The 144,179-nt window shown below is 34.2% G+C and overlaps 1 protein-coding gene across 5 annotated transcripts; it reads left to right on the forward strand.

Annotated features, from left to right (window-relative positions):
• The first annotated feature begins 5,125 nt into the window (after window positions 1-5,125).
• Window positions 5,126-85,103, forward strand: LOC100918703 (zinc finger protein 474). Of its 5 annotated transcripts, XM_003761259.3 has the most exons (7): window positions 5,127-5,274; window positions 14,733-14,889; window positions 39,275-39,405; window positions 43,856-45,044; window positions 62,836-62,904; window positions 81,282-81,462; window positions 84,932-85,103. In XM_003761259.3, the coding sequence occupies exons 4-7, from the start codon at window positions 44,046-44,048 to the stop codon at window positions 85,081-85,083; spliced, it is 1,401 nt and encodes a 466-aa protein (XP_003761307.1). In that variant the 5' UTR covers window positions 5,127-5,274; window positions 14,733-14,889; window positions 39,275-39,405; window positions 43,856-44,045; the 3' UTR covers window positions 85,084-85,103. The 5 variants fall into 5 exon arrangements, with proteins under 5 accessions (XP_031794854.1, XP_003761307.1, XP_031794847.1 ...); XM_031938994.1 differs by lacking the exons at window positions 81,282-81,462; window positions 84,932-85,103 and adding an exon at window positions 73,355-73,533 and having other exon boundaries at window positions 5,126-5,274; XM_031938987.1 differs by lacking the exon at window positions 62,836-62,904.
• The last annotated feature ends 59,076 nt before the right edge of the window (window positions 85,104-144,179 follow it).

Raw genomic sequence — 144,179 nt, forward strand, 5'->3', positions numbered from 1 at the left:
GTGACATTGCAGTAACCTCTTAATTGGTCACCTTGTTTGAAATATCTCTTCTTAAAAATCTGTCCTTCCACAGATACCAAAGTGATTTTCTTAAAGTGCAAGTCTACACGCTTCTCGATAAACTATAGTGATTTCCTAGAGTTTGTAGGATCAAATATAAATTCCTTTGTAAGTTTCCAGATCTCTTCATTTGGGGGGCTCAACTGTATCATATATTACTTTCCTTTCCACATCCATGGTCCAGTCAAACTGGCCTTCTTGTTCCTCACATGAGATGCCATCTCTCAGTTTTATGCCTTTACATTAGTTGGATGCCTCCTCTGCTTGGAATTTCCACCTCACTCCTACTTCATATAATCCATTGTTTCTTTCAAAATTCCATTTAAAGGGCACCTTCTATATGAAGTTTTCCTTATCCTTCCAGCTTTTAGTGTCCTTTTCCCCCCATTTATGTTTATTTTGAACATTTTCTTCAAAATTTATGTTCCTTGAAGAACTATTTCATTTTTGTTTCTGAATTTCCAGTGACTATCATAGTGTCTAGAACATACTAGGTTTTTAATAAATGTTTGATTTATTGACTTGTAATAATACAAGCAAGAAATAATACATTAAAAGATTTGGTTGCAGTATAAAGAGAACACAGGGCTAGATATGAGAGATATTGAGGAATTATTACCCACAGGCTGTGACAATTGAATTTGGATATGGAGAAGTGAGGACGTGGACAGTGTTATAGAAAACTCAGGTTTCAAGCACAGTGATGCTATTAAAAGAAGGAAGGAGTAACAGAGGTTCTTTTTTTGGGGGAAGAGCTAGGTGATGAGGTTAATTTTTGATATAATGAGTATTAAACATTTGGCAGACTATGAAGGTAGAGATGAACAGCAATTGATAAATATTGGCTTGATCTTGGGAGAGAATTGAGTATAGAGTCACTCATAGAAATCACAAATGAGGTCAATAGAAATGGATAAATTCACCCTAATAGACAGTATAATGAGAAAAGAAGAAAGTTGAAGATTGCCTAAGGTAACACCTGTCTTTATAGTGACAGAAAACCTGAAAAAGAGATGAAATAGGGGAGATGGTGTGGTACTGCAGAGAGAACTAAAGTGAGGATTTTTAAGTAGATTTATTGTCTTTTACTTTACTTAAAGGTGATCTTTACAATGGTACAGAGTTTTGAATACATTGGAGTTTAAAGGCAGTAAACTTTATTTTTTAAAGTCATATTGTAGATATTTCATAATTGGCCCAAAGACTGCCTCTTAGAAAATCAACTGCTTTGTTAGATGGAAAACTTCTCATGAATATTGACTATATTGAATATCATTTTATATAGGTAAGAAGGAGAAATTACATTATCCTTTTCAAATCTAAAATGGTATAATTCTCTGTAATTATTTTGAAGAGATCAACTACCCTGTCAATTGGTTTTTATTAAACCTCAATAATGTCAACTTTGTACTTCTGCTATGGCCACTGGGGGGAAAACAATGTGAGCATTGCTTTGTGTAAGCTCAGAGCAGAATCATGTAATAAGACAAGTAATTACAAGTTGATTTGTAATAATACAAGCAAGAAATAATACATTTTTTTGGGGGGGGAGGTAGGTGATGAGGTTAATTTTTGATATAATGAGTTTTAAACATTTGGCAGACTATGAAGATAGATGCTATCTCTCAGTTTTGCTCATTTCTAATCCTTTAATCAAAAGTTTATTGTGAAACACAGATACAAGAATCATAGTTTTGTGAAAAGTAAAATGGCCTGGAATTTCCCAATGAGAATAAAGGTACATCTGTGAGTCAAAATGTGGGTTTTTATGTATTGATGAGACTCTTTGGCTTTGTTGGGCTCTTCAGATTATTGTTTGGAGTCAAAAGATTCTTCATGGTACCTTAGGAAGTAGAAGAAATTGTGGATTGTTTTATAAATGATACAAAGATTATTAAGTGAACTCCTTTCTCTTAAAAAAAATTAAATGAATAAAATACAATACATAGAATTACAAAGGAAGCAAATTGTATTGAAACAGTTATCAAAATACTTTTAAAAACAAGTTCACGGTCCTCAAGTTAAAAATCCCTGGTAGGAAATCTCTAAGAACCCTTGCAGTTCTAATAACCACAGATTTTATCAACAGTAGTAAATAAAATCAGCTCCAATGGGGAACTGATTGAACAAGGGCTATGGGCCTTGTTTTCAGATTGAGCTCCGAAAGACCTGAGCAGAGTTATCTTGGAAGCTGCTGCTGTTTGTTGCCTAACCAACAGATGTGAGCTACTTAGAAGCCTTCGTGAATCAAGGGCATTTTGCCAGTTTTATAAATAGAGATGGGTAAATATACTGGATTCATCAACTTCCAATTCTTCCTGTGATGTTTGGGCCTCCACAACACCCAGAAGACATCGTACTAAGCACATTTTCCCTTAATTTGGGTAACCATGTGTAATTTCTGGAAATGGAATCCATATGTTTCTGTTTCATTTATACTGAAATCATCAAAAGGTTGTGTTGTAAGAGCTATTTGATGTCTAAGATGCCTTTTGAGCTTTTCTTAAAAAAAAAAAAAAAAAAAAAGGAAGAAGAAGAAATCTTTAAAGTCTTTTCTCCCTTGAAAACAGGAAGACATGCTTGCCAAGACCAAGTAAACTTGAACCAAAAGGTTCAACTTATGCTGAAACTCCAAACCTATGAGTTTCAACTGGGTTCTCAGAGAAATACAAAGGCCATTTTCCCAAAGCTAGTTACTGAGACATACTTGAGGGAATATAGAGAGGCCTGTAGTTTGGCAGCTAATCAGAAGGGACAGCAAGAGCTCTGAAGTATCCCTTGTTACCAAACTAACGAATGCTTAGGTTACTCTAAGCCGGTGTTATTTTCTAAAGTCCTGAAAACAGTCATTCCAGGTCAGGGTTAAGAGCTCTTGGCAGGAGCCTTATGTGGGTGAAGCTTTAAATACAACTACCTGCCTTTGTGTGGAACTTCGTGATCAAATGATGTTTTTCTGGGGATAGTCTTTGGGTCCAGGACATATTTTTTTCTCTGTATACTATTACACACTCTCATTTTCAATATCTGAGTAGATTGTATCTAGGTGAAAGTGTGCAAAAGCTCTTTTAAAAACTTAATAAACAATTGATTCTAAGGAATCTTTCATCTCATAGTTTGTTAAAGATAATGGAGTGCTTTGATGAACTCACAAGAAAGAAATGTCTTTCCAACTAGATGGCCTGATTCAATTAAAAGTCAATTAAAAACATTTTAAAGTGTATATTATGTGGAAAATACTAAACTAGATGTTACTAGGTTGGGAAAGGGCATATGTTATGTTCACAACTATACCTAAAATGTAATCAAAGCAAAATGAGTTATAAATTTTTGTTTTGAGGCTAACCAGGAAGGCATTTGCTCAATTTAATAATTCACCCATCACCTTAAAGAGATTATAGAAGGGGAAAAACATATAGTACAGAAAAGATGGGGTGAGCTCCTTTGGTTGCCACAGTTGAGGCTGCCTCCTGATGATTGAGTCAGTTTGATCAGAGAATTCACCTCCTCTGAAGTTTATCAGAGAGAGTTGGGAAATATTGTGGCTCTTTTGCCTACTTTATTTTCTCCTGTAGACTTAAGACCAGAAAAGGAGGAACGGATCCTCTACAGAGAAGCATGCACTTTTCAGCTAATGGATGAAAGCCATGCTGAGAGTCAAGTGCTTAAATGGAACAAACTCAAGGTGAATAGGAAATACTTTTTTTTAAAGTAGTTCCACAAAATAATTTTATCTTCCTGAAGCAGTATAAAGGATATGATACATTATTTAAATATTGTATATTTCTGCATATATTCATTGCCTTCAATAAGTCTTTGTGGGTTGTTTTTTGATGATCTGTGTGTTAGAGGAAGTAAAAAAATTATTCCATATGTGATACCCATATTATATATTGACCACTTGTGGGAAGAACTTCTAATGCTCAGGAGATAGGGAAAGTACTAGGGATAGACAGATGGCATGATATAGTCCCTACCTTCAAAGCACTTACTTTGTAGGAAAGGATATGTTCTATTCCAGTAACAGACAAGGTAGGGAAATGATGAGGATAAAGGAGAGATCTAGACAAAATATTTTTTGGAAAACTGAGAAGGAATTCAGTGTTTTCAGATGGGGAGATCAGGAAGGATTTCATTGAACCTTAAATAGGTTTCTGAAAGCTGGAGGTGAATATGGAACACATGAACACAAAGATTTTTAATAAGATATCTTACCAATTGTACACACTGGTGAAGCAATATAGGGTTGTGGCTGACTTTGAATTGGTGTTGAAGCCAGGAAAATCTAGGTTCAAGTCCTACCTGTACAGTCTAATAGCTGTGTCATAATTGGACAAGTAAATTAATCTCTTAGTGTTCTTGGTAACTTTATAAGACCCTAGTTTTCAGAGAATGTACTGACCTAAACTGATAAAGTTTCCTATTATTAGTGAATTCATTCTCCCAGATCAACCTCACCTGAAGATATATTGTGAACTTTTTAATATAACAAAATCTTAAAGTTAGAAAATCCTTCAGAGGTCATCTAGTTTAGTAAATCTATATGTTCCAAGAATTACTTAAAACAGAATTAACAGTCTTACAAATGGCCTCTTGTCATCCATTTTTAGTGGGCATAAAAGGAAAAAAAACACTGAACTTGTGTATCATTTTGTGGATATTTTTACAAATATTCTTTTGCTTAACAGATTCAGATTTATAATTAAAATATACATTTTCAAAAACCCTCTATTTTGGTGTAACAAGTTCTTGACAAAGGAAAATTTTTAATGATTTTTTCTAGAGAAAAGGAGATTAAGTAAACAACAATAGAAACAACATAAAAGAAATCAATTGATTAAAGGAGCATGGCCTATCTGTTCTTTCCACCCACTAAATAAAGAGCCTCTAGTATTTTATTTTCCTTCTATTCCTTTTGGGCAGAAAATCGCTGCCTCTACCTATTTTCACTGCCTGTTGCTGAGTTTCTTCATTTTTGTTTTAAACCTGTCCAATCAGCTACTGCAAAACCCAGTCACCTTCTGTTTGTTGCCAGGTTGCCAGGTTACATCCAGAGGACAAAGAGCTTAAATTCCTGTTACTCAGGCAGTATCAAATGCTAATATTCTAAAATCTTTAGGGAGAGGAGACTTCAACCTGGGTAGTTTTGTTCCTATCTCTCACCAACTCTACCCAGGGCTTGGTGTGTATATTATGGCAAAGGGCTAAAACTAAAAGGTAAGAGAGAGAATGCCACAAGCCAAAATTGTCAGAATATGTTATTTTTGTGTAGTTTATATTTTTTTCAGTCTTAATTTTTTCCTTTTAACTAAAGAGAGACTAGTTTTGTTTCTAGTCAAGGCTTGCACCTCATCTTGTCATTTGATAACAATTAATCTTCAATATTCTTTGCTATAGTCAAGAAAACCAAAGTAAAGTAATAAACTATATAAGATGATATTTTAAAATTCCAATAACTTCATTGTTTGAAGCTGGTAATGTGAGCCATTATTAAATTGCACTGATGCATAAAATGGAAAATCAATTTTTATGTTAAAAGAGAAATTTTTATCATGTTCCTGGGCTGGGGGAAGATTATAAATTGAGAATGTTTTTGACAGATGTTTATAAATTATGTTATCTGTGAAAGAAAAATAACTATTAGGGCAAAATGTACTTATTTAAAAATTTTTTCAATGATTTGATAGTCTTCATTTATGAATTTTCAATAATTTATATCATTGTTTTTAGTATTTATACCTGGGATAAGCATTAAAAACAGATGTATAGAATGATACCTCTTTTTATTCTGTTTTCCTGGAGTTATAAAGTACTAAATCAGGCAGTACAGATTTTCTCCACATATTGCGTACTTACATTTACTTTTCCCTGTACTCTGATGCCAAAAAGATTCTGGGGTTAGCCAGAGTCAAAGACATAAAAGGTTTAAAATTTTCTTTCAAGCAAGATAATATTATAATAGAGAATTATTTTCAAATATGCTATATATGATGAAGTTAAGACCTCAAATTTCTGTTAGACAAGAGATGTTTTATATGCAGCATATATATATAAATATACATTTTATGTATGAATATGCGTGTATAGTGTTGCTTTATTAACAAGTTAGTTTCTCTAAATAAGAACAAATAAATAAATCCTTTTTAAAAAAATTGGAGTAAAATAAAATATCTTCATATTTTTACAGCCAATTTACAAATCAACAAAAAATCAGCCCTTTATAATTTTTGCTAGTCTATTATTATAATGAAGCAACATTTTTTTTATATTTCATAATTTTAAAGAAAAATAGTCTTATATTCCTATAGTATTCTATAACTAGTTCATTTTATCCTACTACTAACCTATGAGGTAAGGAAATAATTTTGTTATAGCTATTTTACAGATAAGGAAAGTAAGGATCATAAAAACTATATGACTTGTTCAAGTTCAAACAATTAGTACAAACTCAGAGCTGGAATTCAGGTCCCAAGATTCCTAGCAACTATTCTTTTTACTGTACTATACAATATTGTTTCTATGAATCATATTTTCTAACTTCTTGATAGAAAGTATGACCCTTCCAGAATGCCTTTCTGAGGGACTGACTATTGAAATCACCTCTCTGAAAGTTTTTTTTAACGCTATATATTCATGAAAATACATTAAAAAACATTTTCTCATTCATACGCAAATAGAAATTCAAGAAAGTGTGTGTGTGTATACCACACACACACATATATACATAAAAATACATTTTATTGTAAAATTTATATCTATATATATAGGTAAATGAATTAAGTTGATATTTAATGAAATACAAACCAAATTTGTTTTTTTTTTCCAGAAGACTTTCTATCCTAAAGTACATTAAAAAAGCAACTTCAGAGTGAGCAGTCATACAGAGTCAAACAACTTTCCTGTCTGGATACAATTCCTTTCACAAGCTCTGTAATTCCACTATTTTATTAATCCCTAAAACTTCAGTAAATTACACAAGCTGTTAGAAAAAGTTGAGTTGCTTCTTCATAAGAGAAGGGATAACAGCTATTTTGCACTAACTATGGCCAAAGTAGCCATGTCATAGAACCCAGCTTCAAAGGAAGATTATGTTACAAATGGTGAAAGGAAGTTTAAGAGTGATACAGGGAAAAACTCTAAAAATTGTTTGATTCTCAGTTTTGATGTTTGAAAACACAGATGGAGCTTAATCAAAGACTTGGGTCATTTAATATGAAATGGTTTCTTTTACCATTTTTATACATGACAAAAAGGCTCTTTGGTTTAATTATGGAAAGCAGAGTCATTGAAGGAATACCAGGGCAGTGTTTGTACTCCAACCTAGGGCATCATCCAAGATCTCCAATAAAACCATGATGGTAGCCAAAATCTTTGAACCATGATAGAGAGAAGAGGACAATAGTAATATTGACAGAACTTTGATCATATTGGTCTTCAGGCAATATAGGAGGAGACAGTCCATTATTGTCCAGTAAAAGACTGACTTCTTTTAGTATAATTAGTATAATTTAGTATAAATAATTTTAGTATAATTACCACAAACTATCACTATTTTACTTAGATTTATTATACTTAACAAAAGTGAGGTAATGCTCTGAAAATACAATTTTCTCCTTTCCTCCTCTTACATTACTTCTCACATCTTCTCTCACTAGCTCTTTTCTTCTTTTCCTTCTTTGAATAAAGAGAGGTACTCTTTCTCCTTAAGACAAATCTCTCTGCATTCACTCTTTATCCCATATCCTAACATATCCATTAGATTACCTCCACTCTTCAATATTTTTGAAATATCTTCAAATATTTTTTCAAATATTTGAATATTATTCAAATATTCAAAATATCTTCAATATTGTCCTCTCTGCTGTCTTCTCTGTTTCTTACAAACACATCATGTCTCACCTATCCTTAACAAAACTTTATCACAATTAGTTTACACTTTCTCTCTCTCTTCCTCTAGCAAAAATTACCTAATAAAGCCATCTATATCTGGTGACTTCTTCCTCCCTCACTTATTTCTAAACTCTCTGAAAGCTAGATTCCAACCTTATTCAACTGACAAGACTCTCTCCAAATTTACCACGAAGTCTCTTATTTCTCTGATGGTCTTTTCTCAATTCTCCTCTTTCTTGACCTTTCAGTAGCCTTCCAACATTCTTTCCCCTCTAGGTTTCTATGCCTCTGCTCTCTCTCCTGCTGCTTCTATCTGTTGTTCTTTCTCAGGATTCTTATAAATTCTGTTCTTTTCCCTGAATTTCTCTCAATTCTAATTTCATTATATTAAAGTGTTTGCTTCATTTTAACCACTCTTAGAGATTGTACTGTAAAGTCATTTTTCTTTTCCTTTGAGAGACTGCTTTTCGTATCTCCTCATCTTCTTTCAACACATGGAAATTCTTGCTTATTCATATTTTCAACTTCAGTACTTGGATTTTGACTTTTACAACAGGTCTAGTGTCTGATACTTTAGGATTTGATCCTGCTCCCATGTACTCTTGATGGCATCTGCCTTGTTTCCTTTATTCTGACTCAATATCCTGATGGCACAATACAAATGCTGACCTCAGCCTATCTCTCTTTCCCAATCCCCAAATAACTAGCTGGTTCTATCCACTGCTCTTCCACTAAAAAGTCCTAATTAGTAGTTGAATATTGCACTGATCCCTGATCTCCTCTAAGCAACATTCTCCCTTCCCCAATAAAATAACATATGAGTGATCAAAAATTGAATTGGTCCTACTATGACTCCCATTGCTCCAAGGAGTGCATAGGTAGGCCCTATCTCCCTGAACAGTGATTTATGGGGACAATTTTTATCTTCCACTCATGTTTTTACAAGCTAATGCTGGAATTTGGTTTCAGATTTCAATGTACATATAACAAGTACAACAATATCAATGAAAAACCATAAAAATTTGAATTCAGTCCAAGGGAATAGTCCCCAAAGAAGAGATTTGAGTATTCATCACTTTATATTTATATATGCATAAACATATATATTTATGTTTACGTATACACACACACATATATATATATATATATAGGGAGAGAGAGAGAGAGAGAGAGAGAGAGAGAGAGAGAGAGAGAGAAAGTTCAAACTGACTTTTGGCCCCTTCCAGTCCTGATCCTAGGCAAGTTCTTGTTTAGAAGGCCTAGTACTTTTTGCAGTTTTCTGCTAAATAACCCAACACAGAGAGGAACATTATCAATTTTATAGGAAGCTATACTTATTATTCACAAATACTCACAAATACTCAGGAAGGGAGCTGTCTGATTATATCTAAAGTTTCTGGGCAAGCTGAAAAGATTCTGTTCAACAATGGGATGGATAAGATTAAAATACAATTAAAAATTTATGGGACCATGATGCCCAAATGTTTGTTTCTTTAATTATTTCTCTAAATAGATAACCATATTTTGATAATACTTATGAATATTCATAACCACTTTAAAAATAATAAAGTAGAAAAGCAGGTCAATAAAGTTCTTAATCATTACAAATGACTTTTCATTCTGTTTAGCTATATACATGACATCACAGTTTTTCTGGTATTAAAATAATCTAGGCTTTAGCAGAGAATCCAAAGAAATTATGAATTTCTCAAGCACTAAGTCTGTAAAACCTAACTTTACAAAGTGATAGCAATGTTACAGAGAAACTCTTTTAAATTAAGAGTGTAAAATAAGTGCAGGAGGGAATTATATAATAAATAAGAATAGATTTCATTTAGTACCAAAAAAAAACCCATAAAGAATTGAGGAGAAGCTCCAAAAGAAGCATGAAGGGGAAATCATTTAAGAAGACTTCAGAATAACGATAACATTGACTATTCTCCCATACTTGGGATATTTCCACCTTTTTCTCCATCTCTTAGAATCCTTTTGTTTCCTTTAAGGGTCAATTCAGGAGCAATTTTTTGAAATTGAAAGAAAAAAGAAAGCTATTTTAAAGCTTACAAAATTTGAGGCAATAAACTAAAGACCTTCAGGGTATAGGTGGTATTTTCATCACTACTAACCCATCAGATATTAAAAAGATTTTTAAAAGACAGATTTGTTGTGTACAAAGTCTTGATGAATTTTAAGAACAAGATTTAGATTTCTAGACTTTTACAGCATAGGAATAAATGACTCCTGGCTATGAATGAAGAGCATCTACTCCTGCCTAATAAGAATATATTTTCCTGGATTCTTGCAAATCTAATTAGAAGGATTTTAACTGTAAAGGGCAAAGGAGAAACTGTCTAGAAGTTGAGAAAATAACAATTAAGAAATCCAGAGATTCATATAAGACAAAATCCAAGAAAGGGACTAATGATAAAATTAACGGTGTAAAATGCACAAAGTCTGAGTAACAGAGAAAACAGAGATAGATAATAAGAACACACCTACCAAATAATAAATCCTTAATCAGTTTCCTTCTCTAACCATTGTGAATAAAGTTGTGTATAATCCAATAATCCAATTCAACAATTACTTATTACTCTTGGTATTACTTAAAGTTGGGTGATAAGAATTTTACCGAAATGTTGCAGGACATCGACTATGAATGTCTTCATCTTTTCTCCATACATACATTTTCCATACATTTGGCTTTACCGATTTTTTACTTTCTCCTTTTAGAGTAGAAATGCCTCTTCTTTCCAGGGTTAATTCTACTATTTTATCCTTGATTCTATCTCATCTCCTGAGATTCAGCTCCAGAAATCATTTTCTCTTAAAAATCCAGATATATTTGTTCTCTTCTGACTCTTTCCTCTCCAAGAACAAAAATGCTCTGATCTTCTCTAATCTCAACTTTCTATCTTATTATAGGTATTGTTTTATTTCAGGTCCTTCCATTTGCCACCAAATTTCTAGCATATAAGTCTAAACTAAAGATAAGTCTAAACTAGATGGCTTACTACCCATTCAGTAAATTAACTAAGTTGAGCAACAATTAAAAGTTCGTATTTATTAAATGTGTGCTACATATCAGAAATTCTGCTCGTTGTTTGCTATACAAATACTAAAATGAGACATTCCATTTAAGAATCTTTTAAAAAATTTTTTATCCATTTTAAACTTTAAATACAAAATGAGAAAAGAAAAAAGAGAACATTTCCATGTATACAATAAAACATAGAAGATTAAACATAAAAACCATAAATTTCTATTTAAGATGATGTTTTTTGAAAAACTATGTAATGAGTACTATGCATTGTTTTCAAAGCTATCAAGCTTCTTTGTGCTTCCTTCTATCTTTTCTTTTCTGATGTGCAGTTTTTTTTCTCTTATCCCACCTCAGGCTAATATTAAACACATACACACATATGTATGTATTTAGATAGATTTACATACATATATATGTACATACATATACATTTATTCATGTGCATACACACATGCACACACATACATATATATATATATATATATATATATATATAAAACTTATGATATATACTTCTATTTATGAGTTCTTTGTCAGGAGATGTGTAATATTTTCTTCCTTAGGTTCAAGTCTTTCCATGTTTTCATAAAATCAACTAGCTTATCATTTCTTATAAGCAGTTCCATCACAAATTCCATCACAATTTGTTTAGCCATTTTTCAATTAAAAGGCATTTATCATTTGTCAATTTGGGAATAACTCACATTGTTTAAATTTGACAAAGTTCTTTATATATTTGAGAAATGAGACCTTTATTTGAGAGACTGTCTATGAAAATTTTCCCCCTAATTTTCTGCTTTCTTTCTAATATTGATTACATTGGTTTTATTTGTTCAAGAATACATTTTGCTCTAGTCCTTTATTTTGATTCTGTGTGCATCATTTTTAATTGTGGGGTCTTGTAAACAACATACCATCAGGTTCTGATTTTTAACTCATTCTGCTATCCATTTCCATTTTGTGGTTAAATTCATCCCATTCATGTTCAAAATTATAATTACTATTACTATATTACCCTCCATCCTATTTCCCCCCACTTTTCTTCTTACCCTATTTATCCAATCCCTCCTCATGTATCTAAGTTACTTATTACCTGTACTGTGCTCTTCTATTCCTTAATCTATCAATTCCTCTAAGAGTTCCTTCCTTGTCTTTTCCTCTGAAACTCCTAAATTTTAAACATGCATTTCTATAAATCTATTCTTATAAATTTAGAAAACTTCTATACCTTTCTAGCTGTATATGTTGTTTCCTCTTTAACCCAGTATTGATGAGGGTAAGGTTCCAGCATTACTAGCCCTCTGTCCCAACTTGCTTCTTCTGTATCATTATCTTCCTTTCAAACCTCATTTGTATGAGATAATTGCTTCTTTACCACTCCCTACTCAGTTTTATTAAATTTTTAGGATCAACCTATTATACTTAGCTTGGGCCCAAACCTTTCTTTCAAACTACCCAAGTAATAATGATAGTCATAAGATTTTATTATGATTTATAATATTTTATGTGTTATATAACATAGCATAATATAATTTATAAAAATATAATAAAATAAATAATATTTTATTATTAAGATAATTTCACATACGAAAAGTAAACAGTTTGACCTTATTTTGTCACTTGTAATTTGTCTTTAATGTTTACCTTATGTTTCTCCTGAATCTTATATGTTGAATTTTTCCATTGAGTTCTGGAGTGGGCTTTTTTGGGTTTTTTTAAATTTTTTTTGGTTGCAAATAGTTGAAAGTCTTTCATTTCATTAAAAATATATTTTCCCATTTATAATCAACTTTGCTAGGTAAGAGCTCTTTTGCTCTTTGAAGTATTATGTTCCAAGATCTTTGGTTTTTGATAATGCTAGATGTTGTGTGCTCCTGATTGTACTCCACAGCACTTAAATTGTAGCTTTTGTAGTATTTTTATTTTCTTGTAGCTTTTGTAGTATTTTCTCCTTAAATCTGGGAGCTTTCAAACTTGACTATGATAATCCTATAAGTTTCAATCCTGGTATCACTTTCAGGTGATAACTGGTAGATTTTTTTCTATTACTACTTTACCTTCTCATTCTCAATCTTCAGGGCAATTTTCCTGAAAAATTTTTTGCAATATTTTGTCAAGATTTTTTTTTATCTTAACTTTCAGGTAGAAAAACAATTTTTAATGTATATAATATTATATATATATATATATATTTGTATACATATGTAGTTATATTTTCTCCTCAATCTGTTAATTTTCCAGATAAGTTATTTTACTAATTAAGTTATTTTTCTAATAAGATGTTTCACATTTTATATTTTATTTTTTCATTATTTTATTTATGTGTATGTATATTCTCTCCTCAATCTGTTAATTTTCCAAATAAGTTACTTTTCTAATAAGATGTTTCACATTCTCTTCTATTTTTTTCATTATTTTATTATTTTTTGGTGCTTTATAACAAAAGCTTCCCCTTGCCCAATTCTAATTTTCAAGGTGTATTTTCTTGTTTTTGGATTTTTTTCCAGTTGGTGGACTTTTTTTCACATTTTCTTGACTTTCTTGTATTGCTCCCCCCTCCCCAATTTTTCTTCAGTTTCTCTTATTTGATTTTTCATTCTTCTTTTGGGGCTTGTGACAATTTGATATTTCTCTTTGGATTAGAAGTAGCTTTTTTAAAATAGCTTTTTATTTACAAGTTATATGCATGGGTAATTTTACAGCATTGACAATTGCCAAATCTTTAGTTCCAATTTTTCCCCTCCTTCCCCCCACCCCCTCCCCTAGATGACAGGATGACCAGTAGATATTAAATATATTAAAGTATAAATTAAATACACAATAAGTATACATGACCAAACTTATTTTGCTATACAAAAAGAATCGAACTTTGAAATATTGTACAATTAGCCTGTGAAGGAAATCAAAAATGCAGGCAGGCAAAAATATAGGGATTGGGAATTCAATGTAATGATTCTTAGTCATCTCTCAGAGTTCTTTCACTGGGCGTAGCTAGTTCAGTTCATTACTGCTTCATTGGAACTGATTTGGTTCATCTCATTGCTGAGGATGGCCAGGTCAATCAGAATTGATCATATAGTATTGTTGTTGAAGTAAATAATGATCTCCTGGTATATAATGATCGTTTCACTCAGCATCAGTTTGTGTAAATCTCTCCAGGCTTTTCTGAAATCATCCTGTTGATCATTTCTTACCTAACAATAATATTCCATAATATTTATATACCACAATTTATTCAGTCATTCTCCAATTGATGGGGATCTACTCGGTTTCCAGTTTCTGGCCACTACAAAGAGGGCTGTAGGAGTAGCTTTTTAAAAATTTTTTTACAATCTCACTCTTAAATGTGAATCTAGATTTCTATCCCCACAGTACCTATTTATGGATTGCTTCTTTTTCCTTAGCTTATTCATTCTTTTGTTTTGTTTTTTAGTAACTTATTTTTGTTATCAGATCTAGTCCCAGAATATGGGAAAGGTGCCCCAGATTTTAGGGCACTCTTTAGTGTTATTTTCTGAGTTCTGTCCAGGGGAACCCATCTTGCCTTTTCACCCCCAAGCGCAACTTGTGGCCCCAGCCAATGCCATTCAGTAAAGCTCTTCCACCACTGCCACCCTGCCTCCTGTGACCAACTGACTTCTGGAAATGAAACCAGGACCTTCACTCTCCTACAAATGCCCACAGCTAGTAGGGTCCCTGCTCCTTTTCTATATCCACACGTGTAACCTTTTGTTCTCTCCCACAGCTGCAGTCCTGGGACCATGTCTGGTCAACGCAGCTGAGCCTGGTGTCCTATGACAGTGGAGGACCCTTCAATCTTTGCCTGCTCTGTTGTCTGACCATCACACTGTCCCGGAAGTAAAAGTACCCGAGAAGCTGTTTTCCATCTCAGCTGACAACAGGTTTTTGTTTGTTTATTCTACAAAATAGGCCTGAAGATGTTTGCACTTCATGCAGGCAGAATCTCTGCACCTGACAATAGACCTTTCTTGAGGTCCTCTCAAGTTGTCTTAAAAGAACAACTGCTTTACTTTCACTTTCATGTTTTCTGAGATTCTGCATTTATTTTGTTTTTTTGTGGGGGGAATTTGAAGAGTCTGGAATTTTTTGACCTACTCTTCCATCTTCCCAGAATCCTCACACCCTAAAGAATCTTACATTTTGCCTTTTAGAAGCAACATAATCTAGAGAACTGGATTTGTATTCTCAGAACTTCATGTTCAAATATTGCTTTTCAAATATTAATTTGTCATGATCCCCGGTAAATCACTTCCATTTCTGGGTATCTTTCACGTCTCTCAGTATACTCCTTTGCAAAATGAGGTTTGTAAAATTCATTTCATAAGTAGGATCAGATATTTATAGTTGGAAGGGACCTTAGTTAAACTGCCTTATTTTATATGTAGCATAGGGCATGGTGCTATCTTAACTCCTTTTTCCTAACTTTTTCTCTCTTTCTCTTTGGGGTCCAACCCATTTATTTCACATATACTCATTCTGGTCAAAGTTAGTTTCCCTGATGAGGTTATAACATATTTCTACAACTCATTTTTAGAGTTTTAGGGGTAACGCTGTTGTAGTGAGGGACTTACAATGCATCTCTAACTCACAACTATAGATTCTAAACCCCAACCAGTGTTTTTTACATTTAAAAAAATAGTCATTATGACACTTTCAACTCTCTTTTGTTTATTTGAGGGAAATGGAGTTGTGACTTGTCAGGGTCTCACAGCTAGTAAGAGTTAAGTGTCTGAGGCTGTATTTGAACTCAGGTCCACTTGACTTCAGCACCAGTACTCTATCTAGTACACCATCTTGTTGCTCTAACACCTAAATTAAGAAATTACTTACTAAACCAAAGGCAAAAATATTAGTCATAACATGTCAAGTCATAATCTTGGGTCCTACTCTTCTATTGATGTATGGAGATGTATGGAATAAGCACAAACATGCATATATCCAGTAGGTAAGATACATGAATTAAAAAAAAAAAAACTGTCTGCAGTAACACATAGACCTTAATATCTTATTTCCTTAGAGAATAGTCTGTATTATGTGTCACCTCATGATCAGTGAGACTGATCCTTTTTTTAGGATCTTATTTCCTCTCTTGCTGGACAAAACACTTTCTCTGCCAGAAGCTAATATTGGGACACCCAAATCATTCTGCTTTTACTCTCTTAAAATAAGAAGAGATTCAAAACAGAACTATTGAATTCTGTGCCTTTGCTTGGGAAACAGAAAGTTTTCCTAAGTCTGGAATTTGGAGAGTTAATTAAGTCATTTCATTGGAATTGGGAGGGAGGATTCTCCATCTTAAGCTGTGACAATAAAGATAACCAAACCTCTGAGGGATTTCCACCTTTTAAACTGCAGGTGGCAGTAAAGAGTAAAGAAGTCATGCCTTTCCTTTCTCCAACCAGTTCTTCCCACATCAGAGGATTCTCCTTTCCTCTAATCAGCTTTTTCAAATAGCATAGTTTTGTCCAATCAGATTAGATCCTGGAGGCATCCAGAAGTGTCCTATATTTTTTAAATCTCATAACAACAATAATAACTTGAATCTATATGACATTTTAAGGTTTGCAAATTGCTTTTCAAATATTTCATTTTTCCCCTTATAGCAATCTTTACATGCTATTATTATACCCATTTTACAGATGAGGAAACAGAGGTCTTATAGTTAAATGACTTGTCTAGAGTCACAAGGTTATTAAATGTCTAAAATCAGGAGCCTTCAAAGATTGTCTTCCTCAGTTCAACAGATCTCAGCTGGGTTTGGGTTAAACTTTTCAGGAAGACTCTCCCTGGTATTTATGTGACTCACTTCTGTCTTGGAATGAGAAAAAAATAACAATTCTATCAGAAACCACAAAATATGCCATATACAATTTTCACAGTGATTACAAAGATCACTGGGTTTTTCCTAGCTAGGTTATGTTAGCTGCCTCAAAGTTCTTTATAGTTATGTAAATTTGCTGCTCATACTTGGGCCATCTGTGCTAAAAATTAGTAAATGTTTCCCTCTTGAGGAGCTATCAAGTACCCATTTATCTGAGTTGTTACTTTCTTTCAGCTCTAACCATTGTAACAAGAGATTGCTTTTCTGATTATTTCTCAAATATCCTTTTCCTTTCACCTTTTCAATAAAAAAAAAATGTCCAAATGAAAATGGTGCACCTCTCATACAGAGAAGAAAATCCATAGTTTATGTAGCTAAGGTGATGTGCTAGATCTGGAATTTGAATGCTTTTGCTCTAATTTCAAATCCAATCTCCTTTCCATGTTGTTTTGTGAAAATCAAGAATATTTTAAAAGTTGTTCAAAGATATTATGCCTGTGTTTATCGAATATAATTTTGAGGAATGGGGAGAATCTAGCTACTGTAGTGTCCCTGCCCTTCTTTGAAAGCTACTCTTTTTTTATGATTATCAGTTTATGGGTATATATCAATTCATTGCTTGAGGCAATTGTTAAGTTTTCACTGTGAGAATTTATACCTCAAAAGTCAGCAAATGCTATAAATCAGATCTTGACTTAATATGTTTGATGGTCTAGATTTAAGAAGACAATTAAATATAGTGTTAATAGTGCACATGAAACTTAAAAATGAGTCAGATAATACTTTTTCCCCCCAGAGAGCCTCAGAAACTTAACTTGCTATGTGACCACTGTCTAAATAACAACAAAATGGCCTGCTCCTAGTCCCCTCACCATTTTCAATCTTTCTATTATTTTTAGTGATAAACCACCTCTTTCTCCTTGATAATCTTCTCCTATTTTGGCTTGCATGATAAGATACTCTTCCTAATTCACTTTCCTAAGGGTCAATGAGCTCCTTTATCTCCTTTATTTGTTCACCTTCATCTATGGGTTCCATAAATGCTGACATTCTATTTGCCTGGTTGGGTTATAAATGTCAGTGTTCCAATGACAAGAAATAGCACAAATAGGAACGCTGCCTTCTTTGTTTGGCAGGAATATTTATTCAATAATACAATGGAAAGACATACATTTCTTTTAAGAATGTTCTAAACCATGGTTCATTTAGCCTTATGTGATACATACTAAAAAGTTAATTTTTATCTCAAGTAAATTCATGATTTATTGTCTCAAAAGACAACAAAAAAGTATAACACACAATTGGATAAATTAATTTTAGGATGATTTTAGTGCTCACTTCTTGGTGACTTTTATATGTGAACATGAAATTTCATTTAGCTTAAAGTAAAAACACATTTCATCTTGGCAATAAATAGATTTTTTTTAAAGTACAGTTACTGGATTATAATTCTCAGGTATAATTGCAAAGGTGATAGGGAGATTCCAGATAAAAGTTTCTTCTAGAGATTCCTGGAATAATTTATCATACTAACAAGTGGGAAATGGATCCCAATCTATCTAAAAGTTTTTGGAGTGACCCCAACCCTTGTTTTCCTATATGAAATTAATTTAATAGTGATTCATTAATGATGAAATAATATTTAATAAAATCAACTTTATTGCATCCTTAGTTTTTTCATTTAAACTGGCACCTTTACTTTATTATGACATTTGAGATTCATAAATCTTTTGATTTATCTATCCAGGCAAAACCTTGAAGATTTTATATGTACAGGATGGATTGATCTTAGGTATATGTGTTTTAAAAGCAAATTGATTCCACAGTGTCTGGAGAGATTTCTTCCTGTCCTGTATACTTTTTCCATACAATCATAGAACTTAATAAAATCCTGGTATTTGAAGAATTATAAATAAGACTTGGAACAAGATGGTGTAAACAAATAAATGAAAACCAGCTCCCAATACTTAAAAGGAAGTTAAAGGAAGAAAATTGGAAGGAAGATCAGTAACTAATGGAAAGTAACAAATTGTGAAATCACCAAAGTACAGACAGAGCAAATAAGAATTTGATTTCTTATATATCATCTGTGGTTTCCCACACTGTGGAATGCTATGAATCTTGATCTCAAGAGGATACCCAAACTGACAAAATTCTTCTTCTTCTTTTTCTCCCCTGAGGCAATGGGGTTAAGTGACTTGCTTAGGGTCACACAGCTAGGAAGTGTTAAGTGTCTGAGACCAGATTTTGAACTCGGGTCCTCCTGACTTCAGGGCTGGTCCTCTAACCACTGCGCTACCTAGCTGCCCCTATACTGACAACATTCTAAATATTTGAAGTCTTCTAAATGTCTCTTGAACTGTGTTAGTCTTACCTATAAGAGATTGAATATTCTCCAAGGTCCTTTCTAGATGTAAGACTCTATGCTGTCTAATAAGTTATAAACAAGCTAGGTGAGTTTTTCAGAGAAGAGACTAAAAGTCAGAGAAAATAATAGGATTTATATAGTGCCAACTTAATGTTTACAAAATGCTTTGCTTATATTTTCTCATTTAATTCTCACATCCCTATGAGATAGATATTATTGTTCCCACTTTACAAAAAAGAAAACTAAAACTGAAAGAAATTAAATTCTACTAAGTATGAGGCAAGATTAAAACTCCAATTGTCCTGACATGAGATCTAATACCCTATTTACTATAACACTCAGTTGCCTTTTTTGCTGATGAGATTTGAAATAGTACTCATCTAAGAGTAGGATTGTTTTCTTTGTTGATAAAATTGCTAGTCTTAGATAAATTGAAAAAGGGAAAGGAATAAAAAGAAGAGAGAAAATTCATAAGATATATTTCTGGAATCTCCTCTACCTCAAGTTTTATGGAACTCCATAGTAAAAAAAAAAATCAGGAACTCCTTTTATTCAAAGACCAGAAAAACAGGAGGAGCTCCTAGAGAAATTTTAGGACAGAACCTGATTGCACAACATTGGAATTTCATTTGAGATAAATTGGAAAATGGCAAAGCCTTAAAATTAGCTGGGCCTAGGGACATCAGTGTATAGGACAGTTAAAAGAATAGAGTATGGATTGGACTGAGGTGGCTTTTGTTAGTAAAACCATCAGGAGAAGTGATGCTCATGACTTGGATTCCATACTTCTTTCTCCAAACTATCTATGACATAATTCTTCTTCTCCTTCTTCTCCTTCTTCTTCTTCTTCTTCTCCTTCTTCTTCTTCTTCTTCTTCTCCTCCTCCTCCTCCTCCTTCCTCCTCCTCCTCCTCTTCCTCCTCCCTCCTCTTCCTCCCTCTTCCTCCCTCCTCCTCCTCTTCCTCCTCCTCCTCCTCTCTCTTCCTCCCCTTCTCCTTCTCCTTCTCCTTCTCCTTCTCCTTCTCCTTCTCCTTCTCCTTCTCCTTCTCCTTCTCCTTCTCCTTCTCCTTCTCCTTCTCCTTCTCCTTCTCCTTCTCCTTCTCCTTCTCCTTCTCCTTCTCCTTCTCCTTCTCCTTCTCCTTCTCCTTCTCCTTCTCCTTCTCCTTCTCCTTCTCCTTCTCCTTCTCCTTCTCCTTCTCCTTCTCCTTCTCCTTCTCCTTCTCCTTCTCCTTCTCCTTCTCCTTCTCCTTCTCCTTCTCCTTCTCCTTCTCCTTCTCCTTCTCCTTCTCCTTCTCCTTCTCCTTCTCCTTCTCCTTCTCCTTCTCCTTCTCCTTCTCCTTCTCCTTCTCCTTCTCCTTCTCCTTCTCCTTCTCCTTCTCCTTCTCCTTCTCCTTCTCCTTCTCCTTCTCCTTCTCCTTCTCCTTCTCCTTCTCCTTCTCCTTCTCCTTCTCCTTCTCCTTCTCCTTCTCCTTCTCCTTCTCCTTCTCCTTCTCCTTCTCCTTCTCCTTCTCCTTCTCCTTCTCCTTCTCCTTCTCCTTCTCCTTCTCCTTCTCCTTCTCCTTCTCCTTCTCCTTCTCCTTCTCCTTCTCCTTCTCCTTCTCCTTCTCCTTCTTCTTCTTCTTCTTCTTCTTCTTCTTCTTCTTCTTCTTCTTCTTCTTCTTCTTCTTCTCCTAGAATCAAGTTTAGCTGTGTTTAAGAGGTTTATCACTTGGCTAATTAACAGGATGCCAAATAAAGATCATCTACTCAATTATAGAGAGGTTATCACCTGTAGTGGAGAGGATACCCAAACTGACAAAATTCTAAATATTTGAAGACTTCTAAATGTCTCTTGACTCTAATCTTACCTATAAGGGACTGGGTTTCTCTACAATCCTTTCTAGCCCTAGGACTCTATGATATCCAGGCAACTATACAACAACCAAATGTGCCCTAGATATTTTTTATATGAATTCCTGCTTAAGCCAGAGAATTCAGTCTGGTAAACCCAACATCAGAGAGTGACACTTTTAGGCTCACAGAAATTCCAGTGATATCTTGCAAAATTGCTAGTAGGCAACCCTGTCTTTTTTTCTATGGCACTTTCCCATTTACTCTTGTCATCCATTTCATTCCTCCATTTCACTCTATTCAACACTAAATTCTCCAAACCTAGTCTTATAACCCAGGCTCGTGAATCTCTGCTAAATTATGATGATAATTTAGGTGATAATAATATCCAGCATTTATATATTGCTTTAGGGGCAACTAGATTGATGCTAGGCTGGAGTAAGGAGGACTCATCTTCCTGAGTTCAGATCTGACTTAGACACTTACTATGTGATCTTTAGCAATTCTCTTAACCCTGTTTCCCTCAATTTCCTCACCTGTAAAATAAGCTAGAGAAGGAAATAGCAAACTATTCCAATATTTTTGCAAAGAAAACCCCAAATGGGGTCCCACAGGATTAGACAAGACTGAAAAATGATTGAACAATAAATGTATTGCTTTAAGTTTTGATAAATGCTTTAAACATATTACCAAGTTTGATCTTGGCAGCAACCCTATTTTCCCTGTTTTAGAGATGAGGAGACCATAGGATTAAAATCCTTGTCCAGTGATATACAGCTAGGAAAAGTCTGAGGCACTTTTTAACTCCCTAATCCAATTCTCCATCTAGTCACATAGCTACCCCAAAGTATTAGCATTGTTTCCTGAAAGTTAATTTAATTTCATTTTAAAATTAATTTTTAATCAACAAAATTCTGCCTATTCTCTCATCCACCATCCTTCCCTATTAATTTGAGAAGGAAAGTAAAACAAAACTCCTCTTAAAAACTTGTTCATTTTTCTACATTGATTATATCTTTCTTCACCCTGAGTCTTCATCTCTCAAGAAATGGATTGATTGGTGCCTTCTAAGATAACTTTTGGAAAAAAAAATTGTAGTGGAAATATTAATCATGCTTCATATTTTTAATAGATTTCATTTGAAAATCCATATGCTCCATTATTTCATGGTTCCCTTCCCTTTGGCAGTTTATTTATGGCTCACTGATTTTTTTCAAGATTGAGTTAAGATACTTATTTTTTGTTAGACTGAGTGCCTTATATTTTTATAGATACTTGAACTACTTCCTTAGAATTCTAAGTTTTACATATGTATAAAGTAAAAAGGAAAGGGTAAAGTAGTAGTTTCATATCATTTTATTTTTCAATTGCTCTGAACTCACTTTCTTCTTTTTTTTTATTTATAATTGGGTTCTTTATCTGAGTACCTAATAGTTTATGTTTTATTATTCTTTAAAATCTCTATTTCTACTTTAATTTGGAGACTTCTGTACATTTTTTAAGATTGATAGTTTATCAATCTTCTTAATTCTATCCTCAACATAATTATCATTGTTTTAATTTTGTTCTTTGACTCATTTATTCATGATGTCATTATTTTGTTTCCATTTTAGGCCATATCTATTGCAAATATTTCATCTATTAATTGTAATTTTGTATTATAGTCTGAAAATAATGTTCATTTTTTTCTTTTAAAGTTTTTTCATGATTTATCTCATATATATATGTACATATATAACTTGATTGTATATATACATGTATACATATATATAACATATATATATATATACATATATAACTTGATTTTTTTGTAAAAGTACCATAGTATATTAACAATTAATTGTATTCTTTGATTTTTCCCATTCAGAAGTCTCTATTTAATCTGTTAAATTTGTTTTCTGACATTTTCTTTAGCTCTATACTACTTTTCTTCATTATCTTTCTCTTAGATCTTTCCAGCTTTGAGAACATCTTTCTCTATTATTAATGTTATTATTGTAATTCATTTTCTCTTTTAAGAATAATATTGTTACTTTACATATATATATATATATATATATATATATATGCCACAATTTTTAAAAGTTATTCCATGTGCAATGGACATCTATTTTGTTTCTAATTCTTTGTTATTTTTGTGATAGGTTCTTTCACTTTTTCTCTTCTAGTCATCATTGTTTTTTTTCCATTTGGGTGTTTTTCTATTTGATTTGGTGTGGTGAAGGGGAAAAGGATTTCCAAGTACAGTCAGTTCTGTTATGTGTTTCAAAAATGTGAATTCATTCAAACATGATTGATGTATTAAGCAACAATTTGATCATATTTCAAGTTTGCTTCTCCTCAATTTCTTTCCCAAAAACAAGAGCATTCAAAAAACTGCTCCACTACATAATAAGTCACAAACTTCAACTTTTCAAACACCCATTCCCACATGCAATCTTTCTGTCTTTGTCAAGAGGTGTGTTATAGTTATTGTATATTTTTGGTGCAGTCGAAAGTTTGAGCAGAGGACAACTAATATACCCCATTTCCTTTATTACATCTACAACCCATATTTGCAGCAGGCTACCTGATTTGCTTGAGAAGCCAAGGGTATATACTAGGAAACATCAGAGACCACTATTTATTGTGCTATTTATGTATTTCTTAACCATTATTTAACATATATAAAAACTGTTACTGATTTTATTAGGTTCCTATCTTTTTTATGTGTCTGACAAAGTTCTTGAGTGTTGTGCCCCCAATGCTCCAAAGCTCTTTATTTTTACTGTGCAGTTTTGTGTAGAAGATGGTTTGGGGGAATGATTATGTCTCATAACAGAATGCTTGGAAGTTTTTAGCCTGCAATAGAATTCAGTAAGAAGGCATCAAAAGAAAATAAGTTGATTAGAGTACTGTTAGAAGAAAAATTAAATATGGAAGTTGGGAGGGTGAGGTTAATGATAGGAGAAATCATGATTTATAGAGAACTGCCTTTAAATTGAATGCTTTCAGTGGAAGGTTACAGTCTTCAATCTTATGAATGTTTTAAAATAAAAATATTGAATTGCTTTCTTGTTTACCAAAAGTAAAAATGAAAAGGGCAGCTGATAATACTCTTCTTATTTGTTGCCTCAGATTCACAGATGTTCCTTTTTTGATAGCTAGGGGCATACCAAGAATTTTCAATAAACATTTAACAATCGCAAAATTTTGGCTTAGAAATAGTCAGGGTTAAGAGGTTACAAAGAGCTGTCACCATGGTTCACATTTTGTCTGGGGGACACTAAGAACCAACATGTTCCTTCTAGTCGGCAAGAGACCAACACTATTCATTTATTACTCTACAAGATAAACACTTAGATTAATTTTTGCATTACAGGATTTTCTAAAAGGGATCTTGAAAAAAATGAAAAGACTGTATGATTGAAGCTTCAGAATTGTCAGCCAATTTCAACTTTTAGCCAATGAAAGAATATCCTTTTGCATATGATTCCAAAGTATCAGAGCATCAATAACTTTTTGAGGAGTTATTTACTTAGGAGGACCCAGAAAAATGGAAAGATATAAAGATTCTTTGTTCAGGAAAAAAATTGGACTAATTAGGAAGGTATGCTTCCAATGCACCAGCAAAGAAGTCATGACAAACATGCCAAAACAATTAGCAATTAAAGGAAGGTCTAAAACATATATCAGCACCACACCTATGGGTTCTACTCTATCTGACCTCCCTCTTGGCATTATGCTGGTGTAATAGCTTAGGGTAGAAAGTGTTAATAATTAAGAATGTTAATATCTTTGCAATAAATTGTGATGAAGATCCATTGAAACCATTTCCAGGCTCCAGGTGGCCTTGACATAGGTAAAAAGCTCAAACAGACTTTGGGACCAATATACCATGGAGTTGGTAGTAATTCAAAATGCACTCCCAGTGTACAGAGGCTCCTTTTCTGCTGTGCCAGTCCAGCCTTGCCAACACAATCCTTCTGAGACATGTGTGTTAACCACTGTGTTCCATTTGCTATAACCTGGCCTCTCCCCTTCTCCTGATTTTAGATCTCTGTCTGCCAGGCTGTGGTTTAGAAATTAGTGCTGTTATATATCACTATTGTGGTAAGATAAGCACTAACAGCTAGGATTCTACACAGTGAGAGCTTAGAGGATGTGTATCATGAAATTGGACCTACTTTAAAAAAAAAAAAACCTCATTCATCTGAATTTTTTCCAATTTAAGAAAAATACATCAGTGGGTTGCAATGGGACTATTTTTTAAGTGCCTTTCATCGTAATAAATGAATTCTAGGAACTCAATTCATATTCAATATTTTATCCAAGGTTAAAAGAGGATTGCTGAACCATTCCTATATATTTTTATTTCTTCCTGATTTATAGGCATTGTCCAACAAAACATTCTACTTGGCAGCAAGAAAAGCCAACCAAGTAGTGTAATTCCCAAAAGGAGAGATAATTCTGTTATGAAGTATTTCCAGCCACAATCTTGGAAATCTAACAATAGACTATATTGTTAATAGATTGCTTAAGGGTTCTTTTATTGACTGATTCATTCTTTCAACTAATAGCTTGAGTCACCCAACATTCTGCATGTGGAGAATCAGTGACTATTTAATGAAAAATCAAGTTCCATTTAGCAGAAGGGAAGGATAGCACTAGGTAAATTAGCAGCTAATTTATAATGGGAATAGCTTCAAAAGGTTTACAAAGATATTTCCCACCCTGTCCTCTGCTTCATGCAGTCATCTTTTTATACATTGTCATCTGCTTCTATTGAAATGTCCCATTTCTGATATCATCCAATATAAAGGTGATTAACCTGGAATGTGCTAGATATATATATATATATATATATACATCAAGTTAAATAGTTATATAAATACCAACATATATATATATATATATATGTGTGTTGGCATAATGAGGCTATATATATTTTTATTCACACATGTACATACATTTTAATGTAGATTTGGATGTAGTAGAACTTTAAAGCATAGTCAGATTATCTAACATAGAGGAAACCTTAAAATATTGGTAGCCTCCTTGGATTGATTACATAGCCAGAACACGCTGTGTTTTTAAAAAACTGTCTATGTCTTCCTGCACACTCTTTCTTGCTATATCCAGAAAATGAAAAATCACATTTTGTCACTGTACAGGTGTCATAAACTGAACCAGCAAAAGAGGAAGAACTTCCTTTCTCTGCTTTCCCTTTTAGTGATTGGCTCTGACAAATGGATCTAGGATTTCTTTTTCTGTTCTGTATTGTTTTCTTCAGTTTCAGGGACTGGTGGCAATTCCCACTGGACTGTGGAGTTCAACTCGTAGTGAACTTAAGAATTCCAGGAGAAATATCTCAGCCAATAAGTCTAACAGGGAAAGATAAATAACACAGAAAATACTCAGAACTCCAGGCCCATTTCTTTGAACTAAGCAATAAAAAAGAGAGCAAGGGAAGAAAGTTCTTTCCTTCTCACCATTTTTAGTTGTTTTAAAGGTGATACTTGCACTCATGTGGTAAGGGAACAAAGAGAAATTAGATGCCTCCATAGTCTGTATCAGATCATGCTCCTGAAATTCCACAACTCTAGTACACCTGTTTTTAACATAAATGGTTTCTTTTGTAAAACTATGAATTTTATTTTGTATGTTTAAAAATTTTAAAAACCAAGATTATGAAAGTCAATAGAGCTCTCTCATGCCTTCTATTTCACTCATATAAGAGACATTCACAGCCCTGAGTCATATTACAATGAAGGTGTCAGGCAAGTTAAGACTGCTAGTGTCAGGAAAACTACTAGAATATTTATATCCTAGTTTAGGATTTCTAAGGGAAACCCATTGACTTCACCAGACTACCAAAGGGATATTAAAAAGGTTTAAGAACTCTTAATGGCTATCTTAATGGTTGGTGGAGATTCTTTCTTATGAGTCTATCTTTTTTCCTTTGCCTCTCCCTACCCTAGAACTAGGCTAGCTGATACATCTTGATCTTTTTCTATTTGCTTCACTAGATTAGCATTGTTGACAGAATGTTAATGAGAAAGATTCTCATCAATCAATCACCAGTTATAGGCAACTATTTTGAAGGGGGTAGAGAGGAGAACGTGAAAGGGAAATGAAAGAAGTTGTGATTTGGGAGAATATCTCTTTTATTGTTTATTACTCAGTTATATTTGATTCTTTGTGACCCCATGGACCATAACACGCCAGACCCTTTTATCCTCCACAGTCTCTTGAAATCTATCCAAGTTCATATTTCCTTGATACTATCTAACCATCTGATCCTCTTCATCCCATTCTCATTTTGCCTTCAGTCTTTCCCAACATCAGTCTTTTCCATTTTTTCATCATGTGGCCAAAATAATTAAGCTTCAGCTCCTGTATTTAACTTTCCAGTACACAAACTGAATTAATTTCTTTAAGCATTAACTGAATTTAACCACCTTGTTGTCCAAAGGACAACAACAATGCTAGTTTTCTCTAGCATTACAATTTGAAAGCATTGATTTTGAGGTATTCACCTTTCCTAGTAGTATAATTCTTACAGCTCTATATTGCTCTGGAAAAAAAACACATGGTTTTGACTATATGGACCTTTATTGGCAAGGTAATGTTTTTTCTTTTTGGTATTCTGGCCAGATTTGCCATAGCTTTCCTTCTAAGGAGCAAGCTCCAGTCACCATCTATAGTGCTTTGAGCCCAACAATATAAAATCTGACATTGCTTCCATTTCTTCTCCCTCTATTTGCCAGGAAGTGAAGAGACCTGTTGACAAGATCTTAGTTACTCTAAATTCACTTTTTTTATTAAAGGTTTTTAATTTTTAAAAGAGATGCATGGATAATTTTTCAACATTAACCCTTTTAAAACCTTGTGTTCATATTTCCCCTTCTATTCCCCCATCCCTTCCCCTAAATAGCAAGTGATCCAATATATGTTAAACATGGCAAAATATATATGTTAAATCCAACATATGCATACATATTTATACAATCATCTTGCTGCACTAGAAAAATCAAAAAGAAAACAAAATGCAAACAACAACAACAAAATGAGAGAAAATGCTATGTTGTGATCCACACTCAGTTCCCACAGTCCTTTCTCTGAGTGTAGATGGCTTTCTTCATCACAAGATCATTGGAACTGGCTTCAATCATCTCATTTTTTGAAAATAGAAAGGTGGGACCTCACACAATCCCCTTTCAGTATGCCTATACTTTTACTCTAACATCATTGCTTTGTTTTTGAAATATCACCTGTTCTTCCGTTCCACCTTAGGAATAGCAGGTGCTGAGCTTTGAATCATTACCTTTCTACTCTTCCAGGTCTAATATAGAGAGAACTATCCTTATCATGGCATAAGTGTGTGAGGGGAGAGGGAGAGAGCCTAATAATATACTTTCAATAAAGATCTCTTTGATTCCTTTAAAGCCCTTAACCAATGAAACAAGTCATTTAAAATGAGGCCATTTCTAATACATTGTAGGTGGATTGTGAACTGACCCAATCATTCTGGAGAGCAGTTTGGAACTATACCCAAAGAGTTTTAAAATTGTGCCTACCCTTTGATCCAGCAGTATGTCTACTGGGTGGTCTATATCACAAAGAGATCTTAAAAAAGGGAAAAACCACTTGTGCAAAAATGTTTGTAGCAGGCCTTTTTGTAATGGTAATGAATTGGAAACTGAATGAAAGCCTTTTAGGTGAATAATGGCTGAATAACTTATGGAAGATGAATGTTCTATCAGAAATGATGGGCAGGCTGATTTCAGAAAAGCCTGCACTTATATGAACTGATACTAAGTGAAATGAGTAGAACCAAGAAAACATTGTGCACAGCAACAAGATTATGTGATGATCAATTATGATGAACTTGGCTCTTTCCAACAATGAGGTGATTCAAGGCAATTCTAATAGATTTGTAATGAAAAGAGTCATTTGCTTTCAGGGAGAAAACTATGAAGACTGAATGTGGATCACAACATAGTACTTTAATCTTTTTTCTTGCTGGGGACAGAAAAGCATGAAAACCAAGATTATGAAAGGTTAATAGAGCTCTCTCATGTCTTCTCTTCCACTCATATAAGAGATCTTCATAGCCCTGAGTCATATTACAATGACGGTCAGGAAAGTAAGACTGCTAGTGTCAGGAAAACTCCTAGAATATTTACTTCCTAGTTTAGAATTTAAGTTGTAATTGTAATTCCTTTCCTTTGATTTCCTCTCTAAAAATAGCAACACTCTGGCTTGGTTATGTGTAGACAGAAAATAGCATGTGTAATTTACTAAGTTTATAAATAACTACACAAAATTATAGCATTCCCTCCATGATTTAATTTAGTTACTGGGTAAAGGAAAGAGGTTATAGTTCTTAGAGTTTGCCTCAAGTGTAAAAAATAATTGATTATAAATATCAGTGATGAAGAGCAAAACTTCAACCATATTGGGGCTTTTGTAGGACACTGCCCAATTTAGAAACACATAGGTCCCAGTTGAATTTCAACTTTTCCCATCACCCCCAAACTATGGTATCAGAGGAAGGCGGCCCCTAAGTCATCATCTAAAGATTATGAGAATTAGATATTGTTTCTGACATTTTAGTTGGACTCGTATGTCCTGATGATGGATTTTTTATTAGTGGTGATCAACACTGTCCTTAACCCAGGAGAGAGAGAGAAAAAAAAAAAAAAAAGAAAAGGAACATATCTAGTATTTCTGTGACCCTTGCTACTGAGTAGTATAACTGTTAATCAATGTCCTAAAACTGCTGTTGACTGAATAATTAACAAGTCATAGGTAACTAATAACATTGGTGGAAAAAGAAAAACATGGTCCTAAATTCATGGTTTCGTAAAATTTCATGTGTGAAAAGACCTTTGAAAGGATAATTTAACAGATAAAAGAAGCTAAAACAGAGAAATGAGATTTGACCAAGATAACACAGATAGTAAGTAAAATAGTAGTCTTTTTCTAGTTATATTTTCATGTAACCCATAATTATGGGGCTCTGGTAGTACAATTCCACACACACACACACACACACACACACACACACAGAGTTTTACTATGGATTTTTGGTCCTTTGAATATTATTTTTCCAAAGTACATTTAAAAATAATTTTAACATTTGTTTTTTAAAACTTTATATTCCAAATTCTTTTCTTCCCTTCCTCTCTTTCCCTTTCTCTGAAACACAAAGCAATTTGATATATGTTATAAACGAGGCAGTCATGCAAAAAATCTTTCCATTAGTCATGTTATGAAAGAAGAAACAGGCAAAAAACTTAAAAAGTAAAAAAACAGTATCCTTCAATCTGCTTTTAGCCTCTTGTCAATTCTTTCTCGGGAGGTGGATGGTATTTTTCTTCATGAGTCCTTTGAAATTGTATTTGATCATTGAATCACTAAGAAAAGCTAAAAAATTCACATCTGATAATCCTACAGTATTGCTGTATATAATATTTTCCTGGTTCTGAACTTAGTATCAATTCATTTAAGTCTTTACAGATTTTTTTCTGGAATCATTCTGCTTGTTATTTCTTATGGCACAGTAGAATTCCATCACAATCACATACCTCAGTTTGTTTAGTCATTCCACAACTGATGTATATTCCCTCAATTTCCAATTCTCTGCCTTCACAAAAAGAGATGCTATAAATATTTGTGTACAAATATATCCTTTCCTCCTTTTGGGAGGGTGCTATAATGGCCACTTAATTGAGTTAGATAACATAAACACACACATGCACACCAACCACACAGTTATCACCTTTCATATTGAGATCCCCCAAATTTTACATTTTAATAATTAAATGCCATTTTTATTGTTAATACAATTCTATGTTGTAAGGTCATAGGACTACCCATCAGTTATTACTGTAGCATGATTAATCTTTTAATCAATTTTCCTAAATTTCAGTCTTTTCAATAAATAAATTGGGACATCAGCCTACCCATCAGCATTTGATATTTTTTCACTTGTTTAGATCTGACATTGCTCATGATAGCTACTCCTGCTTTTTTTTTTTTTAATGTCAGTTAAAGTATAATAAATTCTGTTTCAGTCTCATCTTTCATTTCTCTGTCTGGCTCTGCTTCATATTTGTTGTAAACAATACATTGTAGGATTCTGAATTTTAATCCATTCTGTTAATTACTTCTATTTTATGGATGAGTTCATCCTATTCACATTCACAGATATGATTACTGTATATTTCCCTCCTTTCTATTTCCTCCCTTTTTACCTTTCTCCCTCTCTTTTTCCTTTTACTCTCTCCTTCTCAAGTGCTTTGTTTCTGACCCTTCCTTGCCCCAATTTTTCTCCCTTCTATCACTCCACTCCTTTCTCTAATTCCCTTCCCGTCCTACTTTCCTATAGGAGAGGATAGAATTTTTATACATAATTGAATACTATGCATGTTATTTCCTCTTTAAACAAATTCTTATAAAAGTAAACTCACTACCTCCTCCTTCATTCCCTCCACTATAAATCTTTTTCTTTCATCTTTTATGTGAGATAATGTCCAACTTTCTCTTTCCCTTTCTCCCAGTATACATTAGTGTTAATTTTTTAAAAATATCCTTTCATATTCAACTCACACCTGTGTTATCTGTCAATACATACTCTTCCTAACTGCACTAATAATGAAAAAGTTCTTATGAGTTACAAATAATATTTTCCGATGTGGGAATGTTTAACCTAAAGTTCTTTATGATCTCCCTTTCCTGTTTATCTTTTTATGATTCTCTTGAGTCTTGTATTTGGAGGTCAATTTTCTGTTCAACTCTAATATTTTCACCAAGAATGCTTAAATGTCCTCTATTTCATTGAATATTCATTTTTCCCTAAAGAGAGAATTATACACAGTTTTGCTGGATAGTTGATTTTTCATTGTAATTCTACCAGAATGTTAGATCTTTTTATACAAGCTGTTAAATTCTATGTTTTCCTGACTGATTCCATGATACTTTATTTTTTTTCTGGGTGTTTGCAATATTTTCTCCTTGAATTTGGAGGTCTGGAATTTGGCTATAATATTCCTGGAAGCTTTCTTTTTGGATTTCTTTCAGGTGGTGATTGGTAATTTTTTCAATTTCTATTTTATCATCTGATTCTAGAATATCAGGGCAGTTTTTCTTGATAATTTTCTAAAAGATGATGTTCAGGATCTTTTTTTTAATCATGACTGGATGCAGATGACTCTTTCTATCACAAGTTTATTGGAATTGCTTTGAATCACCTCATTGATGAAAAGAAAATTGCTGTATACAATCTTCTTTGTGTTCTACTCACTTCACTTAACATCACTTCATATAAATCTTTTCAGGCTTTTCTAAACTCTCTCTGCCCCTTATTTCTTGTAGAATAATAATATTCTATTACATTCATATACCATAACTTATTCAGCTATTACCCACCTATGAGTATCCACTCAATTTCCAGTTCCCTGGCACTACATAAAAGGACTGCTACAAACATTTTTGCATATATTGGTTCTTTTCTTTTTTTTAATGATTTCTTTGGGATATAGACTCAGTAGAGTGACTGGTAGATCAAAGGGTATGCACAATTTGATAGCCCTTTGAGCATAGTTCCAAATTACTCTTCAAAATGGTTGGATTGGTTCACAACTCCACCAATAAAGTGTTCCAGCTTTCCCACATCCCCTCCAACATTTATTGTCTTTTCCAGTCATTTTAGCCAATCTGAGCAGTGTGTAGTACCTCAGAGTTGTCTTAATTTACATTTTTCCAATTAATAGTGATTTAGAATATTTTTTCAATTGACTAGAAGAAATGGCTTTAATTTGATCATCTGAAAATTGTCTATTCATATTTTTGACCATTTAGCAATTGGGAGAATGGCTTATATTCTTATAAATTTGAATTAGTTCTCCAAATTTTTTTAGAAAAATGAGTCTTTTATCAGAAATACTGGATGTAAAAATTTTCCCAACTTATTTCCCTTCTAATTTTGACTGTATTGATTTTGTTTGTATAAAAATTTTTAAATTCAATGTCATCAAAATTTTTCAATTTGCATTTCATAATGTCTCTAGTTCATCTTTAGCCATAAATTCCTTCCTCCTCCACAGATTTGAGAGGTAGATTATCCCTTATTCTCCTAATTTGCTTTATAGTATCACTCTTTATGTGTAAATCATGAACTCATTTTGACCTTATCTTGGTATAGGGTGTTAAATGTTGGTCAGTGCCTAGTTTCTTACATCCTACTTTCTATTTTTCTAGCAATTTTTGTCAGTGAGTTATCTCAGAAGCTGAAGTCTTTGGCTTTATCAAACACTAGATTTACTATAGTCATTGACTATTGTGTCTTGTGAACCTAGCCTGTCCCACTGATTCACTACTTTATTTCTTAGTCAGTACCAAATGGTTTTGATGATCATTGTTTTTTATAATATAGTTTTAGGTCTGGTACAGTTAGGCCCCTATCTTTGCTTTTTTTTTTTTTTTTTCATTAATTCCCTTGAAATTCTTAAACTTTTGTTCTTCCAGATGAATTTTGTCATGATTTTTTCCTGGTTGTATAAAGTAATTTTCTTGGCAGTTTGTTGGTATGGAACCAAATAAGTAGATTAATTTAGGTAGAATTGTCATTTTTATTATATTAGCTTGACCTACCCATGAGCACTTGAAATACTTTCAGTTATTTAGATTTTATTCATTTGTGTGAAGTGTTTTGTAATTGTGTTCATATAGTTTCTGGCTTTCTCTTGGCAAGTAGGCTCCCAAATATTTTATATTAAATTAAATTAAATGGAATTTCTCCTTCTATCTCTTATTGTGGGACTTCATTGGTAACATTTAGAAATGCCAATGATTTATGTGAGTTTACTTTATATCCTGCCACTGCTGAAGTTAATTATTTTTAGTAGTGTTTTTATTGGTTCCTTAGGATTCTCTAAGTATACCATCATGTCATCTGCAAAGAGTGATAATTTTGTTTCCCTGTTACATACTGTAATTCATTCAATTTCTTTTTCTTCTCTTATTGCTAAAACTAACATTTCTAGTACAATACTGAATAGTAGTGGTGATAATGGGCAAACTTATTACATTTTCTCCAATATTTTTTTTGTAGCTCCTTTACCAAGTTGTTGACTTTTTTCATGATTTTCTTGTATCCTTCTCATTTGTCTTCCCAAGTTTTACTCTATTTCTCTTTCTTGATATTCAAAACCCTTTGAGATTTTTGATACCCTGAGACAAATTCATTATTTTTATTTGAAGCTCTAGATGCAGATGTTTTGACTTTGTCTTCTGAATGTAGTTTTTATCTTCCTTGTCACCATAGTAACTTTCTATAGTCAGAATTTTCTGTTGTTTTATCATTTTCTCAGCCTATTTCTTGACTTTGCTAAAGTAGGGATCTGCTTCTAAGGTACAGGGTATACTGTCCCAAGATTTAGGGGTTCTGTGTAGCTGTTTTTAGAGATACTTTTTAGAGACTTGTAAGTTTTCAGTTCTTCCAAGGTAGTATGATCTAAGGAAAGATTTAAAATAACATAATGTCCTGAACTATATACTCTGGCCTCTGAGTGACCACAAATACTATTTCCTGCCCTGGAATTTTGAGGAGGAACTAGCTCCACTGTGGCTACAAGCTCTGGTGTGTGAATATTCCTCCTGGCCCTGGGATTTCCACTTATGACTGCAACCTGAATCTAAGCAGGGGCAGAGCAATAAGGTTCAGCCCCTAGTGCCAGCAAAAAGATCCCTGTAATATCCTTCTGACCAGATGTTCAATGCCCTTAACATCTGTGGCCCTCAAGCTTCAGAAGCAGCCTCTGCCAATGCTGATTTAGTCATTTCCAAGGCCAACTCAAAGTTTGCTGGGATACAGTCTACACTAATGTGGTATGCACTAGACTGTGCTCCATTCTCTCCATAGTGTGACAAACTTTTTGCTGACCACCTATGTTGTCTTGATTCTGCTGCTCCAGAATTTGCTTTAAGACATCATTTAAAGATTTTTTGGAAGGGTCATGGGAGAGCTCAGGTGATTCCCTGCCTCTTCTCTGCCATTTTGGCCTCTTCCCCACCCCACTCCCCCCACCACACACAAACACTTAATTTTTGAATTGTTTTCTTTAGTGAATTTTTGTACATCCCCCTTTTGTGGTGCTTCTTTTACCAAGTTGTTGATTCTTTTATCATGATTCTCTTGCATCACTCTAGTTTCTTTTTCCAGTTTTCTCCTTACTTCTCTTATTGATTTTTAAAATCTTTTTTGAACTTTTCCAGGAGTTTTTTGGCCTGAGATCAATTCAGATTTTTCTTTGAGGCTTATCATATAGCCATTTTGACAGTGTTTGTCCTCTTCTCAGTTTGTGTTTTGGACTTAACTGTTATCATTGTAGATTTCTATGGTCAAGTGGTGGTGGTTGTTGCTCATTTTCTGCCTACTTTGTGACTTTTAACTTTGTGTTAAAGTTGGTCTGTTCCTAGGGTAGAAGAGACACTGTTCCAACTTATTGCTCTGTGAATGCAGGACTTCTCTGCTGGCATCCTTTACAGCTGCAGGTTTTATTTTTGCCTGTCTGTCCTGGGCTTGGCTGTTGGCCTATCCCATGGAATAGGACCTCACTGCTGACTTGTTGGGCATGGCCTGTTACTGGCTTACCCAGATGCCATTTGTTCTAAACTGTTCTCCTCTTTTACTCTAGTGAGAAAGATCTTTCCTACCAACCTTCGGAGTTGTCTTGGGCTGGAAAATTTTTTCACCTCATCCTTTTATTGGTTCTGCAACTTTGAAATTCATTTTGAAATGTTATTTTACAGATATTTGGAGGTGAATTTGGTAGAGTTCAGATGAATTCCTGCCTTATTCCACCATCTTGGCTTTATCCTCAAGCATCTTTACTGTATTTTTATTGAAATAATACCCATTTTATAGTTACTTTCCAGGACTCTGATACAACTTTTATTTCAAAATTTATTTTAATAGATATAACATAGATTTTAATTTCTTATATTCTAAGTGATACACAAGCTCTTAAGGAAACAAAATACCAAAATCCAAAGAATACTACCAAAAAAAAACCCAACTGTCCTCAGGATCATGTGAGGAAAAACACCACATAATTTTATTCTAAAATAAAACATGCCATTTCATTAGCTCTGGTAGAGAAATTCATTTTTTATCTGCAAAACAAAAGATTACTAAGATTTCCCATTCTGTACTAATTCAAACTTTATAAGTTCTGAGAAGCTTTCATAGAAAGATGGTTAGGAAGAGCCAATGGTAGAAACAAATCTAAATTTCACCATACTCCATGTACAGATGACCTTCCAGAAATCATCCTCATCATCATCATTTTCTTCTTCTCCTTGCCCTTGTCCTTGCCCTCCTCCTTCTCCTTCCTTTTGCTCCTCCCTCCTTTCCCCTCCTCCTCCTCCATCATCTTCTTCATCATTATCTTCATCTTCTTGTCTTCTTTGTCTCCTTTGTCTCCTCCTCCCTCTCTCTTCCTCCCTCTCTCTTCCTCCTCCCTCTCTTTCTCTCTTCCTCCTCCTCCTCCTCTCTTCCTCCTCCTCCCTCTCTCTTCCTCCTCCTCTCTCTCTCTTTCTCCTTCTCCCTCTCTCTTTCTCCTCCTCCCTCTCTCCCTTCTCCTCCCTCTCTCCCTCCTCCCTCTCTCCCTTCTCCTTTTCCTTCCCTCCTCCTCCTTTTTCCTCCCTCCTCCTCCTTTTTCCTCCTCCCTCCTCCTTTTTCCTCCCTCCTCTTCTTTCCTCCCTTCTCCTTCTTTTTCCTCCTTCCTCCTCCTCTTTCCTCCCTCCTCCCCTTTTTTCCTCCCTCCTCCCTCTGTCCTCCTCCTCCTCTTTTTTCCTCCCTCCTCCCTCTTTTCTCCTCCCTTCTCCCTCTCCCCTCCTCCTTCCTCTCTCCTCCTCCCTCTCCCCTCCTCCTCCCTCTCCGCTCCTCCTTCTCCCCTCCTCCTCCCTCTCCGCTCCTCCTTCTCCCCTCCTTCTCCCTCTCTGCTCCTCCTTCTCCCCTCCTCCTCCCTCTCTGCTCCTCCCTCTCCCCTCCTCCTCCCTCTCCGCTCCTCCTCTCTCCTCCTCCCTCTCTGCTCCTCCTCTCTCTTCCTCCTCCCTCTCCGCTTCTCCTCTCTCCTCCTCCTCCCTCTCCCCTTCTCCTCTCTTCTCCTCCCTCTCCCCTCCTCCTCTCCCCTCCTCCCTCTCCCCTCGTCCTCTCCCCTCCTCCCTTTCTCTCCTTCCTCTCTTCTCCTCCCTCTCCTCCCTCTCTCCTCCTCTCTCTTCCTCCCTCTCTCCTCCTCCCTCTCCTCCTCCTCTCTCCTCCTCCCTCTCCTCCTCTTCTCTCCTCCTCCTTGTCCTCCTCCTCTCTCCTCCTCCCTTTCCTCCTCATCTCTCCTTCTCCCTGTCCTCCTCCTCTCTCCTCCTCCTCTTCCCTCCTCCTCCTCCTCCTCCTCCTCCTCCTCCTCCTCCTCCTCCTCCTCCTCCTCTCCCTCCTCCTCCTCCTCCTTCTTCTTCTTCTTCTTCTTCTTCTTCTTCTTCTTCTTCTTCTTCTTCTTCTTCTTCTTCTTCTTCTTCTTCTTCTTCTTCTTCTTCTTCCTCCTCCTCCTCCTCCTTTGCACTGTTGAGATTTTTCCTTCCATTCCACTTCAAATTTCTTCTTTCTTTTAGGTTACTTTGCAGAAAAAAGTGTCAAGACTGACATGATTTAGCTCATCCAGCATTCTTTGGTTATTGAAAAGAAGTCTTACATTTAGAATACCAATAGTCAAATTAAAATTTGTTGATGGTTTTAAAATTGTTGATTTTTGGATCTGTTTGTCCTCCTTACCACTTTTCTCATGATCCCTGAAGAAGTGGAAGAGGGGATTATAGGGTCAAAAATAATTTTGTATTTTTCTTTGTGTCATATGTTGCCATGGTCAATACATTCATTATCAGTCAGCCTAGTGGTGGTGAGCCTTTCCATACTGAGTTGGGCTGGTCTTTAAAAAATAGACTGTCTGTTCCCAGGGCCTTACTTTTGAAGATTTTCTAGCAAAGTAGAATCTGTCAGAGTTTATACTATGCTGTTATAGCTTTTGAGTACCCAAAGTAATTTCTGTGTCACAATGAGGCATCAAGTATGAGTATTTGGAGAATTTTTAAATTATCCAGAGCCAAAATTCATGCTGATAATTTAATATAAATGTTAGCTAACTAGCTAGATATGAAACTCTACCAAAGTAGCTTTTATGGGTTAGAAATTTACTTTTTAAATAATAAAGCTTAAAATTCTAGACCATATAGGTAAGGATTTTGTTGGATTAGAATGTATTGAATTCAGTCTGCAGAGACTCACCCTAGTCCCTTATAGCCTTTTTCTAATGATGAATGTGAAGTCTATTAATAATAACCAATTCAACAGTCACCATGAACTTCTCTAATCTCTAGATTATTCCTAAAAGAGAGATAAAGACCAAAAAAAACTTATAGAAGTCAGTGATCCAAATAGAAAAAGAAATTCTCAGCTATTTTCCCCTTCTTGTGCTTACCACCTTTTCTGAGTCAGTGAGATGCCAAATTCAAGAGAGACCATTGAAGGTCACAACTCTCAATATCCCTGAGTCTCAACAGTTCTCAAATGTCACCAACCCTTCCAGAGGGGCTACCCAGCATGATTTTGAAACAAATTTATTTGCCTGTGTTTATCCTCTAGCTTCTAAAAGTTTCAGAGAGAAATTGCACTTTCTATATTAGAAGCCAAACCTGGTAATCAGCATCTTTATGGTGTGCTATTATTTAGGGAAAGAGCTAACTGAGAATAATGGATCTTTGATCCCTATACACACTGCTAAACTATGTATATCCTTTTCTTAGAAATTATATTCTGACAGAAGCTGGTCCTTAAGGTCCTCATTAAACAGCTAATATGCAGTGTTAAAATTAGTTAAAAGTCAATAGGCTTTTTTAAGAGAAAATTTCTGGAAAGGAAAAAGAATAAAGTCAAACTTTTTTTATTCATTTTACTTATGATTAGTTCTGACCCCTTTCTTTAATTTGTATTGTCATTTGTAGGCATATTTATCCTCATATTTATCCTCTATCTGCTGATATGTATCAACATATTATTTGTACTAATGAGATATGATTAGTGTTTCTAATACTATATGTATAAAACTAATACATATATTTATTTCCTAGTAGCAAGTATTTTTGAAGTATTAAATCAATATTTAATTTGTGTTTCTTCTCCATTCCCCAATCCCACTTCACCTTTACAGAGCTATTATTTATTAACAACATGCAGTCTGGATTTATACATCCCTTCCATCTGTGGATACATGAAGTTTTCTCCCCAGTCCCAGGAAAAGAAGAATTTGGGAATATGGTGTCACATGGATTCAAAAATAAGGTATTTCAAAGGCATTTTTGAAAAGTCCTAATTGTAGAAATATCCAAAATGAACCACTTTAGCCCAAAGGAGTTTGTGTCTATATATCCTTGACCAGAGCATGGATATATTTGTATCTCTTTAAATGCTAGCCTAATTGTTTTTATTGACATGTTTGGGTAACAGGCCATGGTAAGCCTTTTAAGTGCATGAGTTTGATACTTTCTAAAATAGTCACTTAAATTAAGTAGTCTTTACCTTTTTTAAAATCAACCTTTATTTTTATTTTCTAACATTAAACTCCAGCAACATACAAAGCACTGAATAGATTATCTTTAGTTACCATCTACTTTTCAATTTCCTCTGCAGTGGTTGGTTGTCACTATTTCAAAAAGATGTCAGTTGGTCTAGTCCACTTCATACAAAAACCAAAAAGGGGCAGGACTTGGCTCTGGCACATGTCCTGATTCAAGGACAAAAGCTGAATATCTGACCAAACAAATAAACTTAATAATAAAAAATGGCAAAGAGGATCCCAAAATAAAATCCCAGAGAAATCTATCTTGAAGACTACTTTTTCACCTTTCAGGGAAAAACAAAACTAACCCACATTGTAGCAAAGAGGGGGGAACTCTGTAGTAATAAAGAGTGTTATTACAATACATTTTCTCTGGATAAATGAATTTGTAATCTCTTTCTAGGTACAGATGGTATCTTATGTCATGCAATAAGTTAATATTAAAAATAGTGAAGCTATTTCTAGATGTTACACTAGATTAAGGATCAGTGAAGGAATTTGGGAACTTTGACTGAAAAAGAGAAGATTTAGGAAAGGTGAAGAAGAAAAGGAGGAAGAGGGTAAATAAACATGATAGTAGTTTTCAAGTATTTGAAGGATTATCATATGACAATTAGGCTGGTTCTATGTGGTTCCAGGAACAGAAAGAATCAAGCAGATTTCAATTCAAGGTAAGGAAAGTCAAAGTGAAATGGTTACCAAAAGTGATAGTGGATTTCCTGATCACTGCAGGTCTTCACACAAGCGCAACCTGACAAGTTGTTTGCACCTTTATGTAGGAGTTGAAGACCTTAGAAGCAGTTGGAGCTCTCAGATGTTCCTTCCAACTCTTATTCTTTAGTTTTTGAGAGCAAGGAACTTAAGATAGCATTCTTTCTTAGAGGCAGATAGGTGGTACAATGCATAGAGCACAGGACCTGGAGTCAGAAAGACCTGAATTCAAATCCAGTCTCAAATACTTAGTAACATTATGGCCCCAGAGTAATACTTAACTTCTGTTGTCTTCATTTTTCCTCATTTGTAGAATGGGAATAATGATTCCATGGTAGTTTTTGAGGATAAAATGAGATGTTTGTAAAGTGCTTTGCAAACCTTGAAGCTCTTTATAAAAAGGGATGCTATAAATGCTAGCTTTTACTACTTCCCTCCAAAAGTAGACAAATCAAACAAAGTGAAACAATACAATACCACATAAACTAGCACCCTTCTGCTAAGACCTAATTCTTCTCTGTCCCATTCATTACCACCCTTAACTATACACTAGCATTAAGAGGATCAAAAGAGTACAACACCTAAGCTAGGCCTACAGCTTTGTGCATCTTAGGACTAGACTAAACAGAAGTTTGCATAATTTCTTCTCTAGTACCTCTTCATCTTTAGCTATTGAAAGCTATGCTTCAAACTGGCAGTGTAGGGCACATGAACAGCATGAGATGGTGGATAAAATGTTAACTTTGGATTCAAGGGGACCTGAGTTCATGCCCTAACTATGATATTTAGAAGCTTTGACCATGGAAAAATCACTTAATTTTTCAGTGCCCTCCAGAATACTTTTCATATGTGAGTAGCTGATCTGTTTTGGTGGGGAGAGTTACAATTTTAGGAGTTCCTCACACTGATAGATTCACAATCAGGAATCTATCTCTACCATCAAGAAAATAAAATGATGCCCAGGATATTTAAGTTTGACTGGAAGGTTTTTAGCTGCCGAATCAAAAATGCATCTACTCTTTATGATCGTGCCTCCAATTCTTTTTCTCTCTCTGGAATATTTGAGTTTCTTAATGGTCCATGATAAAGTGAAGGGTTCAAGATAAATTAGTAGTGTTAGCCCAAAACCTGGGCTGACTTTATGAAATGTTAAGGGAAAAGGATTTTGAAAAGAACATGCTTAATTTCAATACTAAACAGAGAGGGGAGATCACTGAAAAGAAAGTTGTGGCTGATTCACATAGGAGCTTGTCAGGAGAAAATGTAAATTGGAGAGAGAATTGGATTAAGAGCTTCAGATGCCCAAAGATGTATTCTTACTCAGGAATAATAGAGATGGAAAGGAGACAGATTGATAAGAAGGAGAAAGAAGGAACTCTGATGTGAAAACCCAAGTAGGGGTACAGCCTGAACTAAGAGGACGACACCTTGACTTACTGAAATATGCAATTATCCCATCCACATATATAAATTTCCCCAATACTGGCTTCAATACATTGCAAGTCAGCAGAAGAAATTATATGGGAATTTTGAGGGAACTTTACAGAAGTCGCAGATGGCACATGAAAGCCAGCAGATGATACAGAAATTATTTAGAAACTCAGAAATATATTATAATTTATGTATATGTGTGCATAGTATTGTGTAATATCAATGCATTTTATCTTTTAATACCATGATAATTCAGACTTCTCTGGTATAAAGAGAGAGCCAAAAATTTTTACATAGCTTTTCCATATCATGGGAATGCCATGCCTCTAATTCTGATGATATGAAAAGGATAAATAACTGTACACACAAGGGAATCTTTTCTGTAATCTATCTAATCAGTGTCAATAAGAGACCATTAATTCTTACCCACATACAAATCATGGTTCCCTCTACAATATTCCTTTGATATATCTAATTTTCTTGAACAGATCCCTTGTCTCTACCATTCTATTATTTTCTTCTGTTTCTTATCATTGCTCATGTAAGAAAATCTCCTCTCTCTTTACTATTTTCTGGAATTCTGCATTCATTTGGATATACCTTTCCTTTTTTGCTTTTTTCTCCAGCTGCTTGTAAAGCCTCATCAGATAGACATTTTGCTTTCTTGCTTTTCTCTTCCTTTGCAAAATTGGCTCCTTTACAATATTATAAACTTCTATCCATAGTTACTCAGGCACTCTATAAGATGATCTTTAAATATAATCATCAGCTCCACTTCATATTCATATGACATATTATTGAGGTCATACTAATATGGCCTGGTGAATTTGACCCTTTATGTATCTACATCTTCATAGAATTAAGCAACTTTGGCCCCTTTAGCACCAGTGGTTGAAGCACAGACTTCTGTATAACTATGATGCTGAATACTTTTCCATGTATTCAAAGAGATATTTTTCTGCCATTTTTGAAATGATACCCTCTTTCTTACCCTCTTATTGACTATAAAGGATACTCTATTTCTTCTAAGGGATTCTTGCCTACAGTAGTAAATGCAATGATCACCTGAATTAAAATCACTCATTCCCATCCACTTAAATTTGCTTACACCCAAGATATTGTTGTATAATCTTCCCATCTCCTGTTTGACTACATTCAGCTTATCTTGGTTCATAGATTTTAAATTCTAGGTTCCTATATGTTATTCCTAGGTTCCTATATGTTATTCCTCTTTCTTTATAGCATTGTATTTTCCTTTCATCCCAGATATATCCATATATGAGCTGCTTTTAAGCTTTAGCCCAGGATCCTCATTCTTTCTAGGGATACTTGTAGTTATTCTCTGCTCTTTCTCAGTAATATGTGCAACCTTCCTACTTAAGAGGTTTATCTTCTGATGTCATATCTTTTATTGTTTTAAAATTTGCCATTGGGTTTTCTTGACAAAGCCACTAGAGTGGCTTTCTATTTCTTTCCTCAGTGCATCACCTTTTGTCAGAACTTCCTACTATGATCTGTCTTGGGTAACTCTGCATATCATTGCTCATAGTTTCTTTGAGCTATGTAAGCTCTTCTACCATGGTCTAGGAGGATTCAGACTATATACCATTTAACAAAAGGAAAAGTTTGCTTAACAATATCATGGAAACTATATTCAGAAGAGATAACATTTCAGATGACTACAGCTTCCCACCTCCAAATTTGTACTTTACGTAAATAGGATATGTCTAACTTGAAGATTCCCCCAAATTCTCATGACCTGAGCTTTTATTCTTAGAAAGCCAGGAAATTATGACAATAGGTTAAAGCCTTCTCCATTTAAGTCTTGAGGATGATTTCAGTTTTTTTTAAGGGAATAATTAGCCTTACCTACATGAAGTAGATATTTTTTTAACCACAGTAGTGGTAATGTTTTAGTCTTTGTTTTTTCTTCAAGAGTTCTCAAAGCTCTGAAAAGCCATATTGCCCTAGAGCTGAAGTTTTGTTGTTTTGCTATATAATTATAATCATTTGGTCTGTATTTTCTTTTAGGTCTCAAAGACTTCTGAGGGTTTAATGGAAACTTTACAATACTCCAGACTGCTTCCTTGCAATGAAGATTTGGACACTAGATTTTTGGGACCACAGTATTTGCAACAACATGGGGCTTCGGGAAAACCAGCATCATACTAAGAAACCACCCATCTTAAGCCCTGCCTTATGGGAAGAAAGATCATCCTGAATGGAAAAATCAAAGAAGAAAAAGAATACCAGTAGCTTACCCCACAGTGTAAATAGCTCATCAGGGTCCAAACAGGGAACATTTTCTAGTGATTCCAGCTTTGATTGCACTTCACTAGAAACAGAATGGCTTAATCCTAAAATCATAAAAAAAAAACCTCAGTTAAAGAGCCCAAGTATTGTCACCCTACTGAAAAGATCCAATAGGGGAAGCATGTCTGATGGTCCAACCCACTCCCCTATAATACCACCTAGAAGACCAAAACTTAGATTGTGCTACATTTGTGGAAGAGAATTTGGTTCTCAATCCATTTCCATTCACGAACCCCAGTGCTTACAGAAGTGGCATATTGAAAACAACAAGTTACCCAGAAATCTCAGAAGTCCAGAGCCTCAGAAACCAAAACCTCTCAGTGATTCAAGTAGTTCTTACGATTCGCAGTCGAGTGACAGGGCTGCCTTCGGGAGTGCTCAAGTCCAACAGTTGCCTTGTGAATACTGTGGTGGGACTTTTCTACCTGACCATCTTATTGTTCACCTAAGAAGCTGTAATCCAAAATCTAACTTCTCTGAGAGTCTCCTTGGCAAGAAGAAAACACTTGGTGGATTTGTGTCTCCTCCAACAACTCTCCTCTGTTATATCTGTGGCAAAGAGTTTGCCGGCCAGGCCCTTTCTGCCCATGAATCTGAGTGCCTGGAGAAATGGAAAGTAGAAAATGAGAGACTCCCCAAAGTACACCGCCAGGTACCCCCTCAAAAGCCAAAGCATTATTCAGCCAAGCCACCCAAGCCTGAGAAGCAACAAACTTCGACTGACAGTCATGAGGGTCAGGGTCAGGCCCAGCTCATGGTTTGCCCCAAGTGTAACAAGACCTTTAGAGCAGATCGTCTTCAAACGCATCAAAAGATCTGCCAAGTTCAAGTCTTTGGAAATGGTGGGAGGGAGTTAGTCAAAGTGCAGCAACAAAAGAGCAAGGCAGGACCCTCCAGATCTGAAAAGGTAATCTCTTGCACAAAAGATTTACTACAAGGGCCATGACTCTAAAAGAAACTTTTCTCCTGAACAGTTTCTTTAGTGTCTAACTTCTCTCTTGGGGAACCCATGATGAATCTGAGGGGAGGTGAACCTTTTTTTATATCAAAGAAACATGATTTGTCCTTATTGTTTTCTTCATTCTCTGAATCTTTGCTGTCCAAAGGGAAGAAAAAGATGGACATACTATTCTTTGGTTACTATGGGTTTTATCTTTGGGAGGGGCTGTTACTTGCAAATGAGTCATTAATGCTGTCTCTGTGTTTCAGTGTTATAACTCATTTCAATAGCCTGGATTCATTGTGGTTTATTTCACTCATCTGCATTAGGAATTTGTTTCTGGCAATACTGAGTTATGCTGAGTTTATTTGACTAAAATAGAATCTGTGTCAAAAATCCCACATGACTAAAGCAGTACACATTAGAGTACTTTTTGGTAACTCACAGACCTACTATTGCAAACTTTTTCTTTAAAAGAAAAAATCAATGGATAGCTAAAAAGATAAAGAAAATACCCTGACAGCTGTTATCCCACATTGGAAGGGGAACAAAATAAACATTTAAATAATCCTTTGTGCCAGATACTGTATGCTATATTTAATATTATCTCATTTAATTCTCACAATAACCTTTTGAGGTTTCAGAGTAAACTGAGGCAGAGAGAAGTTAAGTATCTTGCCCAGAGTCCCCTAATTAATAAGATTCTGAGGTTGATTTGGAACTCAGGTCTTCCTAATTCTAGACCCAGCACACTATCCAGTTTGCCACTGGCTTCTAGGATAATAAATAAGCATTTCTTAAGCACATTCTGTGTTGGCTAAGTGCTATTCATTGCTTTGACACGGCAATGTCCTCCATCTGTACTGAATCCTATGACCCAGGAATAGCCATTGGCCTAGTGCTCCCCTGGATACCATGTCTGGGGCTTATTATATCCTTTCACTAACTTTTGGGAGTGAAGAGCTACTATACTTTTTAATCAAAAGCTTTTATGATTGACTGGGGTACAAAATTAGATTGTTAGAATAGTAGGGTGAAAGACAGAAAGATTCTGCCCTTATTTAATGTGATGGGTGAGCCTAGATCAATATATGCCTACCTTCTCGGGCTTGCTTTCTGAAATTCTGATTAATCAAACAAATAGGACTGGTTTGACTGATTGGTGAATCTTGCAATGTACAAGTTATTTTTCAGGACAAAATAGGAATGATTTATGATTTGTTCATTTGTGATTTCTGTTTTCCTTTACTAGTTTTTGCTTATTTGGGACAAATGTATTCCTTTTCTTTCATTTTTTTCTTGTTTAACATAAATATATATATATGCATATATATACTTACATATCTATGTATGTGTATATATGTGTGTATACATATGTATATGTTGTATATATACATAAATATGTGTGTATGCATGTATGTGTATTTGAATTTTAAAATACCCAAAGGATTACATTGAAACAGCAGAAAAAGTTACTATATTGGGTAATTTCACAGTGAATATTTACAAAAGAACTCAAGGGACAACTAGGTGATAAAATGGATAGTGTTGGGCCCCATGTCAAGAAGTCCTCAGTTTAAATCTAGCCTCAGTTACCAGCTATGTGATCTTGGGCAAGTTACTTCACCTGTTTGCCTCAGTCTCTTCATCTATAAAATAAGGATAATTAAAGCATCTATTTTTTAAAGTTGTGAGGATCAAATGGGATAATTAGCATAGTGTCTGCTACACATTTGTGCAGATCACAATAAATCACAAATATTATATAAATATTAGCTAAGTTTTTATTAATTTTCTCATATAATGAAAATTCCAAATTTCAAGTGTGGAACAAAAAGGCACTCTATTAGTCTAAAAAGTTTTCCCCCCCTGCCTTTAAAAATTCCTTTAAAATCATCCAAGATAATCTGAATTAACTGAGAGAAAGAGACAGAGGGAAGAGGAAGAGAGACCAAGAAACCAAGAAACAGGAGAGAGAGAGAGAAAGAGAGAGAAAGAGAGAGAGAGAGAGGAGAGAAGATTCCTCGTAAGGATTATTTCATTCTCTGTATTTGTATCCCCAGTACCTAGTCTCATGCCTAGCATAGAATAAGCACTTAGAAAATATTTTTTCATTGATTGAATGTGTTTGTGTGTATGCCACAAATTCGATTCCTTGGTATTCTGACTTAAAACTTTGTTTCTTAATTGGATGCATTTCCCCCCAGACATTCTTAGTACAGATCATGTATATGGAACACTTTGTTCGGGATTTTTTAACTTTCTTCTATGCTCCCAAGATGGAACCAAAAAGCAAAGTTCAGAATGTACCACTATGTAGGCAAACTTGCTAAAACAAAGTACTTTAGATGGATGTTTTAAAATACTTTGTTGATTTAGGCTGAAGGCAAATAAGCCCTAATTTAGGCCCCTTCATGGCATACACCTCCACTAAGCTTGAGAAATCCCAAGAACCAAACCAGAACTCTTCAGAAGATGCTATCTATAACTTACGTATGTCAGGGTACAAATGTCACAACTCCCATCCTGGAGTAAGTTTGTCAATAGGAAACTGGTATTGCTCTCGAGCATGTTCTTACTCTTCCTAGGACTGCTCATATTTTCAGATAGACTATAGAAAAGCCATCCAATATACATCCCTTAGCTGCATGATTTTAAAAAAAAAACTTTCAAGAGAATTATTTCTAAAGCAATTCAGTCTTTACACTATTTCTTATTGCAATAAAATTCTTCAGCCTTTCCCCTTTCATTTCCTCTTTGGTGCAATCTATTGACTTTCCTTCTTCTTCTTCTTCTATCTTCTTCTTCTTCTTCTTCTTCTTCTTCTTCTTCTTCTTCTTCTTCTTCTTCTTCTTCTTCTTCTTCTTCTTCTTCTTCTTCTTCTTCTTCTTCTTCTTTGTCATTCTGTTACCTACTAACTCTTAGTCTCTGCCCAAACTCTCCTATTCTTCTTTCTAAACAATGAGACATCAGTTATACTTTTAAATACTCTTTACTTTCTCAATATTATTCTAGCAAAGCATTCTAGTATGACAAATCCTAGCATAGCATTCTAGAATGATAAAGTCACCCATTTCACAGTTTGAGTCCCCAGATTGGTAACTACTCTTGGGTTCTAGAACTTAATATGAAGGTGCTGTTGCATAACACTGGAGCTCAAGAGCCCTTACTGATATATATATATATATATATATATATATATATATATATATATATATATCCCATTAATAACAGTCAATAGATTCAGCTTTTAGCAAATTCTTTTCCTAAGTTGGCATTATAAAAACAATAATTGCAATCCCTTCCAAAATAAACACATGCATACATACACATACACATTTACAAAAGCTCAGGTATATTCTCCAAAAAATACACATGAAATTCATGAGAAGATTAAGTTCAAATTTAGAATATAGTGGAAAATATGGCTCATCTGTAAAAAATATCATGTTGAAGATACCATGATTCCTCTCATTGGAAGTTCTTTCTCTCTTTGAAAAATCCACATATATAACTACTTTGGGGTATGATATCAGTGCCAGATAAATGCTTAGCTATTAGTTTGGATTGACTTTAAAAATTTGTAACTTTCTTGAGTTGTTATCTAATACTTCTCTCTATTATATGAAGTCCCATTACTTGAAGCTATTTTCTCCCTCTTTCTCCATCTATCCTCAGCATGTGTCTCTGCTCTCAGATGGATGTTGTCTCTTATTGCCAGTTTCTCTGATGACATAGTCAGTGAGACTAGTGACTGTGTCACTTTCTCTCCCTCCTTGTTGCTATCTTGTATAAAAGTAAGGATCTGATATCATAAAGTACTTTTAAATCCTAGAAGTTTCTACTGGCTAGACTGGCTAAACTCCTAAAATTCATTTCCTGTTTTTAAACATAGGCCAAAGGAGGGTGAATTATTTTTTTAGCCAATAAAATTGCTTTCTTTCCTGTCTCTATTAGAGAGAAGCTTGCACATAAGAAAGGAATCAAGACATAGAAAATTGGGCTTATATATTAAAAATCTGTATTATTATTGTATTATGAAATTTTAGGAAAATTCCCCAAAACCTACTACTTTTGTGATTAGATTTCAGTTGATTAATTCATTAATTTATTCATTTGAAGTGCTTAGGCCTTTTGTAGTTACTTACATCAGTTAAAGTAGGATTGGAATATATCTCTATGTTCCCTTAGTAAACATTTGATGTTTCCAACAAATCAACCAGAATGCTTTGGCAAAATATGTGTTCACAAATTTTGGACTTGGGAAATTCACTCTCCATTTACCTAGTGACTTGGGAACATTTAAATGTTGTCCTTCCCTAATACTTTATACTAAGAGTACTGAAATATATATTGTCATGGTTCACAAACAAATGTAGAAATTATCATTTTGTCATATTTCCAAATATGTAAAGACATAATTTTGCTAATAAATACTATTTTATAAAGTTCTCGTAGGTTATCACCAATCTTAGTGCTTACAAAGGTCTTCCCCAACCCAAACACAATAAAGAAAAGAAAAAGAGAAAGTCAAATGTGTTCTCTCTTAGAGGAAAAATCTTGCTCTCTACAGAAATATTAAAATATGTTGAGTCCTATGCATAGCAAATGGACCTCGGGTTTAACGAAATTCAATCTCTAATCCTTCAGATGAGAAATTAAACCACTTTGATTTGGTGTTTGGATGATAGCTCTGGGCCTGGCACATTTACTATTTTCTTTCCCATTGAGGTGCCATAATAAACTGGCATAGGTCCTGGGAGGGTGTACCATTTATCCTCTCAGTAATCACCCCTAAATCCTCTTCCTTTCTTTTTAAGGGGCCTCTCTGCTCTGGCCCCCTACATACAGCCTGGATTTAATCCTGTGAAATTCTCTGTGTCTGATCATAAGCCATCAAAAATTTCTCTAGCAATCCTTAAAGCATATGGGGAGTCTAACCTCTGAAGGTCTAGACAAAATATTTCCAGGTGTCTTATCACATATAAAGCACAGCAAAATTTCTAGGGATTTCTTTATAAGGCAATCCCACTGGAGATTTCAGATAGAAATTATCTCTTGAGTTTCTGTACCATGCATCATCCAAAATTTCTCCAGAAATCCCTGAAATTCATAGGCTCCAAATTCACCCTTTACTAGGCAAGTAGAATAATTTGGAGAGAAAGAAGGCAAACTCAGAAAACTTTTAAAGTGTTTTTTAGGGGGTCATCAAAGGGTTGATTATTTTTTAGAAAAGGGCTAATAAGGATTTCTAGTTTAGAAAGCATACTTTATTCCTAGTAATCCATAATAACAAGGTATTTAAAAAGGTAAAGAGACATAATTTCTGGGTAATTTAATCATTTTATTAATAATGCCACTAGGGTGATACTCTTGAATGCCAAAGATCATTATGGCAATGGACTCAGGGCTTATATATAAGGACCCCTGGAAGAGAGGTGTTACTGAGAGTGGCAATAACTCTGATTAGTTAGCAATAAATGAAAGAATGAATATTACAAAGATAAGTGAGGTGTCATGCCCATAAGAAGCTGAGAATGGCCAGAAGGATAACCCTATTTCTATACTACTCCTAGCCTTGGGCAATCTTGATAAAGAATCTATACTCCTCCACCCAAGTTTGAAATAGTTGGTGAAGTAGCAATACCTATAAGAAGAAAAATGTTAGTCATCATCCATCAATATTGTCCTTGTGGAAATTGGACCAGGACAAAAACCTTGGGTCTCCCCAAATTTAATAATTGTCTTTTAATATGAGAGAGGATTCAATACACAAATATTAAAACAAAAAGTTATCTCAAAGGAATCGGTTTTACTTATAAAGAAAATACACTGGAAAAGTGACTGTCCAATTATAATCTAAAACAAAATAAAGAATAAATTTTTTTCTTCATTAAATCTTGGCAGATTTTAGTACATAAAGAGTCCTGGATAGAGAATCTCTCCAGTAGTTCTCTTCTGTTGTAGCAATGGAGAGAGAAAGGGAAGGACTTTTATTTGAATTTCATATCTGAATTTCATAGAATTAAACCCAGGGAATAGGAAGCCCCCTTAAACACAGAGGGAATGGATTTAAGGGTGATTATTCAGAAATAACAAAAGTGCTCCAGTGACCAATGCCCAATTTGTTAAAACACCCATATCCAAATGTATATTTTCTGAGCAAGCCTCCACAGAAGTATTCATTCAACTTGTACAATTATATTACAATCTCTAGCAGTGTCAACTGCTAATGGGATAACTTTGTGGAGTTTTACTCTTAACATTATAGTTCTCAATTCCCCCCACCTATGTGCTTCCTATGAACACTTATTAGATAATTAGCATTTAGCAAAGGTATTTGCATTGATGATATGGTAAAAAACAATTGCTACAAAATAGTTTCTTCCAAAGCCTGGAAAATACTTTCCCACAAATACATAAAGTGTCATTGGGAAAATTAAGCTCACATGTACCCAAAAGGAAATCAAAAATCCCTAGTTCTGAAAGTCCTGAAAGTCCCTTCTGATCCTCATATTTGTACTATACAAATTTCCCAATTACTAGGCTGAATTGGTTACCAGGAGTTGTTCTTTTCTTGGATCCATAGCTAGAATTGTCTTTAAATTGATGCCTCCATAATTGTCTCTATAACACAATGATGGATAACACTTCCTTTCCAGATGGTTCTTAACATCTGTGCCCCTCTGGCTCCCAAATGGATGTATTATCTCCTATAGACTCTCCAATGGCATGGTCACTGTTAGATGGAGAAGTAGGAAACATCTTTTATGGAATCAGTCCCTTTCCATGTACCTCTCTCCCTTGCTGGACTCTAGGACAGGTACAAGGATCTATATCAATAGAGTTCTTGAGCCTGGAATCTTACATCATTGGAGTAGTTGAACTCCTGGAATAACTTGCTGTTTTTATACATAAGGCCCAATGGTTTAAGAAATTGTCTCAGTCAATCATATTGCTTTCTTAACCTCAAGAGAGAGAATTTTGGATTGGTTCAAGGAATCAGGACTTGGATGAATCTTGTTTTTACACTAAAATCTAATCCTGTATATTACTGTGAGGTTGTAGGAAAATTCCTTAATGCTTACTACTTTGTGATTATATTCTGGTATTAACTGGTTCAACTAGGTATCTAGGCCTTCTGTGTTTCTATTAATTGAAGTATGCTGGGGAGAAGGGATAAATGGAGGCGTGAAACAAAACCCTCTTACACCAGATTACACAATTTGAGACCATACTGGAACCTTAGAATACAAGATCAGATTTGCCAGACATCCTTATTCCATAATCAATCATAACTGAGGAACATATTTTCCAGAACTCTGACCTGCTTATTCCTTTAAAGTGAATCATAATATGTTCCCTTACTAATGCATCAATTCCTTTCTCTTCCATTGACTCATGTAGAATCCAGTGATTCAATGTAGAGTCAAGAAGCTTCTGTTACCTTTACCCAAGTCAAAAGGACTCCTTGAAAACTTTATAGGAGTCATATTGTAGCTTGATTTTAGCCATGAATCAATCGTGTTGGAGAAAGTTACACTGGGCTTTTGTTTCTTCATGTGTAAGACAAATTTGAAATAATCTGTTATAAAAATGCTGTTAATTTTTATATGGGGGGAGGGGAAGGAGAAGTCAATACCTTTTTACTAAGAATTAATCTTCGGAGTCACTTTTACTCCTTTCTACTCTTCTACCCCCACTCCAAAAAAAGAACAGAAGACATAGGAGCATAACATGCAAGCCAGATTATCTTCTTAATTATATTCTCCATACTAAAATAGTATCTTTAATATGTTTTTAGAATAATAAAATAATTTTAAATAAAATAAAAATTGTTCAAATATTTTAAATAATTTTCACCCTTAGAATTGTCTGTTAAATTCTTATGTACATGATCCAGATGGAAATTCATTTTTTTAGTGCTAGCAATTTAATTTCTGGCAAAGTCTTTGTCCTTTCTTGAAAGGGGCTGATTTTTTTTTATTCTGTTGGCTTTATATTCTTTTAGACCATTTAGAGTAAAGATAAAGTTAATAACATTCAACAAGAAAGTTTGTTTAATTAACTTAATAATTATATGCTATCTGGATAATTATATTGTTGTATGATGTAATATAATATGAAACATTCTTTCTAATATCTTTTAGGAAAAATATCTGTTTTATATTTTTATATTAGACATTGAATATAATTTTATGACTGATTTTGGAAGATGTAATACATTTAATTCTAAAACCTTGTCACACATATTTTTAGCATCTGGTGCTGCCATCTGGTGTTTTTCTCCTAATGTAACTTTCTTTTTTTTTTTTTAAATCCTTTCTTATTGTTATTTTACAAGTATAATCTCCATTAAAGGATCACTTTTTATGAACTCTCAAATTTACAAATAGATATACCTAGGTCAAAAAAAGTTTGTAGATTTTATCAAAGCATTTCACAGATACTAACATACTATTCTTATGGAAAAGATATGAGCTAAAAGTGAGTATAGAAAACCTCTTCACATGAATACTACAGCCAAACTGGATTATTCACAATTCCCTTCTCTCTCCTTGCCTGATACATTTATGAAGTCTTTCACATCTGGAATGGACTTCCTCACATTTCTACCCATAGAAATGCTTCCTTTCCTTTAAGGCTCAATTCAGATGCCAGTTTTTTTCCAGAAAGTATTTCCCTGATCTTTTTAGCTAGAAGTGATTCCTTCCTCTTCAAATCTTTTAGGCATTTAAATCTATATTTAGACATGGATTTTAATTATTTGTGTATCTATTTCATCCCTGTGTGTACACATACACAGACATATACACAGATTATAAACTCCCTATTGATAGATTGTTTTTCATCTTTGAATCTCCAGACCATAACACAGTGCCTTATACATAACAGATGTTTAATAAATGATGAATAAATCAGTGACCTGAGAGTAGTGTTAATAGGAAACAATCAGAAGTTATAAAAGATGTCTAGAGATCTTTGAGTCCATTTCCCCTTGTCCAGAACAGACAATGCCAGAATTATTTTATGTAACTAGGTGGTAACTGTTCTTAAGCAATTTTCTCAAAATTTCCCCCTATTAAACATATTCGAATGTGTTTTGCTAGAGAGGCAGTCTAGGAAGTCCTTAATATAAATTAACCATTCATTTAGCAAAGAATTAAGTAAAACTGCAAAAAAAAATTAGGTATATAGAATTTCTGTCTAATGTATGTCTCTATGTCTAAAGTAATGGGGATCCATGTGTAGAACACCAGGAATGAGATTTTTTTCACCTCAAAAACCTAGAAACCCTATTTTTAGGACAGCTCTAATCACATGCAAAGGAGGTAGCTTGGAGAGACACAGACTGTGGAGGAGGTGAAGACATTTCTTTAACTAATTCCAGATGGCTAGCCACATATTGGAGAGGAGGCTTGAGGCATCCAAAAAGGTTTATCAGCTTCAGCTACCATCTCTTTGCCTTAATGATCCTTAATGCTCTGTGGCTAGTGAAAAAAAGAAAGTAACTTAGAACTCAGAGTAGGGTTTCTTGACCTCCCATAATTTCAGAAAGGATTTTTAGCTAGTGAATCATTGATGCCTCATGGAACAAAGAGAGTGATCTTTTATACCCTAACCTAGTGAGCCCAGACTCACTGGGCCTTGATGACACCTCTGAACATGAACTTGGTGAGATGAATATTTTTTAGGAATTAAAATGAGCCTACTATCTCCAGGCACTAAGATGATGTAGGAAAGAATATAACTTTGAGCTATGGAAAGGGGAAATGTTTGTACTTTGTCTTATCTATGTCTTTGAAGTAAATATTACTTTGTAAAAAGCTACCTTGTTAAGGGATTAATGAAACTGGGGAACTAGTTACAGCCCCCCAACATATGGGGGAACAAAGCTGGTGGGAGCTTGAGACAATGACACTAAAAGAGAAACAGCCTCCTTGGAATAGTATGAAAACATGAAAATGAGATCTAGCCTGCTTTGCTCTGAGATCAAGGGGACTAGTGCACTGGATACATTTATAATGCATTGTAAAGTTTATGTAACACTTCAAAATATCTCCTACGAAGTAGACAGTACAAATAAAATGATCTCCATTTGCAGATGAAAAAACAAATTTTGAGAGGTGAGATGACTTTCTGATATCATACAGTAAATATTGATAGAACTATTATTCAAACTCATATCCTCAGATACCAAGACCATTGTTCTTTCCACTGCCTTCAAATTTAATTCATGGCCTCCCAACCCTCACTGTCTTTAAAAATTGATGCCAACTGTTCTTATAGACATGTATTGAGCTGACATTCTTGGTACATCCAATTAAATGTTTTATATATGTCCATGTGTGTTCATAATTCATCACCTTCAAAGGATGATAGTTATTTTCTGAAAAATAAGGTTTTTCTGGCATAGTGACATACCTAGGCAAGAATGGAAATTTCTTAACAATCAATCTCTGAAATGTCTGCACTAATACTTTTAGTTCACCTGTCCTGCCTCAATAATTGTTCTATGATCTTTTCTACCTGTTTATGATCTTGCAGAAGGCAGAAATTTGATTGAAGGCAGTCTGGACCACTAACATTCATATATTAATACCAAACAATAAGAAATGTCTCCAGACTCAGTATCTGCAAAGAAAGGTTACTGGGGCCAAAAGGAAGGTTGAGAAAAAGTTTAATCAAAACCATTCCCTGAACCCCTCCCTCTACTTTACCACTGCCAACCAATATCCTGCTAGGGAATGAATCAACTGAGCAACTCTGATTTTCATAAATTTAAAAGGAAAAAAAAAAGATGTGAAACTTTAAGAGACTGTGTTCCCTTCATAAACATGGATTTTTAATTTAGAAATTGTACTGGGACATGCATTTTTTAAAAGCTTGTCTCTCAGGGTGAACTGTTAGAATGATTAAAGTCATTGTCACATACATTTAAATGCCAATAAATGTTATTTTCAGGTATAGAGATGTTTTCAAGTGAATGACATTTCCAATTAATGGGCAAAAGTTTTTCCTGTTAAGTGTCTCTTAAAAAGAGCAAAACAAAACACCAAGCAGTAATAGTCTAGTTACTATCCAATAAGCAGTCTGAATTGGAAAATTCCTTTACATGGAATCCAGTGATTTCCAAAAATAATTTAATTTTGAGCAATGATCCTTCCAGATGTGACATTTGGGTAGAATAGTTGGAGAATGCCAGAAACAAATGTTAAATTCTAGTGGTGTCTATAATATTGAGCAACCTCTACTGTCCTTGAGATTTTCAAACTTAAGAATCTGATTTATTTTACTCTTTCTATGAAAATGTTTTTTTTTTAATTTATTGTGTGAACATATATAAACACATGGAAAGATGGGAGGGGAGGACAGAATTGCTAGTGTATTTTCAAACTATGTATTTTGTTTCAATTGTTACCTATCACTTTCTCTTTTTTTCCTTTTCCCGGAGAAACTCATGGCTTTCCATTTTGATGACTGAACATGGGTGGGTGACTAGAACAAATTAGAGATCTTTGATCTTCTGAACGTATTCACAGGTAGAATACAATTAGCACCAGGTGACCAAAACTTTGCCTCCAAGGTGCTGACATCTGGAAAACCATGCTCACTCCCCAGAGTGGTCCTCTTGATCTTTTTCCCTTGTGTTCCATATCATATGACACAACTATATTCACTACAGGATATGACCATTATGGAACCCTTTGAGGAACCTTTTTTTTTTCTTATCATCATGTCTTGTCTGACAGAGAGCTCCCTCTTTCTCCTTCCTGCTAGGCATACAAAAACTGTAGATACAAGTTAAACTTTCTTGGGGGAGGGGGGAGCACATTGCTTTCTTTCCCAATGTGACTACACTGGACATTGGTGGGCGTCCTCTATGCCATTCCAATTCCCCAACTGAAGTGCTCCAGGTCCAATAATTCCTTGTTATGTCTTTGTTCAGGAGAGGTAAAGTTAAATGAATAGTAGTTGGCTATTGTCGTAAATACCCAGCAACAACAATAAGCAAGATATTTAAGGGAAAGGACTTTTCTGAAGTCCCATCAGATCTGCCTAATTTGAACAATCCTAAGGCCAACCTTAGTGTAACTTGCTGTAAAAGTAAAATTTTGGATTTAGAGTCCAAAGACTAGTTCCCCATCCCAACTCTACCATTTTTTGAGTCATTTAATTTCACTGGGCTTTAGCTATAAAATAAGGAAACTGGACTAGATTATCATTAAAATCCTTGTAGCTTCAAATCTGAAACACAATAACCTAAAATAAAGACCATCATCTCAGAACATTGGATCTGTAGTTAGAGGTCTAGGTTCAAATTTTTCCTCTAATGTTTACTATTTTGTAACTTTGGTCAAATCATTTAATTATAGTGTCCTTAGGTTTCCTCATACATAAAATAAGTATTAGAATAGGTGGTCTCTGAAGTGCCTTGCAGATCTATATCTATATTTCATTCTTGCTTTATCACTTACCTATCTTATAATCCTATAATTTTGAAGGTTTATTGATTTGGGATTCAGACTTTCATATCGCTCAAAAATTATATAACTTGAGAGATCCATCTCAGCTCCCACTCAATGAAGGAATCCCTTCTACAATCTTCTTAATAAGTAGTCATTCCACTTCAAGTGATGAACTCACAACCTCACAAAGCAGTTTATTACAATTCTTTTGAGGTAAATATAAGGTGAGGAAGTTTTTCCATATAGTGAGAACAGACCTGCTTCCTTGAAACTTTCAGACTAACTTTAGAACTGAGCAGTAGAAAAAGTATTGAATCTGGATTCAGGAGTCTCAAATTTGAATTCTGAATTGTAAACTATCTAGTTCAAGTCCTTACACATTTACCAGCATTGTAACTTTGAACAAGATTTTTTACCTCCCTTTCTCAAGGAAAACGTATAGCTTTAAATGAGTTGTAAACAAGAGTAGGGATTGATGATTCCATTTTTAAGTTTTAATTTTGGTACCTAGAACAATAATTTCTAATCTAATTTCTCTAATGTTTGATAGTTTTTTAAGTATTTGAAGATATGACCTGTTTAAATCCAAAAGTAAACTTTATGAATTAATCAGTTTTCAGAGTTAAAATGTCAGCAGCTAGCAGCTAACACAGTAGTCATTTAATAAGCATCTATTTGTGATAAGCAATGAAGAGTATCCTATGAATTTTGAATTTGTAAGATATCCTTGGCCACTCACATAAAGTTCTCAAATTGAAGACTATTAGCAATTCAATTTATGTTTACAGATAATCTAAAAAGAATCATTCCTAATACTCTTTGCCACCCCTCTCCCATTATCACTACTTAAGCAGAAAGACACAACACAAAGTTGAAGCCATTTTATATTCTTTGTTGCACTGATTGCCATGACCACAGAACTGATTACCTAGTAACCAACACAGATAAGTCTTTGAACTAAATTGTTTCTCAGGCAAAATGTAATATATAGTCTCTTGATTAGACTATATTTTAGAAGCCTTTTATTACAATAGAACCACAAGAAAACTTGCATCCTCTTGACATAGCCTTCAAAAATGCAGAGCCAGCTTCATGCCATGATGATCCAATTGCATCATTAAGTAGTCAGTTAATAAACATTTCTGGGTTTTTTCTGTTTATTTAAAAAAAAGGATAGGAAAAAAAACAGAAAAGGAAAACAAACAGAACAGAACATTTTCATATGCTTAGTAGATCAAGGAGGATTCAAAATATATAAGAAGAAATCTCCAAATTTCAAGAAAGGATATGTAATAGTACAATGATTTATATTCAAGTGTCCATCTTTGCTTTCTTGCAGATTGCTTTGTTCTCTTCTGTATACTTTTTTGTTACTCTTTTTCTCCCATTCATTCCCCCCTACTTTCCTTAAGCAGGCTATTGTTAAGCATAGATATATTTTCATGTACATATATAAATATATACATACACATATACACATATATAAACACACACATACATATATGTATACATTCACACCCATCCACAGACCTACACACATATACATATATCTATATCTATAGACAGAGCAATATACATACATATCTACACACAAATTGTGTGTGTGTGTGTATATATGTATATACATATATACATGATACCCATATGTAAACATGCCATATGATTGATAGATAATGTTGATTTCTCTCTTGATTGAATCTTAAGTTGTCTTTGTAAGAGATCCTTGATCATTTTGTCATACCTTCTACTCATTAAACTCCAATGGTTCCTTGTCATCTCCAGGATAAAATAAATTTTCTATTTTGGTGTTCAAAGCCTTTTACAACTTAACTTCTCCTTACACACTGCTTTCTGGTCTACTTTCATTTTTCATTCCCAATACTTTAATAGCTGCAAGTTCATTGAATGCCCATTATTTTTCATTCAGTATTAAGGATAATTTTGCTGGATGTGATATTTGGCAGCAGTTCTAGTTCTTTTGATTGTTGGCAAATATGATTCCAAGACTTGTGGTCTTTTATTGTAACTGCTAAGTCTTAAAATTCTACTTGTAGCTCCGGCATATTTGAATTGTTTTTGTTTTGTTTTTTGCAAAATTTTCTCTTTGATCTGGGGTTTTTGAAATTTGGCAATAATATTCTTATGTGTTTTACACAAAGAATCTCAATGAGGTGGTGATTGGTGAACTTAATTTTCTATTTTCCCCTCATATTCTATCACTCCAGGACAATGTTCTTGGATTATTTCTTGAATTATTGTTTCAAGGTTCTTTTTTTGGTCATGGCTTTCAAGTGGTCCAATTCTTCTTATATTTTCTCTTGATCTGTTCTCCAGGTTTGTTGTTTATTATAAGATATTTCACATTCTATTTTTTCATTTTTATATTGTTTTATTGTTATTTTTTGGTCTCTTATAGCTTCACTGGTTTCTTTTTGCACAATTCTAATTTTTGAAGTAATTTTCATCTTCACTGTATTTTCTTTCCCAGTTGATTGGGTTTTTTCCACAATCTTCTTGTTTTTCCTGAATGATTTTTATTTATTTAGTTTTTCCTCAGTGTCTCTCATTTGATTAAAAAATTTTCTATAAATTCTTTCTAGGCAGGAAGCCATTTAACATTATTACTCTTTGGGGTTAGAAGCTCTTTTTTTTTTTTTTTTTTTTTTACTTCAGTAGTGTCTTCTGAATTGAACTTTGGTCTTCTCTATTCTCATGGTAAGATTCTATGAATGAGTTGTTTCCCATAGTAAGTTTCTGTGGTTGAGTTATTTCTTCTTTGCCTGTTCATTTTTTTTTTTTTTTGAAATGAGGAGTATTAGCACCTGTAATCATGAGGGTGGAAGATATTTATTTCAAGTTTAACTTCATTTCTCCCCTCTGACTTGGAACCCCAAAGCAAGAGCTCCCCTCTCCTGCAAATGCCCACAGTCAGCAACTTCCTTGCCCCAATGTTTCTACACTCACTAGGTATGCTGGTTCCTTCTCACCCAGGACTGCATCTCTACAGCAGAGCTGGGCCTGATTTTCCTAAGCAGCAGAAATTCCCTTTATCTACCTAGACTCAGACCCCTGACTTCAACCTTCAATCAGGGAAGTGAAAGTTTCTGTGACTACTGCTAAGGTTACAGCCAAATTCAGTTTTCCCCAGGATGTTACTACAAAGTGTTTCTGAAGAGCTAGCCTGAAGGTATTCTCACTTCATACTGGTAAGGGCTCTTTCTTCAGAGGGTTGTGCCAGGAGGACCCCTATTCTTCCCCAAGTCTTCTTGATTTTTCAGCAGTTTGTTTTCTCTGAGGAGAAAATTTGTTCTGTTTGTGGGGGAAATCTAGAGAGCTTGAAATTTGCCAACCTAGTCTCCTCCATCTTTGCAGAATCATCCCCCTGATAAGTATTTATTAAGTTCCTACTATATGCCAAATATTATGTTAAGCTCTGTGAATATAGAGAAATACTGAAAATAGTTACTAAACTCAGGGTGCTCACAATATAAACAACTGTATCTATGTATAAATCTATGTATATGCAAAAATCTATGTATAAGATAAATAGGAAATAAGCAAGAGAGAAAATACATTAGAATTAAAAGAGATTAGGAAAGACTTCCTATAGAAGATGTGATTTTAAGGAAATGGAAATTAAAAGGCAGAAAGGAGGAGGGAGAACATTCCAAGCATAGGAGTCAAGCCAGTCAAAATGTCTGCAGCTGAGAGCCATAGTATCTTGTTACAGCAAAAAAAGCTATTATCACTAGATTGAAAAGTACAAAGGATGAAAAATGGAAGAAGACTGAAAAGGAGTATGGGAGAGAGGGGTAGACTGTAAAAGACTTTTAGCATTAAAAAAAAGAATTTATCTTGGAGATGATAGAACTCTTGGAGATAGGTGGGATGAGACAACAGTATCACAAAAACTTAGAGAGAGGAGAGTGTCAAGGAGAAGAGGCAGCAATAAAAGGCTACAGAGTGTCAAGAAGGATGATGTTTAAGAAAAGGCAATTGAATTTGGCAACTAAGAGAGAATGGTTTTGGATAAATGTTTCACTCAAAAGCCAGATTATAGAATTTTAAAAAAAAGAGGGGGAGAAGAAATGGAGACACCTATTGTACATTGAGTCAGTGGAAATGGCATGGCATTTATATAGACTAAATTGGGAAGAAAAGATCTTGTACAAAAGAAATTTATACTGGAAGTAATATAAACTTGAAAGGATTGAGGATTCGTTTTCTAGATAGCTGAAAGAGGAGAAAATATTAAATAATTTGAAAAAAACACAGATAATTTTGTTACTGTGAAAAGGTGTGGCCAAGATGGCATTGGTTAAAACCCACATGCCTACTTTCTCATCTCTATTAAAATATTCATAGGAATGCTTTATTACAAAAGACATCTGAATAAATGTAAAATAGATTTTTGAAAATGCTTTTTTTAAAAGAAAAATAGCAAACAAAATAGTCATTGTCACAAAATTGAAGGAAAGATGTAAAAGATTACACTCTCTTATTTTTGTTAATTATAAAATAGCATTTTACTTGATGGAGTAAAAATGTATGATTAATTCTCTTCTAAAAGGTTGTCTCCCTAAAATATCTAAGCTAGGATGTCTTACCCTTGGTTTGCTGGTCAAAGAGATCACTAAGTACATGTTTTATAAGCTCTTTTATCCTATAACTTTTATAGAGAACTCTCAAATGCAAGAACAGAGCAGAAACTAGGAATTTCTCTGTTCTCCTGAGACTATGAACCTGTCACTTCAGGTCACCTGGATTAGCTCCCCATCTAGATGGCTGTCGACCTTGAGGCTAGGCAATTCCTCTGTAGTATCTTGAAAGGAGGGAGAGGAGAAAGAGTGAGGGAAGTTGATTAGAGGAGAAAGATTCTCCCCTGAAAACCCAATAGAAAGATATAGGGTATTTTAGAAGTTTTCAACCCTTTCTCTTCTAGGGAGAGGCAAGAGATTAGATGACCACTATATCCAAATGGGGCTAACACGTTTACAAGTGTTTTCTCTCCCTATTGGAATGTAATAGGGACAACGTCAAATCTTTTTATTGCCAACTCAACCTAAAAAAGTTCAAAAAGCAGGGAAAGCGGGAAAATGCCAGGCACTTGTGCTAAGTATTTTACAAATATTATCTCATAGTATGTACTTAATAAGTATTTGTTAAATGAATAGATGAATATATTTTATCTATTGGAATTCTTAAAATGCAAATATTCTTGGTAGACTAATAATAGCTGACATTTATATGGCAATTTTACAAGTATTGTCTCATTTAATTTTCATAAGGACCCTGGGAGGAAAGATACTATAAATATTATCATCGTCATACAAGGGAAGAATCCGAAGAAAAAAGAGGTAGGTAAAGCCCCCCACTTAAACTATTAAATTTACAGAATATATTAAGTATATAACTATTAAGTATAAGAAGTGGGATTCAAACTTAGATTTTTTTCTGACTTCAGGCCTAATGCTTTCTTCACAATACTATTCTGCCTCTTCTAAAAGTAAATTTTTTTTTTGTTCATCCATGTCTTTATTGAATTAGGAAATTCCCAGGGCAAAGCTTCTCTGTAAATTATAATAGCAGAGAATTGCCTGGGGCACAGAAGAGTAAAAAGGATTGCAATGGGTCAAGGGACCAGTATGTGTTAAAAATAGAGATTTTAAAATACCAGGAATCTGGTCTTCCTGATTCCAAGGCCAGCTCTCCATCCACTATGCCATGGTGCATATTATCAGTTTTATTATGGTATTAGTTTATCACATTTTGAAGTTCTGGGGGGAGAGGAAGTTTCTAGAGGATTCCAAAGATTTCCCCTCCAGCCAGAACTCAAATAAGGCACTCCTCCATTTGGCAACAGGTTTTTAATTTTCTATTCCCTACTCCCCTTTAAATTCTCAATTCCATACTCCTAGTTTGAATTCTCCAATCATCTTAATTTCCCCTTTCCCTGCTCAAGGACTCTTAGTTTCATGTAATCCAGACAGATATATGGCAATTTTATTCAATGGTCCAGTAAAGGAGCTTTAAAAAAAATGAATTGGTCAGATCTAAGGCAAAAGAACAGAGGAAGCAATTCAGCTGAATTCTCCCAAGATTCCCTTCAAAAAACTTTAAAATAACATCTCAAATTGGATTCTGGCCTGCAAAATCAACAAAACATCAGAGTAAGAAATTTTTCCAGTTGAAGACAATTTAAGAGATTTACCAGATGGATCTGTGACACCAAAGTGGTGGTTGGTCTGGAGTGCAGTCCATTCCATGCCAACACCAGCAACAGGCTTTAGAAGCAGCAGCAACAATGGCAGCATCATATTTGGGGTTTTTCAGCCTAAAGACAGTTAAGAGGTCAGGCAAATGGTCAGAAATAGATTACAGGGTTCCGTTTGTCAGTGCTGGATGCAAGACTTTAATAAAATTATGTATAAGGAATTCCAAAGAGTAATTCTAGGTGAAAAGAAGGCCCTAATCGTAGTTTCAGGGCAGAGAAAGACTTATGGTCCTTCACAAGGGAATAGGCCCCTTGATTTCAGTTTACAAGTTAAAAAACAAACAAAACAATAGTACTTAGTCACAGGAGAGTTGGGGTCCAAGTAACAGTAGCAAGGGCAAAAGGAGATAGCATTTGTGACTATAGGAGACTGGTAACAATTCCAAACCAAAATGGAACACTGATACTTGTAGTTGTGGGGGGAACAAGGACTCTTCCTAGGGTAAAGACCAGAGGACACAGGTCAGGAGAGAAGTGACCACACCTCCTCTTTTCATTATGCTATATTGGAAGCACCAAAAACTTCAAGACTCACAGAACCAACTCTAAAAATAGCATGAAAAACCTAAAGCTTAGGACAGTGTTGCCTGTACACCAGGAGAAGAGCCTAACTGTAACATAAAGTTAAAAGTCAAATAGGCTTGAAAATTGAGCAAACAGAAAAATCTGACTATAAAAAGCTACTACTGTGGCAAAGATCGAGAAAAACTCATAAGAAGACAAGAATGTTAGAACAGCTATAAGGGAAGTCTCAAAGAAAAAATGTGACCCAAACGAAAGTCCAACAAAAATTCCTAGAAGAGTTCAAAAAAGATTTTTTAAAAACTAAATTAACACTGTTTTAATTTTTTAAAAATAATAAAATGAGTAAAGCAATTTTTAAAAACATTGATTAATTACTAAAAGAAAGGGGGAAAAAAGCAAATTACCAGTATTAAAAATGCAAAGGGTGAATGTACCACCAATGAAGACAATATTAAAGTATTTGTTAGAAGCTATTTTGTTCAAATATATAACAATTAAATTGGCAAACTAAGTGAAATAGATGTATATTTACAAAACATAAATTATGAAGATTAACAGAAGAGGAAACATAATACTTTAAAGAAGACCATCTTAAAAAAGGAAATGGAACTAGCTGTACATGAACTGCCTAAGGGAAAAAAACACCCAAGATTCATAAGTGAATTATACCAAACATTTAAAGAACAATTTTAACACTATAGAAACTATTTGAAAAAAATAGACAGAGGAGTTCGTCTATCAAATTTCCTTTGACAACACAAATGTGGTATTGATACCTATGAAAACATTTCTCTAATGGATATTAATGCAAAAATTTTAAGTGAAATATTAGAGGGAGATTTGTAGCAATATGCCACAAAGATCATAAATCATGACCCAGTGGGGTTTATACCAGGGATGAAGGGTTGGTTAGACCATATCAATATTAAAATAATCAAAAATCATATGATTTTCAAGTAATATCTATCTAAAACCATATGCAACTATTATTTGTAATGGGGATGAACTATGTCTTTCAGATAAAATTAGGATGAAGCAAGGATACCCATTATCATCATTATTTAATAATGTATAGAAATGCTAGCTGTAGTAATAAGGGAAGAAAAATAAATTAAAGGAATCAGAATAGGCAAAGAAGAAATAATTTCCACTCTTTGAATTTGATATGACATACTTATAACATACTTTCTAATTTTAACTACATTGTTTTTGTGCAAACAATTTTCACTCTTTGAAGATGATATAATGACATACTTAGAGAATCAATTAAACATCTAGTTAAAACACTGATTTTAGCAAAATTGCAGGATGTTAAATAAACCCACATAAAATCATTTTTATATACCACCACCAATTTTCAGCAGAGAAAGAAAAATTCTACTTAAAATAACTGCAGACAATATAAAATACACAATTACAAAATATTTTCCACACAAATACAGATCTAAAAACCTGGAGAAATATTAATTTGCTCAGCTAATACAATAAAAAATATATCTGTTAATTTAACTTATTCAGTTCCCTATTAATCAGACTACCAGAATATTTTATAGAGCCAGTAATAAATTATAACAAAAACATGTGGAAGAATAAAAGGTCAAAAATATCAAGGGAATTAATGAGAAAAAAAATTGAAAGTATGTAGCCTAGCAATATCTAATCTCAAAATGTAAAAGCAGTAATTTAAAAAAAAAATCCAGTACTGGCTAAGAAGAGTGGAGTATCTATGGAATAAAGAAGGTATATAATACTCAGTAACTGACCAAGTATTCTGATGTTTAAGAAACCTAAAGAATAGATACTTTGGAGACAAGAACACACTATTTGACAAAAATTGCTGGGCAAACTGGAAAGAAGTTTGGAAAATATTACATATCTTATGGGATATATCAAGAAAACATTACAAATGGGTACATAAGTTAGACATAAAAGGTGATATCAGCAAATTGGGCGAGCATGGACAATTTTATCTATGGATTAAGGGGAAAATTTATTGAGGAAACAAGAAATAAAGAAAATCACAGGAAGTCAAATGGACAATTTTGATTAAGTTAAAAAAGGTTTGCACTAACAAAAACAATGCAGCCAAAATTAGAAAACAGGAAATTGAGGGGATATTTGCATCATTTCTCAAATAATGATATCATTTCTCAAATATTGAGGGAACTGAGTCAAATTTTTTAAAATACAAATCATTCTTCAAGTGATATGTGGTCAGAGAATCTGAACAGGCCATTTTCAGAAGAAAAATAAAAGTTATATTAAAAAAAAGCTCTGAATCATTATTGATTATGCAAATTAAAACAATTCTGAGAATACACTTCATCCATACCAGATTAACTAATATCACAGAAAAGGAAAATGACAAATGTTGGGAGCAAGGAGATGTGAAAAAATTGAGAACACTAATGCACTATTAGTGAAATTTTGAGTTGATCCAACCATACTGAAGAGCAATTTGGAACTACACCCAGGGAGCAATACTCTGAATACTCTTTAACCCACCAACATCACTACTAAGTCTATAGCCAAAGAAATCAAAAGGAAAAAAAAGGACCTATATGAACAAGATTATTTACAGCAGCTTTTTCTGGTGGCAAAGAATATGGAATCAAAGGGATGCTGATCAGTTGGGGAATGGCTGAACAAGTTGTTGCATGTGATTGTGGTATAATAATATAGTGCTATGATAATCAGGATGGTTTCAGAAAAACCTGAGAAGACAATATGAACTCATGCAAAGTGAAGTGAACAGAATCTGAATGGTGTGTACAGTAATAGCCATGTTGTATGATGATCCATGGAGTGACTAAACTAATCCCAATTAATGATCCAAGATAATTCCAAAGGATTTTGATGATAAATGTTATCAGGGCACAAAATAATAGTCGGAATGTGAATTGAAGCTTTTTTTTTCATTTTATATTTATTGCAATATGATTAATATGGAATTTTTTACATTGTTTCAAATATAATTTATATTATATTACTTGCTTTCACAGTGGTTGGGGGATATAAGAGGAGGAGAATTCAAAACTCAAAAAAAAATTTAATGAATCTAAAAAGAAATGAATAATGAATTTAAAAAATTAAATTCAGTCTAAGGAAAATTAAAAAAAAAAACTAATTTTTTATTTAGAAAAGCCACATAGCATTGATATTGGGGCAGTAGATGGCATAGTGGATGCTGTGATAGGAGGGAAGTCAGGAAGACCTGAATTCAAATTCAACTTCAGACACTAATTGTATGACCTTGGGCAAGTCACTTAACCTTATTTGCCTCAATTTTCTCATCTGTAAAATTTACTGGAGAAGGAGCTAGCAAACCACTCCAGTATCATTGCAAGAAACTTCAAATGGGGTCACAGAGAGTCAGACAAGACTGAAACAACTAAACAACAAAATATAATTTTAAAAGCCCTTGATATTATTATAGTTCCTTGAAGTAGCCATAAAATATATTTAAACCCTATATGCACATATATGTACTATTTACAGACAAATACATATACAGATGATACAGTCAAAAGTATGACAATTATGATGATTTTCTTCAATGTTGACAGACCTACACAAGATGCCTGAGGATATGACCTGGCATTTAAGAATAGAGGGGGAATGCACTTTCTTATCTTTAAGGTCTTTGCCAGCCAACAATAAGTAATTGTTTCCCCAGAAATCTACTTTCAGGTGCTCATTGTTCATACCTGTCTCTTAGGATTTTTAATCCTTTCCTCCCAACTATCAATAAGATATAAGTTGAACTTTGGTGTATGGGCTTCCCAAACTATTACCATACCACTTCCCTCCTTGCCTTTACTGAATTGTCTTAGGCACAAAAGTTTCTAGTTACAGAAATTTTGAGTACTACTGTTTTCCTTGCTCTACCCCATCCCATAACCCTTCAATCACTCACCCAGCTCAATATCCCTTGCTTTAAAGCTGTTCTGTCTGGTTTAACCCCCCCATCCCCTTTTAATGTAGTCCTCTTACAAACCAGCTTCCCTCAGAGAGGGCCTACCTTAGTCCTGCCCTATCTTTCCCAAATACCATCCTTTTTTGAGGTATCTGCCCTCAGGTCTACTAAAAAGCTTTCACAATCATAATCCATTTCTACAGAGTCTTTCATTGAAATTTTGTTTTGAGTTATCTTATTCCATAAAGGCTAAAGTCTCTTTTATGCCTTCCAAAGTAAAAAATATTTAATCTGATTGATCATCTCCATTATACTATGGCAATGGGAAGGAAAGGGCCTTACTCTGTTACTAATTTAATATTCATTATCAACTTTTTTCTTTACCTCAGAAATGGTGGAAATTTTAGATCAGAGAAAAGAGAAAGGAGAAAGGATATTGAGGAAAATTCTAAATAAAGGCTTTCCACAAATAGCCTAAATTAATCAGTAAACATTTATTAAACAACATCTACATGCCCCTTAGGCAATAGGGATACAAAAAAGTCAAAAAATAGCCCCTTCCTTGCAGGAGCTTACAATTCAAAGGGAAAAAAAACATTAAAAAAATGGACAAAGCAAGTTACAAACAGAATAAATTGGAAATAATTAACAGTAGGAATGCACTGGAATTATGAGATTGGGAAAGACTTCCTGTAAAAGGTGGGATTTTAGTTGAGATTTAAGCTAAGGCAGGAGAATATTCCAAATAAAAACTTTTAAAAACTGTATGCATATATGTTGCATGGATATATGTGTATACATAATGTTAAAAAATTATAAGCCATAACCATGAATTGCTGAGCTTGGGGTGGGGGGTAGGGTGATATAGAGAAGTAGGGTAGGAAGTACAAATTACAAACTGATTATTACTATTTTTTCAGGGAAGATAGAATTTTGTGGTAACCTTCAAATGACAATAGATGGGCCTACTTAAGCTATGAGTGTACAATACATGTACAAACATATAAGCATTATGATATCAGTATATTTCTTATCTGGAAGTTAAATGTTTACAAAAGAATGATTGCTACTTGGTTGTGTGGGGGTATATCTGAGAAGGCTGATATCAGTGATTCAGTCTTCTCACTAAACATCTACACATGAAGGAGCTTTCTTTGGGTCCTTGGCTACAAGAAGTTATTTACCATTCTCTTACTCTTTGGTAATTTCTTCCTAGCCTCCAAATCATCCTGAAGCTCCCCTGACATCACAACATGACTGAAAGCTATATATCCCAGACTGTTTGGACTCCCATTGCTCTTTTGCAATAGGACACAGCTGTAGTTCATTGTCTGAAGATGTGCTTTTCCCATGCCCTCCTTGTTGTGGCTGCTTTACTTACTGCTCATATGGAAGCTGCTTAAATATACTGCTGTCATCTATTCCCCACATGTATTCCACCCAAGAAAATTATGTTTGGGACAAGCATTTTTCAGTGCTGGTAAGGCCAATTCCATTATGGAGCTTGATTTTTCATAATCCTGGCTCACCATTTATTTAATAACTAAGCTCAGAAGTGATGTGTACAAGTACAAATACTCACTTGAGACAAAATGTGATGTACATTATGTTTCCATGCTTCTCTTTAGAGGCATAAGTTTTATAAGCTCATATTATATTTTTAAAATTTTCTTTAATTTGTTAAATGCCTCTTTTACCAGGTAGCATGTAATTCTTTGTAGTATATATTAAAATTAAAAACTCTGCATAGAAAGGTTATATGCTATTTTCAGGGAATAATGACTTAAGAGCTATTACTGTACCATCTCTTAGGTAATAGGGAGCCCAGGAAGTCAAGGGAAATGGTGGCAAAAAATATCCTTAAGAAATCTAATTTCAAGAGACTCATGATGGAAAATGCTGACCATATCCAGAGAAAGAACCATGGATTCTGAATGCAGATTATTTTTTGTCTTTCTCGTGGCTTTTCCCTTTTGATCTGAGTCTCTTTTCACAATATATTTACCATGACACACTGTACATGTATATCCTATATCATATTTCTTGCTCTCTTGGGTAAGAGGAGGAAAGGGAGAGAGGGAGAAAAATTTGAAACCTCAAAAACTTACAAAGATGAATGTTGAAAACTATCTTCACGTGTAATTGGAAAAAAAATAAAATACTGTTAAGTAAAAAGAAAGAAAGAAAGAAATGTCATCAAAGCAAGTTGTTAGGCTTGTTGGTAGAATAAAAGTTCTATTCCCTGGGGCCTCACCATTGAACTATCTTTGGTGTTTAAACAATGGCTTGTTTCCATAGTGATTTTTAGCACACAGTGAGGTAAAGTGGATAGATTGCTAGATTTGAAGTCAGGAAGACCTGAAACATTAACTATGTGACTGTTAGCAGATCATTTGTTTTTTTAGCTTCAGTTGCCTCATCTGTATACATAGGAAAGTAATAATGGCACCTATTTCCCAGGGTGATTTTGTAGCTCAAATGACATATTCTAATATTTTGCAAAATTTAAAAATCTACATAAATGTCAGTTATTATTAGTATTACTGTACAGTGATTCAGTTTATTCAACCCAAAATATGGGGAGTGAACAATGAGTGTTTTGGGGATAGCAGAGATAGTCAAACTGGATTATTTAGTACAAACTAAATTTGCCAGAAAATTACTGAATGTTCCCTTTGTTTTATATTGCACAGCCCTTACCAAAGAGAGTTAATTCCAGCATTTCTTAGCAGTATAAAACAGGACAATCAACAGCAAGAAAAACATTGTTTAGCTAATATATATGATAATTAACAACAGTGGCTAAAGAATTAAAACCATATGAAAAATGGGTCCAAGTTTATAGCAGTATACATACATATATGCATATACATATATATGTGACTATATATACATATATATGTATATGTGTGTGTATGTATATATATATATATATATATATATATATATATATATATATATACTCATTCTAGAATTTTTAGGTCCCTCTTTTCATATTCTGGCTTACCAGGACATACCCAGTAGTTAATAGAAGAAAAAAGAAACTGTGAGCATAACAGACTTCTTGTTTAAGGGGCATCATGTTTCATCTATTGGACCTGTGATGCAGGAAATTAAGCTTATATATATATAGTGGAATAATGATATTTTCAGTCATTCTTATCCCTGTCATAAAAGCTGCAACAGCTTCTTAAATGAAATCTGCAATTTTGACAATTTCATCTAATCCTTTACTCTGCAGTAATGTTACATTAGCTAAATTAAGACCTTCCCTTCCACCTTCTTTGGATTGCACTTTCTATGCCTTGGCAAGTTATGGCCAAAGCACAGTAAAGACCTAATTCCCCTGTTCTTATCAACTTCCTCCACACCCCAAACTTTCATTTCCCTTGGCCCTATCTATGATGACATATCCCAAAGAATCAGGAGACTGCATATTAGAAGAAAAAGGCTTGATGTGGTTTTCTGGCTAGAGTTTCAATCTCTCCCAGTCTTCCCTTATTCCCTGTTCATACACATCCATGTGTTTTTGAAAGTATTGGAAGGACAGGCTGGAGACAAAATCCTGGCATCTGGCAAAGTCACATAGCCCCAAATTAAAAATGGCTGAGCTTTCTGCCTGACAGTGGTGGAGTTGATGAGAAATCCAAAGTGCTCTTACCGTAGTTCAGACTGGATGAGTTGTGTTCTCTACAGTAGTTGGGACTGAATTGCATATAGTTCCCTAAAGAATGAATTAGGAATTAGGGTGTTCAGAACTCAAAAATATGGGACAGGTTCCAAGTTCAACTGCAGTTCAATTAATATAATGCATGGATCTAGGCTTGGAAAATATAACATAGAACACATTAGCCTTTTATGTTATTAATTTTCTTTCACATCCGCTTTTATTTTTCTCTAAGTTTTCTGGGCACTGCGCTTATTCTCTTTTTTTAACTTTTTCTAACAAAGAAATCTTTTACAATATGGCATAAATGTTGTTATTTGTGAATACATCATTTATTTCCATGTATGTTGAATTAAATAGTAGCTTTGGTTCATTCTTTTTCATAAAGAAATTGAACAAAAATGATTATTTTTATTCTCCAAAAATAAAGTTGCTTCTTCATTTTAAGGGACTTATCTATACCTAAATAATCTTGCAAGCAAATTAACACTTAAAAATTTGTAAGATTATTGTTACAAAAATAATTTTTAAAGAATAAAAACTTTTAACATTTTCTCTCTTTGGGTCTTAGTTTTACAATTCTTTTCCTTTTACCCCATTCCTGTTTTCACAATTTTTATCACTGGATTTTTAATTTTTTTTTCAAATTCATCTTTTGGAAGACCTAAGACTGTAGGGGGAAAGGAAGATGGGAGAGTGGATTAATTTTTCCAGTTTGGTTTCTGTATTGAAATAATTAAGTAGGGATTTTTTTCCTACTCAATTTTTTTCTTACAATATATGACAATTAATTTTGCTCTCCATTTGACTTGGCCTGCTTTGACATGTAGCATATCAAAAAGTCCAAAGCTATGGTGATTCTGCTTGGGTGAGCAGAGGTTATATACTGTTAGTTGTTGCCTCTGTAATTGACCTTGTACAGCAGTAATACCAATCTCTTTAAGACTCTATCTCCTTTTCCAGTTGACTAACTTTTTTTCCCCCCATAATCTTCCTATTTTTCTCGGATGGTTTTTATTTTTTATTTTTTCCTCAATCTCTCTCACTTGATTTTTAAAGTCTTCTGAATTCTTCTATAAATTCTTTCTGGGCAGGTAGCCATTTAACGTTACTCTTTGGGGTAGAAGAGGCTTTTTTTACTTCACTCTGAAGATGAGCCCCGGTCTCCTCTGTTCCCATTGTAAGTTTCTATGGTTGGGTGGGTTCTTCTTTACCTGTTAATAATTTTTTAAATTTTTAAAAAATTTTTAATTTTTTAAAAAATAAGAACCATTAGTGTAAGTACCTCTAATCCTGGGTTGGGAGGGATGATGCCTCTAGCTTCACCCTGGAACCCCAAACTAAAAGCTCCACCCTCCACAACCAGCACTGTCCCTGCCCCACTGCTTCTGCACTCACTGGGTGTGCTGGTTCCTTCTCGCCCAGGGCCGCAACTCTGCACCACAACTGGGCCTGATGTTTCTACCCACCAGAGGTGTCCACAGACCCCTGACTCCTCACGTTGTCTGGGAGATGAAAATTTCGGTGGTTCCTGCTGAGGCTCCAACCAAAACCAGCTAGCCCCAGGGGTCCCCTCAAGCTGTTTCCGTGGAGCTAGCCTGGAGGTATTTACACTTCACACTGGTTAATCCCATCCTGAGGTCTTTCTTCTATTGTCCTAGGAGGACCCCTGTTCTGCCCCAAATCTTCTTTATTTTTCACTAGTTTATGTTCACCCTGAAGCAAATTTTGTTCTGTTTTTGAGGGAAATCTGGAGAACTTGAAATTTTCTAATTTACTCCACAGTCCTCCCAGAATCCTCCCAGTAGTATCAATCTCAAAAAAGAAATGGGGGTCACTAATCTGTATGTAAAGATCCTTGCAGCTTAGTTTTAAAATGCGATATTAGCTATGTTTTAGTGTATATTTTTATTTATTTCATAAGACATTTCCCAATTACATTTTAATCTGATTCAGGAATAGCCTGCACATGTCTATTATAAAAGTCTCTATCCCAGGTATCACCTGGAATTTGGAATTCCAAGCAAGACCAGCTTGACAGAATAGCAATTACCTGGATAATTTAGATAAAATTATTCTACCTTTCTCTAGCCCATTTTTTTTGTTGAGTGTTACACAGGTCTTTATTATCTAAATTATTTAAGCTGATTCAAATTCCCCAGATAACTTTTGCTTATATTGTGCTCTTTGTTTATCTTCAAAGAAACCACAAATATAAATGATTTGAGAGATAGATTCTATATATTTTCTTGGTGTTGAATTGTCTATTGCCTTTTATAGTAAAAAAAAAACAAACAGCTTTTTTTAATCTCTGGGAACTCTTTTGCCAACTTCTACTGAAAGAGAATGAAATTTAATCTGTTTATTAACTTCTACTGATTAGTTTATAAAACATTTTCTTATGTTAAATTTTAACATATCCCAGAGTTTTACTTAATTCATAAAACCATGGCTCTGTACTTTCATGCTCCTTGATTATATATATATATATGCATATATATGTAACAAACTCACTAATATAAAACAATGATGCCATACCTAACATAGCTATGTCCATCTCTAATCCTTATTCTCCTCTGCCTGCTTCCTAAACCTTCACACTTATTTCCTCCCACATTCTATGATTAGCAAAATACTCTTTGTCTGAAGTCTTTTTCTCTTATATTCCTGCCATCTTATGGTACAAACTAAAATCTGCCACTTTCCAAGAGATGTAACATCCCATCATTATCTGTTCCAATGCTGTCCATTACTTTGCTCATGCCTCTAAATGCATAAGAACAGGCAAATTTTCCTTTTTTATGTATCACTTTACCTTATAATCACTCATCAGTGTGCCCTCCTCCCTGATTATCAGATGACATCATTTAGCCTGCCAGACCTAAATAGCTATTAAAAATAGGTATTTATTAGAAGAGCATAATTTGTACAGTATATGTAAAATGTCCCCCCAAAAGTCTGTGACGCATTCTTCTACTAGTAATTAATTCAGGGGAAAGTGGGCTCCAACTTAGAACACATATGGCAAATATCTGATATGGCAAATATCTGATCCTGGAATTCCTTTTGCTGAAGTCTTCAAGATATTTCCCTTAGGGATGCTACAACTTTTCTCCTGGGTTCTTTAAAGAGTTCTTTAGAAATGAATCTTCTCATTTTATAAAGTCTTCTCATGTGGATGGAGACACTGACATCCATTATTTAGGACACCAATAAGAACTCTAAATTCCAAAACCCTCTGGACTGTTTGAAACTCAAAAGATCCTCCTTGAGCTAAAATCAAATATGGTAAGGGATTTTCACCTTGCCCTAAATCTCCTAAGTAATTCCTTCTTAGAGGGTTGGCTGGAAGCTTCCTCTGATAAGACTCCCAAGTATTTTGAGTTCCAAACTATTTTTCTGTCTTTTAGACCAAAGCTGCTTAAACTGTGGATTGCGAACCCTGTATAGAGTCACATAACTGAACATAGGAGTCACAAAAAATTGGCAATAATAAAAGGTTTCTGAATCCAATGACCAAAAATCTATTCAGAATCAAATTAGTAATGAATCTGAGGTGTTTTCACAGCACATGCCCATGTTGTATAACATGACTTCATTACAGCCTTGGTTCTGAACATACAATATGTGCAATTTCCATTGCAAATGCATGAATACTGCCAGAAACACCTTGGCCCAGATTCAAGACAAAGTCATGTAAATTCTTTCTCAGGTGAAAAGGAGTCATGAGTGGAAATAGTTTAAGAAGCCCTGTTAGACAATCACAGAGAATGATGAACTTATACCTTTAGTTCATCCAATAGCTTTCAAAATCATCTAAACTGGTCAAGATTTTCCCCACTGAGACAATGATTGATGGACCATGGAAGTGACTCTATGAATATCCATTTTAAGATAGAGATCCAGGTCAAGTATGTCTCCAGGGAACATCTCCATAGATTTTATTTACCATAAAAATATAAGCTCTTCACCCTGGAAGTTCACGTCATCCCTAGATTTCTTCTAATATTGAAAGTACAGTCAATTTCGCTATAATGCTTGTGTTGAAAATTCCAAATTTGTTCCAATACAACTGATACATTAGGAAACAGTTGCAAAATAATGCAAATTTTGAATCTGTTGATGTTGGCTTATGTTCAATTTCTTTTTTGAGAAACAATGAAAATAAAGAAAACTGCCCCAATTCACAATTGCTCACAAGCTGCAACCTTTCTGATGTCCACTTCTACAAATGAACTTTGGATCTTTTTAAAAGTCATATTTATTGCATATCTTTTGGTACATCAAATATCTAGGGGCAGAAGGCTAATTCAAACCACATACACACACACACACACACACACACACACACACACACACACACACACTCTTCCACCTGGCTTTTGAGGCTCAGAGGTTTCAGGCTGTCCCACTTGAATTAGATATTTCCAGCCTGTGTCCTGTGGGAACCAGAACTCAGGCTTAGGTACTAGAAGGAGGTGATAAAGGCAACCACTACTACTTGTAGTATTTATGTATTTGCCATTATTTATAGTAGTGTTTATGTATTTTTAACCATACAACATGTATAAAACTCTGCTATCATTTTATTAGAGTTCAATATTTTTTAACATGTCATTGATGAAGTTTTTGAGTATTGTGCCTCTAGTCCTATATTCACCATAAATAATTCCTATGGTTTTAATTGATTTTGTTGGTATAGCACAGTTCTTTTAGGGAACATATATCTTGTTATAGCAGAACTGATGGCATACTCCATCCATTAGTCTCTCCCTCTAGTCAGACGATTCTACCCAATACCTCCATTTAAAGGAAGAGGTTCAAAACCAATCATAATTTCATTTCTTTCTAGATTGCATGTCCAATTCATCTCCACAAGATATTCTCTAACCTGGTACCTCCATTCTTCCTCACATCAATTTTCACCTCCCATTTATGTCCTTTCTTCCCCATTAGAATTAAAGCTCCTTCATGGAAGAAAATGTCTTTTTTTCTGTTGGTGTTTATATATTTAGCACTTAGCACAATACCTGGCACATAGCAATTCTTTAATAAATACTTGGGGACTAAGATTGGTGGTTTCAGTGACTAACTGGTCTCATTTGGGTAAGATCTTAGAGGATAACATATTAATATTATACTCATTCCCCAGTTATCCTATTTGCTGTCCTCTGAAAAGCTGCTTGAGTATTTGCCAAATATGCAATTCCAAATTGGAGAAAATTTAGGCAGGTCTTCATTATTCTTTTGCATGCTTTCCCTAGTGAATTCTACTAGAGAGTCTTGGGAAAAGTGTATGATAAAATTTGTAATCAAATTCAATAATTAATATCCTTTCATACTTCTAAATATTTGGTGACACAGTTTAACAAACAACTAGCTCTAATAGGTCATAGACAGAAAAAAAGGAAGGAAAATGAAACTTCCCTTCTCAGAGGGAAAGCTTGATCACTTCAAAATTCTCTGAGAAGGAAAGTCTATCTTCACAAGGATTAGAGAACTGTCATCAACTGAAAGTTGCTCCCTCACTAGTTGATGAGAAATTAAACTGTCCTGAGGAGAAAAAAAAAACTCTTCCATAATTCTCTCAGCATAAAATCATTCAGCCAGCAACTGAATAAATTTTTTACATGACCTTTGAGAGGCATACCCAAAGTTCTCCAAATGTCTATTTGCCATTGTCTTGGAAATCCAGACCAATTTCTTTTGGATTCTTACATGAAAGGGCACCTGAAAGTTTCCCCAAAGTACCCCTGCCTATTCAAGAACAAGCTAAATAAAAATTTGAACCTTTTATTGGTACAAACAAGCTAACTTTAAAAATTGTCAGGAAAATCTTCACAGAGGTATTAGGGCTCTTCCCAGGACTCTGGACTCTGAGTTGCTTGCTAATTCAAAATTTTTATTCTATGGATCTATAAAAATAAAAAATTAACCTTTTGAACTTACTGCCACTGTGGTAGAATTATCAATGTTTCAAATTTCTTCTGAGTTTAATCTTAGGAAGGAACATTGCCCATAACCTTTATTGAGGAGAGAATATTTCTGCCTGCATCATGGAGCCAGGCAACTTAGAACTCCCATGTTAGAATATTTGCCTAAATTGGTCCAGGGCAACCCCATCATTGGCAATTAAAAATTTAGGCAGGCCTCTAATGAGCAGTTCTCTACTTTATTCTACCTATTTTTTCCTCCTATTTTATTCCTGTGACTGTCTATGCTTGGATGAAATGACTAGGGAATCCAAACCAAAAACACAGGTCATGTCATTTCTGACATTGCCAACATTGAAAAACCCACTATAGTCAGCTGGCCCAATTACATAGGATTAATAATCTTTTGACTATCCATGAATTACTCCCCAATTGTCAGTCCCTTTTCTGATATGCTAGTCTATCATTTACTTAGTATGAATAAGCTCTGTCTTAAAGAAAACTTAAATTTGCATTAAGAAGTGATATTTTGTAAACATCCCTTTAAGGGTGATTATAAATTGGAAAAGCTATTAAACATTATGTTCCACTAGAAAAAGGAAAAGGATTTGTCAAGCTGAAGAGTGATAAGAGGCCGTGAGCAGAGAAAGTTTTCGGCAGTGCAGATATTCTTAAGTGGACAAATCGCATCAAAGCCTGCAGCCTAAAGTAATGAGCTACCCTGAACATATGGGTTTTTCTCCTACATATGCTTCTTTACAGGTTCCTGTATAACCCCATTCTTTACCATCTATGTTGAATTCATTGATGGGAAAGTATGATCCAGGTCTGTCTGTTAATATTGTAATATATTTTTATTTATGCATTGATTTTACATATTATCTATGATGATGCCTTTTTGTTAAGTAAATGGTTAAGTTCTAAAAGTATCATTATTGTGACTGGCTGGTTGCATAAATAGCACCAATGAGATGATACCAAGTACCACATTACACTTACATACAAGTCTTACAAGTTCTGTGGAGCTATAAATAAAAATTATTTGCCTTGAATTGAAGATAAAGAGAGATGGTATGAAAAATAGTGGAGAACCCCACAGAAAACAGTCTTAACTACTGGTGAAGTTTCCAGAGTGAAGGAAGCCCATTCCCATTAGAAACCTACTTATGTTTATTCTTGGAGAAAGGAGGAAAGATGGGTACCTGGCAAAGAGATGCCTGACAGAGCTTAAAGTATGGATCTAGGAGAAGTAGGATGGAGCTTCTTAGTGCCAGCCAATGGAGTACTGTAAAGCATGGAGAAATCTCCATAAAATCTCCATGAAGCACAGAGAGAGAGGTTTTCTCACTATTATACAGCATCAGAGACTCTACAATAAGGCTCTATTTACACTTTCTCTTTCTTCTCAATTAAATCATGATTCTTTGAGGGCAGGGATGAGGCCATTTTTAAATATTTGTATCATTGTATCAATGAACCCAGTTCAGTGCCTGCTGAATAATAACACTTCAATATTCCAATTGATCTATGATTTCATCAATATGAGTGTTCTTTGAAAACAGGCAATCACAAAGGGTGATATCATAATCAAATTAAGAGAGAAAGTAATAGTTTCCTTGTCAGATCTATTAAGAAGTTAAATATTTACAACCATACAAGAAATACATACAAGAAAAGAGCATTATGAAATGTAAAATGAATAATCCTGATAATATAAAATTTAAAATTATTTTACAGAAATGAAACCAATGCCACTAATATTAGAAGAGAAACAGAAAATCGGGAAACAATTTTTATAGCAAGTGTTTCTGATAAAGGCCTCATTGCTCAAATATATAGAAAACTGAGTCAAATATACATTACCTAATTTATAAATGGTTAAAAGATATAAACAGGCAATTTTCAGATAAAGAAACCAAAAACATGAAAAATGTTTTAAATCACTATTGTATAGAGAAATGCAAATTGAAACTATTCTGAGATATCACCTCACATCTATAAGATTGGCTTATATCACTGCAAAAGGAAATGATAGATGTTGAAAGAGTGAGAAATTTGGGATATTAATGTACTATTGGTAAAGTTGTGAACTGATTCAACCATTCTGAAGAGCAATTTGAAATTATGTCCAAAAGGCAATCAAATTGTACATGTCTTTTGATCCAGCAATACCAATCCTAGTTCAGTATCCCAAAGAGACTTTAAAAAAAGGAAAAAGTATCTATTTGTACAAAAATATGTATAACTGCTCTTTTTGTGTTAGCAAAGAATTAGCATTTGAGAGGGGATTCCCATCAATTAGAGAATAGCTAAATGAGTTGGTATATGATAATAATGAAATGATACTATAAATACTATTGTGAAAATATTTACATGAATTAATGCAAAGTGAAGTGAACAGAACTAGAAGAACAGTATACAGAGTAATAGCAATATTATACAATAATCAACTGTGAATGATTTAGCTATTCTCAGTAATAGAATGACCCAAGACAATTCCAAAGGATTTATGATGGAAAATGCTATTCACATATAGAGAAAGAACTGATAGAGTTTGAATGCATATCAAAGCATACCATTTTTTCACTTTTTTTTTCTTTTTGGTCTATTTCTTTTGCAACACGACTAACATAGAAATATGTTTTGCATGATTGCACATATATAACCTATATCACATTGTTTATTATCTTATGGAGGAGGGAAGTAAGAAAGATAAAAAGGAAAATTTGGAACTCAAAATTTTGAAAAATGAATGTCAAAAGTTGTCTTTAAATGTAATTGGGAAAAAAATTTTTTTGTTTGTTTTGTGGGGGGTTTTTTTGGCTGAGGTAATTGGGGTTCAGTGGCTTGCCCAGGGTCACACAGCCAGGAAGTATTAAGTGTCTGATACCATATTTGAACTCAGGTCTTCCTGACTTCAGGCCTGGTGCTCTATTCACTGCCCCACCTAGCTGCCCCCCCCAAAAAAATTTTTTTTAAAAAACTATGCAGTCACAATCAATCCATGCCGTTTCACACTGTGGAATTTTTGTCTTGCATTTAACAAGTATTTACTCAAGTGCATTTAACTGAATGTGATCACAATTATTCAGTTTTTTAAGGAAATTGTTTTTGTCAGAAGCAGGATGCTTCAAACTAAATTGATCACTGCCATAAATGAAAACATCCTTTTGAAGCAGTGTTTTTTCATCCTTAATCTTACAGTTCAATGTGAATTGAAATTTCACAGTCTGAATATTTTATCTGAGAAGTCCAACTGAGATCACAGAATTTAGATTCTGTTAGGTTAGAGCTTAGGATACCTTAAAGAAAAGTGCTAAATAATCTATTTGGCCACGGTAAGGCAAAACATTAAAAAAATTACAAGTAAATGTATTTTAAAACCTGAATTGCATTATAACAAGTTTCTATTCTTGCAGCCCTTAGTGATAAGACGACCACCAACAATTATTTGCTACATTTGTGGTCGTGAATATGGAACTATGTCCATCAGTATCCATGAGCCACAGTGTCTGAAAAAATGGCATAACGAAAACAATTTGTTGCCTAAAGAGTTTCGGAGACCTGAACCCAAAAAACCAGAAGTCAGAAACATCGCAGGTAAGCTACTAGAGAAAATAAGAGTGAAATTATATCGAAAACAGAGTTCTTTCTATCTTTCCTAAAATGTGAGAATGCTATTTATTCATATGTTACTTTTATATTTGTTCATAATTCTAAAATCTAAAAAAAATATTTTCAATCTTAGACGCTGCTGAATGGAAAAACTGTCAAATTGTAGTTTCAAAAAAAGTTTGCCTTCAAAAAGAATAGACATATTTTCTCCTCAAGGCTAAAATGAGAAGCAGGATATCTATCATCTGATCTACATGACCTTAATTAAGAATCATCTTTCATACAGCATTTAAAAGTGGCATCTAAAATGTAAATCATCTTTAGCTCAGACCCTAACTATGCAACCCCTCTAACCAAGAGTTCCTCATCTGAAAAATGGAAAAAAATGAAACTTATTCTATGTCCCCGATAATATTATTATGAGAATAATACTTTATAAACCTTGAAGTATTATACAAATATTTTTATTATGGTACTATATGGCAATCTTCAAACATGAAGATATACCTTAGTGCTCACCGAGAGACTCATATTTATCTACAATAGTTAAGAACATATTTCTCTAGTACGAGTACAGAATTGTCTCATAACACTTCTGTAATGATATTATTGTCTGACTTTGTTTGATGCAGGGACTAGACTAATTCCTCAAACTCCTTCCAGAAATGGGGCAGAGAATTTTGTATCCCCTGTGGAACTGAGTATTGACCGTCATGATAGGATTGTAGACATTTCCAGAAAGAATTATAGAGGACAAACATGTACATATACTTATAAATATGTGTATATATATATATAATATGTATGTATATTGCATATATACATATTGTTGAGTCTTTTTAGTCACATCTGACTATGACCCCTTTTTGGGATTCCCTTGGCAAAGATAGTTGGAGTTGTTTGACATATCCTCTCCTAGATCATTTTACAGATGGGCAACTGAGGCAAATAGGATTAAGTGATTTGCCTTGAGTCCCATATCTAGTAAGTGTCTGAGGACAGATTTGAATTCAGGATGATACTTCCTGATTCTAAGCCTAGTATTCTATCCACTGCACCATGTAGTTATCTAGGTGTGTGTGTATAAAAGGAGCTAAAAAGAGCAAAAGCCAATAATAGTACACATGGAAACTGTTTAGACTACTGATCACCATTACACTTAGTAGCCTAATTTCCTAAGTTTGTTTCTTTCTCTCTGCTTAACATTACATCTCCTTCTCTGCATGAGCAAAACTTTCATGTTTCTGGGAATTGGGATGGAAATAATTTACTCTGAAACCCAGTCTGTATTACTATGAAAGCATTTGCATGCTGGTTGGACAAGATTATATTAATTTGATGCAGTTGGGACACAACTAGTCTTAGAATATCTATTATTAATACATCTGTCTTTTCTTCTTCATTTCTCTTTAGACTAAATTCTGAATATCTAGCAATAATTTGTCACACATATGTAGTCTTAACAAAATAAGTTCTGAGAAGAACCAAGTCTGTCATAGTTGATCACCATACAATCAATCTTGCTATTTCCGTGTACAATTTTTTTTTAGTTCTGCTTGTTTCACTTAGCATCAGTTCATGAAAATCTTTCCAGGCCTTTTTACAATCAGCCTGTTCATCATTTTTATAGAATAATATTCTATTACTTTTGTGTGCCATAATTTATTCAGCCATTCTCCAATTAATGGGCATCTACTCATTTTCCAATTGCCACCACAAAAAGAGCTATTACAAACATTTTTATACAAGTGGGTCCTTTTCTCTCTTTTATGATTTCTTTGGGATACAGACCCAAGAATGGCATTGCTGGATCAAAGGGCATGCACAGTTTTATAGCTCTTGGGCATAGTTCCAAATTGCTCTTCAGAATGGTTAGACCATTTTACAACTCTACCAATAATGCATTAGTGTCCCAGTTTTCCCACATCCCCTCCAACATGTATTATTTTTTCCTGTCATCTTAGACAATCTGAGAAATGTGAGGTGGTACCTCAGAGTTTTTTTTCATTTGCATTTCTCTAATCAACAGTGATTTAGAGCATTTTTTTACCTGACTATAGACATCTCTTTTTAATCAAAGAATCTTCACACTATAATCACACACTATAAACTCACACCACTTTGACTTTAGTCTTAAAGTTGATGTAGTTTCCTCATCCAGCCCCAATTACACACATGGTGCCAGTCTATTAAGTCTATTCAAATCTTTTCCAAAATTATGTAAACCCTTTTCAGTGATGCTTCTGCATAGTTTCATTGGATAAAACTGATTGTGCTGTAACAGGATGCTCTGTGTTTAGAGTAAAACTGATATGAGCAAAGAGAAAGTTAAACTCATTTTTTTCCCAAGAGGCTTTTCAAAGTACTCAGAAAACATATTCATTTTTTTGCTTATAGCAAAGGTCATAAGAGAAAACCTGTGTTGTGCTGAAAGTTATTTGCTTATTGGGAACAGAGATATTAAGAAATCTAAAGCTTGTTATATATTCACATGAATTATTAGATATGATTTTAAATTATTTGAAGCCTTAATAAAGAAATATATGATGTATATGAGACAAAAAACTATATGATATATATGTGCATATATACATACGTATCTGTAGATATATATATATGTTCCACATTAAAAATTTGTTTAAAATCATGCCATTTGTTTACCATTCCAGATTTCTCTTTTTAAGGTCCTTTTGCTGAGGCAGATCCTATGCTGTTTCTCTAAAATAAAACTCTGTTTTTGTATTTTTTGCCAATGAAGATTATATGATTTAGATGCTATGTGTTGGTGTGCATTTAAGGAAAACTTCTATTTTATTTTGATAGCTTAACTATTCTGCTTGGAATGCTTCCACATTATTTTTTAAGAAAACTCACTTTCAAGGTAAAAGGGACTATGATTTTAGAGTGAAAACCAGTTTGAAAGTAACTCTCAGTTGGAAATGCTGTTTTCCTCAAAATGCTGTTAAGTAATATAACAGGGGAATAATCTGAGGAACTATGTTCCTCTCCTTTGGTAAATTCATAAGAGCTTATTAAGTATCTCCTAAAAGTAGGACATAAAACAGTAGTTCCATGATGATGATGATGATGATGATGATGATGATAATGATGGTGGTGGTGGTGCTAGTAGTGGTGGTGATGGTGGTGGTGGTGGTGGTGGTGTGTGTGTGTGTGTGTGGGTGTGTGTGTGTGTGTAAAAAGAGAAAAAGAGTGAGAAAGAGAGATAAGAGAAAGTAAGGGAAAGAGAAAGAGAGAGAGAGGTTCCCCCTTTAAGGCAAGTAAATGCTCTGGTCCACAGCTTTACTCAGCCTTTGGGACATTTTGCAGAAGCAATATGATTTGGTTAAAAAGGCTCAGTCAACAGGTATTTCCTGAAAATATTTTCCATAAAGTATTGAATATGATTCTCCAGAATGAAAACTAATCCTGTTTTCTCCCCTTTTTTATTTTTCAGCCAAAGGCTACTATGATCTCGATGGTATAAATGAAACTGACTGGACAAGTGCCCAGAGCCAGTTGGTTCCATGTGATAACTGTGGGCGTACCTTCCTGCCAGACAGACTAGCGGTCCACCAGCGGTCCTGTAAACCCAAACAAGCCAAGTAAAGCCCTCTCTCTGAACCAAAGTGTTACAAAATTTAATCTCATTTGAAAGTGATGGTAAGAAAGGGAGGTAAATAAGAGATAAAGTAAGTGGAATAACAGGTTCAGAGGCTGATAAAATAAGAGAGAATTGGAAGTGGCAAAGGAGAGTCAAGACTGAAGGCCCATCAAGGCATAGCCCTATTCATTAATGATTTTTATCGAGTTGCCATGAATACTCTTTTTAGCTCTTAATTGATTGCTTACATTTCCCTGACAATCCCTGGTACAGGGATATTTGGGTTCTATATTTCCCCACTTTGTCATTCAATATTACAAAAGTGTTGTTATTCAGCAATAGAGCTGGCCTTAGCTTCCACAGAAAACATAGGAATTGATACCTGTCATTTCTTTCATTGACTTTTTCATGAACAAGACTTTACATCATGAGTAAAGGCCATTATTCAGCTAAAAAGAACTGTGTAGACAGGGTTCCAGCACTCCTAGAGGCTGTTTCTCAGTCTCACTGAAACTTGGATCCCCTTCCTCTCCTAACCTCTCTTATTTTCCTGAATTCTGCTACTTTTCCCTTTTTTGGGTCCAAGAACAAACATTAATTGAACAGAAGAGGTATTCAGATGGGGTTGTGAATTTAAAGTATTGTATCCAATTTTCACTCAGCTTCTGTCCAATAAGTCAGCTGGGGAGAACACTTAAGGTGTCTTCCGCCAAGGAAAGTCACAAAGAAATCATAGAACAAGTACCTCCCCAAAGTTTAGGAGATTATCCAATACCCCTATGTCAGAAAAGGGTGGAGATTCTTCCTTTTAATAGAAATCAACCTCATCAGAACTTTCAACTCCCTCATTATGGTTTATAGGTATTTAGTTACTGAGCTCCAATGGCTCTTCCAGGAAGGCAGTATGCCTCTCCATTGAGGGTTCATACACAGACTGCAAATTGTGAAACTATCATAACTCCTGGAATCATGTGTGCATGGGCACGTACGCACGCGCGCGCACACACACACACACACACACACACACACACACACACATACATACATACACACATCTTATCTTGGGAAGGGTCCAGGTCCTGCCAGGAGGCTCACAGGAAACCCTGCTACCCAGGCAGCTCTACCCCTCTCCAGCTGCAGGCTTTTTGCCTTGTGCCTTTGTTCATTGTATGTCTCCCTTCCAAGACCACCCTAGATCAACTGATGTCCAGCACATCCCACATTGATGATTTTCCATAGCATATACAATTCCATAGTAGAGAAAGCTGCAGATGTCTTGCCATTCTCATCCACATTTCTTTCTTCTACTGTGAAGCAAGGCAGAAGAATTAGGCCAACCATTCTAGTTAGATTCACTAATAAGAAGCAGGACAAAATAATTTTTTTGTTTGTTTCTTACTATATCCTAGCAAATTCTTACTATATCCTTACTATATCCTTTCAGAAAGAATGTTAGAGAGATCAAGGTTCAATACTTGCCTCTAACACCTAGGCAGAGGTGTCTGACCCTGGCCTAGTCAATTAACCTCTCAATGTTGTAGGCAACTCTGGAAGTATATAAGTTGCAGATATCCTACTGATCTGTATTGTTAGAGGGAGTTCCTGAACCTGCGTGTTCCCTAAAGTATGAAATCACAGGTCTATTCTCTATCTTATCTCTGTACACTTATCTTACTCTTTTTGTGTTATGGAACTCTAGTGACATCCTGAATCCCAGATTAAGATGTCTTTGGAAAGCCACAAAGTTAATTGTAAATAACATTTTCATTTGTATTTTGGGGGGAGAGGGAGATAGTAAGTAGATTGATGTATGTTAATCACTTATGTGCTTAAAGCACAGCATCAGTAGCACAGCATCAGTAGATTTGACAAATGAAATAGCTAAAGGCATTGACAAATATTAAAAAGTTTACATAAAATATTTAGTAATTATATCAAATAAGGATTTTAATCATCAAATCCTTACTATTTAATTCTTGTGTGACCTTGGACACATCACTTAATTCTGGACCTCACTTTCCTTATCTGTAAAATAAGAATGTTACCTTAGATAAATCATAAACTCTCTTCTAATACTGTGAGAGTGTGTGAATGCTGAATCTGCCACTAATTAGTTGTGACTTTGGGCACATCACTTAATTCTGGGTCTCAGTTTCCTCATTTGTGAAATTAAGGGAAAGGATTAGATGATGGTGAAGATTCCTTATACCACTAATGAATTAATTGCATGTGTGTTGCTGGTCATTTTGAAAGATTCATTTACCATGAAGTAAATGTACATAGGACTAGACATGTTGTTTAATATTTCAAAGGTTTATGATGCATGCTGCTAGGGCAAAGAAGCCAAAAGCAGCAACAAAAAACATCTGCTCTGGCTCAATGCATTTACTGCACTTGGTATAAAGGAAAGAATCTAAGGCACTTTGCTCCCAACAAATATTCAAACACAATTCTTGATTCTAAAGTGTGAGAATTCTTGAAACAGCTAAAAGGTGTGAGTTTTATATGAATTTTTACAGAAAACCCTCAGTCTTGCTGAGTTGATGGCCCCTGTGGCACAACTCAACCTGGGATTTCTGCTGTGTGCCAGTGGCTTTAAGGAAGGGAGTCTCCAAGTATATTATGTATTGAAATCTGGAACCAAGCGACCAATTGTAATGACATCAATGTACAATTGTTGGCAGGGTATCAAAACAATACAATAGCATTTTATTAAGAGGAAACATGTTTGCCTGTACCACCTCCTCCCAATTAATTAAGGGGGACAGAGAAAGGAAGAGAGAAAGAATGGAGGGCAAGAGAAAGAGAGACACTAAAAAGAAAAAGAAGGAGAGAGAAAAGGTGAGGAAAGACAGACAAAGATGAGGGAGGTGAGAGAGAGAGAGAGAGGAGAGAGAGAGAGAGAGAGAGAGAGAGAGAGAGAGAGAGAGAGTATCAAACAGAGAAGATGGATCTCATCTGAAGAGAACTTCTCACACAGTGGAGGGTATCTCCAGGAGTTAGAAAGGCAAATCAGATCATCTGAGAAAAGAGCAGTAATAGTTTTGAAGACTACTTCCCATTGATGATAAAACAGACTGAGGCTGAAATACTTGGCACTTCGGGACTGAGTTAAACTGTTACTGGCACTGAGCTTATTGTCATCATTATTATTGTTGTTCCAGACCTGTGAATTCATGTTTGAGGGTACTTCTGCTGTGAAAACAGCCGTAGAGTTGCTTAGGAAGATTGAAAAATTAAAGAATTTGTCCATAATCACATGACTAAAATGTGTCAAAGGAAGCACTTGAACTCAGATTCTCCTGACTTCACTCCACATTCTAGCCACTGTGCCCTGCTACCTCTCAGTAGTATTTTAGGTATCTAAAAATGTCATGATCCTGTAATCCCTATTAATTTGTGCTCAGCAAACTTGTAATTCCCCTTTATAATGTATGTAGTTGTTGGGTTGGCACACATTACAGGATCTCTGAGAATATCTACTTGAGTTGTCACTAAACAGAACAATTATTTAATGAGAAGGAATGATGGGGATTGGATGTAGTTACTGTATAAGTTTGTTAGTGCTAATGAGAGAGAAACTTCTTTCTGTTTGGGAAGAGACAATCCACCCTCTGGTTTGACATGCATTTTTCTTAGAAATAGGTCATGTGAGCTCATCTGGCAATTTAGTAACAGCCACAGGAACCTCAGACTTGCAAATGGATATAAGCTGGCTATGGGGCAGAGGGAGCTGAATGTGAGCTAAGAATATGGAGGTCAGTGCAAATTCAAAGCCTCGGAGCTTTTAGAAGTGGCCGTGTGGGGGTGGGAAACTGGAGGGTAGGAAAAAGTCGTTATCAGGAATATATTCTTATGAATATATCATGGCTGGGACCTTCTGCCTTCTGGGAAGAGCTGTTGAGCTGGCTGTTTCTAGCACATAGGATGCTTTCTGAGACAGAAGGAAGAACGAGCCCTAGGGGCTCTGGGAATGAAATCAGATCATGATGTCTCTAAGCTTGACTCATTCTGGTGTGGAACCACTTCATGCCCTTTCATTCACCCCGCTTTATTATTTTTTCCCTTTGGCCTCACAGCCAGACAAGGAAAGGGAGAGAAACTTAAACCTTTTCTTTTACCTGTGCTCAAGGGTACATTCTTTCCCTTGGCAGCTTTATTCGCTTTTCCTTATCAAAATAACTCATTGCCTAGATCACATAAATGGCTTTACCTGTTTCTGCTAGCACATTACACTCCCTGTGAGTACAACAGAGAGAACTGAAAAATGTTTTCCTGAATTTGGTAAAAAACAGAATTCACTGGAATGCTCATAGATTTGTAACATTTTAGAGCCATGAGAGAGAACCAATCCATTTTACAAATGAGAATATTGAGGCCCAGAAAAATGACAATACTTTTTGAATGTCAAACTAAGTAATAGCAGAGATGGAATTGGAAACAGATTTCTTATGCTCATCCCACCATATGATGATTTAATTGCTGACAGTTACTCAAAGAAGGGAGCTATCTGGGGAGGTGGTGAGATGGAAATAGAGCTATATTATCAAGGAAAACTGCAGTCTAGTGTTAGGAGACCTGAGTGCTAGTCTTGGTTTTCCAATTAACTAGTTAAGATCCCTTTCAATTCAAAATACTCTTAAGATCTTTGGCAAGGAGAAGCTATAGGTGGCGAAGTAGATAGTGCACTGGCCCTGAAGTCAGGAGGACCTAAGTTCAGTCTGGCCTCAGACACTTAATACTTCCTAGTTGTGTGACCCTGGGCAAGTCACTTAACCCCAACTGCCTCAGGAAAAAAAAAAGAAAAAAAGAAAAGAAAAAAAAGATCTTTGGCAAGAAAATCTTTAGGTTTCAGGATCATCTGTAGAAGGAGGACATGGAATTAAATTTAGATTAGACCTTCCAAATTCTATTTTATGTACATGAATGTGTACCCTAGAACATAAGCCATGTTAAGCTCCCATTTTAAAATCCCATTGAAATTCAAGTTAACAAATTTATAAACTTTTAAGTCCTTACAATTTACCAAGCACTCTGGTAAATATGGGGGGAACAAATACAAACAGAAAAAAGTTCTTGTCCTTAAGGAATTTACATTCTAATGGGAGAAAACTTTTTAGAAGTGGGAACTGAAAAAATTGGCTTTCAGAAAGGAGAGAGAAGATATTCATGTTGACACATGGTGGAAAAAGTGGAATCTGCAAAGGAATGAAGACTCAGCTGAACTGAACATTTTTCCTAAAATGGAAGTTCCAGAAAGAACCAGCTAATCAAAGGAAGAAGAACTGTTATGGAGAGTACTTCCAGGATGAGAAATCCAGAATGAAGTGAACTTCAAAAGTTAAGCCTTTTGTGAGACAGTGTCAAGAATGGAGCGCAAAATGGAAAGATTAATTTGAATAAGTCATAGGTTACTAGGGTTTAAAGCTAGACAAGACCCTTAGAAATTAACTTGCACAATTCCTTCTATTTTTGTTTTGAAATTGAATCAAAGGTAATAAATCATAGAGTTGGGATCCCTGTGTAGATCCTAACAATTGACCATTTCAAGTACTCAAAGAAGGGATTCAGAAGTCCTTGGACATCTACAGATTTTTAGTTTCACCTGATAGTATCATTTACAAAACATTTATGGAATTATTAAATTCAAGTGAATGTGAGCAAGTGAAGATGTGCTAAAAGATGCTTGAGTAGGTCCCAATAGGCACATTTCTACAGTAAAATGTGCTAGATTAGCCACTTCATAAAATTGAATAGCGTCTGTGTAAGTTGGAAGTATTGACTATATAAAAAACCCTTTACAATTTTATAAAAATGGCTTTCAAATACATACAGCAGGTGAACCATATGAGAAAAATCTCAATATTCAATTCTTCGGTAAAAGTACAATCACTAAGGCAGATTGGGTTGTAAACTATTAGGACCATAGTCTTTAGAGCAGGAAAGATCCTTCAAAATCATTTAGTTGAACACCTTCATTTCATAAATTAGATAAATTAGATTATAAAATAAATTATAAATTAGAGAAACAAAACAATTTAAGGTTATAAAGCTAGTATTATGAGAGAGCTAGGTCTTCAAATTCAGTATCATATTAGGATATACCAAAGGGCACTTAGACATTAAATATTGCTTTAGTTCAACGAAGCAGATAACCATGATCTTGAACTGTATATACACTGTATAGAACAGACAAACTTTGGAGGTGAGCTCTTTATGAATAAAAGCATTATTTAAAAAAATCTCACTATTGAATTTGTCATGTGCTTTTTTTCTTCAAAAATAAAATGGATAAATGCAATTAAGACTACTTGGTGATTTTCTTTTGGCACAAATGATCCCCTCCTTCCTCCAACCCTGTCCTATTAAGACTAAAGTCTTTAGTCACACTTTTTTAGGGAGTTGCTAAAAGGATTTGTTTAATCTGAAAAGTTAGATGGCTTAATTGTTTAAACAATCTACAAATAAGTCTTTAATTGCAGTGTTTTGAGAGCCTTTGTCCTTGTACCTATAAATATATACTGTATAAAGCTCAAAACTCTTGTGAAGGTGATTTAAGGGTCAGATCCAGATAAATAAAAAATGAGAGGACAATGCCATTGATAAATATTCATTGGTTAAAATTAATGGTTGGATAAAAATAATTGGGAATAGGACCCAACTCCACTAAAATGACAAAATCTGTAGTTAATTTGGTATCAGCCTACATTTTTGGTATCTTTTTCCTTCCTAAGGAACTGAGCTCACAGGGTTCCAGTGGTGTCATGCCCTTATCTCTCTAAAACCTTGCACTACATCATCCTGCTCTCTAAAACCTTGCACTACATCATCCTGCTCTCTAAAACCTTGCACTACATCATCCTGGCCAAGTCTGTTGACCCCAGGCAGTGTATAGCTCCAGACCTTACACTCGTTCCCACCATGGAAATTTGCCCGTTCTGTGCCAAATTCTCAGAGTTCTATAATCAGCTATTCTACTGAGAAACACAAAAACACATTCATAATAAGGTTTTTATGATTTAGTGTATTACGTCTCGGGATTATTTTAATTTTTAACAAACACAAGGCAAAATGTCATGATCCAAAGGAATTTTAAACTCGAACCCAGGAGTTCAAGTCCTGTGACAGGGAAATGTGAATACATTCCCACTGTGTTCTCAAATAAACTTCAGCCTATTACCTCTGTTTATAATTAGAATGTTATCATCATTTCAGCCTCTAACTTACCCATTTCAACTTTCAAAAATCACAATTATTTCACATCTGTAAAATGGGAGAATGAAAGTAGATATCTAGGATCTCTTCCAGATCTAAGGTCCTATGTATTTATCATAACTAATTTGTAACATGGGTGAATTGGCTGATAGAGACCATTCTTAGAGAGTGTTCAGATATTCCTTACTTGGTTGCAACAACCATGTGGAAACTTAGAGGGAAATTGTGTCCAGGCATATGAGGACCCATTGCAGAAAAAAAGATTTGGCATTTTAATGTAAGAGACCCCAAACAATTCTCTTGTTCTTCACCCCAGATTGTGACAGCAGTGAGGGGGCATCTATATAAAAGAAAAAAGTTTCTGGCTGTTGCTCTCTTGACACCACTCTCTAGGGGAAAAGATGTGACTACTGAGTAGCTGGAAGGATATAATGATATAATGGCATGTAGCAGCTAATATGGACTTAACGAGGTACTAAGTAGCCTTGTGATGCCTTTAGTTCTTTGTGATTGATCTTGACTGATTTTAGGTAAATGAATACTCCAAGGTGGATGGACTCATGCTTGTAATTTTCTAAGTTCATCTATTGGTCTGTGATTAGCATGATGGTAACAATAGTGTCCACTAGAGTGGGTCATTACAAAAGAGAAGCTCCTATTCTACCATCAGAAGAAGGTTCAAGCCTGACTCTTTACTAGCTGAAGTAAAATTTAAAATGGCCATTTAGCAACCTTTCAAATTGTTTTATGTCCCAATGTAGTTTAGCAACCAGCCTTTCAGAAAATAAAGTTATTCTGGATTCTGTTTAAATCATTCTGTTAATAAACACTGCATTTTTCTCTATGCAGAAATAAACTACATCTCCATATGGGATTAATGTTTGTACATTGAGTATCTTTATTACTACTCTGATGAAATTCAGACATGAATCTTCACCTAAGTCATGAGTAAAATTGTTCCTTGGGTCCCTGGGATTGGTTTGTTATATACCAATGAGTAAGAAGAAAGAACCTAATCTTGCTAATTAGAGGCCATATTTCCTCATAACTGATCATAACTGAACTCAGACCCCATCCTTAATGACTGGTTATACTACAGAGAGTAAGTAGTCCAGGATTCCAGCCCTTCTGGGCCCAGCTTCAGTGCTTTTGTGGTAGGTAAAATTACTGTTTAGTTCCACTGTCATTGCTGACTTCTTTAAAAAAGCAAAAAGACATATTGTTCCCCTGTACTCATCACCAATCAAATATCAGACATCTGTGGTATTACTTGTATTATACAATGTTAAGCCCTGTAAGGGGCAGAGAAAACTCTCTTTCCCTGCAGAAGTTTATCAAACAATCAAAAATATAAACTTTATGATTATTTTGGATAATGAACACCTGAACTAAGGTCATCTTCCATTTATCATAGGCTATTGAGAGGTTGCGGCCCCAACAAACTGATAATTGTCTTGTGTTATGACTAATAAATTTGTACCTACTCTAATATCTATGATTCTGAGTTGCTTTCTCCTGGCATAATCCTTGCACACTACTGCTACACCCACACTTTTCTATGCTATTACCATTCAATAATCTGTCTTCCTTTTAAAATTCACTGTTTTGATGAAATCATCTAAGATCCTTGTTGATGTAGTTCACTAGCTTTTTAGTCACTTTCCTAAAGAATTCAAGACTCAGCTTATAATATTTTTCTGTTCACCCATATCCCCTATATTTAGAAGATTTCTATATATTGACTGATGTCCAATCACACCTAGAGCTCCTAATTGTTCCCATGGTTTGTATTGTCACTTTGACTCAGTCCCTATTGGAGACAGTCATACCTTAAATCTCCTAACTCAATATTGTCTCACCTCCATGATTTTGAACTTTGAAATTCTCCTTTTGGATAAAAATCCCCCTTACCAACATTCATTTTTGCCCTTTTCATTCATCTATTTCTATTGTAACAGAAATCTCATTCTATACAAGGATCACGGTGCTATTTGTGTTCAGTGTAATATTCAAATTATGCCCTCATTTGCTATATTCTCTACCATAGAGAACCAAAAATTCAGTAGCAGTGTATTTATTTAGGATGTAATACCAAATTAATGACACAATCAAAAAGCAAGCAATGGAGTCAGTTTCAGCACCTCATCTTCTCCAAACCATTCTTTCTCATCCCTCCCAATTAAGTAAAATCAATCTTTCATAATTTTATGCACTTCAGGAAACGAATTACCTGGAAACTCCACTAAGATAAGGAAGAGTTTGTGGAGACCATTTGTCTTATGAGATAATGTGGTGTAATGAAGAAATAGCTGCCTTCAAATCCAGAATGCCCTGGATTCAAAAACTGCCTTTGACACATACTGGTGCATAATCCTGGGAAAGTCATTTAAGTTCTTGGAGCTAGAGACATCTCTCTAAATATTACAGAAAAGAGGATGTCAATATGACAGGCTTCTTTACCCCTCATTTCTCTATACCAATAAATCGCAATGCCTATCCTACATGCCAAAAATGATACTTTGAATACTTATCCTGCTTATGTCCATTACAATAATTGAATTTAGGTGCTACTTTTTTCAATGAATCTTTCCCTTATTCTTCCAATTGTTAGTATGACTTTACCTCTCAGTTAACACCTGGAAAAGGAAATGGCATACTGCTCTAATATCTTTCTAAGAAAAATCCAAATAGGAACATGAAGAGTTGGACACAATTTAATTACTAAACAACAATGACACTTTGAATGACACATTTTCTATCCCCTATACTTCCATCCCCTATACCTATTGAGAACTTTTATTGAGGGCCCTGGAACTTGTATTTCTTCTTTTTTCCTATCCCATGAAAAGTTGGAAGGAAAATCTTTAGATGGAGGTACTAAACAGTAAGAGATTATGAAATCTCATTGAAAACTAAAACAAAGATGCTGAACAACACCCAGCAGGTGTGAAAATTAATGAGAAGAGACAGACATCCTATGGGAGAGTCAGCTTAAATGGGGGTGAGGGCTCCTAGGTTCCACCAAAGGGGTTTGCATCATCATTTACTGCAGAACTTGTGATATTGATGTAGAAATTACCTTCAGTGTCAACATTTCATCCTCACCTGAGACACTGAAAAGTTTCCTGGGGACACTGAGGAATTGCGATTTGCCTATGGTTACTCAGTATGTTCTGAAATGAGGACTTAAATCTAAATTATCCTGACTGTAAGACTGACCTTCTATGCATGAAAATATATATTTCTTATGCCAATATTTAGATTATGTAATTACTTGTATTAATATTTAGGGCATTATGCAAATTGATATGCATTGTCAGAAAGAAACAAAATCAAATTCAGGAAGTCAGTTAATTTTTGGAGGCTTCAAATTCTTAATTTGGAAAATGAGGAAATTAAAATTGAGAATCTTTTCCTATTCCAGTATTCTATGATATGATTCTAAATTTAAGGAAAAGAATAATAAGAGCTAACATTTATATACTACCTACTATGTGCCAGATACTATGCTAAGTACTTTATAAATATTTAATCTGCACAACCACTATGGGAGGTTAAGTACTTTTATTATCTGCATTATTATTTACATTTGAGGAAACTGAAGTTCACAAAGGTTAGAGTCCAGTTTTAAACTCAGGTCTTCCTAACTCAAGGCTTATATCACTATCAACTGTGCCATTCGTTTTACTTTTTATATTTTCCCCTTTTATTTTTATAGAACTCTCTTATTTGCCTTTTTCTTCTTTTCTTCTCTTATGAACTCCTTTCTCCACATTTCCCCTCCATATTCCATGTTTCCCATAGCTCATATAGATTAGAGTGTTCTACTCAGAAAAGAAGGTATCTGAAAGAAATAAACGTTAAAAAGGAATACAGAAAATAGAAATCAGATTTTTCAAGATTTCCCAAGTCTCATTTACTTTGCCAGAAAAATATAAGATGAAATGTACATTGAATTATGAGATTGTTTTCTTCTAGACTAAAGATTGGATGGAGAAGAAAATATAAGCTTATTTTCAACTTTTAGCTTTAATAAGCCAATAAAAATGGAGCATTTAAAAATTAAATTGTCAAATACATTTGAGATACATTATGATCATCCTAGCATGGCAATAAATATATATATTTTATCTAGTTTTTCCCTGGAAAATTTAATTGGAAACAAAACAATTACACAGTACTACTAAGGAATAAAGGACTAAGTCACAGTGGGCGTTTTGTTTAAGTTATAACAATCTTACTTGTATTCTTGGTGTAAAATGTGTTTTCTTTTCTGTCATTTCAAAATGACAATGCATAAGGGAAACTCAAGAATTTAGCATAATGTTTTAACACATAGTAAGCACTTAAATGTTCAAATGTTTAAATGATTTATAATATTGTGAGAGGAAAAATAATAATTTCATTAAAAAGTGTCAAGTCACAAAAGATTTAAACCTCACCAAGTCTGAGTAGACGTTTCTGGAATTTTAATACAAGTTATAATCATATAGTAGGTTTCATTTCCCTGTTTTTGTGTACCAAAAGAAAACTAATTAAAAATAAAATTAACGGTAAAGGTAATGAAAGTCAAGAATAACGTATGAAACTGAGCAATTAAACTCTTCATTAATTCCTTCCTAATTCTGGAAAATGCCTCTTTAATATGCTTCAGGTAATAAGGATCTCAACAATGTTACTTAAGCAAACAATGTAATTACATAGCACCATTTTTTTTTAATTTCAGAAAAATCTTGCTTTTAATTATTCCAGATTAGGTTGATCATTCATATTATATTACATGCTTGGATAAAATCTCATTTTCAATATATAAACATTTGGAACCAAGATTTAATTATCTCAGTATTCCAAGTATTCATGATCTCATCATTATGGTCTTATCACTGATGCATAACATAACTCATCCATGGTTATATGCATCTCTTTTCCAAGTCCTTCCAGATATTCCCCTCTGAATTAGAGTCATTCAGAATTAGAATTAGAATCAACAATCAATTAGAATAAAGAGTTTCTGCATAAGTATGAGAAGTTTTAAAATGAGAAGAGGTGATCAGTTTCTTCTACCCATTTCAATTCCCAAATTTGACAGTAGTTTCATCCCCAAGTCAATAATTATATGGTAAAACAACGTGTACTACAGATAAAAAAGGAGAAAACCTATGTGCAGAACTTATGTATCCAAAAGAGAGTTTAGAGTAAATTAGAGGAAGATGTTTTGCCTTCCATAACTCAATCAATCAACTAATACAATTTTTTAAAGAACCTACAACATACCAGGCACTATGCTAAATACAAAAAGAAGAAAGACAGTGTCTGCCCTTACGGAGTGTACAAACTAATGAAACAGTCAAATATCTGCATCTAAATTGGAGTGATGTGATGGTTTGAAAACTTCTCTTCTGGACAGAAAATGTCACATATCTGCCATATGTTACATGCTCAATATCCTTCCTTTGGGGGAGATGAGAGTATGGTAATAGAATGTTCCCAAACTACTGAAGGCTGGCTAACCAAGGGGATGGAGAGAATTTTTTATTTGATCCTAGATACTGTAGAGTTACTTGAGCCTGGATGGACACATCCATCAAGTAGAATTGGTTTCAAAGATAAAAACAAAAGGAAGCAATAAACAATTATAAGTACATAAGTAGATGATGAATATGGGCCTGGAATTTCTTGTGAAATTATCTGGCTATTCCAGGAGAATAACCCTGGATTATCCTCACATATTTATTGAGATGCTGCTTATGGCTTTCTCCCTAGAAATTCTACATATGAATGCTATCTCAGGTCCCATAGGTCAGAATAAATTTTCAATACACAAGGATCTTAACAAGGGGAGAAGGGCCTTGGTTATTCATATAATTATGTATAAATGTACATGTGCATATTGCTCTAGCAACAAAATCAATTTGTTTCTGTTTCTTAGAGGAAGGATGAACTTACAGAGAATTTTAAGAAGCAAATATATCTTTATATTATATATATATATATATATATATATATATATATATATATATATAATTTGAAGCACCATCAAAAACAAAAAAAAACTACAACAAAAGACAGTATGAAATGAATCATGGCAGTCCAATTGTAAGGGCCCCTACAATGGACCCACATACAGATCTCTCTCCTTTTTTCCTGAAATTGTAAAGTCATATAGACATATATACTTGGGACATGGGCCATTCATCAAGTTATTCCTTGCTTTCACTAAGTGACCAGCATAGTTTCTTTTTAAATCATGCATTTCTGTAATGACATCCTTTGAGCCATTGAAGTCAAACTCAAATAGAAAAGAAGCCACTAAACTTTACATGGGCATCTGGGGGCATAGTGGATGGAGAGCCAGGCCTGGAGTCAAGAAGACAATTTCTTAAGTTCAATGGTGGCCTTAGACACTTACAAGATATTTGACCCTGGACAAGTCCTTCAATCTCATTTTCCTTCAGTTTTTTCATTTGCAAAATGAGCTAGAAAAGGAAATGACAAATTACTCCAGTATCTTTGCCAAGAAAATTCCAAATAGGGTCACAAAGAATCTGACACAACGGAAAAGGATGGCACAATGACAAACACTTTACATAAGAATACAAAATATTGACAAATATTGACCTCAAAAACCACATATTATTGTTATCTTTGCAGTATTGAATTTTTATCTATTTTATTAAAATTTCCTAATTATATTTTAATCTGGTCAGATGCCTGCCTTTGTTTGACCTTTCTGCTTTAAGATACTTCAGCAGTCCAATTTTTGTTTATAAAGTGGTTCAATTCACTGTTCTTTAGAAATCCTCAACTACAGTTCTACAGAGACTGTAGTTTTCCTCAACTTACAACCATATACAACCATCACAAGAATATTTGTATTCAATAGATGTATCTTTGTGTCATGGAGTAGTGTCAGGTCTCTAAAAGAACTTTTTCCAAAAGGTAATTCACCCTACTCCCTTTCTCTTCTTGGTCAATTCTAATTCTGACTCTGTTCCTTTAGCAGTGTCTCTAAAAGATTTATATATTTAGCATCACAGTTAGCACATAGTAGGTACTTAACAAATATTGATTGATGGATAGATGGATAGATGTATGGGTAGATGGGTGATGGATAGCTATCTTACTCTACTATTTCACTGTAATAAAAAGTGTCTCTGGCTTCTTGAAAACTATGCCAGGGAAAATTAAAATCTGACATTGTAAGAAAGGCTTCAAGTACAATTGGGACAACAGATGACATCTGTTTTCAGAGGATTAGCCAGTAGTATCCTCATAAATGTGCAACAATATACTTTTAAGTTTAATCTGAATTACTAAAATTTTTCCTTCACTTCATCACAAGTTTAGACAATCAGCAAAACAATATATCCAGCCCTAATTTATAGTTTGCAGATTTTCCAGGTATAAATGCTCACACTCAAAATTTAACAGTGAACTCTAGCAAACTAATTCAAGCAGCATACCTCTGGGGCCAGCCCAACTACACACAAAGATCACCACAATAGGTTTGCCATATAGGGCTCAATTCTTTGACCATGGCAAACTATGAAAATGTGAAGTTAATCAACTTCCTTTATAATGTCCCCAAACTTATAGCAAGTCTATATTAGCAAAAGACAGACTGTGTATATTTGGCATTCATTCAGTATTACAGTAGACAGGATAACTGAAAAAATTTCATTTGTATTCTTCATGTCATATCTACCAAAAAATTCGACTTAAGTTGGAAGAGCAAGTGTGGTTAATATTTATGATTATGCTGAACTTTCTTGGCCAGCTCATCCTAAAGGTTTTTAATCTATCTCAATCTCTCTATACCCTGGTTTATCCCTGTAAAAAAATCAAGAGACCATTAAAAAAGGAATATTAAAAGGTAGCCCTAAAGAGATAGAAAGTGCAGCCAAGTCAATATTGATGTATAAGTGATAGAAACAATTTGCTTTTAAAGTTTCTATTATGATATTTCTGTCCATCCTTTTAAATCTAGAATTGTTATCTGTATCTTTTCCTCTTTCCATAACCTTGAAATTGTTGAAGGATTATAAAAGAAATTTTGAAGAATTATGAAAGAAATTTTGAATGTTATGGACTCTTGCCTTAGATATGATATCTATATCACCATTTCCATCTTTAGATAGTTAAAATCTGGAGTATGAAATCTGGATATGAAGTATCAATCAATACTACAATTCAAACTGGAAAACAAAGCCCATTTTAATCCTCATATTTGAAAATGAGTGGCAGTTTATCTTCAACAATGAGAGGATCCAAATCAGTTCCAATTGATCAGTAATGACAGAACCAGCTACACCCAGCAAAAGAACACTGGGAAAAGAGTGTGGACCACAAAATAGCATTTACACTCTTTGTGTTATTATTTGCTTACATTTTTGTTTTTCTTCCTTTTTTACCTTATTTCTAAATCCAATTTTTCTTGTGTAGCAAGACAACTGTATAAATATATACAAATATATTATATTTAATATATACTTTAACACATTTAACATGTATGGGACTACTTGCCATCTAGGGGAAGGGGTAGAGGGAAGGAGGGGAAAAGTTGGAACAGAAGTTTTTGCAAGGGTCAGTGTTGAAAAATTACCCATGCATATGTTTTGTCAACAAATAGCTATAATTAAAAAAATAATTAATCTCCTTGAACCAAAAAAGAAAGAAAGAAAGAAAGAGAAGAAGAAAGGAAGAAAGAAAGAAAATGAGTGTCAGTAATATGTTGTGACTGACTCAAGGGACTTGTAAAATCAGATTATTAATTTTCGGTGTGAGCATTTATATCTTGGATGCTGTGTATTAGATCTCAATTAATTGTTTTGTGAATCATCTAGACTTAATAGAGTGATGGAGAAACTTAATAATTCAGATTGAACTTAAAAGTGTATTGTATATACATTTTTCCAGAGAGACTATTTGTTTTTTTATTAAAGCTTTTTATTTTCAAAACATATGCATAAATAATTGTCAACATTCACTCTTGCAAAACTGTTGTGTTCCAAATTTTTTCTCTCCCTTCCCCTAACCCTCTCCCCTAGATAGTAAGTAATCCAATATATGTTAAACATGTGCAATTCTTCTATACATATTTCCACAAATATCATACTGCACAAGAAAAATCAGATCAAAATGGGGGGAAAATGAAAAAGAAAAAAAAGCAAGCAAATAACAACAAAAAAGTGAAAATACTATGTTGAAATGCTATGTTGTGACCCATACTCAGTCCCCACAGCCCTCTCTCGGGATGCTTTGGAACTGTCCTGAATCACCTCTCTGTTGAAAAAAGCCATGTCCAATAGAATTGATCATTGTATAATCTTGCTGTTTCTATGTACAATATTCTCCTTGTTCTACTCACTGCACTTAGCATCACTTCATGTAAATCTGAGAGACTAATTGTTAAAACATTGATCATGTCGCTGCTGTTAAGGAGCATCACAATGGAAAAGAAACAATTAACAAATGTTCGTAAAGCAGTTTGCAAACAATTTATCTCAAAAACAATCCTTTATATCTATCCACTTCTCCCTTTCTGAGATTCACCAAGGCATATGATTAAAAACATTCTAGTAAGAAGTGCATTTTGGGAAGTGGGCTCTCTTAGAGTCTGATGAAAAACACATTGGGAGTGAGCTGAGGGCCACGGAGGAACACTTAGCTATTCCAATAGCTTTTTGTTTGTAGAACAGCTCAGACTTTAAAAAGTGCAAGTTGCTGGTTATAGAAGTAACTCCCAAAGGTTAAAGTCTTATTTTTTTATTCACTATAATAATTCCATCCAACCCCAATAAGGAAACTGATCACTCTAAAGGTGTTTTCAATTCCAGAGAGGCGAGTTACAAGTAGACACGACATAAATACATAGAGTCCAGGAGGTGGCGATATAAGCATTTCTCTCTTGCTTTATCTTCACTGAATCACTTGAATTACATCTGAATTTGCTAAATTTTTTTGAAAGCAAATAAATATTCTTTCAATTATCTCCTGTAACCTTTTTGTCATGAGAAGTAGGCAAGAGGTCACAGGGATGGGAATGGAATAAAGTAATAAGAAAAGTCTGATTCGTAAAAAACAGAATTTGTTTGCTGGGAATGTGTGTTCATTCATGGCTTCCATACATATACCAATTAAAAGTATATTTCATTAAGTTAGAAAGAAAGGTTAAATTTTATTTTTTAAAATGAAAGCTTTTTTAGTTTCAAAATAAATACAAAACTACTTTTCAATATTCACCCTTGGAAAATCGTGTGTTCCAAAGTTTTTTCCCTCCCTTCTCCATTCCCTCTTCTAGACAGCAAGTTATCCGATATATGTTAAACTTGTGCAGTTCTTCTATACATATTTCCACATTTATCGTGCTGCACAAGAAAAATCAGATCCAAAAAAGAAAAAATGAGAAAAAAAAACAAAAAGTAAGCAAACAACAACAAAAAAGGTGAAACTACTACGTTGTGATCCACATTCAGTCTCCATAGCTCTCTTTCTGGATACAGACGGCTCTGTCCATAACAAGTCTATTTAAATTGGCCTGAATCACTCAATGTTGGAAAAAAAAATCCATCCATCAGAATTGATCATTTTATAATCTTGTTACTATATACAAACATTATCTTGTTTCTAATCACTTCACTCAGCATCAGTTCATGTCAGTCTCTCCAGGCCTTTCTGAAATCATCCTGCTGATCATTTCTTATAGAACAGTAATATTTCATTACATTCATATATCATAATTTATTCAGCCATTCTCCCACTGATGGACATCCACTCAGTTTCCATTCCTTGTCATTATATAAAAGGGCTGCTACAAACATTTTTGCACATGTGGGTCTTTCCTTTTTTATGATCTCTTTAGGATACAGACCCATTAGAAACACTACTGTATCAAAGAGTATGCGCAGTTTGATAGCCCTTTAGACATAATTCCAAATTGTTCTCTAGAATGGAGACCAGAACTCCACCAACTTGGTTGGTATTAGTGTCCCATTTTTCCCACATTGCCTCTAAATTTAGCATTATTTTTTTTTCTTGTGATCTTAATCAATCTGAGAGAGATAAGGTTAAGGTAATGGTAAGGTTAAATTTTAATAACTCATAACTAAATTTAGTTTTTTCCTCTTGAAGTTTTATAATAATAATAATAATAATTTACTTATGAGTAAATTATTAAGTTTATTTTGTCTTCCTCAAACCACAGATGGAGTCTTGGATTCAAGTCCAGATACCACATTTTAGGAGGATATTGAGAATATAGAGAGTGTCCAAAATAGGGCAGTCAGGATAGAGAAACAGCATATGAAATCATGAGGATCAAGTAAAAGAACAATTAGAGAAAGGAAAACTTAGTTGGGACATGATAGTTCACTTGTATGTAAAATTATTTATATTGTAACATAGCATACTAAAAAAAAGAGACATTACCTTCCCAAAAAAGGTCTGTGTAATCTAAACTGTGGTTTTTCTAGTAACAATCTATGCTTGTTAGAGTTGGAAAGGTGAGCTCCTCACAATTAATGCTCTGAAATTGTGGTGTTAGAAAAGACTTTTAAGAATCCTTTGGACAGCAAGGAGATCAAAGCCAATACTTGAAGAAATTCAAGGTCAGATACTTAAGTTGAAGCTTAAATACTTTGACTACATGATGAAAAGATGAGATTCATTAGAAAAAATCCTGATGTTGACAAAGATTTGAAGGCAAAAGAAGAAGAGGATAGCAGAAGATGAGATGGATGGATAGTGTCTTGGAAACAAATTAATTGGGACAAACTTCAAGAAATAGACCTGACAGAATGACTAGACAACAATAATGCAGAATAATATACAAAATACCATAGTATAGCATGTTATTGAGTTATTTCAGTCATGTCCAATTCTCCATAATCCTATTTGGGATTTTCTTGGCAAATATACTATAGTGGTTTGCCATATCCTTATTTAGCAGCAGCTTATTTAACAGATGAGGATTGATTTAAATGGAGTTCAGCAATTTGCCCAGCCTCACACTGCTAGTGAATATCTGAGGGCAGATTTGAACTCAAGTCCTCTTTTCCCTATATAGGATAGGATAGGATAGCACAATGTATAACTTATATAGTATAGCAGCAAAGCACAGTATAGTATAATATCGTATAATATACTAAAGTTGGGTATGTAATAAAAGACTATCTTTGAAATAGTGTTCTGATTGGCCATAAGCTATAGAATTAGAAGAAGGGAAAAGTTGAAATTTAGGCTTGATATAAAGAAAAATAATAATGATAATAACAGAGTTGTCTTAAAATACGATAGCCTAACTTGAGAGGTAATAAGAAATTCCTCACTGAAGGCCTTAAAGCCAAAATTAGATGACCATTTTTCTATGATATAGAAGATTCTTGTTCATTTAAAATGAGATGGACTATACAGCCTGTGAAGTCTCTTCCAACTTAGAATCATAATATTTTATACAGTGTCTAAAGCAGCTGAAATCCTTGGATTATGAGAGGTGCAGAAGGGAGAGACAGAGAGAGAGAAAAAAGAGGATACATCCCTGAGAGTTTTCACTTCAGTAGTAGCAAAAAAAAAAAAAATAAATTACTCACCAGCAAGGTTGATTTGACCTGCAGAAAAAGGAAGGAAAAGGGGACAGTTAAATGAATTAGGGTATATGAATGACATAGAATACAATTAATATCAATAACTCAATATTGTAAAAATGAATAATTCTGAAAGACTCAAACAGCCTAATCAGTGGAATGATCAACTATATATCCAGAGGACTGACAACGATGCCCACTTCATAACTAGACTAATATTCAGAATAAGAAACACATTTTCCGCCATGGCCAATATGGGCATTTATTTTGCTAGACTCTGTTTATACAATACAAGGGTTTTGTGTTTCCTTCCCTCTCCTCATATTCCCAGTCTCCCAGACTCATTCTTAACACCTTACTGTCTCTCACCCATCATATCCAATCTGTTGCCAAGGCCTGTCAATTTTACCTTTGTAATATATCACCACTTTGGTATGGACCCTTATCACCTCACTCCTCAACTATTGCAAAAGCTTACTGGTGTGTCTGCTTGCCTTAAATCTCTCCTCACTCCAATCTATCTTCCATTCAGCTACTAAAGTGATTTTCCTAAAGTGCAAGTCTGATCATGTCATCTCCTCATCCCTAGCATGTCACCTCCAACCCCTATTCAATAAACTCTCGTGCCTCTCTATCATATCCAAAACAAAATACAAAATTCAGTTTAGTTTTCAGAATCCTTTATAGCCTAGCCCTCTCCTACTTTTCCATTTTTCTGAAATTTCTCTCCCCTATTTCACATAACTCCATCTCCACTCCAGGCATTTTCTCTAGCTATTCTCTATGCCTAGAATGCTTTCCCTTCTCAACTCTGCCTACCAGCTTCCATTTATCCCCTTAAGTCACAATTAAAATCCCATCTTTTATAGGAAGCCTTTACTTATTTTTTATTAATTTTGTGCATAGTTTATTTGTACATATTTGCTTGTTTTCTTGTCTTCCCTATTAAATTGAAAGCTTTTTGAGGGCAAGAACTATCTTTTGCAACTTTTTGTATCTCCAGTATTTGGACAGTACCTGACGCATAATAGGCACTTAATAAATATTTCTTTAATAACTTTGAGGATGATAATAACAACTATCCTTTTCCATTATTCTTTCTAGTTCAAAAGACCTTTTCTTAGTAAGGCACTCCCCCTTGCCTCAGAGTGACCAGCCCCACTTCAGTCGTTCCCACTTCCAATATTACTTTGGGGATCTTATGCAGACGAGTGACTAAAAACAAAAGTTTGATAGCAGGATGTGACTTATCAGTAAGTTCATTGTTTTGCTGGCTTCTTCATATGCAAATGAAATATTTAAGCCTCTGATTATTTCTGGGGTGAGTAATGTTTGGCATTGTTCAGTCCTTCAGTAGTGTCCAACTCCTTGTAACCCCATAGATATTCCAGATATTCCAGACTGTTCTAATCTTTATTATCTTGTGAAGTCTATTCAAAGTTCATGTTCATTGCCTCCCTGACACTATCTATTCATCTCATTTTCTTCCCTCCCCTTTTCCTTTTGCCTTCAATCTCTCCCAATACCTTCACTTTTTCAGAGTCCCATCCTCTCATTATGTGGCCAAAGTATTTAAGCTTCAACTTCAGTATTTGAACTTCTGTGAAAAGCCTGAAATAATTTCTAAGTATTGACTGATTTGATCTTTTTGCTTACCAAAGGATTCTCAAATGTCTTCTCTAGCATCAAAATTTCAAAAGTGTAAATTCTGCAGTGCATATTTTTTGTTTGTTTGTTTGTTTGTTTTTAGCAATCCAACTCTCATCTTCTACTTTTTGGTATACTGTCCAAATTGCCATAGCTTTTCTTCCAAAGAGCTATCATCTTTTAATTTCATAGCTGCAGTCAGTGTCTACAGTGATCTTTGAGCCAAAGAATATAAAACCTGATGCTACTTCAATTTCTCTTCCATCTATTTGTTAGGAAGTGATGGGAGCAGTTGCCAAGATCTTAGTTTTGATGTTGTTTCAAGTCAGCTTTTACACTCTTTTACCCTTATCACCCTTCTTAATTCCTCTTCACTTTCTGTCATTAGAATAGTATTATCTGCATATCTGAGATTGTTTTTATTTCTCCTGAAAACCTTAATTCAAGCTTTTGATTCATCCAGCCTGGCTTTCACACAATTTATTCTGCATATAAGTTAAATAAGGTGACAATATATATATTTCAGACTTCCTTCTTGGTATGATATGTCAAAGATTGCACTGCACTGTCTTCAGGTGCCAGAGTCATCTTTATACCACAATGAGACATCAGAGAAAGATATTAATGGAGCTCATTCAAACTTATTGAAACCAAATCTGTCTCTACATTCTACTCATTTCTCTAAATCAAAATTTAGAGGATCTTCTACTTGTCAGTCCTTCATAAGTATATGAAGGTTCCCTTCTCCAGGCTAAGCCCTTTGTTTCTTCTAATCATTCTTTTATGGCATGGTTTCCAGTCCCCTTACTATTCTGAACATACTTCCTAAAATATGGCACCAGAATTGAAAACTCTCATGAAGATATTAGGAAAATAGGACAAAGAATAGAGGGATTATAATTTCCTTAATTCTATCTACTACTCTTCTTTAATACAGTTTAAATTTGCATTAGCTTTTAGAGTTGCTAAGTCTGATTATTGGCTCCTCTTAAGTTTACTGACCATTAAAATCACAAGTTCCCCCCCCACACACATGAATGGTGATCTAGTTATATCTTTTCCATCTTGTATTTTTTGAGCAATATATTTTTTAATCCAAGTATAGAATTTTACATTTATCTTTACTAACTGAATTAAATTTGTTCTTTCATTCTGTCTTATAAAGATCTTTTTAATGACTAGTTCTGTAATCTAGAATGTTAGGAATCCCTCCTAACTTAATGTAATTTATAAATTGATTAGTATGTGACCTGTAGCCCAATGGTCTTCAACAAGGAAAGGGGCTCTGTTAATGCCTATAAGACCTGGATTAGTACTCTCTCTGTCTCTGTCTCTGTCTCTGTCTCTTTTTCTGTCTGTCTGTCTATCTATGTCTCTGTCTCTGTATCTGTGTCTGTCTCTCTCACTCTCTCCTCTGTTTTTTGTCCCTCTATCTCTGTCTTTCTCTTTGTGTCTCTCTTGGTCTCTGTCTGTCTATCTGTCTCACTCTCTGACTCTGGCTGTCTCTCTGTCTGTCTCTCTCTCACTTGATTCAAGCCTTTCCCCTAAATCTCCATGAATATTCATATTAGTCATACAAAGATAAAAAAGCATTAGATTTTTTATTATAGCTTTTTATTTATAAAACATATGCAGAGGTAATTTTTCAGCACTGAACCTTGCAAAACCTTCTGTTCAAAATTTTCCTCTCCTTCTTCCCACCCCCTCCCCTAGATGGCAGGTAGTCCAATACATGTTAAATATGTTAAATTCAATATATGTTTACATCACAGTTATCTTGCTGCACAAGAAAAATCAGATCAAGAAGGGAAAAAACCCTGAGTAAGAAAACAAAATGCAAGGAAACAATAACAGAAAGAGTGAAAATGCTATGTGGTGGTCCACACTCATTTCCCATAGTCCTCTCTCTGGGTATAGAGGACTCTCTTCATTACTGAACAGGTGGAACTGGTTTGAATAATCTCATTGTTGAAGAGAGCCATGTGCATCAGAATTGATCGCCATATAGTCTTGTTGCTGTGTATAATGATCTCCTGGTTCTGCTCATTTCACTTAGCATCAGTTCACATAAGTTTCTCCAAGCCTCTTTGAAATCATCCTGTTGGTCGTTTCTTACAGAACAATAATATTCCATAATATTCATATACCACAATTTATTTAGCCATTATCTAATTGATGGGCATTCATTCAGTTTCCAGTTTCTAGACACTACAAAAAGGGCTGCCACAAACATTTTGGCACATACAGGTCCCTTTCCCTTCTTTAGTATCTCTTTGGGGCATAAGCCCAGTAGTAACACTGCTGGGTCAAAGGGTATGTACCGTTTGACTAGAGGTTTTTAATTTGCTCTTTTTTCTAGCTTTTTTAGTTGCAAGCCTAGTTCATTGCTTTTTCTCTTTTATGCAAGTATGCCTCTAGAGATATAAAATTTCCCCTTATTACCACTTTGGCTGCATCCCACACATTTTGGTATGTTGTCTCATTATTGTCATTCTCTTGGGTGAAATTAATTGTGTCTATGATTTGCTGTTTTACCCAATCATTCTTTAGGATGAGATTATTTAGTTTCCAATTACTTTTTGGTCTATTTTCCCCTGGCTTTTCATTGATTGTAATTTTTATTGCATTGTGATCTGAAAAGGATGCATTTACTATTTATGGCTTTCTGCATTTGAATTTGAGGTCTTTATGTCCTAATATATGGTCAGTTTTTGTATAGGTTCCACGAACTGCTGAGAAAAAAGTGTAGTTCTTTCTGTCTCCATTAACTTTTCTCAAAGATCTATCATATCTAATTTTTCTAGTATTCTATTTACCTCTTTAACTTCTTTCTTATTGATTTTATGGTTTGATTTATCTAGTTCTGAGAGGGCAAGGTTGAGAGCTCCCATTCTTATAGTTTTGCTATCTATTTCTTCTTGCAGCTCTCTTAACTTCTTTAAGAATTTAGATGCTACACCACTTGGTACATATATGTTTAATATTGACATCACATCATTATTTATGTTACCCTTTAGCAAGCTATAATGCCCTTCCTTATCTCTTTTAATTAGATCAATTTTTGCTTTTGCTTGATCTGAGATCAGAATGGCTACCCCTGCTTTTTTTATTTCACCTGAAGCATAGTAGATTCTGATATTTACAGAGAAACTTCTCCCACCTAAGCTAAATAGAAGGGAATACAGGAATTGTAAGAAAATGGTTTAAGAAAAGGGGAGGAACTGTAAGGTGGGGGGATGGATCCTAAAGAGGGAGGGCTGCATGAAACAAGTGGTGCTCACAAGTTTAATACTGTGGAGGGAGGATAAGGGGGAAAGAAAAGAGAAAAGCATAATCTGGGGTTAACAAGATGGCAGGAAATACAGAATTAGTAATTTTAACCATAAATGTAAATGTAAAATAGTTGAATTACATGTATTTATGATGCTTAGGTGAGAGAAGTTTCTCTATAAATTGAATATGTTGAATATTTTTCTCTTTGAGCCAATTCTGATGAGAGTAAGATATGCACTGTGTTTATCCCCCTATAATGGGTTTCCTTTGCCTCTTTGTGAGATGTGGTACCTCCGCTTTTCCCTTTTTCTGGTACAATTTCCTTTCCACCTCTAGCTTTTTTTCATATTATAACAGTAAAACCAAATTATACATGTATTCTTTATGTATATAATTCCCAAGATTTCTTTTTACCTTTTTAATGTTTCTATATTTGGAGGTCAAACTTTTTGTTTAGTTCCAGTTTTTTCATCATAAATACATGGAATTCCACTATTTCATTGAAAGTCCATCTTCTTCCCTGGAAAAAATTGCTCATTTTGATTGGGTAAGTTATTCTTGGCTGCATACCAAGTTTATTAGCCTTTCAGAATATCAGATTCCAGGGCCTTTGATCCTTCAATGTGGACCCTGTAGATCCTGTGTAATCCTTATTGTGACTCCTCTTTATTTGAACTGGTTTTTTTCTAGCTACTTGTAGTATTTTTTCCTTGGTCTGATACTTCTGGAATTTAGTCACAAAGTTTTGATTTTGGGATGTCTTTCAGTAAGTGGTTAATGAATTCTTTCAATGTCTATTTTACCCTTTGTTCTATAACATCTGGGCATCTATGTTTCTATAATATCTTTTTGATGATATCTTGAAAAAGAGTGTCTAGGCTCTTTTTTTCATCATCATTTTCAGGAAGTCCAATAATCCTCAGATTATTTCTCCTAAATCTATTTTCCAGGTCTATTGTTTTCCCAAGTAGATATTTAACATTTTTTCCCTATTTTTTCTTTTCTTTTTTTTTTATTTTGGTTTTGCTTGACTGATCCTTGGTGTCTCCTCAAGTCATTCATTTCCATTTGTTCAATTCTGATTTTTAATGAATTATTTTTTTCATTTACTTTTTTAAAAAATTCTTTTTGTTGTCCAATTGAGCATTTAAATGAGTTGTTTGTTCTATGGAATTTTTTCCCATTTTGTCAATTTTATTTTTTAGAGAGCTATTTTCTTTTTCCAATTCACTAATTTTGTTTTTCAGGAAATTGATTTCTTTATCCACTCTATCTTTACATAAGTAACATGACTTGTCCCGACCCTCTTGCCAAGCTTCCCTTTGCTTTGCTCATTTTTCTTCTAGCTCTCTTGTAAGAGCTTTTTAAATTTCTTCTATGAGAGCCTTGTGTGGTGGGGACCAGATCATATCTCCTCTGGTGATTCATCTGGAGACAGTCTGCTTTTAGTCTCTTCAGGGTTTGAAATCTGCTCTCTATCCATATAGAAGTTATCAATAATTAGAGCCCGCTTTAACTTTTTACTCATTTTAACAACAACAACAACAACAACAAAAAAAAAAAAAAAAGACAACTGCAGTCTGTTTTTAGGGCAGTGTGGTGTTACCAAGCTTCCTCTACAGACAACAGGAAGTAGCAGTGAAGCAGCAGTGGGGCAGCAATGGCTGCTCTGTGTCTTCACTCTGAGACTCTGAGAGCATGCTGAGTCACTTTGGGTGGGTTGGCCAGGTCCTGAGAGACTCTAGCATTTCGGGGTTATAGTCTTTACCCCCTGCATTTATAACTTCTCTGCTGATCTACTGGCTTGCTGCCAGAGTAGAGCAGCTGACACTGTGGTAAAGTTCTCCTCGCAAATTTTCCACCAGCAGAGACCACACCCTGCCCCACTCAGGTCTGCTCAGCATGAGCTGCCTTCCGTGCTCTCACTATCTACTTGCCTGATGCTGCACCTGGCCTAACTGTCCTGCCCGTGGGCAAAAACAGACATTTTCTGGTGAATTTCAAGATTATCTTCTATTGGTAATGTGTTATATTCCCAATATTAGTGGGTTTAGCACTAATTCTGAGACCTTATCATGAAAAATGTAGTCTGAGGAAAAAGGAACAGGCTCTACCCCACCCCTTCCACATACTTTCATTACTGTCATTGCTGAAAGGGGAACTAAATTTCCTCCTCCTTCCTACTATTCTCCACTCCTCATAGACACATACTCATGCAAAAAGTGCAAAGGAGAGAAGGTGTTTTGTGTGTGTGTGTGTGTGTGTGTGTGTGTGTGTGTGTGTGTGTGAGAAGGGGTGGAGTGAACTCAGAGCTTTTTAATCTTTAAACCTTTATAAACTATTAAAGAGAAAGATTCCTTCACAAGCTCTGCCTGGGCCAATCATCTTTCATACAGTACCCAGTCCAAATAATTCACAAGGACAATTAATAGTTTATGTAGCAACCCAGTAAGAGGTAGGTATGTCAGCAAGGAGGTAGAGTCCATATCTAATTTCATGGAAATTGCGCAATCAAACATTTAACATTTCACATTAATATATATTGGAGAAATTTGTCTATGAAATTTCTTTCTATGGTGTAGATATTTGGAACTATATTTATCTCTTTAAAAAATGTGGTAGGGTTATTTTTATCTCATTTTTGCAAATGAAACTTAAGCATTCAAGGCATGAAGGTAACGTGAAATGACCTGGGTGAGGAGAAGGATTGCCTTGAACTCCTCTCCCTTTTAGACCCTAAGAGTTGGTTTTGTGGGTGTTTTTTTTTTTTCTTTTTCCTTTGTCCTTTTCAAATCTAAGTGTAGACAGTGAAATCTCCATACCCAGACTTGAGCCATGGTAACCTTGGAGGCTGAATTCCAGGATCAATCTTATAGCCAGCCCAGCAGGGAATCCCTAAGAAACTAGAGTGTTCAGGAGTCAAACCAAACATTAGGGCTTTCAATTTGGAATTTGGAATGATTTCTATAGGAACTGATCTACAGATTCCAGAGACTGAGGAGGTTTAAAAAGATGTTATATCCCCAAATTTTTGAGAAGTGTTTATATGTTCTTATTATATCTTTGAAATAAAGATTCTTGAAAGAGCTAAAACAAGAAACAAATAGTGCAATTTCAGAAAAAAATTAAAAATTCATAAACTCCCAAAGCAAAAAAAAAAAAAAAAAAATGTAAGATTAGCTGGATTTACAAATTACTTCATTCAAACATCAAAAAAAAAAAAAAAAAGAAAGAATCAATTTTATCTCTAATTTTTTAAAATTTCTACTTTTGTGGTTAGCAAGGCTATGAGATTGTTTTTAAGTTTGCTTGCATTCTCAATTCACCGATATGTTTCATCTTTTTTTTTTATTGATGAGAATATTTTCCCAGTAATGCTTTAATTACATTTCAGGTTTTGGTATGCTGCTTCATTGTTGTCATTTTCTATGATGATACCTATACTGATTCTTTTTTGACCACACTGATTCTTTAGAATTATTTAATCTCCATTTAAGTTTGAATTACTTTGTTAAATACCTTTTAATGATTATAAATTTTTTATCATATTGTTAAAAGGAAAAAAAAAGTTTGTAATTATCCATTGCTGCTATCCATCTCCAGTAAATAGCATCTAATTTAACTATAGTTAAATTATAAATCAATGGATTATTGTCAATTCACCTACTTGAAATTTAACACCATACCATGAATTTTACTGTTACATTCTAATTTAAAGCTAAGAAGTCCAGGTTATATATCGTACAGTCTGTTACACTGTCATTAAATTCTTTGATGGAAAAGGTAATCAATTTCTATTAACTGTTATTCTTTTGATTTAACATGACTTCTAGATTTTCTAAACCAACATTCACACAATAAAAGGTTCTTCTGTATCTGTATAAGCCAACATTGGTGAATGTGTTAGACAACTGAGCAAATCTTTAATATCTTGTTCACACTTCTCTGTTCAACCATCTGCAAAAAAAAAAAATAAATAAAAATAATGATTTTTAGAGTATACCACTCTTTTGTTTTTGTTCTTTTTGAGTATATAATCTATGAGCAAAATTACTCAGTGACATTAACTAAAATATTTTTCCATACAAATTTGAGATAGTAATCTCTACATTTTGAAGAAAAAAAGTAATTTTAAAAATAGGTTTTGTTTAACTTTTATATTGTCTGCCTTTCTCCCTGTACTTTTTCCCATCAATCTCTGGAGTTATTTTCTAGTAACAAATAAATTTGTTTTGAACTGTGAAATATTCATTTTATTAGGAGGTCCTGGGTTTATTTCTTTTTTTTTCAAGTTAATAGTTTTTTTTAATAATAATAGCTTTCTATTTTTAAAATACATGCAAAGATAGTTTTCAACATTCAGTCTTTCAAAGCCTTGTGCTCCAAATTTTCTCCCTCCCTTTTTCTTACCCTTTCCCCAGAATGCAAACAATCCAATATATGTTAAACATGTGCAATTCTTCTATATATATATTTTCCCATTTATCATACTGCACAAGAAAAATCAGATCAAAAAGGAAAAAAAATGAGAAAATATTTAAGCAAGAAACAATAAAAATGGTGAAAATAATATGTTATGATCCACATTCAGTCCCTGTTGTCATCTCTCTGAATGTTGATGGCTCTCTCCATCCCAAGTCCATTGGAATTGGCCTGAATTATCTCATTGTTGAAAAAATCTGCATCCATCAGCATTGATCATTATATAATCTTGTTGTTGCTCTGTACAATATTTTCTTGATTCTACTGACTTCATTTAGCATTTATTCATGTAAGTCTCTCCAGGCCTTTCGGAATTCATCCTGACTATTATTTCTTATAAAACAATAATATTCCATAACATACATATACCATAACTTATTCATCCATTTCCTAACTAGTGAACATCCATTCAGTTTCCATTCCTGGCCACTACAAAAAGGGCTGCTACAAATAACAAACAAATGTTTTTAAAGAGGAGGAAAGAAAAAACATTTTCCAGTATCTATCAGTCCTAGAAAAGTTCTTTAATCTTATAGGTTTTTTGAGTTTTTTTAAAGAATACTTCTATTATTTCTGGGGTCAAGGCTCATGTCTTGCTATTATAAGATCTCCATACTTAACAGAGTGTCTGCAAAACTGTTACTTGTTAATTGACAGTTTCAGACCAGCTCTCCCTAGTCAATTGAAGGGATTCAAAAGTCCCTCCACATTTTTTCCACTCCTTCAAAAAGCAATGCAGTCATCATACTCCAATAACTTTTTCCATCAGCTGTTGAAAATAGGTCACCTCAAATATTTTGAGGCATGTGCTCAAACTTCTAAAATCCAGCTGGATAAATGAAAACTGTCTTTTCTTTGTCTTTCTCTGCCATGGAGAGCTGATATCTACTACTGATTATAGCTGGTGGAACAGTGATTAGTAACTGGATTTGGAGTCAGAAAAATTCGAATTCAAAGCCAGTCTCAGACATTCAACCTCTGTTTGCCTCAGTTTCATCACCTGCAAAATGGAGATAAGATTGGTAATGTATTTAGCACAGTGCTTGGTACATAATAGTTGTTATGTAAATAGTTGTTGTGTTTTTCTTCCTCTGTATAAATTCTCTTCACTGCCTAAATGTAATACCGAAAACAATTGTCTGTCCTAACAATCTAAGACATTTTGAATTCTTGCATTGTATATTGATCAACTTAAGTTCTTTTGTTCAGAGTTCAATAGTACATTTAAATTTATCGGTCTATTTTTCTTACATACTAGAATTCCTGGTGAGAAATACAGACTATTAGACTCTATGATGATACCTAATACTTTGAGGTGATTTCTATAATCACAGATAAAGAAGTTTTTCTGAATCATTCTAAAAATAGTTGAAAATCATGAAGATGTATTCTGAACTATTTCTCAGACATATTCTGCATCCCACTTATTCAATGGAAAAGCATCTATTAACTCTTTGAGTTTCAATTTAAATGATTCATCCTTTCTTCTGGAATAAGAGAGTCAGTTAAAAAAATTATTATGCCTCTTTGCGACAAACACTGAACTAAGTTCTGGGAATAAAAAAAGGCAATAGATAATTTCTACCTTCAAAAAGCTTACAATCTAATGAGGAGACAGCAAGAAAATAAATATGTTTTTAACTATATATGTGTATATATATATATATATATATATATACATACATACATATACATATATGAAAGATACATAATGATCAGAAAGAAGGTACAAGAATTAGAAAGGGGTGGGAAAGGCTTGCTGTAGTAAATAGGATTTTAGTTAGAACTCAGAGTAAAACAAGGAAACCAGGAGGTAAAGATGGGGAGGGAGAACATTCCAATCCTGAGAAATAACCAGAAAAAATATCCTGAGCAAAGGCATAAAATGTCTTCTTGGTAGAATATCAAAGAGATAAGTAAAACTGAACCAAATTATACACTGTGGAGAGGTATAAGAAGAATGGAAAAGTAGTAGGGAACTGGATTCTAAATGGCTTTGAAAGTCAGAGAATTTTGTATTTGATTCTGGAAGTGATAGAGAACCAGTGGGATTTATTAAGTAGGAGTGGGGTTGACATGCTGGGGAGGGATTCCATAATCAGATTTTCACTTTAGAAAAATCAAAAATCACTGGTAGTTAAATGAAAGGAAGGCTTGGAGTGGAGAGAAATTTGAGTCAGGCAGATATACCAGTAGGCTACTGCAATAGTCCAGGAATGAAAAAGAGGAGTCAAAATGGTAGAGAAAATGCAGGGATTTGGGTCACAGTAATGAGTCTCAGACTCATGACCAGGAGGAGCAAAAAAGAAAAGGGCTTACATGTTCAAAAAAATTAGAGGCCATTTTAGTGGTGGCAAAGAATTGGAAATTGAGAGGATGTCCATCAATTGGGGAATGGCTATCTAGAATAGAATACGATTGTGTGTTAAATGTATGAGCAGGATATTTTCCAAAGAAGGTAGAAAGACTTAAATAATCTGATGCAAAGTGAAAATAAGCATAACCAAATGAACATTGTACATAACAATAGCAACATTATATGATGATGTATTGTGAATAGCTATCAGCAATAAAATGATTCAAGACAGTTCTGAAGGACTTGATGAAAGGTGCTATTTTTTTTTTTTTTCAGAAAAAGAACTGGTAGAGCCTGAATGCTCTTTATCTCTTTATTTCTAATGCTTTTTTTTTTTAACCTCTTGAGGTTTTTCTTTTGTCTGTGTTTTCTTTCATAGTAAGATTTACATGGAAATTTGTTTTGTATGACTACATATATATGATCTGTGTCAAAATGCTTGCTTTCTTAATGAGGGGGGAAAAGGGAGGCAGGGAGTGAATCTGGAACTCAAGATTAGGAAAAAATGTTAAAATTGTTTTTACATGTAATTGGGAAAAATAAAATATCAAATTTTTAAAATAGTACACAACTGAGGGGATAAGTGATGACAATGTGAGAGGAGAAAAGGAGACTCATACAAAAGATGTTTCAAAGGTAAAATTCAAAGGGAAAAGTCATGGTAATAGATTGAATATGGAAATGAGAAATAGCAAAGAGTTGAAAATAACACCCAGGTTTTAAGTCTGCGGTATCGAGAAAGTGATATTGCCCTTTACAGTAAGAAAGAAGGTAAGAGGTAAGGAGGGGTTGAGGAGGAAGGTAATTAGGTTGGTTTTGGACAAATTGAATTTAAGGTGCCTACTGTACATCCAGTCAAGTCTGGTTCTTTTGTAAATAGTTTTACTGCATCAGCGAATGGTTGTAGGAGGCCATAGGGGCCTACAATGTTTGGTCCTTTTCGGAATTGTATGTAGCCTAACACTTTGCGCTCAATAAGTATCAGGGAGGCTACTGCTAGGAGGATGGGGACAATATAGAGTAGAAGATTTATTGTGAACATTTATTAAGAAGAGGGTTTAAACCCAAAAGGCACTTGGAGATATGACACTAGTGGTCGAACTGAAAGGTTAGGGCAGAATAAGTAGATTTGAAAATCATTAGCATAAAGGTGGCAGTTAAATCTATGGAAGTTGATGCTTACCAGATAAAGAAACATATACACTTATGTTAACATATACACATTGGAGAAAAAAAGAGGACCCAAGGCAGAAACCTTTCAGACTGACACCATTATTAGAGACATGATCTGGACAACAAAGGAGACTGAGGAGAAACGGTGCTATAGGTAGGAGAAATCAGAAGTGTCACTAAAATCTAACTTATTAATATCAAATTCTGAATTTGAAATGCCAACATTTTCATGATATTGATTAATACTATGTGTTTCTGTTTCTTTAAGACTCTATTATTCAGATTATTCAGATAGGGAGCCTTAGTTTTTTGTTTACATTATTCTGCCAATACTTAAAGTAAAGTAGAATTAGTAATTTTTAACAACAAATGATTTCTCTTTACTTGTGAAAACAGTTTCACCCATCATTGTTTACTCAGGGTAACAAATAAAATTTCTTTGTAAGAAAAATCTTCATCTTCAAAATACAAAACAATAGTTTTGTAAATGAAGATATCTCTATATTCTTTGTCTGTTTTCTCTCACTTTGCCTGTACACATAACAGGAAAATAAAGTATTCAGTTTCTCTTTAGCTCTTAATAGGCTTTCTCCAGATTCAATCATCCTCATAAAATTCTCTTCTCAAAATAACAAGTTGACAGTTATAGCAAATTTGAAGTTTCTCCTCACCTTCTTTTATTCTGTCTTCACCAAATCCTCATAAAGTTAAGCTCATACACTGTCTCCCTTATTCCATAGGAAACACTTTGGAAAATGACAGTTATAGATGTGGGTGTCTGTGTTCTTAAGAGATAGTGAGCTTCTACAATCTTTATAAGCACATAGGTGATGCAGTGAATAGAGTACAGGGCTCTGGAAGTCATTTTCCTCAGGAAGTCAGGAAGACATTTTCCTCTGTAATCTGGCCTCAGACACTAGCTGTGCAAACTTGGGCAAGTGATTTAAATCCAGTTTGCTTCAGTTTTCTTTTCTGAAAAGTGAATTGGAGAAGGAAATTGCAAGAAAACTCCAAATGGGGCAACCAAAATTCTGAAATGACTGAAAAATAACAACATAGTTTTTGTAGGAGATGCTTTTGAAACAAGTGTTCCAAATGAATTCAACTATGTTTTTCAAACTGGTTTCTGTGTTTAGACACACACAAAAAATCTGTAGTCAACTTTTTTTTAACATGGCATTTATATTTTTTACAAGAAAACTTTTTTCAAACTTAAGCTAAGCACAAAATGAGGTCAAAATTCTATTTACAAAACAGATCAGCTTTATCATAAGGATGGCTGTAAAGTTTTAAAATGTTCTTACTGTGTGATGAATAATTTTCAAATATTGTACATATTGTTTTTATTTTCTGACATTTCAGTACAATCCTGGTTCTCCTGTTCTGATTCAATTTCTTCCTCAGGTATATTTCACTTCATGAATTAAATGTGTTCTTAAAAGAGTAAGTCACCTGATTCCTTGTTGCTGCTTGCTATCTTGTCTATTATTTGTGCATTATCCTAATCCTGATTTCTTTAAGTAATCATTTAAATGGTGATATTTTTACAAAGAGGTTGGGGAGAGGTCCAGGGTAAGATTCAAGTCTGTTTTGGATCATCCATTTCTTTAGCATCTGGCAAACATACACTTGGAAGTGTGAGGGCAACCTCCATGTTAGCCTTGGCACTTCTCCAACAAACAGTAAGGACCCATATTTAAAAGAAAAAAAAAGAAACCACAAGTTATCTGCCACAGAAATGACTAGAGAAATCATAAAGGCTGGTGATAATGAGATGAAGTTTCTCCTTTTAAGTCTTACCAGTGAGATTTGATTGAAAGAAATGAAGGCTTAATTATCAAAACAATGATGACTTTCATTTCTCTTTTTAATTTATGTATGAAAAGTAAATGTCTGCAAATAGGAAAGGCTCAGATAAAAACATAATAAAAAGATAATTTAAACTGCCTGCTTTTTTTTTTTTAATTCTAGCTTGAAGCTGAGGGTGGGGGAGCAGGGAAGGGAATCATTTGGCAGGCATAAGATAAATAAAAGCAAGCTTCCAGGGTTTGTCTTTGCCTTAAGTGGTGAAATACAAGATAAAGACAAAACTATAGAAGTCTGAGTTGATAAATACAGGAGGCAATTATTCTCCTTATTTATTGGGTTCTAAAGCTCATCTTACTTGTTAGTAAATGCTGACATGTAGAAAAACAGAATGTTATTTTCAACACTCCAACACAGTAGTATCATGAAAAGAGATTTACTTTTAATTGAACTTAGCAAATGAAGTCATTGGTAGATAGGACTGTTTGTATAAGTAGGCAGTTTTACCAAGTAAGGAGTTAGGAATTTGAAATGAATGCTCTGCTCAAAGTCCCAGTGGTAGTGATAATTAGTTACTGAGTGAGTAAAACCTGCAATCTGGAACTTCAAAATGAATTAGTCCATTTCTCATAGAACTATGTGGAGGTGGTTGGAGGGAAAAGTGAAGGAACAAGAGGAGAAACCTCTCAGAGATAGAAGTACCAGGATCCTTAAAGTTAAATTGGCTAATTGAGTTGATGAAACCAATCAGATTAATTTAGTGGGAGATCTAAATTATAGTTTTCTGCTTTACTGAGATAAGTCAAATTGTGTGGTTTTTTTTCTTTTCCCTAAATGGTAGCCTTCAGTGGTTCTCAACCCATCTGCTCCTAATAGACACATGGATATTCTAAATACCTTTAAAAATTGTCTCCAGAATATGTTATTAAACCAGTTTATTGGATTTCACATCATTACTAAGAAACATTAAATGAAAGGGAGAGATTACTGTTTTTATATCTTGCTATTTTAGGACTAAAATTAGTAACAACCTTGAATTTAAGTCAGTCCAAGTTTGGAATGGAATTCTCATAACCTTTCCACCACTTTTCCCATTCAATTTAATCTGATAGCCCCTAAAATAAATACTTAAAGCCAAGTAAGGTGTTAGGGAGAAAGAAAAATAAAGGGAAAAGAATACTTTAAAAAAATTATAATGAGTCAAGACTAAGCAGCTGATTATATGATATGATTTGAGGCATGCTTGATAAAAGGTCGTTCCTCAATTGGGACCCAAGGAAAGAATATAGAGTGAAAAAATGAGGAAGAGATTTTCCCCAAATCACTTTTTTGTTCATGATTCACTCAGTTTCCCCTGGGAATATAGTTCATGTCTAGGTCATCACAGATGTGAGTTAAATGTGATCGGCTTCTATACAAGCACACGAGCCAAAAATATAAATTATTTGTTTCACCTCATGGAAAAGTGCAAAAATAAAAAGGACTAATGGGAATTTCTATGCAGCCATAATAACTCTTCTACTATTTTGTCTCTCTTTATCACCTCTCCTCCAAGGACCTATATAGCTTACTAGAATTATGAGATTGTGACACTCTCAGAAAGGAATCATATTTGAGAGATTAACCAGTGGCCCCACTTTTTTTTCTAGGGGCTTAGGTCACAGTCCTCCAAATTTAAAGTGTGACTCTAAAAACTTGTGGTTCCCTCAAAGGAACTTTTGTATTTGAGGTTGCTAGAGAATCAAAACTTCACCTTCTGGTGAACTCTGTGCCTTCTCTAGAGAACCATTAGTCCTTCAGATTTATTATGTTATTCTTATGTTTGGAGCCTCCCCCCACCAAAAAAAAAATAAGAGAATATTGTTTTGGGGATTGCTAAAATTAAGCCTTCTTCCCAGTCCCCTTACTGCAGAGGGTGTAAGAAACTACTTTCATCACTCATGATAATTATTGGAATAAAAGGTCCAGGTTTGTTCCTTCATATCATGACTCTTACTTGCTCTTCTTCCAGATCCAAGAGCACAAATTTGCTCTTTTTGGTCTTTAACAGTTAAAGTTGGGGCAGCTAGATGACATAGTGGATAAAGCACCAGTCTTGAAGTTAGGGAGAAGTGAGTTCAAATCCAATCTCAGACACTTAATATTTCCTAACTGTGTGACCCTGGGCAAGTCACTTAATTCCAATTGCCTCAGAAAAGCAAAAAGTCTGAGTTGAAAAAATTAAGGTAGAATGTTTTCCTTTTTTCTCCAGTAGGCTGGGTTCAGGAACTCAGTGTTGTGAAGTACAATTTTTTTTCCTTTACAAGAAATTATTATCTAGGAAATCTTGCTTCTTTCTCTAGGAATCTGATTTTAAGAATTTTTAACTGTTCTGTCATTACCCTCTTCTCTCCCCTTTTGGCACCACTTTCAGACCATCTGACTTTTCTTTGAGAACTCTTTTTACCATTTTCCCCCATATTTTCTGATGTTACTATCTCTGGTGTAAAATAGAGTTTCTTGAGGATTCCTACATGGATAAAGAGAATTACCTTTCACATGCATCAGACTTCTCTCAAGCTTATTATACTACATCTCTCAACTTCTGACTCCTTCATCTTTGGTAAATTTGTCTGTTCTTTTTTTATAGTCCAGTACCAAGAAAATAATTCTTGATTCAATCAAACATCATTGAACTGCCTATAGATCAGGGCAACTCAGGGCAAATGAAATCCTTCCAGACTATCAAGGAATTGTTTCTAATTATCTCAATGTATTTATAGGGATGTCCACACCTTCCAGAGAGATAAGAAACCTTTTATATCTACTTACAAAGTCAAGGAAAAGTTTTATCCTTTAACATCATCCATCCAGATCTGCTCATATGCACAAAGAAGGGGACACAAAAACTATTTTACTGACCTAGAAAAAATAACAACAAAGTTCATTTGGAAAAATAAAAAGTCAAGAATTTCAATGGAACGAATGAAAAAAAAAATCAAATGAAGGTGGCCTAACTGTACCAGATCTAAAATTATATTATAAAGCAATGGTTACCAAAACCATTTGGTATTGGCTAAGAAATAGACTAGTTGATCAATGGAACTGGTTAGGTTCAAAGGACAAAACAGTCAATAACTTTAATAATCTAGTGTTTGATAAACCCAAGACCCCAGTTTTTGGGATAAGAATTCACTGTTTGACAAAAACTGCTGGGAAAATTGGAAATTAGTATGGCAGAAACTAGGCATTGATCCATACTTAACACCGTACACCATGATAAGGTCAAAATGGGTTCATGACCTAGGCATAAAGAATGAGATTATAAATAAATTAGAAGAACATAGGATAGTTTACCTCTCAAACCTGTGGAAGAGGAAGGAATTTATGACCAAAGAAGAACTAGAGATCATTATTGATCACAAAATAGAAAATTTTGATTATATCAAATTGAAAAGTTTTTGTACAAACAAAACTAATGCAAACAAAATTAGAAGGGAAGCAATAAACTGGGAAAACATTTTTATAGTCAAAGGTTCTGATAAAGGCCTCATTTCCAAAATATATAGAGAATTGACTCTAATTTATAAGAAATCAAGCCATTCTCCAATTGATAAATGGTCAAAGGATATGAACAGACAGACAATTCTCAGACAAAGAAATTGAAACTATTTCTAGCCATATGAAAAGGTGCATCAAGTCATTATTAATCAGAGAAATGCAAATTAAGACAATTCTGAGATACCACTACAGGCCTGTCAGATTGGCTAGAATGACAGGGAAAGATAATGCTAAATGTTGGAGGGGATGTGGGAAAACTGGGACACTGATGCTTTATTGGTGGAATTGTGAATAGATCCAGCCATTCTGGCGAGCGATTTGGAACTATGCCCAAAAAGTTATCAAACTGCGCATACCCTTTGATCCAGCAGTGTTACTACTGGGCTATATCCCAAAGAGATTTTAAAGAAGGGAAAGGGACCTGTATGTGCAAGAATGTTTGTGGCAGCCCTCTTTGTAGTGGCCAGAAACTAGAAACTGAGTGGATGCTCATCAATTGGAGAATGGCTGAATAAATTGTGGTATATGAATATTATGGAATAGTATTGTTCTGTAAGAAATGACCAGCAGGATGATTTCAGAAAGGCCTGGAGAGACTTGCATGAACTGGTGCTGAGTGAAATGAGCAGGAGCAGGAGATCATTATATACTTCAACAACAATACTATATGATAATCAATTCTAATGGACGTGGCCCTCTTCAACAATGAGCTAAACCAAATCAGTTCCAATAGAGCAGTAATGAACTGAACCAGCTACACCCAGCGAAAGAACTCTGGGAGATGACTATGAACCACTACATAGGATTCCCAATCCCTCTATTTTTGTCCATCTGTATTTTGATTTCCTTCACAGTTTAATTGTGCACTTCTTTTTTTGGTACAGGAAAATAACTGTATGGACATGTATCATATATTGTATTTAACTTATACCATAACCTATTTTACATGTATTGGTCAACCTGCCATCTGAGGAAGGGGGTGAGGAGAAGAAGGGGAAAAATTGGAACAAAAAGTTTTGCAATTATGAATGCTGAAAAATTACCCATGCATATATCTTGTAACTAAAAAGCTATAGAAGAAGAAGAAGAAGAAGAAGAAAAAGAAGAAGAAGAAGAAGAAGAAGAAGAAGAAGAAGAAGAAGAAGAAGAAGAAGAAGAAAGAAGAAGAAGAAGAAGAAGAAGAAGAAGAAGAAGAAAGAAGAAGAAGAAGAAGAAGAAGAAGAAGAAGAAGAAGAAGAAGAAGAAGAAGAAGAAGAAGAAGAAGAAGAAGAAGAAGAAGAAGAAGAAGAAGAAGAAGAAAGAAGAGAGACAGCCTGAGTTTGGAAAATTAAAAAAAAAACCTGAGAAAGAGTTAAAAGATGGAGGAATTGACAAAATTTGTTTATTACACCATTTGGCCTAGAGGCACTTATTGTTGGCTTCATCTGATGATAAACAGAGTCAAAAATAGCAAGGGAAAGATGTGGATGGAAAAATGATAATTTCTCTTAAAACCAATCACAGACTCTTTAGGACTAAAGGCTGAAGCTGTGTTTACAAGAAAATATCTTGGTAATTTAGTCAATTTGGTGAAAAAGTAAGTTTATTTTGTGAAAGAAAACTAGTTAAACCTGTTGCTTGACATCAGGTAAACAAAATAACTTATGGATGACATTTTTCCCCATTAAAAATGGCTGGAAAATTGAAAGGAAGGAAGGAAAGGAGATAAGAGAAGGATCATATGAATTTTAAAGGAAAGTTGCTTAATATCTTCAAGAATGTCCTAAAGTGTATACTTTGAATGAATAGAAATCATATCCCTATACTTTGAAAAATCATCATAAATTAAATTAAGTTAAATCAATCAGAAAGAGGCACAGATGTACTCCTTTATAAGCAGATCCTGGGTACAAACAGGTTTTAGTGTCTTTATGGTCTTGGTTGAATTCTTCATTAAGAAAAGGTTTATGCACACCTGCATTTTTGATTTCCTTCACAAGCTAATTGTACAATATTTCAGAGTCTGATTCTTTTTATACAGCAAAATAACGCGTTTTGGTCAGGTATACTTATTATGTATCTAATTTATATTTTAATATATTTAACATCTACTGGTCATCCTGCCATCTAGGGGAGGGGGTGGGGGGGTAAGAGGCGAAAAATTGGAACAAGAGGTTTGGCAATTGTTAATGCTGTAAAGTTACCCATGTATATATCCTGTAAATAAAAGGCTATAAAAAAAAAAGAAAGAAAGAAAGAAAAGGGAGTTTTGCAAACATCAAGTTTTCCAGATTTTCACACTCACATATGCAACAAATTTCTGTTGATATTACAGATATGAAAGACATTATGACACAGTGGATAGAGAAGCAGCCTTGTAGACAAAGCAACCTGGAATTAAATTCTGTCTCTGACACATACTAGCTGAGTGATCTAAGCAAGTCAACCTCTCTGTAGACCTGGCAAATCTTAAAGATTCTAAGTTGTGGAAATGGACTAATTTGTGATCAGAACAAAAATCTTAAAGAAGCAATAGGAAAGTTCAAGTACAGAGCAAGTTGAATTTGGGTGCCAATCTTTATTATAATTTGTTAGCCTGGTAGCTGGTTAACAACACCCCCTTGTGCTGAAGCCAAAAGGGTAGACAAACACAACTAGTCCGTCCTTTCCTACCTCTACATTCCTTGCTCAGGACTTAACTCCAATAGGAGAACAATGCTTTAATACTACTTCTCAGACTCCTGAAGAAAAATTTTATTTTTTGGTTCTAGTCTAAATGGCTCTCTCAAGAAAGGGAAAGTATAAATATTACCTGGAATACAAGTCTAGTCAAGTAAGGACCAAGAAGTTTTAGTCCCACACAGAAAGGGAACACAAAATAAAATAGAGACATGGGATGATTACAATCAGATGAGAAGCTAGGATACAAACCTCACTGGATGTTTGCAACAGAGCTACTCATTAGCTATTTTATATATTACCTCCACTGAGTACAGCTTGATGAAGACAAGCAGGCTCTTTTTTTTTTCCAGTGGTTTCTTTCTTTGTGGGTGGCCTCTGCTTCACCCACTGTTCTAGTGCCCAGGAAGAGGGAAGAAGCCAGTTGCCTTTAGAGATCTCACAAGGATCTGTTCTGAAGGAAACAAGTCCCAAAAGGGAGGCTGCCCCACCCCAGACAGAGGTTTGCTTAGGAGGCTATGTTGTCCATACACCCACTTGCCAACAAGGAAAAACTTGTGGAGTGGGGATTATATCTTTAATATATCCACAGAGTTTTAGGCCAGCAGCCAATTAAAAAAGGATCTGTACCTAATCTTAAGTGAGGGTAGGGAGAAAGGCCCCTCCATCATTTATCCCCAAAGGGATGCTACAATAGAATGAAATTTACTGATCCAAGTGAAAGACAAGATGCCTAAATAGCTAAAGATTACAGAGTAGTTTTGTTTACTCAAAATTCTTTGAAGTATAGCCTCAATTATAAAACATCAAAGATTTTTACTGAAGTTTATGTCATTCCCAAATAGCACGTGTAATAACTCCTTCCACGGAAAACCAAACCAACTCTTTGGGGATTCGTTAAACTAATATTTTATTAGACAACATTTTTGACTGTGACTCTATGAGCATGAACTATAAACACTCTGAAGATAATAGTATACAATCATTTCTAAAGATAAATCAGACAAGTTAATTTAGCTTGTTTATAAAGAAGTTGGAATAGAAAAAAGGTAATAAAATGAGATTCACTATTACTTGTGCTTTTATTTATAGATTATATTTATCATTATTACATGAAATAATATTCAGCCCATGGGAGTAAAAAAACTTTATTGAAATAAACAGAAATACTGCAAGCTGAACAAAGAAATCTTATATCATCTAATACGACTCCCACTGTCTTTAGCAACTGTATAGTCCAAGAATGACAAGGAGATTAATAAAGATAGGATATAAACTTTATGGCTGAATTGTACAGAACTGAATTCAAATATATGATACCATAAGTAAAAGCAAGTAACTGCAATAGTTGGATTTCCCCCTGCCCCCAGAACCCTCCCAGTGGACCAGTGTCCTAAAAAATTACAGTGTACATTAATCACACAATAAATATAAAGCTTTGGAGAAGGCACTGACAGCTATCTCTCTGGTATAGCAGTACCAAATCAATAAATCATAAGTAGAGACTAAAATAAGTGGAAAACCTTGGTATATATCAGCCTAATTTGGCATGACTCAAAGTCCATTATTAGAAGAGTCATGGAAGAAATCATATATAATTTTTGCAAATTAAACCAAAAAGTGAAAATTCTGTCACTGAAATCATAGCCTGACTACTAATTCAGGTTTTTATGCCCACATCAATCCCAGAACCACTATGATATATTTTTTTCCTACTCTAGGAATTTTGCTGAAGGTAAAAGATTTATGTTTTCAGTTAATTTCATCCATTACTAATGAAGTATTCAACAGCTGAACACTCGCTAAAGAAAACTTTCTGGAATCGTTTTTTTTTTTTTCCTGGGGGGTGAGGGGAGGAGGCTGGAAGGGTGATCTTTTTAAGGAACTTTTCACTCCAAACATAAACAAAAAGAAAAGAAAAAAAAAAGAAATATTCATTTTTCTAATCCCAAGGGATTCTACTAACCTGTTGTTTACACTAACTTTGGGAATCTGAGTAAGTATGAATTTAAAACCAATAAATAATCTTCTATTGATACTACCATCAGCTTCACCTTTAAGGCATGATCTCCTAGGGGTCTGTCTCCCTTTCCCTAAGCCTCAGATTCAATTTTGATTATGTCAGTCAGTCACTTTTCCGAAAGAAAGGCAAGAAGCCAAACACACTCATAAAAAGAGAGGCTGATCCTTTAAAAGTTTGGCCAGAAATGCTGGTGAAATTATTGTTTTCATCAAGCTGCAAAGACTACAGAATGAGATTTGTAGGAGCAATAGGGATAGTATTACTGTTGATACTCTGGAGTCATTTAGATATAAGATGATATCACTCAGTACTGGTAGGACTTTCCATAATAGAGATGAAAAAGTCGAAGAAAAGCATGCTTAAGGTGTAGAAAATGCATATACTTTGCTTAACTGCTATTATATAGCAACTATCTGTATTGGCAACCAAGAACAAGAAGCCTCTTCTCTGTTCAGTCAGGGGGAATTTTGCTCTAGGAACGAATGTCCCTGAGTACTTTCAAAGGCTTGAAATATTTCTCCCCACCCCACTTCAACAATATTGGTAACTGATGGACACTGATAACTCAACTCCCTGTGATTGAGCTCTGGTCTGAGTTAATTTTTTTTTTTAATGCTGTTTCATTTCTATTCTACACCCAGTCTTTATATAAAAACAGGATCTGATTGTACTGGAGGTTTTTTTGTTTGTTTGTTAGTTTGTTTGTTTTTACAGGATCACTAACAAAGACATGTTTACATTTCTGAGAAACCAATTATCCCCTTTTTCGTTTCTCTGATATTATGATAATAGCTAACATTTATATAGCACTTCCTGTATGTCAACCACTGTGCTAAATGCGCTATAAATATCTCATTTTATCTTCACAATAACTCTGGGAGGTGGATGTTATTATTATTTTCATTTTACAGAGGAAAAAACAGACGTCAAATGACTCCCCCGAAGTCACACAGTTAGTAAATATCTAAAGCTAGGTTTGAACTTAATTCTTCTAGACTCCAGATCTATTTCTCTATCCACTGAGTCACCCAGCTTCCTGCTATGACACCTAGCTGATGAAACATAGAGTCAATAGCTATTTGATTCAGGATTTGAACACAGATCTTCCTGACTCCAAATCTAACATTTGGCCTCTATGCCAACCTAATACTTTTTTTAAAAAAAATTAATGAATATTTCTTCTATACTCAGGAAATTGGAGTTGACTTTTACAACAAATTGAAAAAACAGTATTTTAAAACTATTTCTACATTTTTCATGTTGTTAAGGGAGAAAACAATTTCAAGATACTCCCCCAAAGGAAACTTTCAACTGGTATAGTACTTTAAATTTTGAGATTTTAATATGGCCCAGTAATTTTAATATAAGTATCCCTGCAGATACTTCTGTTTCCTGATGACAAGTTGATTATGTTAAACTGTTAAGACACTGGAAAGCTTCCTGGAAGAAATCTTTAATGACTCAGGAGTTTGGTCTGTCCATTCAAATAATAAACACCAAGTGGATTGCTTGGATTTCAGCATGTATTTGGATTGGCACTGTATAGAGCTTGTGACTCACAAAGGTTCAGGATTCTTATACCTGTGAGATTAATGGAAACCCCCCCCCAAAAAAAATAGAGTTTCTGGATAATTAATAATCAGTTTATCAATCAATAAGTTGATGGCCAATGGTTTCTCTCAAAAATCAAATATCCCCTTCAAAGGAGACCTTACATTCCTTATATATCTTTCAAAAAGGGAATGCCTCTGACAAGTGAAAATCCGTTAGGATTGGTGGACATTTAATGAGGAAGTAGACTAGAAGTCTTCAGCTATTCTTACTAAGAAAGTGGCTTGATCATGAAATTTAACTTCTTCCATTAATATGAATAGGGAAACCCTTCTGACTGGTTTTCTCCTTAATGAGCTGAGTCACCCTAAATTCTAATGGAGGAATACAAAGTCAGGGACACCTTTTCACCAAAGTAAGGAGTGGTCTAGCCTGAATTCTATTTATATTCTAAATAGAAATTAGGTCACTTAATTGGGTAGGGTCAGGTCCAAGATCAGAGATCATATTTCTTGAGGGCTAGGAATAATGTCAACCCTTCAGAGAATGATTTCGATAAGATATGGGTCTTAATGAGAAAATATCAGGAGAAAATTTTGGATCCTAATTTAATAATTGTTTATTAATATAATAATATTTCTATTACATGATTAATCTCAATTCAAGTTCACTATTTGTTTTTAATTCTTTTGTTGGAAGAGAAAAACAAATGGTTAATAGTAATTGAGAAGCAATGATGATTTTAAAATATTAAACAGATTCTTTGGCTTGTTCTTCTTTCCAAGTCTGAACTCAGTTCATCTGTATTGTTTGAGAGATACAAAGTGTTGCACAAGTTCTATACAGTGTCAAACCAAATGCATCCTGAAATCTCAGTAATGGACACCTTTCATCCACTTGGTCTTTATTATTTGAATGGACTAAACTCCTTTGAGTCATTACAGATTTCTTCCAGGAAGCTTTCCAATGTCTGAACTGTTTAACATAATCAACTTGTCATCTGGAAACAGAAGCATCTGAAGGGATACTTATATTAAAATTACTGCACCAGATTAAAAATCTCAAATTTTAAAACATTACCAGTTGAAAATTTCCTTTGTCTGGGGAAGTATCTTGAAACTGTTTTCTCCCTTAGCAACATGAAAAATATGGAAATAGTTTTTGTCAAGTACTTTTTCTGCATCTATTGAGATAATCATATGATTTATTGATATAGTCAATTATGCTAATAATTTTCCTAATATTGAAACAGCCCTGAATTCCTGATATAAATCCTACTTGGTCATGGCATATTATCCTGAATGACTTGCTATAATCTCTTTGCTAATATTTTATTTAAGATTTTTGCACCAATATTCATTAGGGAAATTGATCTATAATTTTTTCTCTATTTGACCTAGTATAGGTATCAGCACCATATCTGTGTCATGAAAGGGCTTTGGTAGAACTCATTCTTTCCTTATTTTTCCAAATATTTTGCATAACATTGGAATGAATTGTTCTTTAAAGATTTGTCACAATACATCTGTAAATCCATCTGGCCCTGGAGATTTTTTACTTAGGGAGTTGAATAATAGCTTGTTCAATTTTTTTTTCTAAAATAGGACTGTGTGAGTAATTTATTTCCTCCTCTATTAATCTGGACAATCTAAATTTTTGTAAAAATTCATCCAAGAAATAGTTTTAAAATATTGCTTTTGCAATTTGTTGTAAAAGGCAACTCCTATTTCCTGAATAGGAAAAAAAATCATTAATTTTTTAAAAACTTTTTTGCTGAGGCAATTGGGGTTAAGTGACTTGCCCAGGGTCACACAGCCAGGAAGTGTTAAATATCTGAGGGCAGATTTGAACTTATGCTCTATCCACTACACCAACAAGCTGTCCCTAATATTCATTAATTTTTTTTAAAAAGTATTAGGTGGGCATAGAGGCCAAATGGTAGACCTGGAGTCATGAAGACCTATGTCCAAATCTTGAAATCACATAGCTCCTGACTCTGTGACTTTTAGCAAATCATTTAAGTTCTCTAACCCTCAGTTTTCTCAGTGAAAAATGGGGACAATTAAAGTTCCTAACTCATAAGATAGGTTGTCATGAGGATCATATGAAATAGCTCTCAGTGAAGTGGGCCAAGTAATTGGATAGTGACTCCACCTAAAGAATAGTTAAGTACCAGCAGTTACTATTCCCCTCCCCCAATTTCAGAAGTTAGAATCTCCACCTAAAGTCTTCTGAGTGTGTGTGTGAAAAATGCAAAATAGCTATGTTTTCACAAAGCTGACAACTTCTAGCTCCTGACTTCAGCCCTTTTATGGATCACTAAGATCCTCACAGTCTAGGATTATGATGTATTTATATATTTATCACACTGTTAGTCTGTACTCAAGAGGATGCTTTCTTCTTTCTTAAGTTTCAAAGACACATAAAGACAACAAATATAACATATCACACACAACACAAACATGTCTTATCTGTAAACAATTATTTGTACATAGCCAAAGAAGGAAGAAAAACAAATAAGAAAAACACATACAGACATATACATCTATAACATATCATGTATGTTTGTATGTATTATATATTCATATTATATGGGTATGTATTATGAATATATGCATAAATATATGCAGATGCACACATATTTTATATGTATATCTGTGTGTTTTTGTGTTTGTGTGTGTGCATGAGTGTATGTGTTCAACTACCACTAGAGCTTGTTCTTTTTCCAAACCCATCTAGTTCCAAACCAGATGTAACCGATGTTACATTCAAATCATAGATGTTTTGCAAATCTATAATTGTAATGAAAGTTTCTTAACTAGTCTCTTAAGAGAACATAATTTCATATTTATTATTATTATATCTTTGACAAAGTAAAAAATCATTGATTCAAATTAAATAGATGTCAATTTGAAATAATAAGAAACATAAACTAAGAAATTTTAAAAAAAGAAGAAATGTAATCTCAGTTTATTTTGTTGTTCAGTCATGTCCAATATTTTGTTGGCTCTCATAAACAATATGATACCAATGCTGATTTCTTGGCAAAAATTCAGGAGTGCTTTCCCATTTCCTTCTTTAGTGGATTAAGGCAAACAGATTAAGTTAAGACATACCCAGTCACACAGCTAGTAAGTATCTAAGGCTGGATTTTAACCAAGGTCTTCCTGACATTTAGCCCACTCTCAGTAACATTGAGCTATCTAGTCATCTAGCTACCTCTAAGTTTATATAATAACCCAAATTAATAAGTATTTTCAAAATTGGCTGAACTAGTTTATCAATAGAAATTAATTATATATTAGTATATTAATTTTAATATGTTTCTAGAGTACTAGACAAATTTGTTTTCTTAAGGACTTTAATAATACTATTTACATTATTACTTTATTTGGCAACTCTTATGTACTCCTACTATATATACCCAGTCTCCTCCTTTTTCCCCAAAGACAATGAAAGGCTATGATGAATAGCTTCTATGATTGATCAGATAGTTAAGAAGGAAATAAGTCAACACATTTATCGTATAAAACAGTATTTTTACATTTTTAAAAAACTTTTGAGTTCCAGATTCTCTCCCTTCCTCCTTCCCCACTTCCCTTCCCATTGAAAAGGGACAAGAAAAGTTAAGCATAACATTTCTACAAAAGTCACATTGAGAAAGAAAACAGATTTCTACCTCACCCCTCATGAAAAATAAAGTTTACTGGACCTATATCCCAAAAAGATCTTAAAGGTGGGAAAGGGACCCATATGTGCAAAAATGTTTGTGGCAGTCCTTTCTGTAGTGCCAAGAAAGTGGAAATTGAATGGATGCTCATCAGCTAGAGAATGACTAAGTTATGGTATATGACTGTTATGGAATATTATTGTTCTGTAAGAAATGACCAGCAGGATGATGTCAGAAAAGCCTGGAGAGACTTACATGAACTGATGCTAAGTGAAATGAGCAGAACCAAGAGATCATTATACACGGCAACAACATTCTGATGGGCGTGGCTCTCTTCAATGATGAGATGATTCAAACCAGTTCCAATTGTTCAATGATGAAGAGATCTATTTACCCCAGAGAGAGGACTATGGGAACTGAAGGTAGTTCACAACATAACAGTTTCACTCTTTTTGTTGTTGTTTGCTTGCATTTTATTTTTCTTCTCTTTTTTTTTAAACTGGTTTGATTGGATTTTTCTTGTGTGGCACAATAATTGTATAAACGTGTATGCCTATTTTGTATTTAACATATTTCTACCATGTTTAACATGGCTACTATCCATCTAGGAGAGGGTGTGGAGGAAGCAGGGTGGGAATTGGAAGACAAGGTTTTGCAAGGGATAATATTGATGAATTGCCCACGCATATATTTTTAAAAATAAAAAGCTTTAATAATAAAAAAAAAGAAAAAAGAAAAAAAGAAAAATAAAGTTTTAAAAATATGCTTCAATCTGTATTCAGATACAATCATTCTTTCCCTGGGTATAGATAGCATTATTCATCATATGCCCTTCAGAGTAGTCTTGTATCATTGTATTGCAGGGAACAGCAAAATCATTCACAGATGATCATATCTTTGTAAATAGTATATAGTACATTTCACTTTGCATGGGCTATGGAGGACTTTTCAGGTTTCTCTGAGAACATCTTACTCATCATTTCTTTTTTTTTTTTCTAGTTTCTATTTTTTATTGAAGTTTTTTTATTTTCAAAACATATGCAAAGATAATTTTTTAACATTGACCTTTGTAAAACCTTGTGTTCCATTTTCTCCCCCTTCCCCCCCCCACCTCCTCCCCTAGATGGCAAGCAATCCAGGATATGTTAAACATAGTAAAAATATATGTAAATCAAATATGGGCATACATATTTATACAATTATCTTGCTGCACAAGGAAAATCAGATCAAAAAGGAAAAAAAATGAGAAAGAAAATAAAATTCAAGCAAACAACAACAAAAGAAATGAAAATGGCATGTTGTGATCCACACTCAGTTCCCAGTTTTCTCTCTAAGTGTAGATGGCTCTCATCATCACAAGATCATTGGAAATGGCTTGAGTTATCTCATTGTTGAGAAATGCCAATTATAGGCTACTATAATCTTTGACTATTTTGTCCTGTGAACCTAACGTGTCCCACTGATACTTTATTTCTTAGTCAGTACCAAATGGATTTGATGACTACTGCTTCATAATATAGTTTTAGGTCTGGCATAGCTTAGACCACCTTAAATGACATTTTTTCCCCCATTAATTCCCTTGAAATTCTGGACCTTTTGTTCTTCCAGATAAACGTTGTTATTATTTTTTCTAGGTCTGAAAATTATTTCTTGGGAGTTTGATTGGTATGGTTATTCATTATTTCTTATGGAAGACTGGTATTCCATCATAATCACATATCATAATTTATTCATCCATTTTCCAAAAGACGGGCATCCCCTCAATTTCCAATTCTTTGCCCTGAGAAAAGCTGCTATAAATATTTTTGTACATAAAGTTCCTTTTTCTTATTTAAAAAATATCTTTTGGGATACATACTTAGTATTAATATTGTTAGGCCATATCGTATGCATCATTTTATAGCTTTTTGAGCAAAGATCATATTTTTGATCACTTATCAATTAGGAAATAATTCTTTTTTTCTTTTATAAATTTGACTTAGTTCCTTAAGCCTTTGAAAAATGAGATGTTCATCAGAGAAACATACTTCAAAATTCTTTTCACAAGTATTATTACTAACCACATTATCTAACTCCCTCCCCCATTTATTCTATTTTCTCCTCTTTCATTTTGTCCCTTCTCAAAAGGATTTTGCTTCTAATCATCTCCTTCCTCAAATTCCCTCTCTTATAGAAGAGGGAATATATACTATAGCATCTTCCTCCCTTCTCATGTTCAGTTCTTCTCCTACTTTTCTGCAGAGTAAGATAAATTTCTATACCCATATTAAATGTGTATGTTATTTATTCTTTGAGCCAATTCTGATGAGAGAAAGGTTCACTCATTTCCCCTTCTTTCCCCCTCTTTCCCTCCACTGTAAAAACTGTTCCTTGCTTCTTTTGTGGCAGATAATTTATACCATTCCACTTCCTTCTTTCCCTTTCTCCAAGTACATTCCTCTGTCAACCTTAATTTAATTTAATTTTTTTTTAGATATCATCCTTTCATACTCAACTCTCAATTGTGTACTCTGTCTATATCTTCTGTGGCAGATAATTTACACTATTCCATTCCCCCTTTTCCCTTTCTCCAAGTACATTCCTCTGTCACCCCTTAATGTAATTTTTTTTTTAGATATCATTCCTTTGTAATTAACTCACAATTGTGCTCTCTCTATATACTCATCACTGCCATAATAATGAGAAGGCTCTTATGAGTTGCAAGTATTATTCTCCCATGTAGAAACAGATTAAGTCATATTAAATCTTTTATTATTTCCCTTTCTTGATCACCTTCTCATACTTCTTCTGAATCTGGTATTTGAAAATCATATTTTCTGTTCAGGTCTGGTCTTTTCATCACAAATGTTTGAAAGTCCTCTATTTTGTTGAATATTCACCTTTTCCCCTGAAAGATTAAACTCAGTTTTGCTGGGTAGGTGCTTCTTGGATGTAATACTAGTTCTGTAATCTCCTGAACATCATATGTAGAGGGCTGGAACTCTGGAGAAGTATACTTGAAACAAGGATACATAAAACAAGGTTTTAACTCAGTGGAATTGATGAGATGATGATTCTTTAGTATACATATACTTAGTACTTAGCATGATGATGTAATGGTTCTCTAATTCACACATATTTGGTATCCTGTAATGATGTAACTAATAGAGTATTTAAGGGCTGAAAGGACTGGAAATGAGACATTCTATCTTTGACCATCCTCCTAGTGGCTCTCCTGATTTCATCACTTCTCCACTAAAACCAAGGTCTTGGGCTGATCCTGAAATCCTCCAGAAAGCCAACCTGAACGTTATATTTTGGCTCCCAAATGTGGACGTAAGAACCTACACTCTACCTTTGATCCAGCAGTGCTACTACTGGGCTTATACCCCAAAGAGATACTAAAGAAGGGAAAGGGACCTGTATGTGCCAAAATGTTTGTGGCAGTTTTGACAGGCCAAGCTTAAAAAGGGGATTAAATGTCCATCATCTAGTCTAATGATATACTAAAACCAACACTGACCCCAGAAATGCACCCACATGATCCTAAATTATTGAATTGGGTACACTGGTCAAGAATCATTTAAAAAGAAAACTCCAATTGATAGAAAATTTGATCTTCAAATGCAGAACTAAAGAGAAACATAAAAAAGTAAAAAAGAATCAAGAATCATAGATTAGTCTTCATATTTTTTAATAAATAAATTTGGGCCTGTGTGAAATGAATTCTCTGGCTGCTTCTGGCCATATAGGTCCTCAGTGCTGAACAATGTGGATTCTTTTAAATGATGAAGGAATCTTCTCATTGGCCATTAAGTCAAGAGGAGATTACACTTCAGTGCACTTTTTTAAAAAAAGAAATAGCTTTCTTGTTTTGATTTTCTCATGTAACAAATTGAGGTCTCTGTAGAGACCTCTATGAAGGAATAGGTGAAGTAGGTTATATTCTTTCATCTCACTCCACCAATATTCTTATGTGGGACAAGGACCCAACCAGATAAGCTTGTTGAGTCATTGACTATTTTTCTCACTTTATGTTTCTTTTCCTGAGAAGATTGATCATTTTTTATTAGATGAATATATTGAGACTTAGAATTCAATCTTGTGAGTTCAAGTGTTGTAGGATCTTTGGACTCAATGAGCAAAGCTGTCAGAGAAACTGAACTAAGGAGTACCATGGACAAAAAAGAGGATCCCAAAATTCCTAGCAAAGCTAGATAAAAGATATAAATTTTGAGAAAAATAGTGCAGAGCTGAGGTGAAATGTAAAAAATGTCTAATCATCAGTGTGATAAAGGGTTTCATGTTTAGATGAAGTTTAAGTACAGTAGTTAAGGTATGGAATCTTGTTTGAAGTTTTTCTATTAATGCCAGGTGAATCTTTTGCATCATTAACATTTCTTTCCTGTGTAAGAAATATATACCTGTTTCATATCTGATTTACATTGTAATGTTAAGTAACTTCTTACTCCTCCTTTAGGGAGATCTACACAAGAGTTAAAATTTAAACTTTGATTAATTTGTCCCCATCGAACTAGAGTTGTTATTGTTTTGCTTTTTTATTTTTAAAACATGCACAGTTTTCAACATTTACCCCTATAAAACCCCATCTTCCAATTTTTTTCTTCCTCCCTTCCTCTCACACTCTCCCCTAGACAGCAAGCAATCTAATCATGGCAAGCATGTGCAACTCTTGTACACACACTTACACAACTATCATGTTGTCTGTGTAAACAGATTCCATTTAGCATCAGTTCATGTAGGTCTCTCCAGGCCTCTCTGAAATCATCCTGCTAGTCATTTCTTATAGAACAATAATATTCCATCACATTCATATACTATAACTTTGTCAGACATTCTCCACCTGATGGGCATCTACTCAATTTTCACTTCCTTGCCTTCACAAAAAGGGCTGCTTGAAACATTTTTGTACAAAATGCATTTTTATGATTTCTTTGGAATACAGACCCAGTAGAGACACAGCTGGATCAAAGGATAGGTGCAGCTTGATAAGCCCTTTGGGCATAGTTCTATATTGCTCTCCAGAATAGTTGGATGAGTTTGCAACTCAATGTATTAGTGTCCCAGTTTTCCCATATCCCCTCCAACATTTGTCATTATCTTTTCCTGTCATCTAAGCCAACTTGAGAGGTGTATAATAACAACAACTCAGAGTTGTCTTAGTTTGCATTTCTTTGATCCATACTGTTTTAGAGCATCTTTTTATGTGATTAGAAATGGTTTCCATTTCTTCATCTGAAAATTGTTCATATTCGTTAACCATTTATCAGTTGGAGAATGGTTTGTATTCATACATTTGAATCAATTATCTAGTTATTTTAGAAATGAGGCCTTTATCAGAACCTTTGTAAAAATTTTTCCCCAATTTTCTGCTTCCCTTCTAATCTTCTTTGCATTATTTGTTTGTACAAAACCTTTTTAAATTAATAGAATCAAAATTATCCATTTTATATTTCATAATGTACTCTAGTTTTTCTTTGACCACAAATTCCTTCCTTCTTCACAGATCTGAGAGACGGGCTATCCTTTGTTTGTCTAATTTGCTTATAATATCACTGTTTATGTCTAAATCATAAACCCATTTAGACCTTATCTTGGCATAGGATGTTAGGTGTGGGTCAATGCCTAGTTTCTGCCATAATATTTTCCAATTTTCCTACCAAATTTTGTCAACTAGCAAGTTCTTATCCCAGAAGCTAGGGTTTGGGGGTTTATCAAATACTAGATTACTATAGTCATTGACTATTGTGTTTTGTGAACCTAATCTATTCCATTGATGGGCTTCAGAGTAGAGCCTTTATACAAGGTTTAAGAATGTGGAAGAAAAAAAAAAAAGGAAGCCTGGTCCCTTTCTTATTAGACATCAGGATTTCCCAGTCCTGAATTGTGTAAAGACCATGTGATTGTCCCAAACCAAAGAGGCTCCTTAGGAAGTGGGAAATAGATTCAAGACCCCAATGCCTTAAACCCAGTAGCAGCTCACACAATTATGTAAAAATATCTTTGCTTTGATTTCATCCTTAACCTGGCTAAGTTAAGCCTAAGAATTAGGCTAACTTGAGCCTAACTCTTAGAACACACACACTCACACACACACATACACAGACACACACAGACACACACACACATATGACTCATGAGAAAGGACTTCTTTTCTTTTTTATATTAAAATTCAACTTAGATTCTGCCATTTGCTGATTCTGACAACCTAGATTTACCTCTCCTTTGAGAGTCATTTTCTCTTGATTTAGACATTTCTCCTACTCACAAATCTTCTGTTTGTTATACATCTTTCCAGAGTGGCTTTCTCAGATCTTTTTCCAGTATTATTTTTCTAATGGGGAATACTAGTATTCCTGCTCTTCTTTATTATAAAAGTAACTTGCTCTGACTTCCCATAAATTCCAACCCATCTGTGCTGGTTTCTTGATTTCATGATACAGTGATTGCACTTACTGATTTATAGTTTCTTTACCATTTGCCCTAACAAGTTTTGTAAAATATAAAAAAGGAATTTTTTTGAAGTCAAAGGATTTTTAAAATAAGAAACTTAAATTGTACTTTATTACAGATTGATGAGTTGAGCTTTTTCTTTTTTATATAAATATTTAGCTATCTAACACAATTAATGAATGCTTAATAATATGATAAACAAAAATCAGAAGTTAGTTGAAAATCTAGTAGTATTGGCCACCAATGAAAAAATAATCAATATAAATACCATTTCAATCCTCTAATATCATCTAAAATTAAAATATAAAAATTGGGACGTTAGTAAACGTAGAAAGTATTAAAATATTTATTTTACCATGAATAATTTCTTCCTTCCTTCCTTCCTTTCTTCTCTCTCTCCCTCCCTCCCAATTCTGAACCAGGAAAAATTATTTAACAGAATAAGTTTTACCTCTTCTGCCTGGGAGATGATAAAACTTAGAACAAGGCTCTGAGAAAGTCCAAGATGATACACCTCTATTAGACTAAATTTTTCTACCTTTTATAAGAAAACACAATATGAATAAAAAGAGCATTGTAACTCTATTTGAAATAGAATAGTAACACTTAAATAAGTCAAAATCTAGCAGTCATAGGATGATATCTTTAAAGTGAGATGGGTTCTTAGAAGTCATAGAGTCCAGTCCTCTCATTTTACAGTTGATGAAACTGAAAGATGGAGCGGTGAAGGGATTTGTGTGGGGTCTCACAGGTGTTTAAGTGTGTAAGTATTTAAGGCAAAATTTAAACCCAGGTCTACTGCTTCTTGTAAAGAAGGCAGCTTCCTATTAAAAAGTTAGTTCAATGACACAAGAGAATTGAAATGCTTCTATCAGAGATGCTACATTGTATTAAGAATAAACTGAGAGACAAAATGACTCGCCTACCTCAGCAGTGAATTAACCTTAAGATATCACTCAACATTTTGGCCATCAGCTTTCTGAGGACCATCGAAGATCTAGATCAATCATTAGATTCCTCATTTGAAAAAATGAATATGACTTAAAATTATGTCATAAAAGTAATTAAATCATGTAACTCTTTGGCCTAGTGATCCCATTATTGAGCATGTAGATCAAGGAGGTAAAACACAAAAAAGAGTTTGTTTATATCAAACACTGAATCAAAATCGGTACTCATTGGTTAAAGAAAGGTAGAACAAAATGTTTCATTTAAGTATAGTACATTATGTCACAAAAATTATGAGTATAAGAAATTCAAAGAAGCACATGAGAAGACTACCTAACATGGCATGTTGTAAGCTGACAGAGTGAAGTGAATAGATCCAGAAAGAAAATTTTCATAACTTAAAACAATGTAAATGAACTACTTAAAGGCAACTGAACTCAAAATAATTGGAATGTTCAATCTTGATCATGAAGAAAAGATGATGAAAAACTTCTTTCCTCTGATTAGATAAACAAGAGAATTGAATGTTACACATGTTATCATAGATTGTATTAGTCAGGTTTTAAAACTTTTTTTTCTTTCTCATGTCAGTGTTATTTGGAAATTATTATGGTGTATGTAAGATATCAATAAAATATTTTTAAAACCTTAAAAATAGCATGAAAATACATATCACAAAAAAAAGAAGTGGGAAAGTGCTTAAGTACATAAAGATATATTTGTATTTTGCTATGATACGGAGCTAAAAAAAGAGAGAAATTTAGCATAAAACTTAGCAGCACAAGAATTATAAATCATATCATAACTGAAGGATATTCTTATGATAGTTGGAGAATTTTCACTCCTAAAATACAGAAGGAAATTCTTTTCACTAAAATTGGAATTCTTTTCACTAAAGATTCATGAAAACAGGATAAGTACCCATGACTCAGGAAAGCCTTGTCACATTTGCCCAAGGTTATTAGCAATTTATGCCAAATGAGATTGAAGGAATTTGATTTCATTCTTTTTATGGATGTGAACTCCTCTGAAGCAAGTAAGCTGGCAAATAGTTTGAATTCATTTATTTATTTGTAGAGCACTATTTCTATTTAAAGGGTCATAGAAGCACCAAAATTTTCTCTTAAACTTTTTGATCAGTGGTTGATTAGTTAATTGGCATAAACTTAGTCATTTATGTTTATTGATTATCTTGTTTATGTTGATGATTATGTGCATGTTATAAATACAGATTTAGAAACTCCAAAGTCAGAAGTGGAAGAGTTGATAGAACTGTAATGGTATAGGCAGACTGGCACTGAAGTCCAAAGAACTGGATCCCAGGTCTAACAAATATTAGGTGTGTGACACTAAAAACATTAGCTTAATTTCTCTGAGAATCTTTCTCTCTAAAATTGGTATAAAATTTCTTGTACCAACAATCTCATGTGGTTGTTGTAAAAGACTTTGGAAGCCTTAAAGTAATATGAGATTTTTAAATTACCCACAAACATATATGCTATATTTATATTATAAAAAGTATATCTCATCTATATATAGTATTTTATAGTTTATGTAGCATATATATTATATATGTATACACATGTATCTCATTGCTATTTATGTAAAATATGCATTTATCCCTTACAAAATCTCTGTAATATGGATTATGCAGATCTTGTTGTTTGCCCTTCCTTTTTGAAGAGGACCAATTTTCTTCATGGGGTGATGTTTTGACATCTGAGTGAACTGAATTAAAATGAGGCAGAGTTTCACAAAGCTGTCAGATTCACTCTTTTCTAGAACTATCCAAGTTCAATGGCAAGACACAAAAGTCAAAACCCCTTACAGATTAAAAAACTGAAATTCAGAGAAAGTAAATGTTTTACCACAGTACTGTAGCTACTATGTAGAATAACCAGGATTCAAACACAAATCTTTTCATTCTAAGAATAATCTTCTGTCCACTATATGCTTTTGTTTAATGCCTTACTATGTACTTAATGTAGGAACTGTGACCTCTTAATTCACATTTATGGACTCTTTTTTCCCCCCAATTTTTCTGATTTACTCTAAGCCACTTATTTTGGCCAAGATTTCATTGATTCTTTTTCTGTGCAATAGTTAAAACCAAAGCAATGGTTTAGTTAAAAGAACAGTGGATCAGTAGTCAGAAGACCTGAGCCTTGATCCTAACTCTAACCTTCTTAACCTCAGAGGAACTTTAATGTTCTGATCTTTCAAATGGAAATAATAAGACATTCTCACTACATAAGCTTGTTTCTGAGAAAAACATACTAAAAAAAGAAATTAAACTGAACATACTAAAAAAAAAAATCAAACTAATTTTAATGACCGGTTTTGGCCCCAGAGAACAAATAATGAATTGACCCTCTCTTTCCAATAGATAAGTAGGGGACTACAGAAATCAAATGTCATATAGAATGTATCAGTTGGCTTTGCTGAACTGTCCCACACTACACACACACACACACACACACACACACACACACTTGTTCTTAATAAGGACCAACTCATTTGGAGTAGAGGAAATATACTGGAAATTGATGTTATATATATATATATATATATATATATATTTACATATATATATACATTTTTATATGTGTATATATATATATACATTTTATATACATATACATTATATATGTATATATATAATATACATTATATATATATATATATCCACAGCAAAATATATATGTATATATATTATTGATGTTTTATATATATATATATATATATAATATCAATAAAATATTTTTAAAGGTAAAATAAACTGCACAACAGCACATTTAATGACATTTATTATAATGATTTTCTAAGTTATAGTTAGAAACTGCTTTTGACCTCTACCTGGCTCCTTATGCACGTTTGTACAATTAAAAGACAAGGATAAGCAGTAGTTCTGTGCTTATTTTCATGATTTTTTAGGAGGGATGGGGGCAAGAAGATTAATTTGGCTCCATTACCACTCAAATATTCCTGGTGCTAATTGAAATTCCTGTCATTACTCATCCCTTTGGGTAAAGTCATTAAAGGACCTTGTTAAAATGTGAACATTTTTTCAGAGATGGAGTAAAAAATTGACTGGCATACAGAAACAACAACCACATGGTTCAGATTGGTATATCATAGACACCACTGCAAGTATCTCTCAATATTTCCTATTCTGACAGCTCCCTACAATTGAGGGACAGAAAAACTCACAGATACTTTTTGGCCAAATGGAAACCTTATATGGTAAAATTTGCAAGAAAATTGTACAACTGGGTAGAGGAAAGAACTACTGGAGCACATTTCTACTTTCCAGGGCCAACATTGGTCAAATTTGTGAAATAATATTCCTCAAATTCCCCTTTTCAGCATCTTGACAGCCCCAAATAGTAGGTCTTCAGAGCACACTCCTCTTACTTCTGCCCTTATATTTCTAAAACTCCTGTTACTATTTTTCCATACTTCTTCCCCTCCCTCCCCAATCAAAAACTCTGTGTGTGTGTGTGTGTGTGTGTGTGTGTGTGTGTGTGTGTGTGTAGGCTTATTTCTCAAGATTTTTTTTCCTCAGGCAAGTAGAGTTAAATAACTTGCCAGGGTCACACAGCTAGGAAGCATTCAGTGTTTGAGGTCAAATTTGAACTCAGGTCCTCCTGACTTCAGAGCTGGTGCTCTCTCCACTGAGCCTCCTAGCTGCCCCCTTCTCAAGATATTCTTAAAGTATAAGCCTA

This window comes from Sarcophilus harrisii, chromosome 1, assembly GCF_902635505.1.
Source record: "Sarcophilus harrisii chromosome 1, mSarHar1.11, whole genome shotgun sequence".
Lineage (NCBI taxonomy): Eukaryota > Metazoa > Chordata > Mammalia > Dasyuromorphia > Dasyuridae > Sarcophilus > Sarcophilus harrisii.

Excerpts from the sequence above, each read along its gene's own strand:
- LOC100918703 (XM_003761259.3), top strand. The coding sequence starts at position 44,046 with ATGGAAAAATCAAAGAAGAAAAAGAATACCAGTAGCTTACCCCACAGT. Across the intron at positions 45,045-62,835 it reads GACCCTCCAGATCTGAAAAG|GACCCTGGGAGGAAAGATAC; the intron begins GTAATCTCTTGC and ends AATTTTCATAAG. Across the intron at positions 81,463-84,931 it reads AGAAGTCAGAAACATCGCAG|CCAAAGGCTACTATGATCTC; the intron begins GTAAGCTACTAG and ends TTTATTTTTCAG.